Here is a 144179-nt window from a genome sequence, read left to right as displayed (position 1 = left end):
TGTCCATGCCTTGGCATGCTCTCACAGTACAAGTTTCTAGAACCACATATATTGGCAGGACCTTCATCCACACTGCAGTTCACGTTTGGAATAGCCTACCTGATGGAGTAGTTGGAGACGTAACTGACAACTGCCCACCATCTTTCAAGAGCAGAGCACATATGCATCTCATTTCATGTATCTCATGCTTAAGTTACTGTACCCCTCACTCCTGTTGTTCCTAAGCTGCTGTGAACCACTGATTGGCCCATGTGGTTGTCTTTTATAATGCCTAGGTGCCTATATAAGTTACTCCTCATGCTGACATAATCAGCAAACAGTCCCACTACAGTATGCTTCACTGTATGATGATTGATGACCATCAAACGCGCCATTAAGTACCTCAATCCAGGCCAGACATCTGTCTTGGTAGCTGATCAGTTACTGTACACACTTGCAAAGCGTTTGTAGATATCGACATTATTGAAGGGGCCATGTTGTGGTCAGTTTTAGGTGACATGTTGGAGTGCAGTGGGTGGACCACAGCTATGAATAAACAGTGGGAGGGCATTTTTTTTTATCAAATGAACAATGGCCCATGAAATATAGGACTTTGAAATGAATGAGGGAGTAAGCAGCCCAAGAATTCCAGTCGTCACTAGTCAGCTGCGTTTCCAAGTGATCATCTACATAATTCAACCACTGATAGCCATCTTGGAGGACCAGCTGCAGTGATCTGGATCCAGGTATTGGATGTCTGGTAATGTCATGCAGTGATGGAACATGGACAGTTTCATCCTTAGGCAAAGTTACATCCACCGGAAGTCTTCGCAAAGTCTTTTGGCACATACCGATGCCAGTCTAATGCAAAACAGACTGAGATGACGCAGTTGTTGATGAGGGATTATAATCAATGTTGTCACTCCCGCCAGTCGTGAAGACTCCTTTGATGGCTTCAAGAACTACAACACCTTCCTATTCTCAATGAGTAAATGAGTTGGCAATATCAATGCTCAGCCAAGTTCTGTTGGCATGCCAAGAAGACTCTCCTTTATACCTGTCATTATAATGTACCTTTATTGCCATCATAAGAGATAATGTGACCTCTATTTCACGCAGATAATGTGCCACACTCTGGGGATTTGCTAATATTTTGTATACACAGTTGCAAACGGTGGATGCAAGGGCCATCTAACAGCATAATAGAAAAGATCTCAATGTTGGAACAAGAAAGCCTGCTTCTGAGGTATTTGAAAACATCTGCTTTTTATCCAGCATATCCCTTCACAGAATTTTGAATGCTTATGCCAAAATTCTCATGTCAGGTGAGACGATGTCCTTCATCTCCTGACCACTTGACTGATCGAGATCTTCATTAAACACCAGATTCCAACAACCAGATGACTTTTGTATTTCCTTGATATCAGGGATCAAATTGACCATATCCTGTCGAAGAGGAAAACCAAGAGATACGAGACGGTTATCATAGAGTGCTGTCAATTTTAGCCGTGGTCAAAGCAGTGCCAGATACTCGATGGTCTTCAATGTATAAATCAAGGAGTTCCTTGAAACCTGGGGCTTTTCTAATTCTGACAGCATACAATGTGGGATTCATATACCATGCCACAGCTCATATTCACCTTGTTTTCACCGGGCTGTTTCGGTGTGTACTCTTCTCAGCCTTTATCAGCCTTGCCTGATCCACCTTCTGTTGGTTGACAGCGCTTCTGCAATAGCTCTACTACTGCACTGCTCGCACCACCGCCACAACCAGAGATACCATCTACTACTACTACAAGGTTGGGCAAATCACCATACTCATCGTGATCTCAGATATATTTCAGCCGTTTTGTATAACAAGCTTCTATTTTTTTTAGGTTGGCCACATAATTTTACCGATGCGGGACCTGTAATTGGTTCATCTCTGACCAAATGACAAATAAAACACAAATTTCAGTCATATAATTATGTATCCATCCATACTGGTAATTTTAAACATGCATTATAAAGTGTGTCCTCAATGGTGCTGAAAATTAAGGTTTACATTATTCATAAGTAAGTTTGATGTTCATCCTTCTAGCCAGTGACAGGTACCTCGGAATTCACATTTAAAAACCCTGGTACCCTATTCAAATTACCTCATATAACATAAACAGTCCCAGAAATGAGTTTTTCAACCCCAAATTAGTACAAATTGATATGTCACACAAGTTTGTAGCTCAAATGGTTCAAAAGTTATAAAAACTGCTATTTTAAAGATGGCGGCCAGCGGCCATCTTGAATTTGAGGGTCAAAATGGGCACGAATTCCTAAAACAACCCAAAAAATAATTCCTCACCCTAAAGTAAGCCAAATTCAACTATTTATAGTTTTTTTTAGGTGAAATGGTCCAAAAGTTAGAAAATACCACATTTAGGGTACTAATTAGCATGATTTATGCTAATTAGGGGTTTTATGCATAGAGACAGAGTGTCTCTTTGGATAATTTTTTTTCTCTTGCCCCAAGGAACATCCATGCCAAGTGGGACCTTTGTACTAAAAATTGCAGCGTTCAACCCCTTAACAAGTCTACTATTTCCCAGGTGTATACATTTAGTACACAGTAACATTTATGTGCCGTTAACCAATATTTGCACGGCGTTTTGCTCATTTCGTTTATTTCATGTCGCATACTTTTGTATTTATTTTTAGCTTTATGTACAGTAAATACTGGTTACTAGGAGACAATAATTATAAGGCTTCATGTTAGGGAAACAATTACAAGAGAAGAATACATACATTGAAAATTTCATCTTTGTGCACCATTATGGGTTGGATGTTTAAGCTGTTTAAACAAGTGTGTAAATATTGTCACTTTTGAAATGCCCTCTTTGTTTCATTCAAATTGCTAGGCAGAACAAAATTCTCCACCACTAACTACTGATATAGTAAGTGTCTTTTAGATATTTCTTTTTTTTAAATAGCACGCAGTATAACATTCTTTCACCCGCGATTTTTAATAATATCAACTCTGCCTCCTTTATTACCAGAAGAGAGGCCACGTCGGTCTATCTCCTCTATTTAAGATTTTCATGCAACATTTTTGGGCAAAGCTTCTTATTGTATTCAAATGTATCTACACACAAGTTATAATCCGGCTGGCACCTTTGTCCAAAACTGTTGCACGGTACCCTATGTAGCCACAAAATGGCCTCTCTTCTATATAATTTCAGATGATGTTATAAACGATATGCCTTTTTTTTTATTGGTTGTTCGTTTAATATTACCGACACTGAAGGTTTGCCACATTGCAGGTCTCCAAGAAGCCAGATTTCATTGTAGCTGTTTCGTCCAAATAATTAGTCAGCCCATAATGCTGGCGGCTTCAGACAAATTTCTGCATACCGTATGGCGATCGAATCGCATGTGGCACTACATGAGATTTTAGGGCCACATAATCAATACAGGGGTTTCACGTAGCTTTCCGAGTGCTCCTACAGCCTTAAATGTAGAGCCTGTTTACCACGTACTTAATATTGATCAATACATTGGCTTGAGATGCCTGCGTTATAACGTATCGTTGAAGGGGAGAAACATTATAAGTGTCTGCCAATGCGCCGTAGCAGTGATGATGTAATATTATTAACTACCATATAGCAATAGGTGAAAACAATTTTTGAATATATCGCACTTCACTAGGACGTTCACGCAGTACCTCTGCTTTGAACCATGGATGCCAAAGAACAGGGATAAAGACCTGAATCGTAATTCTATGGAATATTCATACAATGTTGATCACTCGCACCTGTAAGATTAGTATCTTTGAAAAGAACGGTATTGTATTCAATCTATGATTGCAGACATACACAAGTAATGAGTGCAACCTGATTGTAGTGCTGGGCGATTTATTAAAAAATTGTGTTGACCTATTTGCTGTAGAAGTGACGTAATAAATCGGATTAATTACCATTGTAATAGATGAATACAATTTTGACTATATCGCCCTGCACCGCTCTTTTCAAAGATATTAATGTTACAGGTGCGAGTCATCACCATGATATGGTTCAATGCATGGTACCGAGTGAAAGTTGTAGTGTAGGGCGATATAGTCAAAATTGTATTCATCTATTGCTATGGTAGTTAATACGATTATTACGTCATTTCTACAGCGAATTGCTTTGGTAGGAAATCCTGCTACATCATCGCTTTTACGGCGAATAAGAGCAGACAGTGAAAGTGGGACGCATCAAATGGTTTTTTATTCAGAGAAGTATACATCTGTCTTCTTTTAACGTACATAAATTTCAAATGACGTTATAAACGGTACTTCATATTAATTTCTTTTGGTTGTCCCTCCATTTAATGGTATTGCGGAAGCCTACACCTTTCAGCTGCTTTCAGGATAGCTCGTTAGTGAGCCAATTATTCAACCTATAATGCTGGCGGCCACAGACGAATGTTTGCATACCGTATGCAGTACGTTTGACCTGTGGGACTACATGAATATTTTGATTCTACACAGCTTTTTAAGTGCCCTTACAGCTTGTTTAACACGTCATAATCAATAAATAATTGGTTAAAGATATCTGAAAGAAGCAAGGATTATATTAGTCAGCTACACTGTCTGCTAATCTGCTGACGTGAAAGTGGCACACATAACGCATCTAAAGATATAGCAATACAGGGTCTCTAACATAAGCCTTTTGAAATATGGCGGGGGCGAGGGCGTATTTTGAAGTGAGTAATCTTTTGTCAGCTGTGAAGCATACAAAAGATTACTCACTTCAAAGTACGCCCTCCTTTTATGCCTGCCATATTTCAAAAAAACTTATACCTTTTATTTATTTATTTATTCGTTATTTATTAAGGACAATTCCATCAATACAAAAGTACTGGTCTCCCTGGAAGCCCTGATAACATACATACAAATAACATTATAAGAATATGAATAATTTATATACAAACATGATTATAGAACAAGTTCAAATTAACAAATTAATGAGGAGGGCTATAATAAGTTCCTTATTAACTTAAATACATGCAAAATTATAAGACATTCTTGAACTCATTCAAGCTTAGTGAATCCAAATTGGCACAGAGATTAAAAGGAAGTCTATTCCATGAAGTGGCAGCTCAATAATGAAATGTTCTCTGCCCAGAAGATAATTTCCACCTTGGAACAACCAATTTGTTATGTGATTGACTTCGAGTGTTCTTAGAATGAGTAGAGGAGGTGAAGGTAAATTGAGACGACAAATAATGTGGAGTAATGGGTTTTTTTTAAACTAAAATAAGTAACTGATTCTCCCACCTACTATCAAGTTTAACCCAGTCCATGTCTTTCATCATTTTGTCCACTGGTGTTCTTATGTCTGCAGAAAGTAAAATACGGGCAAGTCTATTCTGCAGAATCTGAAGCTCATTTTGTGGCAAGCACTAACATTTGACAAAACATAGCTGCAGTAGTCAAAATGAGGAAAGACAAGGGCTTGGGCAAGTGTTTTAACTGATCTAACAGGAAGATACTTTTTCACTCTACAAATAACACCAATACGTTTTGATACATTAGAAGAAAGATAATTAACATGCTCATCCCAAGAAAGATGTGGATCAAATGTAAATACTAACTACTTATACTTGTTCCAAACAACATCAACTTAGTTTTCTTAGTATTTAGAGTTAAATGATTAGATTGAAACCAGTCAGCAATTTTCTTTAGATTTGCATTAAGATTATTTTCCAGAACACTGGGGTCAGATGAGCTAAAAGAGTAGTATCATCTGCATACATTACACACTTACAACTACTACTTACTGCTTCTGGTAATGAATTAACAAATATTATAAATAACAAAGGTCCAAAAATTGAGCCCTGTGGAACACCAATATCAATATTTTTAAAATTTGGTAAAGAAGAATTTATATTTACAGCTTGCAATTTACCATCTAGATATGATTGAAACCAAATAAGAGCTTTACGATACCATATGAACTAAGTTTTTGAATAAGAAGGCCATGGTTAACAGTATCAAAGGCCTTCTTTTAATCTAAAAAAAATTGAACCTGTAACTTTGCCATTATTCATGTTATTTAATATATGATCTGTCACATCTGATAGAGTAGTATTAGTACTATGATTACATCTAAAGCCTGATTGACATGGATTTAAAATATTGTTACATGTGAGATAATTATACAGTTGGTAATGTACTGCACGTTCTAAGATCTTAGAAATAATGTGTAAAACTGAGATAGGTCTTAAGTTGCTGACATCACTTTTGTCACCCTCCTTGTATATAGGTGTAACCTTTGCCTTCTTCCATTCATTAGGAAAGGTGGATGTGAACATAGAAAGATTACAAATATATGCAAGGGGATGACAAATAATCGGTGCAGCAAGTTTCAAAAGTTTAGTACTAATATTACAAATACCTGTAGACTTATTATTAGAGAAATTACAAATCTGTTTAAAACCAAATTTAGGTTCTACAAAATCAAATTCAAAATCATCATGCTTTACCATTGGAATTGGTCAATTTTTGGTGTATTAATACCCAAACCAAATAGGGCTGAATGCAGTTTATGTAATTAAAATAATAAAACAGCTTTCATATTCTCTTTGATTTTTTTTAATTGGCCTCTTGAATAAAGAGAACAGAAAATGCATTTTAAGAAATGAGAAGGGGGGAATTTCTGTTATAAAGGTTTTTTTTATGCCAACATGCCTGACTCCGTTTAAAACGATCGTTTTCAATATGGGTTATTACCTGTAATTTGTTTTCAGCTGGCATAGCAGACAAAACAAATAGCAGGATGAATCTAAAATATACAGGCGTGAGAATAGTGTACGCCATGTGTAGAAAATACAGTGATATATGTGATGCGATCAAGCAAAATCAGTCGGAACTCGGCAATAAAAAAATTTCAGTTTCCTATAGGAATGTAAACAGTATTTATAAAGCTGGATTTTGTAGAAAATCCCATTGAAATTGAACAACCAGTTCCAAAGATATGAGCAATTAAAGAGTTTCCAAAACAATAGGAAACAAAAGGAAAAAATTTCCTTTGTTTGGCTATATCTCAAAATCAATATTTCCGAGTTCCCACTGATTTGGCTTGATCGCATCACATATTCACCTTGGAAGTACAAGCAGTCAAAGGCTAGTGACGTGTAAATGGAATATTGAATGCTACCACTTCACAAAATCGAATATTGAACCAAGTGTGCTCTTTATTAGGCCGTATAAAATTAATGTTTTGGTTCTCGTCCCTCCTCCTCAATTTCTGGGATTTGTCAGATTTTTTTTTTTTTAGATTTTTCAATTATTTTAGACTTTGGAATGATTTATGAATTTTTCATACATATAAATTAGTTTATTAGAGAACAAGGATCACTTCCAAGTCTTTTTGTGGTACTCTAGGGGGTTTATCCCCCAGAATCTCACATTTGAAAAAAAAAAGGGCCTCATCGTTTCCTCAAGCACTGTTGGAAAAGACCGAAAACTACTGACAATGCTGATTGTACATTGAAAAAAAAAAAAACACCTCCCTCCCTCATCAATTCATGAAAATCCTCTGGACGAGAACCAAAATATTAATTTTATATGGCCTTATAAGGGTATATCCAATTTCGGCTTGATCAGAACTACGTTTTTTCAAAGAGATGGTGTCAAGAGATTTAAGCTTATCTATTTTATTTGCTCCCATTACAGCATGTAGGTACAAGAGAGTATCTGTACATATAATTACGAAACATATACTGCCTATTTACTAAGGAGAGCGGATTTTGAATAAATCACGATAAGCAGGCAATGTGTCTTTCACGGTGAGTAAAGTTGATGTATGATAACCATCCGTTTTGTTTATTTGAAACTAGGTTAACATTTTATTAACTAACGATACTACTTAAGTATTGACGTCAAGTATATAGGCACACAATAATAGTGAAGTGTGTATCGTATTTGACGTTATTAAAACCTTTACGCAGAATTAACACGTCAGCTAAGTGCTCTCTTGCACTTTAGTTAAAGTATTGACATAATGACAACATGATATCGCAATAGTAGGCCTATAACTCAGAAATAATACTTGAAATCTTTGATCGAATTTAGAGTCAACGAAAAGACCCAGATTGCTGCTCTTCTTATTCTTTATTTTGTCTCATCAGTTCTTATATTTAACTTATTCAAAGCTACTCTGATCCCTTAAAAAGTCCTAAAATATATAGATTAGGATAACTTTTTAACGCGACCTATGACTCTTCCCAAAAAATCGTGGTGTCGCCACTTAAAAGCACTACCAATATGAATGCACTTTACTATACTATCTTTCGCGGTGTCAACACGAACTTGTCAAAATCACGAGAGGCAAGGTACTAAGCAATCATTGTGATGTGGCTGAAATAAAACAAATTTTATTGAGCAAAAATAAATGTATTTCATAAACATTTCGGCGAATCTTTTTTTTTTAGTTTGACGAGTTGTCAGGCATAAGTCTTTATTATACACACATTGCGAAAATCACATCGAAATTGCCTGGTGCAATGACGTCCCAGTAACACAATGAAGATCGATGACAATTGAGCACAAATTACCATGACGTCATTGCCATAGACAATTTCGGCGCGGGAAATTTGAATATCGCGTGTTGAGAGCCAGTTGCTTTTATTCGTTTTTATTGTCAATATGAGTTTGTTTTTATAAAACCATGTGATTCGTGCTTGATAATAGTTTTTCTAAAATGTGGTAATTGCCGGAGACTCCCTTTAAAGTTTAAGTCGGTCGAATAAAACCCAGGGTAGAACATGTTTTTTGTTTCGTTTTTTCGTCGCCTTTGATTTTACATACACAAGAGCTCTTGGTTTCGGATTTTACCAACAAAAATCGACGTCTTTGATTGAAACTCTATGTTCGTGATAGAGCGAGTAGCGAATTGACAATGCGTGTTATAATAAAAAGCATACTATTGTTTTTTGCATGACAGCAACATACTGTTTGTTCTAAAAAGTATCTAATGGGTACTTAAGAGCAATTACCTCATGATTCAATTCAACAAGACATCAATTGATGAGGACTTTACCAAAGTGAAATGACATTACTTGCATGTCTTGCGAAGAAAGTCATGACATCGATAAGGGCTTTACATACATATTGACGAACATGTTAATGTTATGGAAGTATGTCAACTAGAGACTTTCAATAAATCGTCGTCTGTTAGCTATTATACGCAGGTGGGTCTTTTAACAAGAGACTATTTACTTGAATGGTTGGAGGTTTTGCGTGATTGTTCAAAGTAAGGAAATCTACGCTACTTACTCCCTATTCCAGAAAAATACAGCACTATTTTGGGGGGAGTGGGATTAAAAAAATTAATATCATCCTGTTTGCCAAATGAAACATAACTAAATCCTAATCCTAATTAGTTCTAACTGGCAATCAAAATTTTGATATTTGATCAATTTTGGGAAATTTGAGCCAAAAACGTGCGTTTTGAGGGTGTTGTTCAAGCTCAAAGATTTGTACAAAGACTAATTTCAAGTTATGCCTTCTAATTTTTGGAAAACTTACTTTCTAATCTTTATCATAACTAGCTATCAAAAATAACATATAATATTAAAATTTTGAGCTAACTCTTAGACTATATTCAACATCTTGAATGCTTAGACTTGTGCCAAGCCTTAGAATTTTGTAACTATAATTGGCAAAAAAACACGTAAAATTACATTTATTTTGGCCTATTTCCCTCAAATTGCAAAAAATATTAAAATTTGACCTTTATTGCCAGTTAGGACTCACTAAAGGATTAGGATTTAGCTCTGTTTCATTTGGCAAAACAGGATGATATATTTTTAATTAAAAAAAAATAGTGCTGTATTTTTCTAGAATTGAGAGTAGTCCATAAATGTAAATATAATCTTAAATGTAATTTGGCAAATTGTAATGTTTATATTTTTCACAAAAAAATTATAAAATAATATTCGTAATAAGTAAGTTTAAATTCACATTATATATACAATAACACTGTAGCATTACTACTTACCACTTTTTACAACAACTAAAGTATTAATATTAACAACAACAACAAACCACTATATCTTCTGCAAAAAAAAATTAAAATTCTACCTGATCAAGATTATTGGGCAACTGCATAGATGCGGATTTAATCCACGTCAGTTCTTGGTGTCGCGAGGGACCCATGTTTCTAGCACATTCTCAATTGCCTTATATATACGTCGGAAACGGGATTTTCCCCATTTTTGTTTGGAAACAAATTCTTTTGTTCAACAGGTTGACTTGATACATGATACAGGATGTTTGCTGATGTAACTGACAGGAGTCCATACAGCCATAGTGATCCAAATTATAGATAAGCATTATCCTGTCGTTAAACGTAAAATTGCATCTGCGTTTTTGATTACAACCAGATACTTTGTTTTGCTTTAGGTTACATACCACTAATAGGCCTGGGCAATATGGAAATACGACGAGTAACTATTTGTTTGCATGGCATCTGAAAAGACTGCATTAAAATCGCTGAAATTGATCAAGTTATACAGCCAAAAAAGTACTTTTTAGGCTTTGATACTTCAAAATGGTATATTTTCTCTCATTATATTACATTTTTGTTGGAATAGTACCAAATTCATACGCACGGCTTCGGTTTTTAGTAAATATTCGCCCTACCATATTGTAACTTTCAACTTCGAGGGCGCACTGCCATTTTAAGGTGTTTACGGTTCAGCGCGTTAAAACAAGAAAAGTCTCAGGTCAACCTATGTTGAGTTTTTGATCATTTGGCATCTAAATCATATAGTTTCACCTGCTATTAGTGGCATTTAACTGTGAGAGTTCTGAATATGAGAAAAGTCCACCCGAAATTAGCCATTTTCCCACTGAAACCCGTGTAATACATAATTTATGGTATTTAACCTTTAGGAAACGATTTATTCAAATAACGTTTTCCTCCCAATTAAGAAGACTGTATATTAGAATATCCGCTTTTCCCCCTTGGTGCGCAGAATTATAGCTACAGGTTATCATCTTCAGATTTGTCATATTTATTCTTTCTCTGGCGTTCCTAGGAGAGACAGCAATATTGTTTACATTTACGAGCGATGTTAATTATATTTCACCGTACCTCGCTATACAGGGTTACAGACATAACAATTTAAAATGTAGCGCATAGCTCATTTTATCGTGCATCATATATATTTTTAATTGATTCTGTTGTCTGGTTGCGAATAAATTAATGATTATGTTTGATCAACAGGCGCGTGTTTCGTACTCGCTCACCCCTTCCTAAAGCGTGTGTATCTCATTAGATTTAGTCCTCATTTTATATTTTATAATCCGACTGTGTTATGTTATTCATGTCCGACAAAACTGGAAGCATCCCAGCTTTTATTCTTTATGTTGTGCAAATGTGTTTTATTTTAACTATCCAAGAACATTTGAGCCAAGAATGACAATGATCAAGTGCTTACAGGTTTCCGTAAGATTTTGTTTTTTTATATCATGCACTATGTTGAAGATTTAAAAGATTTAACTTTGTATTACAATTTCTTGGAAATATTTCAAAAACATTAATGTGTGTGAGAAAACCTACTATCCAGCTGAAATTCTTTATGCCATAATTTTGTATGCAATAATTATATCAACATTGACAGAAAAAGGTATTTATAAGTACCGAGCATCATTTTATATGCCACTCAAGCTTTCATTTTCAATAATATTATCATATTATAATTAAATGTTTTGCTAGAAATAGATTGTGTTAAAAGAACGAAAGGATTTGACCGAACAAAATTTTAAAGCCCATTGACAGTTAACCAATCGTACGCATTGTGGTGAATGATCTTTCTATCAACATTGCATGGAATGAAGTGAATTGACGCATGCGTTATGTAATCACTCATTTCTTCATAATCAGTGAACCGATTGAAATAAAATTAGCGTACATAAATGTTTTTTTAAATTTGTGGATTCTGATGCCTATTTCTCCAAATTCATTTGCCTGGTATTTAATTTTGGGACACCCTGTACATCCGGTGTACCATCCAGAAAAGCCATACTCAAAATGAAGTATCAAAAGACTTCGGACAGTACACTGGTGCGGCCATTATTTGCGCACATTGAAATAAACGACTATGGCTGGCGGGATGGCTGGTTTCCCGTTTATAATGGACTGCTCAACATCACTCTCATTCAAGGAAAGTTTGATCGTTTTCCAAGTCTTCGATGTCAGGAGAGTAGCCTATTGTATATTAAAATAAAGGTATTAATCATAATTCTGAACGTGATTATTTGCTCAACTGCATCGACTGGGAATTAAAATTTCACATTTGCATGTCCACATTAGAAATATCTGAACAAATGAAATGTTGATGTAAGCAATAACCTAGAGCATTTATTTGAACACTGCATCAAATTTATACATACATTTAAGAACAATATGGTGATTTTATTGTAGTTACATTGCACTCTATGATTTCGGTGTGAGAATTTTAGACAAGGGTTATAAATTAATTGCAAATTTGAATAAAAGTAATTCCAATATTTCTAGCATTGTTTCACAACTTCTAGAGTTACGCGTAACATTTTGCGAGAGATTTGCCGTCTGTTCGCCGTGTAGAGAGATCGTATACCCAAATGCAAACAGTTCAATAACCCAACATCGGTATAGTTAAACAATGTGTTGGTTTTAATATTAAAGCAAATGTCGCTAAATCAAATAATATTGTTTTATGTGTGTCAGTAATCATTGGAGTTAGATGAATCTCATAGCAATTGCAAATAAGTAGATCATTGATACTGATCAAAAACTTGTTCTATATACTTTGATCAGCTAGTAATCGACGGGCCTTATAACATCGCGGATTAATATCAAAACATTTTATTTTGAGAATTTTCTTGTGACATCTCGCCAGAAAGCTCACGAATTATTAATTCAAGTCCAATACTATTACGAGCTGATCAATCTATAGCAATATTGCTCAACAGCGAACGTCACAAAATTGACGACAGATATTATCCATGTTCTCAGATACTCACACTATTGCAGTAAGCTAAATCTAACAACTATTGTTGTAGGTAAATCCGGAATTTATTATCATTATTATTGTTAAGCATCTGCATCTTTTATATTCAAAGGATTACCATGGCAGTACATTTTGGGCTATTAAGACACATGAGGCATGAAAATGTTTGACAGTTCAGTTTTAAAATTTGATGCATAGATTTTGAGTTATTGCCTCGTCGAATGAGTTTCTTGTTAAGTCTTCAACGAAAATTAAAAAGATTCAGATTTCAGATTCAGATTCAGATTAAATTTATTTCAATTCGTGGCCCGGAGGCCAAATTACATGAAATATTACAATTATAATGACATAAAAAACATAAAAAATTACATTGAAAAACTCAATAGGATTATTAAAAGAAATTAATTGCACTTACTGAAGCACTTGAATACATCAAACACATATTAAATTTACATTGAATTATAAATCAAAATTCACAAAACTCAATTATATCCACACGTCCCTGCAAACACTCCAAATATAAGCTCTCTCATGTGCATACATAGACTCACCCTACACACACACACCCCACACTTCCGCACAACCCATCGAATTTCTACAACGCTCATATACTCTAACATTCAGATTATCAGCCCTCACACACAAATAAACACAGGCATTAAGAACTTCATTCAATGAAGTTTACATTCAATTCAATGAAAAACAAGATATTGCACATGGATTGGACCAGCCAAATTGTAATAAAACTAGGTAAAAATGCTGCTACATAATCATGATTAAAACACACCGCCAATGAAAAACACTAATGCACAACCCCCCCCCACCTCACAGAAAAATTAAAGCAACTTAGTCAACACACATCAGAAAAACCAAGAGAAGATCAGATGATTTAAACACTGATTACTGATGGTTAAGAAGCCTTGTGAGGTAAGGAATGGGACTGTTACCATATCTATTGGTCCTGTACCTTGGGACATGGTAAGTGCTGGATCTTCTAAGACACATACCATGGGAACTCTTGTTGAAAGGGAACAGGTGAGTATATTTCTCAGAGGTGGTACAATTCTTTGCAAATTGACAGCAAAGGTGGTGACGCCTTTCTTCAAGCGATTGGAGACCCGTGAGGGACAATGCATCTGTGTACGAGGTATATGTTGAACCAAGAATGATGCGGCAGGCCCTTTTTTGGATTCTTTCAATCCGTTGAGTTTGCTGGATGGTGATACTGCCGTGCCATACAGGCGAAGCATACTCAACAGTGGGACGAACATATCCCACGTACACAGAAACAAGGTCCTCCACGGGTACTCCAAAACGCTTCAGTCTGCTTAGCATGTAAATTCTGCGACTGCTTTTAGAAATCATACTGTTGACTTGTAAGTCCCAGCATAGGTCTGACTGAACAGTAAGGCCTAGAATCTTGGTTTCATTCACCAACTCAAGCTTTTTTCCAGCAATAACAAGATCAGGTGGGTTGGGCGGCTGCCTTTTGAAGCAGATTTGCATAACCTTACATTTGGAGGGATTAAGCTTGAGGTGGTTCATGTTGGCCCAATCATCCAGGTTCTGGACATCCAAATCTATCTGAGAAGGCTGGTTGGCAGGACGGACTTCCGCAAGGCTCAGGTCGTCGACATACTTGAAGCTGCAAGCTTTGGCATTTTCAGAAGCATCATTGATAAGAGCAATAAAATAATGGGACCCAGTAAGGTGCCTTGTGGCACGCCACATGAAAGAGTCTCCCACTCAGATAGTGCAGATTGATATTGCACTCTATGACGCCGGGATGTGAGGAAATTGGCAATCCATGGGATGAGCTCACTTCTAACACCAAGGTTATACAGCTTCTGTATGGCCAGGGTGTGGTCGACGCAGTCGAAAGCCTTGGAGAATTCCGTCACCACCAACGTACCGACTGTGTTAGCTTTATCAGTACCCTTGTAGAGCACATCGAGAAGTTCTATCATACAGTGAGTAGTTGAGGATCCTTTAATGCTCCCATACTGATTACGATCAATTGAGCTGGAAATATCCTCAACTATCCATCTGGATACAAAACTTTCACTGACCTTAGCCAGAAGAGCAGTTAGGGAGATAGGCCTGAGCTTAGCACTTGTTGCTGGCATTTCTTTAGGGATAGACACAATAGTGGCATCCTTCCATATTTGGGGGACATAACTCTCAGCAAAGGATGCATTAAGTATGTCAGCAACGGGGGTACTAAACTCACATGCAAACTCCTTTAAAAGTTTACCTGGCAGTCCATCAGGACCGGCTGATTTCTTAGCATTCAATTTTCTCAATTCTCTATACATCTCCCAGACATGAATTTGAGGTGGAGGTTTGGAAGGCAAGAAAGCAGGTAATTCGCCATGATTGACAGGGGGCCTACTTTGCGAAACGGAAGCAAAGTTCAGGTTAATTGCTTCAGCAATTGCTTTCTCGTCATTCTGGGGAATGCCAGGAGCAGAAATAATAGGGCGCTGCCTGTTCTTGTTGCAGATCATTTGGATGCCCTTGTGCCAACCTGATGGATCACTGTTTTTGAGGTTCTGGAGACGGTCTCTATAATAGAACTTTTTGGCTTGGCTAATGGTACGAATCACTTTGTTGCGAAGAAAACGCCATAAGTAAGTTTAGCCCTCTGTAAAAGCAGCTTGACGTTTCTTAATGAGGTTTTTGATCTCAGGAGTGATCCATGGTTTATCACTAGAGTGGAGTTTGACCACTTTAGATGGAAAATGGGTATCAATGGCTGAACTAACAGTGGAGTAAAAAGCATCAGTCTTGTCCTGAGTGCTTTTAGCATTAAGAACCTCCTTCCAGGTGTGATCAGTGATCCATCTCCCAAATTCATGCATACGAGATTTGAGCAAAGGTCTAACATTTCTTTTTTGCACTCTACCTCCTATCACTCTACTATTTCTAGGAGACCAGTAGATGGTGTTATGGTCACTAAGACCTACAGGAGAACTTACAGTAGGGATTTTGTACAAGTTCTTAACATTGGTAATTATCAAGTCTAAGATTGCATTCTTACGAGTTGGTTTGTTTACAACCTGACTCAGAGAGTGGGCTCGACAAATGGGGTTAATGTCAGTCCTATTGAAGTCTCCTAGGAGGGCAATGCCCATGTCAGGATGGTTAATTTTGAGTTCATCTAGAGTTGTAATTATGTGGTCGACCAACATATCACGATGTTCTGATTCAGGAGGGATGTAGACTGCGCAAACCGCTATTCCAGATACTTGACGTGGTAATCGATAAGGGCGAACCCACAACCAAATACACTCTAGCTCATCAGGAACTTTGATATCAGTTAAAACAGTTACTGGGATATTGTCTCTTGTGTAAACTGCGACTCCACCTCCACGTTTGACAGCTCTTGTTCTGGTGAAGAGATTAAAACCATCCAGTGCTAGGAATTCATCTGGGATCATGCCAGACTGCCAGGTTTCTGTTAACACAGCAATGTCAATCTGGTCGAAATCTGTCTGATGGAGAAGAATATCCAGTTCATCTGTTTTGTTCAATGCTGATCGGGTGTTGGTTAGGAAGAATCCAGGTAGGGTAGAATAATCATAAGTTTTCTGAGTCAGTAATGGATTTGTCAGTTCTGGACGAACTGGGGTCAGCACAGAAGGGGGGCGTGGCATATGGTGAGTTTTAGAGGGTCTGTGTCCCTCAATGATAGTTATTTGTTTCTGGCGAAAGCGTCCTCCACGACAACCACGTTTAGTTCGTTTCAGATATTTCTGGATGTCATCACATTGTTCTTGGATATCGGGGCTTGGGATTAGACTGGAATTGTTCAGGCTTTTCAGGAAACTGGGTGTGTATGATAACCTGGCCATATTAAGTCATGTATTGAAAGTACGTATACACAATGTTAAGCATGTAGGCGAGGGCTACGACGTTCTGCACAGGGCTGACATTATTGCCACTATAGATGTACGTGGATTCCAATTTAGACATTATTTCCTAGTTGAAAAACACTGAACACATTGAGAGTTTCTTGTCTACAGTATTTTGTGAGTTTTGAAGACATGATTGTATAGCGGAGATCACGTAGTTCAATAACCGTACTTGGATACTAAGTATACACGTAGACGATTTTGGTATGACATTCATGTCCTTGTGAATTCAATGATATATTACCAGCTGTAATTGGAGATTGACGCATCTCATGAATATAAATTAGCAGTTGTAATGTTAACAACTAGGCTAGTCATAATATAAATTCACCCACCACTAATTGCAACAGAATCCCATCGGCATTATCCACCAGGCTATTGCCAAGCTTGTTGTTAAAAAATAAATAAATGTTGGTATTTATACAGCGCCTTTCACATGTGAACATGTACCAAAGCGCTTTACATTTATTCCGCCGTCGTTAGAATATGTCAGCTGCCATACAATGCCCAAGGCATGCTCATACCTTTGGGCGGCGCTCAATGGACAGTATTCATAACAGCTCCCCATTTCACACCTGGGTGGAGAGGAGTAATCGAGATAAAGTGCCTTACTCAAGGGCACAACACGATGGCGTCGCCGGGGCTCGAACCCGCAACCTTCCGATTATGAGTCCTAGCCCTAGTTGTTGCATTGTCTTTGCTATTACACGTGATATGAAGCCATAAATAACACTAGAACATGATTTAATTGTACACAATTAAAACTCTACAGTGAACATGGGGTACAATAACCAACTAAAGCCATAATAAATGTATCTTCAGACGCTAACTACAGTATTTTCACTAACTATTATGACCATTTGTTATATCTTTTGCTACATTTACACCTTAATCATGCTTATACCCTTTTTGCTGTTTTTCCGAACCACTGTAACTTCAATTGATGCTGAATTTCGTATTCCGAATTTCGCATTTCTTACTCCATTTTTCCAAACTATTCGCAAGCAGGATTCGATCCAATAGGCAAGTCTGAAGTCATAATATGATATAAACCCTCACTAATTGCAACATAATCCATTTCACATGCGTACATCTCCCAAAAGCTCGCACACAAACATATATAAAGTCCTCAAATATCCAAGCAGTGCCTAATTTGCATAAATTCAAAATGGCCGCTTATGCAGGGGGAAATTTCAGAGTTAAAACCATATCAATGTATTCCTCTCGTCATAAGGATTTAGAAAAAACATAGTTGATAGTTATAGGAGAGAAGGTCAAACAAGGGATGAAAATTGAAAAATTCTCTGATTTTAATATTACTAAAAGTGGTCTCAGATTGCTCCGCTTGCAAAAACATTTAAAAAATGATAGTTTGCTATATCTCAGGTGATTTCTGCTTGGTTACATTAATAAAAAAAATCAAAATCCATTGAGACCTGTTGACCTTGACCTATTTTATGATACCAATTTAATGTTACCTAACATTCAAAACAGTGCAACTGTTCACATTTCAATTCATTATTGACAAAGCAACAATTTGAGACCGATTGGATGAAAATTTAAGCATTTTTCTATTGTGGACAACCGTGGTCCCAAAATTAGACTTTTGACATTTTTGCCTATAACTCTAGAACTGTATGATATGGCTTGTAACGAAATTTTACCTTCTAAATTCCATCCCTGCATAAGCGGCGATTTTGGATTTAAGCAACTTAGGGACTGTTCCACTACTTGAAGTTTCTGGGACTTTTGATACAATATTTAATATGCTTTTCTAAAATGAATGGTGATTAAATGAATTCTGTTGCAATAATGGTGGCTTAACCCTTTATTTTTTTTTTCAACTTGACTACACAACATTTTTAAAATAACCAAATAATAACATAACGCGTGCTCTAAATTAGACTTGCTTCAAGTCCTTTGGCGTCCATAGTTAGTGAATGTAAAATGTAGAAGCTTCGCCACATCTTCTAAAAATGTCTGTTTCAAAATTTTGAAGTTATTCTTTCAAAATAATTATTTACCATCATAACTTTATAAAAATCTATTTGGCAGTTGAATTGTTAGGCCAGATAGTGGACTTTCATATCTTACTTTACACCAGGCATACTGTGCACTGCAGGGGTAGTGTTTGAGCAAAATGACCACCACGCCCACCCCACAAGGCACACTTCCTCCCTAGCTCATGTTGCAGCGCTGCAGAATTTTGAAACAGAAATTTTTAGAAGATGTGGCGAAGCTTCTACATTTTACATTCACTAACTATGGACGCCAAAGGACTTGAAGCAAGTCTAATTAACCTGACCTGACTAAAAAATTTGAGAGAGTCCAGTACGGCCTATATGATACTTCTACCACTGATTACTTGTATACTATGGGTCCTATGAAGAGCTTGAATTGAGAAAGAGTAAGGAGGAAGCCTTGATCAAGGCTAGCACTAAATTATATCAAAATGAAAAACATCGAAGCATGATCATTCTTCTCACGTATAAAATATCATTTATCCACTTATCAAGCAAAGGAAGAAGAAATTTTAGTGCCACTTTATTGTTATGTTGGAAAATATCAAATCATTTCATTAGTAATAGAGAAAATCTGTTTTCATTAGTAAATTTTGGTAAATCAAAATCTAAACACATTGCTATTATATTAGATAGATTGTGATGTTCCAAACGCAGCATGTGGAACATACCTTTTCAGGAACGTTTTTACGTACGTTAATACGGTGTTAAATATTGCTAGTCTCGGTTCCATTGTGAAATGGACAAATTTTGTGCATTTTCAACGATGTATCTACGTCGATTTCGCACGTGGAATATCTTCAAAAATAGCTAAATACGTGACCTCGCTTCGATACAGGAGAGTGGTTTTGAATAGATCAACGTACCTCCGATGTCTACAATTGGAAATCGCAATGTCTCTAACAACTAAGAGTCACGTTGATTAGCAAACACTCCTACGTTTCCAACGAAAAGTAAAAAAAATATGTAAACGAAAAACAAAATACAAACACCTTTGTACAATAATTCTTGAAAAACACTTAACAAATTTGAGTACTTTTCTTCAATATTTTGCAGTAAAAGTGTTATAGACAGCTACATTGTACAACGAAGATCGTAACCATAAGCTGTGTTTATCTTGGCATTATCATTTTTCCCAAGTCAATTCGATAATGGTTTCAGTGATACTGTTGGGAGATTGGCGTTTCATCCAGGTAGTAACAAATTAATACCATTGTTAGGTAGTAACAAATCAATACCATAGTTAGGTAGTAACAGATTAATACCATTGTTAGGTAGTAACAAATTAATACCATAGTTAGGTAGTAACAAATTAATACCATTGTTAGGTAGTAACAAATTAATACCATTGTTAGGTAGTAACAAATTAATACCATAGTTAGGTAGTAACAAATTAATACCATTGTTAGGTAGTAACAAATTAATACCATTGTTAGCTGGTAACAGATTAATACCATTGTTAGGTAGTAACAAATTAATACCATTGTTAGGTAGTAACAAATTAATACCATTGTTAGGTAGTAACAAATTAATACCATAGTTAGGTAGTAACAAATTAATACCATTGTTAGGTAGTAACAAATTAATACCATTGTTAGCTGGTAACAGATTAATACCATTGTTATGTAGTAACAAATTAATACCATTGTTAGGTAGTAACAAATTAATACCATTGTTAGGTAGTAATAAATTAATACCATTGTTAGGTAGTAACAAATTGATACCATTGTTACATTGTTATCGTGTTCATTAGTAAAGATAAGTTTTCTGTCACGTCTCCAACGAAAATTAGAAACGACAAATATAGCTAATAATATGCGAGTTTGGAAATCTTAAACAAAAACAATACAAAGAGCTTGGTTATTGAAAAACAGTGAACACGTGTTTTTGTCTGCAATATTTTGCTAGCTTTGTAGATACTAACTGTATAGCGGATATCACGTAGTTCAATGACCGTACTTAGATAAACGTGAATGATTAAGCTGTGTTGATCTTGGCCTGGCATTGACATTAATTTCCCTTGTTAATTCAATGATATTGTACCTGCTGTAATTGGAGATGGACGCATGTGATGAATATAAGTTATTTACTAGTAGTTGCAAAGGTTACAACCACAGAACATTTACATCCACGTGCAGCAAATCATATCACAATGACAAACAATGAAACATGATCATTCAAGGTAAAAAAGTAACTTCCTTTGTTAACATGAAAAGGATGAATAAAGTACGTCCATAGACGAATCCAACGAGCTAAGTGATGGTCAGAATTCAGTCGGCCATTAATATGCCCCGTCTGCACCAAATCTGGTGTTATTACTGCCCAATTGGGTGGATTAAAGCCGCTTAAAAATCGATGTTGAATTGTATTGTGTTGTAAACTTTCATCATTCTTTTGTCTACATGTAACACGGGTGATGGAATGCAATTTAATATCCCCGCCAAGGCCACATCATTTCACATTTTAGGTGGGATAGACCTAAGGGGGGACCCAGCTATGACTGCCATTGAGGTGTAGGAATGCGTGAAAATGGGTTCGTCTATACACTTGATGTTTCACCGAAGGATATCTGGTTTTCTCAAAATTATTATGATGTAATCTATGATATACCTTGACTAATTACCGTATTTAATTTGTTTGGGCATTTTTCATGTGATCTGGGAAATTGTATCAGCATATAAAAGTTGTTAGCAACTCTAGTCAAACTAAGCTCAGCTTGGACATCCGGGGTATTGAGGAGTCTGACTTGAAAGGTAAAGCTGAAGCTATCAATGCCAAGTTTGCTCAAGTCTCTGAGGGTCTTGACCCAAGTTATGTTTAGTCATCTGCCTGTTTACTTACCTGCTGAAAAACCTCTTCTTTTTTTCAAAGACTTGGAACAAGTCCAAGCATTAAAAATCTTGAGTATATGCCGAAATTTTGCTCTAATTTTCACTTTTCTGTGCTACTTTAATTCAATGGTTGGTTAGAAGAATGAAACATGTCCTTTTCCAGAATGCATAAACTGAAAGTAGTCTTAATACAATAATATAATAATAGTCTTTGGGCTTGATTGTCACAGCATACGAAAAACACCCTAGAAACGCATGTTTTTGGCCCTTATTTCCAAAAATTGGACAAATATTAATATTTGAAATGTATTGCTAGTTTGCTATGTTTCATTTGGCACAACAGGATAATATTAGTTCTGTATTTTTCTGGAATGGGGAGTAGGTACTATATTTTTTGCTCATATCAGCTTAATATCAATAAATCGATATTGTTCATTGATTGATTTGATTTTTTACCTGATAACAAATAATATAAGCACATCTCAAAAGACCTGGGGAAGAAATGTATTTCCTTTAATATGAAAGGTTTAAATTTTTAAATGATCGTAGGCTTTTCCTCCCAGCTTCGTACACTTTAAGTACATATCATTAGATTTACAAAGTTAAATTCGCGGAATGTTAAATATCAAAAATATCATTTGCGTAATTTGCCATAAAATGTTTATTATATCGCGAATTTCAAAAAAATTCAATTGTGTACCATCGGATTTTTTCATATCGCAATGCAATTCGATATGTCTGATGTCCCAGAATAAATACTGGGCGAACTTTTACTTTATAATTTTTTTTTTCTATTTGAGGATTTCCCTTTCTTATGTGTGCAAACTTAATTGTGGTGTGAATTTATTGTTTATTGACTAATTATTTTTTAATTTGCCCTTAGAATTCATCGTTTAAATGTACACTATTCTGACATTCTTTATGATTAATGTTCCTTTATTTCAGCATTCCATACACATCATTTTACTTGTTTTTATTTGCGGAACCTTTTTGATACAAAGCAATTATTTTAAGCTTTCCCATTAAATTATGTCGTTAATAGTTTATTCCGAATCATTTTCACTATCGTTCAGAATTATAACTTTATAGTACAAGTCTAAAAAGATATACACCTTCGTTTTTAACCATGAGTTCAAAGAACTTTATATTAATACATGGACAGAGCTGTAAACAGCAGAACATTGGTGAAGGTTTAATGCCTGCAGTCATGTGTAAGTACATTATACTGTTAAATGACTTGCTTTGCTTTTGTATCGTTGTTAGTCAATTTTCTTGCTGCTCAATTCAGTGCAATTGTTAGAAGAAATTTAATTATTGATCATGCATATTAATATCAGCCCTAGCGAAGGTATAAAGGTAATGAAGTGGTATGTGTAATAAGGCACGTAGTAATAACCCATAATATGGTCACGAATTGTCTGTAGTAGGTTATAATTTGATTTAGGGCCGATACAGACTCCGAGTATCGACGTACAGTATTCGATGTAACATTTCTATGTTATTTGATATTATATTCGCATTCTATATGTTAATCGATAATATGTTATGTAAAATATCTGTTGGAAATATATTATCGCTTCTACGTCATCAAAATTCGTAAGCACTTAAACATAGTAGAAATACATGGAAATAGTATGGAAATAGATTAAATAACGAAGACATGTTACATCAAATATTCTACATCCACTAAAAGTCTGTAGGGGCCTTAAACCAGCTTTTCTGCTTGAATAGTTCTAGAAACGTTTTGCAGATTATTGTTATCATAGCACTATCGAACATAGAAGGAGTTAGCTCTTATTTTGTACTCGCAAAATGGATCTTGTACTTTTCAATGAAAGCTCGTGACAAGAATTGTAGTCTATAATCAATAGTTTGAACAAAGAACATGTTTAATAATAAAAAATCATTAAAATAAAAAGCATGAAACTGGTCGGATTTCCAAAAACTATCACCAACTATTAGCGTTAAGTTGTTTTTAGATGTTAAAATATCTTGTAGTCCTTTGTGATGGCGTTTCTAGTAGTGAATCATATATTCTGGAAATAATTTCGGCCTCATATGAAACAATAATGGCCTGAGTGGGTTTATGCTATTTTCTGTACATAATATACAGCAGACAGTGCGTGAGATACAAATACGCAGATTATGACTGTCTAGCTGTATCAGACAGTATTCAATCATTTTTCAAAATCCACCATAGTCTTTCGTTTATTGCATACGAATAAGAAAGCTTAATCATTCGAAATGCGTATCGTATTTTTGGTGGACAGCATAGCGGGACCACCCTAGGTTAGTGTATGTTACTAGCATACTTACTAGCTTACTTACTAACTGACTAACCATTTTGTCTTAAATGGGCATATCTCGGAATGCCACGAAGCTATAACCCTCCGAGTGGTGTCAAACGAAAGAGAAAAAAATAAGAAATACAATAAAAAAACACCGGGGGTTCTAATCCCAATACTTTTAAAGTTGCGTTCATTTACCCCCCCAGCAAAAAATGCAAGAAAGCTACAATTAAGTACAGCTGTGTAGTATTAAACAGGTTAGGACACGTACATTCCATTTGCTCTAACTATTGGGAGTTGATAATTCCCGATGTTGATAAAAACCACACCACAATGCTGCACACTAGAGAGCTTTTCTACCAACAACTGATAAATTGGCATAATATTTTAGACTAAAATAGTTAAAATTGTATACAGACTCTTATCATTGTTATGACTTCTTGAGTACCATCGGAACTTTGTGCAACGGGTGCATTATATTAACCCTAATGAAGAAAGAAAGATAGAGTAGGTATATAGTCAGTAAATAAATAAAACATAAATAATTCAATTAATTGAATTAATAAATTAATTAATGTCATCCGAGGTCAAAGGTCAGAAGATAGAGGTCAACCGAGGTCAAAGGTCATATAGGGTCAACGGGATATACTTATCTCGGTCCACCAGTCTTGTTCAACTTCTATTATTACGTTGCAAACTTTTATTTATTTATAACATTCGGTCGAAGCCAGGCTAAGCCCAATAGTGGTCAGAGGCTACTAAATTTCGACGTGATGCCATCCGGATAGGGCGGAAGAGGTCCGATTTTAGATGCAGGAGTAAAACCAGAGTACCCGGAGAAAAACCTGCGAGAACGAGCATGGAACGGCAATCAAACTCACATGTTGCACCGCGGGGAATTGAACCCCGGCCAAAGTGGTGAGAAACGAGTGAGAAGACCACTACACTAACCCGCCCTCCCAACTTGTCACACGTGTACTTCATTTTTAAAAATATGAAAGCGCTTCTCTGTGATTGACGATCCCCTATTGTAAGCTGTTAGTTCCACTGTTGAACGCGGCAGAAATTGTGAAAAACTGTATGTTATCGTACAAGCTTAGTTACTAAATATTTCAGTGAACTTGGCGAGGGTTGATTTTACTTCAATGTTACTAGCAATTCAATTGTGTGGGTTGTTTCTTCTTCTACGTTTTATTAATATTGTTTGAAATATATACTCTCTAGGAGATCAGTTTCTGCAAATAGGTTGTTTATGGTTGCCTGGCTGTATCAGACAATATACAAACTAACTACTCCCGATCAAAAATTTAGCATCCATATCGTATTGCATATGGTAGTTGCATTAAAATACTGAAAGTAATGTTGTATCATTTCTATCTACGTTTTATTTTAACTATATCACGGAATGATGATATGCTGTTAGTTTAAACTAACACGAATAATGACATCTCTGTATCTTAACGGAGAATGGTCAGCCTAACTGCCTAACAACCTCGACCTCACTTTTTCTCCGTGAAAATGTAGATTTTGGTACCAGGAGTAAGCACATATTTTGACCCTGTAAAAATATGTAAATTGAAGGATATTTTGTTTGGGATTTGTGAGCCAGTATGTGTATAAAGGGGTTACCAACTTATTATTGACATTGTGGATCCTATGATATATCCTTTACCTGACTTACTTGACTTATCTGCACAGGACGTTGTGGCCCTTTGCCCTCTGCCGAATAAGCCTCCTCCATTTAGTTCTGTCTGTTGCTTGTGTCTTTACTTCATATGGGGTCATTCCCAGGTCCATCTGAATTTGGTCCCTCCATCTTGTTGGTGGACGACCTGGTGGTCTTTTCTTGCTGAAGTCATTGTAGGCTTGGTGGGGAAGCCGATGTTGAGGCATCCTGAAGATATGCCCAGCCCATTATTATCAGAAATTTTCTGTACCAAATATTGTGTCTAATTGGGTCACCAAACGATCATAATTATTGAAAGTATTTTTTAAACCTGGTCAACAACACTCACCTTTTTAAACGAATACTTCAGAGAAATAATTGCTGTTGGTAGACTGACTGATAAGATGATTCTCTAGTGTTTTTGCATGTTAAAATGGGTTTTTATCCTTTGTGATGGTGTTTCTAGTAGTAAATCCTATATTCTGGAAATATTTTCGGCCTCAAAAAATAATGGCCTGAATGGGCTGATGCTATTTCTGTACATAATATACAGCATATAGTTCGTGTGACACAAATAAGGCAACCATTACAGTATCAATTTACAAAAATTCGCCATTGTCTTTCTTTTATTGCATACGAATGAGAAAGCTTAATCATTCGTAATACCTATCGTATTTTGCAACTTCTATTATTGAATTGCAAACTTGACACACGTGTGCTCCATTTAAAAACATAAAATCGATTCTCAGCTGAGCTTTGTTACTAAATATTTCAGTGAACTTGGCGAGAGTTGATTTTACTTCAATATTACTAGCAATTCAAATGTGTGGGTTTTTTCTTCTTCTACGTTTTGATTAAATATTGCTTGAAATATATGCTCTCTGGGAGATAAGTTTCTAAAAATAATAAGTTATGTCTGGCTGCATCAGGCAATATACAAACTACTGCGTTCAGTATCCATAACGTCTTGCATATATTTGCAGTAAAAAAAGAGTTTTATTTGAATTATTCACAGAATGATGATATGATGTTAGTTTAAACTGACACGAATAATGACATCTCTGTATCTTCTTCTTCCTTATAAGTGCCTCCCTCATATGTATGAGTATTATCGCACTGCGTACAGACAAGCTGTACTTATTTTTACTCTGGAACTTAGATTAGATGAGTGTATTTTGAAGTACAGTCAACAGTACCGGGATGATCCCCTGCTCTTTTCGAATTGCCTGTGACGTTCTTTAACGTGCACACTACATTAATGTGAGCAAATATGCATGCACACGGAACCGACAGCTTAAAGTGCCCTCCGAAGCACTAAGCAAGTACAGTGAAGTGCCTTGCTCAAGGACACAGAGAGCCGGACCTGGGATTCGAACCCTTGACCCTTGGATTCACAGTCCTATGCCTTAACCGCTAGGCCACGCGCTCCTCTTAAGGGAGAATGGTCCGGCCCACAATCTCACCCTCACCTTTTCTCCATGAAAATGTAGATCTTGGTACCAGGAGTATAAGCCCATATTTTGCTTATTGACCCTGTAAATATATGTAAATTGAGGAATTATATTGTTTGGATTTTGTGAGCCAGTATGTCTATAAAGGGGGTATATCCTATTTGTTGTTATTTGAAAACCGGTATGCCACTTTCCAGATGGGTGGGGTCAAGGTATTTCAATCAAGGCAGAAATAGCATCTGATGAAATCTAAATGCAGATTAAATATATTTTATGGGGGATACACGTCATCCCCTTCCCTCTAACATGTCATGTATGTATGCATGTCTGAAAATTTTCGAAAATTACTTCAGAATCCTTAAGTAGAGCACTGTAGAGCTTTCTTATGCTGAGGGTATTTTAGGACATCAAAATTGTTTAATTATCTATTTCACACCAATATGGCTAAAGTTTGGAGTATTGCTGCGATATGATTGTGTGGACTACATTCACCGCCACGTTTGCTATGTTCGTTGGCTTTTTTGTATTCATAGTCAATATCAACCTGAAGGGGTTTTATTTTTCCATAAAAAGGACATCAAAGATTTCCTTAACAGAATTCTTGGGCTTTTTTGTATTCATGTTCCACACGAAATGTGATCTTGAAGGGCTATTCATAATACATTAAAAATTCGAAGCAAGAAGGTTATACATGTAAGTGCTTTTTGTTACTATGCACGTGCGACCTTCTGGTATTCAAATAACAGAATCAACGATTTCCTCAAACATGTAAAGATAAGAACGTTAGCAAAGATTCAAAAACATTCTTCCAAAACGTACTCCTGGTGGAGTATATGGGCCATAATCAGTACTAAGTTGTCAGCAAGGAAACCCCCTTTTAATGCACCTAAAACTTTAATTTGGTACTTATGAAAAAAAATGTCAGTGGGTGTATTAAACCTATTTTGAATGGATGGAAGGTCCAAGTTTATGTTGTGAAAAGGAAACAAATACCGTAATAGTAAAATATGATTCTAAGGAACTTGCCATCAACTCTAAAATGTCTTTATTTTCTGTTTTTGTACTTTTAGTTTCTTTATATTCACCAAAATATACTTCAATGTAAGGTAATGTTTATGTACATTACTGTGCTCATGTAAAATAGGCCAATTATGATCAATTTTAATGTCATATTCATTTCTGAAGTTGAATATAGTTACACAATACACTCAGCTTATCTGACATCACAGCTAAGACTGTCCAAATGGTCTTTGAAAGTTGTTTTATTGGCTTCTTCATGCAAGAAAACATATAATTAGACACCAAAATTGTTCAAATCGGACCTTGATAACAGATTTGATGAATTTGACCCTTTACCAAAAGTGCTTTGACCTTTCCACGTTTTCAGTCATTGTGACATAACGCAAGGTCAGAGATAGGCAAAACTGTACATTTTTCAACTCTACTCGTCAAGATGAGTAATTTGATATGCATTTCAAGAAGATTGGACCACTTTTAAATTTTGACTCTTTTTTGACCAAAAATGGGGTTTTTTGGCCCATAAACGGCCAAAAATTGAATTTTATTTTTGGCACCGCCCCTGATGTGAAACTTAACTATATAAGGACTTGAAATAACATCGTTGCCAGCTTGTAACAAACTATGCCTGAAAAAAAAAATTCTGAACATCTTTTTGGCCTATGGCTGGCTGTCTGAACAGCAATAGTAGCGATTTTCATATAGTATTTCTTTATCGCTATGGATTTTGAGAAGGCATTGAAAATGTGCAGTTTAAGCTAGCACTCTAAAGTAACAAGTAAATAAATACTCTTCGAGTTCTGACGTGTTGCTTCGTAGCAAATAGTTGTGTCTACAATGGCTATGTTTTTACAAGCGCCATATCAAGTATTGTTACCTTTAATATGAACTGATGTCTACCTTTAAGACTGCCTGAAAAGACATTGCGAAGAATCTAAACTTTAATTACCACTTAAAAGTGGCTAGTCAGGTTCATATACACGTTGTGTTTTCTATTATACAAGAGAGCCTGTCATCCAAACATTCTTATTCCTACTTTAAAGTTAAATTGCTAGACCGGTTTTGACGCGAGAAGCAAAACTGCGTATCGAAATGTGGCACAGAACGCTACATGTGCATGGTGGTTTTGGTAGACCACCTTACTACTACCATATTACATATTAGATCTTATTAGTATGGTCGTTGAAGCCAGTGGCTACCCGGAAAAAATGGTAAAAAGCTGATTTTTGCACCAGACAAGCAGAATATATCATAAAACATCATATCCAAAATCCGAAAAAATCCTCTATTGGAGATTCGTTTTATCCAAAATGGACGCCAAATGGCCGCCACAACCTTTAATTAGCTGTATTTTAGCTTCTAAAGCAGATATGATGATGATTTTAGTGTCTTTGAATAGGTGAAAGAGGTCAGAGAATTCAAATTTGTACAAATCTAACACACTAATGTCTTCAATCACATTGAAATTCAAGATGGCCGCCAAAATGCCCACCACCACATATGATTAGATATATCTCCGCTTCTGAAGCAGATATGATGATGATTTTAATGTCCTTGAATATATTTCAGAGGTCAAAGAATTCAAATTTGTACGTATCTTAAACACTGATGTCTTCATTCACACTGGAATCCAAGATGGCCGCCAAAATGGCCACCACCACATGTTATATTTAGGTATATTTTGGCTTATGAAGCAGATATGATAATAATTTTAGTGTCTTTGAATAGGTTTTAGGTGACACATAAGTCAATTTTGTATTTATCTTCATAAGTGTATGTCTTCACTGACACTGTAATCCAACATGGCCCTCAATATTGCTAAAATCAAACATAATTAGCTAAATATCTCAGCTTCTGGCACCCATAGTGGGTAGGAGAACATGAAAACTAATATGAGATACTGTATTAGGATCACATATTAAGTATCATGTGAGTATACTCTTGTACTCAGAAGACAGGATCACATATTAAAGTGTGCGACACTATGGCATATAAAAAGCATGATATGGGTATGTTAAAAATTGAAATGAGGTATGGGGCTGGCTGGGGGTGGCTACGGGGCGTTATCTCAAGGACAATATTGTTCAAGGTTGCGCCGCAGGCTTACAAAGAGACAATAGCAATCAAGCTTAAACTTTAAATTAGCACCCGATAGAGGGCAGGGCCTGAAGAATGAGGGAAATTATGGGGTAAATATTTAACGGAATAAACTGCATAATCATATTATTTAGATTTATTCCGTTAAAAATCTTATTTTAACTTATCAAATTACTAGTTTTTATATTCTATGGTGTCAAAGTTTTATTCACAACGTTGTAAATACGCATTAAATACGATTAATAACAACAGAGGGCGTTTTTTCTTTAATATGTGATCCTGTCTTCTGGAGTACAAGAGTATACTCTCACATGATACTTAATATGTGATCCTAATACAGTATCTCATATTAGTTTTCATGTTCTCCTACCCACTATGGGTGCTTCTGAAGCCAATATAATGGTGATTTTAATCTTTGAATAGGTTTTAAAGAGAATGTAGGTTTTAAGGGTCAGATAATTGTTGCAATTACTTAAAACCCGGGCTTACAACACTAAAGTGCAAGTCGCAATAGAATCCCAAAAAGCTGCCACCACATGTGAATATATATCTCAGCTTCTGAAGCAAAAGTAGCTGTCTTCGTTCTCATCTACACGTATAATCGCCTCAGCGTTTTGGTAATGTTCTCCTGTGTAATCTTCACAAGATGTGACACATTTAAGTCCATTTTTGCGACAGGATCATCCGTTATTTTCACAAGAATTCCTGGAGGAAAGTTTACAATTGAATCGTACAAACTTAAGCAAGCTTTGTGATGCTGCATCTAAATTCGTAAAAGCCGGTGCTAGTACGATGTCAGAGTGTTTCCAGCACCATTGCTTTAAATTGGAATCAAGTCATTGTCTCCAAAGTATGACCTGTAAAAGAACCCGCAGACTGTGAAAATACGCTGCTCTTTCAGTAGGTGAAAGCTTTTGTGGATAGCTGGATCAAATGATGCTTTATTTTATGATACCATCGCCATGGATTAAGCGAACCGTAGACCGTTTAAAGACTCTTCTTCTCTGCCACCATATAAGACAACAAATAATCTGATGCCAACCTTACCAATCTGTTCTAATGTCGCCTCAGGATCGCTCATCTAGGATGATATCTGCTGCAATTCTTCTTATCTTCTGCAACAAACTTATCTTTCCATGTCCAAATGTTGCAGAAGTTGAGTCGCAACCACTCCATGCATGGATAAACAGGAGATGGGATGTCACTACTTCACCAGCTATGTTAACAAGGTCTTGAACTTTCCAAACCACCTACCCTTTCTTCTCTGAATGGAAGTAGATATCAGCCATAGTATGATCTCAGTGGTACATCAAAAGGACAAGTATATCTCGTCGGGTGCATCACATACTGGTCTATATCTAATCATGTGGTGGTGGCCATTTTGGCGGCCATCTTGGATTTTAGTGTAATTGAAGACATCAGTATGTTAGATTTGTACAAATTTGAATTCTCTGACCTCTTGAAGCTATTCAAAGGCACTAAAATCATCAACATATCTGCTTTAAAAGCTAAGATACAGCCAATTATACGTTGTGGTGGCCATTTTGGCGGCCATCTTGGATTTCAGTGTAATTGAAGACATCAATGTGTTAGATTTGTACAAATTTGAATTATCTAACCTCTTAAACCTATTCAAAGAAACTAAAATCATCATCATATCTGCTTTAGAAGCTAAGATACAGCTAATGATATGTTGTGGCGGCCATTTTGGCGGCCATCTAGGATAAAACAAGTTCCCCAAAGAGGATTTCTTCGGATTTTGGATATGATGTTCTATGGTGTATTCTGCTTTTTACCAATTTTTTCCGGGTCAAAATGTCCAACGACCATACTATATGGCGCAGGAATATCACACATTAAGGCCAACATTAACAAATGGATAATCATGCCATTTTATGAGAAGACGTACAATAACGTGAAGACTTTAAAATCGCCTTCAGTAACAGCTTATGGCGTCTCATCAAAATTCGAACCCACTTTTGACATACTTGTATGCAAACATTATTATTACATTTAAATGTTTACATATTATTAAGTATTTATCTTAATGCATAAGTGGTGAGAGAATTTATGAACAAGCCTCAAAAGTTAGAAAATCCCATAGGAAAGTTGCCAAAAAACGGCTTGTGCCACCCTAATCAGACCCGGTGCCCCCTCCCTCAATTATGGTCTGTGCGCCCCCCCCCTCCCCATATGAAAAACCCACACTAAGCCACTCAGTCTCAAGTAATTTTTATTCAAATATTTTTACGACCTTTCCTAATTTTAAGCAAAAACCGCTCAATCAAACCACAAAACTAATCCATGTAATTGTTTCAATTTCGTTCCTCAACAGAGGATTTTATTAAATTATACACAGGCCTCCGGCCCAAAAATACATTAACTTATTACAAATCACTAACATATTTATCACAAAAATGCTGTTAAAATGTTATTGAAAAAAACAGCGGAGAAAATGAAATTGCGCGGAGAAAGGGAAATTTCCTGCTAATATAATGCTTCCGCCGCTACTGATGTCTAATATTGTTGAGCTTATTTGTTCATGTAGTGTTGACATTTTTATGTCCATTTAATTCCACACGGCAATCACATGGCTAACTAACATTAAACAGCTTCTACATTTCGGCTACCAAATGATAATAAGTTCCGATTGCGTATAGAGTTCGGATCAACCAAGCAATCAATCAATCAATCAATAATAATAATCGATCAATCAATCAATCAATCGATCAATCAATCAATCAAAACAGTCATAAAACGCGAGTTTCATTAAACGATGTCGAGACGCTGCCTCATTTCAAATATATAGTTTTAGTTTTGGTTTTGGTTTTGGTCACGTGGTTTCCTATTGTCCTGCCTAACCACTTGAATCACAAGATATCGAACTCATTGTTTCTACCTTTTGTTTAAAACTAAACATTTGTGGCAGGTAGTTTCGGTTTTGGTTTCAGTTTCTTATAAGTGGTGTGACAAATAAAATTACAGGATTTTCGAGTTACCTGATCTAAGTATACAAAAGAAATGTTTAAATTTCGCAGTGCAATATTCACGAGCAGAGAAGTCGAACAAAGCAGTCTACATTTGAAAGCATTGATTTAGTTTGAAAGCATTGATTAAGAGACTACGAAATCAGCCTAAGCTGATTTCACTGTGAAAATATATAGACCATCGAAATATTTGCATTCGACATTACAAAAGGGCAACTATTGTAATTGTATAGGTGCTATAAACAAAATCGATTCATGTCCTTAATCCCATGTACCAGAATCGATGGAAGGCCATTATATGACCTCTAATAACCTAATAACCTAATGACTTTTACTGAAGCAATTTTACTGCAAAAAGTAGAAGATAGAGGGAGAAGAGATGTGTGATGTGTGTGTGTGTGTTGGGGGGGGTTGGAGGGCAAGGGGGATATGGGCCGGGAGAGAGAGAAACATATGAGAGAGAGCATTGGAAGTGAAAGAGGAGGGGGAGGAGAGCTCGAGATGAAGATATCGAATGTAGGGGAGGAGGAGGGGGAAAGGGGTAATTTAGGGAAGATGTGGTTATATAGGGAGGGAGCCCCTCTTAAAGAGGTATGGGTTGTGCTTCCGGGGATAATAAACTAATTCATAATCAAATCATCTCCATGCATCGTTTATGTTTCATACAAACAAACAAATCCCCCACCCCACCCCATCCTTCAATATACGCGCATGTATATGATTTCTAGGCCTACATGTAGAACTCGTGAGTGTAATATGCCACCTACCGTCGACAGAGAGCATCAACTGTCGTCCGCGGGATAGATTTCCGATATCAATCATGATAATAATTATGTTAGCACAATAGGCTATTGTATACTTCTGGTTATATACCCTATACTGTGTCCTCCCAGCATAATAGTGTTATGATTACAGACCAGATCAGCTCTACTTTTTAATCCCTTGATTTTTGGTTTCTGAACAAAAGAGAAACCAAAACTATATATTTGAAATGAGGGGCTGTGTAATTAATGACAAACGTAGAATATTTACATATTTTAGAGTTCAAACAAGTTTAAGGCCACGTCTATGCCCCAGGCTATTGTCCGGAATAAGGAGAAGAAATATGCATACTTAATATCGATATCTTCCTAGCAGGGAAATAAATTAGAACTGTTACGTACGTGAAGCAACCTTGTCCTGTAGTGACCTTCATGAATATGGGAGGAAATATTCTAGTTAATACTTTACTTGATTTCTTCAGAGTTTACATGCATTGGAGAACTTTTATTTTTTATAATCAAGCTTTGTAATGAGCATGAGCATGGGCCTCAAGGAATTATAGGTTAATGACCCCGTATTACTTATTGGGAGAGAAATTAGACAAAATAATGCACGCGCGCTGATGTTGATGCGTCTAATGCACGAGCCCCGAATTAATCTATTTCATACACAAGAAGAAGAAAAACACGTGATTTTTACTTTTTTATAATTATAACAAATTATCACTAAAAATATCAATCCTACGCGACGCGAACGCGCGCGAAACACAAAGCGTAGTACGCGAAGTGCACAATATTTCGTACTTTTCGTACTTTTCTAACAGCTTTTCTGATTGGCTGATTTGAAATAGGAGTGTATGAAGAACAGATGATGAATTTGTTTTTAACAAGTAACATTAGCTGCATCATAGTTAAAATACAAATCCTTAATGTGCGGCGAGCATTGTGGACATTCCGATTCATAATCACGATAATTAAGCCTTTGGATAACATTAGATTAAGTATAAATGGCCTGGATAATTTCTCAACCGCACTCCTCTCTTAAAAGAGAAAATAATGTAGCAATCATACAGTGAGGCAATGTTTCACCTGTAGTTTTCAGATGACGAAACGTTATACTTACAACAAACTAGCTTTGTCAACAAATGCTGTCGCAAAATTGGACAATTTCGAGTCTTTCGCTTCGAATGGACGTTTCTGTTAGTATCAATGGAGTGTTTAAAAGGTCAGCATGATGTCACTGCTTGACCCTAAACAACGAGGGCTCGTGTTATTCTAACATATCTTGATGGTCTTCTTTATCATATCAACATCAAATATAGACTGTCTCTCCAGAGATTTCATTTCATGATATGAGTCGTACCATTAGCACACTCGTGAGAATTTACCACACAGTATTGAGTGATGAAAAGATTATTTTCTTGGATGCAGATGGACGTTTCTGTTCGAGTTGATGGAAAGGTCAACATTATCACACCACGTTTTCCTGGGACAATAATGTTTAAAAGGGATTGTAAACTCTGCCACGCCATAACATAGTACTGGCATACATGTTCAATTACCTGCAAATGCATTTTTATTGTTATACATGTATGAATGTTGTTATTTGAAGCATGAAAACTAACATTATGTCACTATCTTCTGATGGTAAAGATATCTACATCTGTTGGTCATAATTCATTTTCAACGTAGTGAAGAAATATTTTAGGTAATATAACACTATAGAATATAAAAACTAGTATTTTTAGAAGTTACATTTCAAGGTCGTTACATTAAGGTTACTCAATGTTTTAACATTAAGGTTAGTTTTTTTTTTAATTAGAGATAGCCCGTCACCCTTAAGGTTACTCATTGTTGTTTGTTGATGATGGGGCCCAGTATCAACCAAAAACATCAAGGCCGCAGGGCCGGCAGGCCCGAGGTCGGAGACTTCCATACGACGAGTAAACGCTCCAAGTGGGATCCCAATAAAAGAGCCCCGCAGGGCAATAAAGCAAGAGTAACCTTAAGGATGACGAACTGATAACGAAAATTCTGTTATATTTACGGACAGCTCGTCACCCATTTCATAGGCCTACTTTTACATTTTTTTTTAAACTCTTTACCCCATAATTTCCCTCATTCTTCAGGCCCTGCCCTCTATCGGGGGGCTAATTTATAGTTTAAGCTTGTTTGCTATTGTTTTTGGACCAACATTGTTTCTTTATAAGCCTGCGGCGCAACCTTGAACAATATTGTCTTAGCAATATTGTCTTTTGAGATAATCCGAGTATCAGTCACGAGCAACCCACTTATTATACTACTTCCTACTTTTGCTTGATAAATTTACCATTGAGTGGGTCGTGATGAAACAGAAATTGGTCGATGGATTTGGAAACCGGCCTGTAGTAATGTTGATATACATTGTATAACCATTATGGCAAGATGTTATCGATACATGATGACACACCTGCATACCTTCTTACTGCATTATTTGGAATTTCATAATGTTGAATTGTGAGTTAGTTTGCAGAGGTACGTATTAAAATACATAGATTGGACTGTATGTGGGTGATGTGGGTGCTTGTGTTACGGTGTGTCGATTGGGGATTCTATCATCATCGCCGTTTTACAACGATGGGTGATTTACCTCGCGAGGGCAGTTTTGGTGCCCGAAAGAAGCCCGGGAAAGAAGTCAACCACGCAGATGCGTCATGCGATTGTTAGACGGTGGTGAATATCGGTGAAACATGTTTGAATCCCTTACAACGACAAACACAAGCTCATGATGATTTTATGAAGTCTGTCATTAGTCATTGCCACTCAAAGTTACAAGGAAATGGATTGATTTCTATGTTGATATCAAAATAAAATTACAGAATAAGACGGCAATGTTTAGCAGAAATTCTTCAAAATACTTTGAATATTGGAGTTATCGTTATCGAAATACAACAAACTAGCTTTGTCAGTTTTTCGCTTCGAATAGACGTTTCTGTTAGTGTAGATGAAGTGTTTAAAATGACTAACATGTTGGTTGACCCTATATAAAGAAAGCTCGTGTTATTTTAACATATCTTGGTAGTCTTCTTTCACAATTTATATCAACATCAAATATAGGAATGACAGCCTCCCAAGAGATTTGATTTCACGATATGAGTCGTACCATTAGCACATTCATAAGAATTCAGCATACAGTATTAAGAGCTGAAAAGGGTTTTTTCTTGTATGTGAATGGACGTTTCTGTTATAATCGAGGGAATGGTCAGCATTATATCACATCTGTTCTGGCATACAAATACCCGCTAATGCATTTTGATAGTTAAATGAATACTGTACAAAACATGCTCAAGATCCTCTAATTCACATGATTATTTTCTGAAGTCAGTTAGTCATTGCCACTCAACATTACAAGGAGATCGGTCAGATTTACATAAAACTACAGAATAAAACGGTAATGTTTAGCCGCTTCCTCCATAATATTGAATTAAACATAAGCGTATTATATGCGCACAGATGTAAGACATGACGACAATAAAACTACAAAATTACTATTATAAAGTACAACAACATCCCGGGAACAACATGCGGCGAAGTAGCATCGCGACCCTATCAAGATATTTGCTTTCAAACTTCAAGTCAGAATAGTACTTACTATGTCACATATTACATAACATCGCTTCGTTGTTCCAACTTAATATAAATCACACATCACCAGGAGCATTCCGGCTAGACTGTAACCTATTTACATCAGTCTAGTGTACAGGGGAGCATTTGATATTCAACAAACATTTCTTTAAGCAACCATCCTAACGAGTCAAGAAAATGTATTGTGTCAACATTGTTTAATGGAGATGTTCATTTCATAATTAAATCCTCGCAGACGGTATTATATATACATTGATCATGTTGATGCTAAACGATTTACTTTCTACACAGTGCTTAACGTCCCAATGGTAATAATGTGAATTGCAGATGCACAGTTAAGTATTAGCCGAGAAGAATTGTTGAGAAAACTATAGTAACATCAAAATATAGCCCAAAATCTTCAACAAGCTTTTTTGTATATCATAGAAAAGTCATTCACAGTCCTTTTTTGTAGAAAACATTGTACTCCAAAAGACAGCATAACCAAATCTGGAATCTGGACCAAATATAATTTAGACCTCTTTGTTTAAACGAAAGCTTTATAGTATAGTTTATAAACATTGTTAAGTTCCCATGAAAGGCACGACATCCCACTTTTCTATTATTATAAAAATGGTGGTAAACCAGTTTCAAACTTTAAGATTAAGATCACTGTTTTATGTTACATTTATTTGAGACACCCTATATAGATCGATAGGAACACGCTGTAGGTAACATGTAGTGCACTGGTACATAGCAGGACGTACTCTACATCAAAATATAGACGTGATTAAGGCAAGACATACATGTATCCACAACCAATTTTGTAGAATGAATGTAATAACAAAGAGCAATATTTTTTATCAAGGGTCCCAAAAATTTAGACAACGTATCAACCGGTGTATAGTGCGAGTGTAATTCAGTTGTATGCCTAGCTTGTTCAGGTATTTTGCAGTAGGCCTAATCGTGGGTTAAATCTAGTAATGATAAACTGAACTAGAAGACTTTGTTTTCTTAATTGCTCGTTGCTAAATGAAGCTGTAGTCATTTATAAAATGACCTGTTGTCTCGTGCAAGCTTTAAAAATACCACAAAATACCAATATATAGGCTATATAACGAAACTTGAGGATCAAATTATATTTTACGCCAGCACTCAGAGAGAACTGTAGCGATTTAATTTCAGGCTGTGCGCTATAAAATACGCACTGACGTCACTGCCACATCAGGACTGAACTATTTAATTAAAGAGATTTTCAATATTGTGCAACGAGCAAATTAAATAAGTTTTTGATTTCGTCAGTCTTTACACCTAATGGTTCCTCAAAGTAGCCCCATAAACATAAAAATAGCACTTGAGTTATGTGTGTTCTTTGACATTCTGTCTTTGCTGCGTTGGTACTTAATCTGGGAAAACAGTTGTATTTTGTCTACGTGAACTTTTTATTACATTCAATTTATTGCACGTTTGATAACTAAATAAGAGAGGGCATTGAAGGTCACCGGCTATTATCTAACTGCCACAGTGAAACCAACTGGAAGTCGCCAAAATTCGTATTCATTATTCAAATGTATACTCCGAGACAGACTTATATGCTCTGAGACAGACAATGCAGCTTTGAGCAGACAAGTGTATAGTTGTGAACATCAGGGGGACAGATCAATCAATGTGTACATTCGCCCACTCATTTTCTATATTTCTAGTACACTAAGTACATTTTGTCTGAAAACGGATATTCTTTATATTAGCACAAGAACATGAAAAACGTGACACCTATTGATTTGTGATTGTTTTCTATATCCATAAGGACCATGCCGAATCATGTTTCAACGGCAACACAGCATAATAAAGACGATGTAAGATGGTGCAAATATTGCCAGAAATAATGTTGTACTTGTCAGTACAATGAATTATAAACTCATGTTCAATCTTACGTTAGGCAATACTAAACCATTTCTTCCACTCTGAGGACATTGATATTCCACTAATTCTGCAATTTGATTGACAGTTGTCAAGACATATGTGATGCGATCAAGCAAAATCAGTCGGAACTCGGAAATATTGAATTTTCAGTTTCTTATAGGATAGTAAACAGCATTTACAAATCTGGATTTTGAAGAAAACCCCATTGAAATTGAAGAACCAGTTCCAAAGATATGAGCAATTAAATAGTTCCCAAAACAAAAGGAAACAAAAGGAAATATTTCCTTTGTATGGCTATATCTCAAAATCAATATGTCCGAGTTCCGACTGATTTTGCTTGATCGCATCACATATTAAGATCAAAATTCTTCTTAACAAATCCAACATTTGATGTTACATACCTCGATCAATGGCGGTTTAGTGCTAACACTTAGCACTTTCCCAAATTGAATGACCAATCCCGGCACCTCGACGGATGCCTCCTCATGGAACTGAGTTTGGTGTTATGGTCCCTTTTCCTTATCCAGATGGCTTCTTTTGTATGGTTTTCCTCAGAAACATGATCATCATGTCATTGATTGAGTTATGTAACATCAAATGTTGTTGTTTTTTAACTTAATAATTTTCATTGACAATCCTGATGAACTTATTTGTGGAGTTGTCACGACATCTGGGATATTTAGCCTACACTATACGTACTACGTACGTGTGCACGGCAATACCATGCATACTAGACTTTCGTTTTAAACTCATGTCAGTAGTCGCTGGTCACTATCAAATCTAGCATGTAAATTAAATCGCACAGACCATGAACGGACAAGTAAAAGGGGGTTTGTTGGCACGTTAATTGCACTTTTTAGGAAGGAACTTGTATAAATCGATCCCGCATAACGTTGATGATGATTAAGTTGAAGATTGTGATATAACAAAGAAGTAGCGGTGCAACGCAGGTTGGCCGTGTGCAAAGGCTGAATTGAAATCCTTCGGCGAAAATCGAGACAATTTTCCTCTGTAAAATGTGCTCCATTTTTATTATTACACATGTATTAACACTCTTTTTTTCTTTCCCGATGAGAAAACTGATCCGAAAATGTAATACTGTACACCTTGATGAAAGGAACTACTTTTACATTTTAACATGGTTAGCAAGGATGTAAAATGGGACATGTATTGATGTGTGGTTTCCTTATTTCGCGCCCATTCATCCTATACATGAATGATCCAAGTCGTGTGTATGTGCGATACCTACGGGCATAAGAAACAAAATCACTTTCTTCGATTTACAACAAAGGTACCTAAGAAAATGATCTCTACGTTAAGCAGATTGACTTGTTTCGCCAGAAGTGTTGCTCCAGGCCAGACAAAGTTAACACAAGCAAAGCGGGTGAATACATCTTTGTATTTCCTGTGATTTACAAATAACATCGGAAGATGCTTTGCTGTATAAGGGGTTGCTCACAAACATTCAGTGATGGATTCTTAAATTTTGCAAAAAGTATCCTAAAAAATGGTGTACACAAGAACAACCTGAATAATATCATACAATTATTAAGCAACATTATCATAGTGTTAAGCAACGTGGGTTTCTTTGCCTGATATGTAATGAACTACGTTCTTTAATTTAAACTTTATATACTGTTCCAAAAACAGGAACTTGTACCATACTTCTATACTAAATAAATGGAGTGTGATTATGAGCAAAGAGGTATTGCATATGAATGACTAAATTAACCTCAATTGTGCGTATACCATTGTATTATCAAAAGCAGTCGACATGAGAGGCCTTCAGTTTTAATTTTAACGATGAATAATTGGTTTATTAACCTTAAGTGTACTAATGAATTTATCAGAGATCTGACAATATCCCGTATGGTGATTGTCATCACAGGTTGTTTTTTACTTAATATGTTTAACCATCATTATACTATGGTAGGGTGCATTTCTCCCAGCACTGTCTGTTTTTTAAGCCAAGAGCGCTAATTTGCATTATTATAACAGTGCACAAATAACCCGAAATAATCATGGGATCATCCTTTACATTCATCTTAGCGAAACGAAGTATAACCTACCACATTAAGTAGCTGTATGGCCGACCTTGAAACATTGATTTGTACTTTTTATCTTGATATTTAGTATAAATAGTTATTTTGATCACATCAAACAACACTTCCGGTAACATGTACGTATTTGTGCTGACAAATATTACAGGAAATTTAGTATCAATGCTGTATTGGAAACATTGCCTCGGTAGGACGAGGTTTAACCGGAAAATCACATTATGACAATATTTTGACAGCGGTACTTTGCATGCAAGCCGTCTTGCATGTGTCACAAATTTCACGAACGAGTTGGCGATAATCCTTGATTATGAAAACATACAAACAAACTTACCAGGAACATTAATGGAAAAATAAGGTAAAGTGATGCAGAGAGGAAAGGGCACTACTCAAATGCTAATGGGTCCAGGTGGACCGTAATGAACTCCTACATGTACAAGTGTATAGGCGTTCAGCGGAATACTTTAATCGATGGTGGTATTTCTGCTCTGCAAGTAAAAAAAATGTAGTATCAAATACTGTTTGACTTTGGGAGAAGACAGAGAAATACACCTGCTGCATCTCAAGTAAAAAGGCGGGATATGTTTTGTTATATAATTGCAGATACTTCGTATTGACCTGGGAGGTAGATATACCTCATCAACACAAAAGCGCTACAATCTTCTTCTGTAAAACGTTGGGCGAAAGCATATTTTAAATTTAAAAGCATACATTACGTGTTTCCTGCGTAAAAACGAACTGTTGGCTGCTGGAGATACCTCTTTTTGCTGAGTGGGAATTTATGAATGAACTTTGCCTCGTACGCGTTGTTAATTAGCTCCGACTTTGCAACATCACTGTAGTACGCGCTCGTCAAAGGTTACAATAATTTGATAAAACCTTTGGAATATTTCATTATGATTGCTGTCATATCAAAATGGCAATTAGCTTTCCTTATCCTCAAGAACGACGTGATTTTCCGGTACTGTCCGTTTCATTTCATTCTGTCCATCTCAACGCCTTTCGAGAATAGAATAGGTCAGATTACATTTGACTCACACCTTGTATAGCCACACCTTTTAGGTGTGAAACTATTTCCATAATTACTCAGAGTTTATATTTTAAGTATTCTCCCAATATACGTTTTTATTTGTGTGGGTGGGTTTTTTAGTGACGATGTATATTCCCTATAATGTTTGGGTTAATGATTTTGTAACATTTCTGTAGTTATTGATTAAACTAAATAATTGCATATTGCAATTAAACATTATTATGTCCAAGCTTGCAACAGACACTACGCACCAACCCTAAACCCCGCCTATACTAGTAAGACACGCATCACCCTAACACACCCCACAATCATACGTCAAAATAAACAACGTAGGCTTTCCGATTACTGGATAAACTGCCATAATAGTACAACATTGAAGACCTGAGCGCAAGAAGACCGTAAGTCCACTTGGCCCCTCAACATGTATACACAAAAGTTACGTATAGTTTCTTAGGGTTTTATAATGTTTAATACATGTTCCAGGGTGAAAACATCATGAAAGGTTGTGAAAGATTTTTTTTGCACCCTGAACATGTATAAAACATTACCAAACTATACGAAACTATACGAAACTTTAGTGTATACATGTTGAGGGGCCAAGTGGACTTACAGTCTTCTTGCGCTCAGGTCTTCAATTGTAATTATTTATACTGGCAATTCATATCTAGGGTTGAGCGGTAACTCACAAAGGAATCCGTTGTGAGTTAAGGCTTTCTGGCTCGAAACCCTCGAGACAATGACATTGCGTATATTAATCTAATACTGTCAGGCAAAAGTAACATATTTAAGCTTTAAGAAGAAGACATAAACTATCCGTAACAACTATGTTAAACTTGATTGCTTTTAAGCTATGCAATTGATATGCCTGCACACCATTGTATCATTGTTAGATTATACCTTGAAATTCAAGTACATACCTTTCTCATTTTAACTCAATTAGAAGCGAGTAACATTGAATGTGGAGATTGTCTTTCACTTTCCGTTTCATTTACACCTGTCTTGGTGTCTTTACACAGTATTCAATTACATAGTACCCAGGTAACACTCTCAGAAATTCACTATTCGCCTATGATATGATAATTATTATCAAGGAAGGATAACCCTTACCACATGAAGGGAGTAACCTTCAGTTAAGGGGCAATGGGTGATTCGATCACCAAAACACTTTTAACTTCAAATTGATCAAGTTAAAGGGCATTAATATTTTTAAAATTAAAAAATGTCCTTGTTGTTTGCTTATAAGCAAAAACAAAAAGCAGATACAATTTTTTTTTAATAATACTTTTTGACATATTCGTCGAATTTAATTTTTTTTCTTCGTTATAATTATGTATTAACAATAATATATATCTCCATTTACATATTTATATTGAGGGAAGTGCATTGATAGTTGCACCAGAAATACAGCATATAAACGTCACATTCATAGCGGCTAATATTAATTTTGCGCTAATTAATACAATAATTAGTCTGCGTTTCATACATAACGATACAAATTTCCAGCTTCCGATTTGTCGTAATTAATTGATCAAACTAACATTGATTGCCTGATTTTGTAGTTATCTAGGAGATATGGTAATAATGTGCCTGTGTTACAAGTAGGAGTAAAATAAGGACAACTAAGGCAAGATGGTTTGTCTGTTTGTAATTTTGAGACCCGCTTGTTTGCTATTGCAACACGATGGGAATCAGCAGATGACATTTGTTCCAAGGTATGACTTAATATATATGAACGATGTAATATTAGAGAGCGCGTAAAACATAATATATCGGGAGTTTACTATAAAAGCTGAATGACAACAACAAGTCTTGGCATACCTATGACGATTATACTGTGAAAAGTATAGTGATGAGAATTCTCAAATTAAAGCATTAGGCGCCTCAGATGCGTGGTCAAAATGCTACAATCCAGCCGCTAAGTTACGCCACATGTGCGCAGTTTCCCGAAAAGGATATATTTACTTCCAATCTTTTGGTATGAAATCAGAACATAAGTGAAATTGCTTTTTGATCGCAAATGTTATTTATCAATTAACGCTTTAACCTCTGTGTGTTTTTAATATGTTGGCGAAGGATAACGATCATCATCAAAAGTCTTATGACAAAAACATTTACCAATAACAATATAATTATGCGTTGAACAGCAATGCGAAATCACAGCAAAAAAAATCATGTAATTATTCATTCTCCGCTGACTTAAAGCGAAATCACATTCTTCTATTCGCGTAGCACTAATCCCAATTTCTGGCTCTCTCGTGGTTATCATGCTTATAAAATACAAGAAAACCATGTTTAAATGTCAAAATAACAATTTTACGCTTAGCTATCCAAACATTCTATATATGGAAGTATGAAATACAACACTAATAAAAAAGGTTATTAAACATGTTAAAAGCAATGGCTTTTAGATGCATAATTTATATTACATGCTGCCCTTTACATAATAAAGTGAAAAACTACCATGTAGCCTATATTTTACTGATTAGTTGTATTGGCGTTGTGTTGTCGATTTATTAATTAACGTTTCATTAAGGGATCTGGAATGAGCGTTTTGAGCGTTTCGACAGTATTTTTATGGGACATGAGAGCACACCAGTCGTATCGAATTGCATTCTGAATACGAAGCATGTCTTTCTGATATCAAAATCACGATATAATACAAATTTTATGACAAATATAAAAATTTGATATTTTTCAAATTTTTGATATATAACGGTCCTCGAAGTAAATTTTATAAATCTAATGCTATATTCTTAAAGTGTATGTAGCTGGGAGAAAAAGCAGACGATCAATTGAAAATTTTGACCTTTCCTTTTTTTCCTAAATAGACCTAATTTTTTTGGGTGTTTTGGGAAAAAAAATCCATATCTTCAATACAAAAGGTCAAATTTTTTAATTGATCGTCGGCTTTTCATCCCACCTACATACACATTAAGTATAAATCATCAGATTTATTAAGTTTACTTCGAGTACTGTTAAATATCAAAAATATCACTTTTTAATGATTTGCCATAAAATGTGTATTACATTGCGAATTTCAAAAAATCACAATTATTTGATATCAGAAGGACATTCTTCGTATTCAGAAGGCAATTCGATATGTCTGATGTGCTCTAATGTCCCACAATAAATACTGTCCAAACGTTCATACCCCTTCCTTTAAAGGGATAATATCAATTATCCTTATGATTGTAGAATATACAAACATGACAAATATGAAGACAGAGATCTACGAAAAAAATGGTGTCAGAATGGGCAAATGAACAGTTTACATAGAATATGAAATGACTGTACTTCAAATTCATGGTCGATATACCCAGCTCCAGTCTGATAATGTCAAAACCTATTGATATACAATATATTGTCTACATTTTATTTAGTACATTTGAATGTAAAAATGTGTTAAAATTAGCTCCTTAAATAACAATTGGGTAGTGCATGTTGGGGAAAACATTATACCAAATTCACGATTCTGTACAGCGAAATTGTGGCCAAGTGTATATAACTAAACTCGCTTAATGTCTATAATGCCAACACAAACGGAATAAAAGTGAACAATTTTAAACGAAAACGTGTTCAAACATTTTAGCTATATTTTGAAATTTGTCAATCACCTAGCGTTTTTAATGTATCTTTGGTTTTAGTGAAGTGTAGGGAGCTAATGTTGCTAGTTTGATTAGGCAAAACCCGATACTGTTGCAAATATCGCGATTTCCGCATGCGACGTTTGGTGTTTATAAGACGTTGAAAATTGTCAGATAAAAGTGCTTATAAATTTAGATCACGGACAGTATCAAACAATAAATATCTACATTCCAAGCGGACACGCCTTTCAGAAACATATCCCCTTTTCTTGGCAATCGCCTAAAAATAGACACAGAATTCGAAGCCGTCAGAAAAAAAAGCGTAAGTTTAACATTTCTATGAACTTGTATCACAACAAATGTTATAATTGGTGTTGCTAGACCTGTTATACTGATAAATACTTATCCATAAAACGGCTTTCACACTATTCCTTATTTATTATGTTAAGTTGCGATGTTTTCAAAGAATGCATTTTTAAAAGAAAATTGGAGGGGATGCATCACTTTCACAAATTCTTTAAGAAGGAACGACCTGAGGCGAGATAATGTCCCTAATTGACTGTATATTATCTTTTAAAGCAACGTCGTCTAATACCAAATAAGGTACCATGATGTAAAATGGACATATTTCCCATATTTTAACCTGTCTGGATCTAGGCTAGCTTGAACAAATTCGCTTAAAGACATTTGATACACACCGACATCGCCCGGTTAATATTTACATTATACAGCAGAGACACTGAAATGAATACCCGGGACCGATACACGTTAATGTGCTATGCACGATTAGATATTCAGACGATAAATCATTCATTCATTCATTCATATTTTATTTCCATAAAAATCAAAGACATTACAAAAAAATATATAAAAACACGGTACATATGGAGGAAAAGGCTGGAAGACCAAAAAGGTCTGAAAGTTAGCCTTTCCTGAAATCAAATGAAATTAACAAAATAAATCAACATTACATAACATAACCAAAAGACAAGGGAAGGGGAGGGGGGGTGCTAACGAAAAAGATTAATTATATTTAGAGATCAGTTTTGTTTTGAATTGATTACGGAAATGTTTAACAGATTTTGAAGCTTTCAGATTTTTATCTAAAGAATTCCAAAGAATGGGACCTCATGTACGTATAGCATGATCAGAAAAGACTTTCTTATTTTTGGTTAGATTTAGGTCATTTACATATCGTGTCTTGTAGTTATGTATGTCAGAACGTTTGGTAAAATAATTATCAAATGAACAGGGCAGCTCATTTATAGAGTGCCTGTACATGAATGTACCTAATTCCAGTGTGTACATATCTTCAACTTTTAATATGTTATAATTAGCAAACAATGGCACTGTGTGGTCTCTATAGTGAACGTTTGCCACCGTTCTAATAGCCCATTTTTGAATTTTTACAATTTTATTTAAGTAAGTTTTACATGTATTTCCCCATAAAAGTACTCCATAATTCAAATAAGGCAATATTAACGTACAATAAAGTGTAAATAAAATACGACTTGGAACAAAATGTTTCAATTTATTCATGACACCGACATTTCTTGAAATTGTTCTAGATACGCAATCTATGTGACATTTCCAAGTGAGACATTCTTCTATTAGTACACCAAGGAATTTAGTTTGATGCACTCTTTCTAAAGCCGTGTGATCTAGTGTGATTTGCAGGTCTTGATTCATCGATGTCATTTTGGGTGTGCCAAGTATCATGTAATTTGTTTTGGTAGCATTAATTGACAATTTATTAGCTTTAAACCAATTGCTTACTTCCTTTAACTCTTCATTAACAAGGTTTGTCTGGCGTTCTACGTTTTTATGGGAGTATAAAATGGTGGTATCATCTGCAAAAAGGACGAATTCGAGTACTTTAGATGCATTAGTTATATCATTAACATAGAGTATAAATAGAAGTGGCCCCAGGATTGATCCTTGTGGAACACCACATATAATATCGTGTGATTCTGATTCATAAGAATTATAATAAACATATTGTTTTCTGTTACTTAGATAATTTCTGAACCATTCTAACACAATACCACGAAAGCCATAGTGTTCTAATTTATGTAAGAGTATGTTATGATCGATTGTATCAAAGGCTTTTGATAAGTCCAGAAATATTCCAATAGTTGTTTCGTTTCTTTCAACTGCTGCAGTAACTTTGTCTACCATTTGCTCTATAGCCATAAAGGTGGAATGTTTTGACCGAAAGCCAAATTGTTTGGGGTTAAGGATTTGCTTATTGTCAATGTAATCCGTACATCTGTTAAAAACCAACCTTTCAAGAATTTTTGAAAAACACGGTAGTAGAGAAACTGGACGATAGTTTGAGAATGCCTCGGCATCATCTTTTTGTATAATGGTATGACTTTTGCTATTTTTAATTTATCAGGAACAATCCCAGTAGATATAGACAAATTAAATATCATATTAAGAGGTTTGGCAATTTCATTACACACTTTTTTTAATGATTAGATTGCCAATATTGTCATGGCCTCCACCTTTGTTTATGTCGAATTTATCAATTATTTTTACAATATCGGATTCAACAATAGGCTTCATATACATATTACTGGTCTTGTTTTCATTGAGATAAGCGAAATATTGCTTTCCTGTGTTTTGGATATTTGATGCAAGCTTAGGGTCTACGTTTACGAAAAAGTCATTGAACTGATTTGATATTTCTTTAGGATTGGTAATAGAACTGCCATCTTCAGCTTTAAATTTGCTCTGTGCAGATTGTTTCTTTCCTCGTCCAATAATATTATTAATTGTTTTCCATGTTTTGCTTCATATTATTTTTAGCATGCTCAAACTTGGTAAAGAAGTATTTGCGTTTTGATTTTCGAATAAGCATTTGCAACTTATTTTTATATGTTTTGAATATTTGAAATTGTTTGTCGTTTGGAGATTGAATGTATTGTTTATATAACCTATTCTTTTTGTTAATACTTTTTAACAATCCCTTCGTAATCCATGGCGATATTGGTTCTTTTCTTCTATTACCAGTACATTTCTTTAACGGAATACATTCGTCGTAAAGCGTATTAAAGGTGTCAATGAATTTATTATAGTCATCATTTGCATCAATATTATCAAGAATTTCACCCCATTTAACGTCGGATAGTTTTGTTTTAAATTTATCAATATTCTTATTATTATGATTTCTTTTATATATAACGTCTTTCGTTTTACACTTTTGATTTTCTACTTCGAGGTTGGTTGATAAAGTAGTTGGAAAGTGTTCACTTATGTCAGTAATCATAATTGTTGATTTGATAATATTGTCATTATTTGTAAGGATATTATCAATAATTGTAGCAGTTGATTCTGTGATTCTTGTTGGTTTATAAATAGTAGGTATTAATGAATAGGAGTAAAGAAGTTCAAGGTAATCATGAGTAGGTCTGTCACTGTCTACTTTAAGTAAATCGATGTTAAAATCACCCATAATATAAATATGTTTTTTATCCAAAGTTAACTTCTTTAAAATAGGGTCAATGTCTGTAATGAAATTATCGATTGAAGTGTGTGCTCTATATAATACTCCCACTAACACATTCTGATTAGATTTACATTCAATTTCAATAAAACAAGATTCAAAATTTGAATTGGCATGACAAAGATCTTTTCTGAGTTTATACTTTACTTTATCAGAAACATACATGCAGACACCACCCTTTTCCCGACCAGTCCTGTTCATATATTCCAAATTGTATCCAGGAATATTAAAATAATCATGAGGTTTATCTTTCAAATGAGTCTCGGAAATACCAATTACACTGAAATTTTGGTCCAATGTATTTAAACAATTTTTGAGTTTTTCGAAATTTTTTGACACGCTTCTGATATTGGCATTTAGTATATTAAATTTTCCACGACTTACATCAGCATCTGAACAGAACTGTGCAGGGGTAACATATGAGCATTCGTGCATATCACAGTTTGCACTGTTTACAATATCATTATAATTTTTATTATTAAAATTGCAATCCAGTGTTAGGGGATTAAAAATCATCTTATCATATTTTTCTAGGTCTACATCTTTTATATTTTTAACGTGGGGGGACTGGTTTAAATCGTATACTTCAGCCTCAATGTCAGAATTTGAATTGTCACAATTATCAGAAGGTCTACTGCAGTTCTGACAAATCCATTCCTTGGGATTTAGAACTTTCAATTGTTTTGGTTTTAATAGAGTACACTTTTTATGAACATAACCGTTACATAATTTACATGATATATCCTTGTGACATCTTTGGATACCGGGGTAGAAAATGATGAATATCTCCCGTAATTTATTTAGTCTAAAGAAGCCAGATTTTGTTCCTTGCACTTGAATATATGTGTTGAACGGATATGATAGTCGTTAGCTTGCGTCTTGAGAAAGAACCGTGCGTCTTGAACTCAAAAACTGACAAAAATTCTGATTTTATATGTGCCGAACTATAGCGTAGCGTAGGCTAGCTGCACTCACTCATGGAGGCAGTCTGAAAGCAGATGACCACTGACCTCATCATGGCGTATACATGCTCACTCACACACAGAGAGGTCAATTACCAGGCTATTGTCAGTAGCCTTAATCGGATGTCCCTCGGCTCATTATGCGTCTCAAAGGTCGGAACAAAATGGCCATGCGTGGCTGTGGATTCAACCTACTCTCCCGACGAAATGTTTTTCCGCACCCTCTATAACCGCAGAAAAAATATTCTTATTTTGCGGTAAATTACACAGTAAAATTCCATTGAGAAAAGTGGCGGCGCTGTTCAATTAGGCTCATTATGACGTCAATACCCTGTTGCTATCAAAAAGTTGTCATGGTCGACTTGCAGTTATCATCAACAATGTTTGATGCAAACACTATTTGGGTTCGGTTGTTATTATTATCTTGGTGTTGTTGTTTTTTCGGCCGTCCAGATTTCGAGCGATTGTCCATTGAGCTATGAATCTCCTTTTTTCTCAAATTATATCGAACAGATCCCTCGTCAATTTTCAATAATCTTGCAATTTCACGGTTAGATTTTCCTTCACTATGATATGCTTCTATCATTCCCTTCTGGTGATCGGTAATTTTTGGCAATTTGACCCTGATCTGATGTTAAAACTGAGAAATTTTGGAAGTCGAAATTAAACTATAATTCGCTGCTAGATAGGAAATCCCTGTAGTGAAGCTGCATGATATTAACTGAATGGAAATTATCTCTTTTGAATCGTGGCAAATAACATAATCGCATAACAATTAATAATTAGTTATGCGATTCGTAATCGGGGGATATCGGGAGATATCGGGGTAATCGGGGGATAGCTTTATTCCTCTAGTATCATAATTCATAACCTTGATCATTTGTTATGCATCACATGTTTTAAAAAAGAGTTCAAATACCCCGGGCGTCATCTGTTGTTATGGTGGTCGTCAAGGGCTGACGTCATAATTAGCTAATTAAGCACAGCGCCGCCACTTTTCCTATGGGGATTTTGTACAGGTTTTTCATGAGATCATAAGTTTGTTTCGTTATGATTAAAACTAATTAAAGGTATTATAGATGATATTAAAGTAAATAAAAAGGTTTCAAGTTAGTATTATTTTCTAAAAATTCAACAATTGTTACTGCGGAAAAACATTTCGTCGGGAGAGTACCATGGCGATTTCTGCCATGAAGATATCGGGACGATGACACTGTGTGACATGTAGTCTGAAAAACGCAGGTGTATTTTGCGATGGTGTTACTAAGACAGAATACCTCAATATAAACTGCATGCATTTCAACCCACTATGTTTGCTGTGTTGGTTGCTCGTAGACATGTTTTGAGTTTGGAGCGGATTATCAGAATCCTCTCAATTGATATATTGATCTCAAAATATTGATATAATTTACCATTTCGGTAAATCCCACAATTCCTTGCGATTAGACCCAGTTTGTCTTTATTTTACGTCACGCCCTGGCGCACATCGTTTTGTGAACATCGCTTCTGCGCTTTGCAAGTCGGCGTAACGTCAAATGACGACATCGGGGTTCTAACGCAAGGAATTACGGGATTTACCGAAAAGGTCAATTGGGAATAGATATTGCCTGAATCGATGAGAATTTATGAGAATGAATTGGTAGAATAATTTAACTTATGATGAGTTATTTTACTACAAACACCTCAGTAGCTACACATATGCTGCAACATAAATGTCAAGGGCACTTGATATCTGTCTACCTGTCAAGAGTTTCGCAGCTCTCTGCTACTGATGGTGTTTTGACAATAATTATAAAAATAATAAGCACGGCTGTATGTATTTTAAAGGAATCAGACATTCTACCTAGCATATAGTGTTCTTTGTGATGTAAGTGGTCGTAATTATAGTGAAACATTTGCTTTTCCTTGTGAATGTAACCCTATTGAGTTATTAATTACTATCACCATAGTTTTCCCCAAAAATGCTACTTTTTGAATTTGTAATAGATAAAATAATGTTATAAGGTTATTTAATATGTAATTGGTCCTTAAGATCGTGTTATTTTAACAATAATTCGCATACTTTATAACCTTAATAACTGCCATGGGTCATCATCAGTCGGCTGCGGAGCAGGCGACTACAAGCTTTCTCCAACTAATGCGATCTTGGGCAAGCGAAACAATTTTGTTTGGCTGCAGCATCCCTTCAGTATCTCCCAGGAGGTGCTGGACATACTGTAAGTACAGTGTGCGCGGCCGTCCCGGTTTCCTCTTCCCATGTGGTGGAATATAAAGCGCATATTCTTTCACAGGCTCGCCATCTTCAAGACGCAGTATATGGCCGAGAAATTTGAGTTGATGAATCTTGACTCTGGCAACCAGTGGAGTGGTGTTGGTCAGGTTGTAGATGGTTTCGTTTGGAATCCGATCCACACGCTTGATGTTTAACATGACTCTGTAGCAAGATGTTGCAAATGCATTGATCTTGTTTTCCATGTCCTTGGTAATTACCCATGACTCGCACCCGTACAGAAAGACAGTAACACACGGGCTTCTCCAAAGGCGTTCCAGTTTCCAGAAAGCTGCCCAGGCTAGTGCTTTTCTTCTTTTTAGGTCTCCAACACTAGAGCCCATCTTGGAACCCAAATACCTGAAGTCTGTGACATGGTTGATGGTACTACCATAGACTTCAAGTGCTGGTTGGGCGTTACAGTTTGCAGTCATATATTCTGTCTTAGGTGCGCTGATTACAAGGCCTAGATCTGCTGCTGCAGTTGCAGTCCTAGTAAGCTGTGACTGGGCCCGGTCTATGGAAGATTCCAGCAGGGCAATATCATCAGCAAAATCCAGGTCATTCAGCATCTTGGCAGGATACCTGCTTGACCGACGTGGGTAGGTAACAATTCCAGCGTCAATTCCAGAAGTTGATTTCATCAGAAGGTAGTCTTCCAGGATAATAAACAGGAATGGTGCCAACACATCACCCTGAAGCACTCCAGTTGTTACTTGGAAAGGCTCTGAGATACTGCCATCTACCATAACGGCACTATTGGAGTCTTTGTAGAGCACCTGGATGGCATTGACCACAACCTTTGGTATTCCATAATGCCGCAGCACTGAAAACATGACGGACCTGTTGATGGAGTCGAAGGCTTTTTTTGAAGTCCACAAAAGTGACTGTTAAGGGAAGTTGGTACTCCTTGAAGCCTTCCATGATCCTCCTCAAAATGTGTATTTGCTGAGCACAGCTGCGACCAGATCTAAAGCCAGCCTGGTTGCTTCTCAGTAAAGGATCAATGTGGGGTCGGATCCTGTTCAGAAGGATCTTGTTGTACACTTTTGCGGCAATGGACATAAGCGAAATACCACGGTAGTTTGTCATGAGAGAGAGGTCACCTTTCTTTGGTAGAGGAATGATTACATTCGTAACCCATTGACGTGGTGGTGTCAGCGTTGAGAATACTTCCATACAGAATTCGAGAATCCTATCACCCAGGCTATCCCCTCCTCCCTGAACTGCTTCTTCAGTTACAGCACAGTCCAATCCTGCTGCCTTGTTGGTCTTCATGGCTGCTATTGCTTTGACTACTTCTTCACGAGTTGGGGGCTCAGTGATAATAGGAAGATCTTCAACAGCTGGTGCAGGAAGTTCTGAAGCTGCTGTGCCACTGTCGTTGTTAAGGAGTGAGCTAAAATATTCCTTCCATTCCTCAAGCAGTTCATGGTCACTGGTTGGAGCTGATCCATCTCTCTTTTGACTTTCACCCCTTTCCTTGAGTTCTTCCCAGAAAGCGAGTGTATAATTTTCCAGGTGGTGGTATAATTCCCCATCTCGTCGGCCAGCTTCAGGTCTTCCATCTGCTTATTGATGGTAGCAAGCTCATCAGATTTATAGGAGTTGTTAAGGCTGGTGTTCAAGTTCCTCCATCTTTCTCTAGATTGACGAGACTTTGAAATGGAGTACCGCTTTTTGGCCTCATCCCTTTCCACGGTTGTTTGATGCATATAGAATTGGCTTCATTATTAACTAAATGCAAACTATAGATGGCGCTATTTATCTGACATCATATTTCTTTATTTGCAAGGGGTAGGTGATTAATACTGACATTAAAACAGCTGGAATAGGTGAAACAAGCAACAAGGAAATTTTATAAACATATTTCATCAAACAATAAAAGGAATTATCTGTATTAAAAACATGAAAGAATAATTTCCAGTAACTAAATAGCGCCACCAATTTTGTCATTAATAGATACATTTTATATCCGAAAAAGCTATAAAAATGCGATAAAAGTGAATATAATTTTGTAAAAGAGAGGAAATCAAAGTTGAGAATGACTCAAAAGCATCTGTATACATTAGAATGATATCACATTTAGCTGTTTAAGCCTAAAATTTGGTTGTACATGATGTTTTGTTTGAAAAACTAATAAATGATCCCATCAAACAATCGTGTTTCAAGTTTAAGTCTGATGGTTGCATCTGATACCCAACTTGGTAGTCCGCATGGCTCTTGCTTTCCAATAACTTTCTCGGCAACTTCACGGACCGCTGTTTCGAAGGTCTCATACCTGTCAGAGATGGGTGTGGTGTCATCCATGCTCAAGACCTGGAATCTGTTTGATAGCTCCAGCTGAAATTCCTCCTTTGTATCAGGATCTTGCAACTTCTTCCAGTTGAATTTTGGTCTCTTGCCAGGTTTTCCTTTGCTAGTTCGCAGACTGGCAGCTAGACGGATGCTCACAATACGATGATCGGAGTCCACTTCTACTGAGTTGTATGCTCGACAGTTGCGGAGAGAATTTACCCACTTGCTGTTTATTAGTATGTGATCTAGCTGTGCATGGGTTGATCCAGCTGGATGGGTCCAAGTCCAGAGACGGTTCCTGGGTTGCGGGAATCTCATCTGGGCCGGTCTGAGATTGTACTCCTGGCAGGTGTTGACCAGACGCTCACCATTGTCATTTGTTGAATCATGGTAGCAATGTGGACCAATGACCCAAGGATGGGAAAGATGACTGTCTGTTCCTATTCTGGCATTAAAATCGCCGAGGATGAGATGGATGTTGTGTCTTTTCATACCATCCAGGTGGTCAGATAGAGATGAATAGAATTCCTCCTTGTCAGAAGATGTTGCGCACTCAGTGGGTGCATATACAACAGTGATGCTGAGCTGAGGGTTGCCATGGAATGTTACAAATAGTATCCTCTCGAAACAGCTTCAACACTCTTAAGACATCTGTGAATGTGCTTGGACATGACCAGACCAACTCCTCCGTGCCTTTGCTTGGTAGCAGAACTGAATGATAAAACCCAGTTCCTATCATCTGACCAAAGTTCATCGGTTGGGCTTGGTGTAATGAGACGATGTTCTTGAATTCCGGCAATGTCAATACCTGCATCAGCACAGCCCATGAAAAGCTGATGCATTTTCCCTTGTTGATTTACAGTACGGACATTATAAGTAGATATTACAAGAGGTTTGAAGGTAGACAGGCGACAATAATCAGGGCCAACAGTTCGTGATGGTGTGCCGAGTTCCCGCTGGTCCGTCATGAAGTCAACAGTAGACTGCCGCTCATCTACCCTCGGTATTTTCGAAGATTTGCTTGTAGTTTTCGTAATCATGAATTTTGCTGGGAATTATTTTGGTCCAGTCCCAGCAGCTTTACGTGTGATCAGCCCTGTTTCAGCTTATTTCTGGACACACAGCAGCCGAGATCTACCAATATGTAGTAGTTCGCCCCTGATCTGGAACATGTTGGCCAGTGTTGGAAGGTTGACCAATGATGACATGTTCAACACCAGCCTAATGACCGTTGAGAAGTAAATCTTCCTCTTCCGCTCTTTGGCCCATGATGAAGGTTTAGAGCCATTGGGATAGGCTACTCCAATATGGGCAAATTTTTTTTTTTTTTTTTGGAGACTCTGAGCTGCCCAGTAATCAAAGTCCCCCTCTTGGCCTCGTTGATGTAGTCCAAAGGAGACCGAAGCAATACGTTTGGCATCAACTTGGATGCAGGAGCTGCCGGAAGGTGTTGAAGTTCATTCACCAGACCGCCTTAGGGGCTCCACTCCGGATTTGTGTAAGGTTTACTCCCTAGCCTTTGCCTCTCCCGAGGCGCTCACAAGGCAGTGAGGTTCATCCACATTTCTACACAAAACTCTATGATTGGGACAGGAAGAAAGAAAAGATGAAGAGGAAGAGGTAAGAATAGACACAACACAAGCTGGCACCCACACTAGCTTTTACCCGACAAAAGGAAATGGACGATGATGTCCGTCTGTGGACAACCTTTTAGTCCACAGTCCGGATTTAATTGACGGCATCGCCCATTTCCTGATGCCCGTGTGGGGTTACGCTGTCACCTTCACACTGGGGATCTGTGTCCTGTACCGCCAGTGTGAAATGATTTATGTACCCATCAGTACTGGAATTCAGCGCCTTTACCCTAGTATGTGGAATAAGAACTCCCATCCTCTACGAAACTTAGGACGGAAGCTCCAATCCAAAAACAACACCAGACAATAAAACAAGCTACCAAGCCAACTAATTTGGCTCACCTTTCCTAACCAGCTGTGTTGCGAAAGGAAGTTTCAAGGTAGAGTAGGTAGACAGATAGAAGGATGAAAAGTAGAAAAGGATGAAATATAGAGAAGTGTAGGTAGGAGCATCCAAAAGGGACAAAATATAGTACCCATTTGGAGAAAAACCAGCATAGATGGAAAGAATTGGCAAAAAGTGCCAAAATGCTGGTAAAAGGTAATTTTCAGCTCCTCGACACTGGGATAAGGTGTCTTCCTTGGGTAATAATATATTTTCATAATACTTTTTAGAATATAAACTGAATATAAATAACAATTATATCCTATGTTGGACGAAGTTTGGTTCATATCATACGTTGAACAAAATCAAACTTTTAAGATCTGCCATCAAGTGACCAAACGGACATGATGTGTTGATGCTATAATGGGTATGGGAAAGATCAAAAGGGACAAATCCTAGTCCAATAGTAAGTAGTTGTTATCAGATTATATAGTACCATGAGGTATGTGTTGATGCTTTAAAGGAAATGCAATCTGCGTAGAAGCTTGACAAACTCATTCATAATTCTGATAAAATCCACAAAAAAGGTAATCCGTTAATTAAGTATACGTCTTTAAAATAATACACGTAAAATTTTCTCACTTTTGGCAAAGCGACGATTGCAATATCTCACTATAAAACCCGAAGCTGTCTCATCAAAAGACGCATCGTGATATTTGGACTGTCTTCTAGATTAAACCCGTTTGATTTGATTATGTAAAGCTCTAGTCACTTAATAGGCGAATGACAATGAATGTCACATTCATATATGCTATGCTGCCTTTTGCTTTAAATTATGAAATATTACACAGCAGTAGTTTGAATTTACGTAGAGAGGGTGAAAATTAACTATCGTCTTACCATAATATTTTTGGTCACGCGCTTCTTGTTATTTCTATGCATTTATGCTGTTCTATTTGGTAGCAAATCGATAGTTTAGACTTCTCCGTAGTCCACTTGCCTATTTTGCATACTCTGATAACTTTTAAGCATAAAACTCTAATTTGTATTAATTTGTGTGCAATTTATAGATTTCACATTTGATCTTTTCAGTCACCGTACTCCCTCTGTTTGTTAGTATCCCAAGTGGATTTTTCACTAGGGCTTTTGCGATCAATAAAATCAATTCTAAAATCGGTCAAATGGCTATAAAATGTGAATTTTTTTCAAGTTCTTTCCCCCCATTTAAACATCAAGATATGAAAAGATTTCACCCAAACTTCTCAAGGGGCTGTGGACCTTTTAAGGGATCTGGAATGAGCGTTTTGAGCGTTTCGACAGTATTTTTGTGGGACATGAGAGCACATCAGACATATCGAATTGCATTCTGAATACGAAGAATGTCTTTCTGATATCAAATAATTTACATTTTTTGAAATTCACGATATAATACACATTTTATGACAAATTATTAAAATTTGATATTTTTCACATTTTTTGATATATAACAGTCCTCGAAGTAAATTTTATAAATCAAATGACATATTCTTAAAGTGTATGTAGCTGGGAGGAAAAGCCGACGATCAATTGAGAATTTTGACCTTTCATATTGAAGATATGGATTTTTTTTCCCCAAAAGACCTATTTTTTTTGGTGTTTTGGGGAAAAAAATCCATATCTTCAATACGAATGGTCAAAATTTCAATTCATCGTCGGCTTTTCATCCCACCTAAATACACTTTAAGTATATATCAGATTTATAAAGTTTGCTTCGATTACTGTTAAATATCAAAAATATCAATTTTAATCATTTGCCATAAAATGTGTATTACATTGCGAATTTCAAAAATCAAAATTATTTGATATCAGAAGGACATTCTTCGTATTCAGAATGCAATTCGATATGTCTCATGTGCTCTAATGTCCCAAAATAAATACTGTCCAAACGTTCATACCCCACCCCTTAAGGTCAGCACATTTTACCTTCAAAAATGATTATATTTCATAATGACATAAGTTTGGTAACATTAATCACTACCAATTTTGAGAAATTTGCTCCAACTCAAAGGTTATCTTTACTACATTGAGCAATATACTGTGTGTGCATGGAAGCCATGATGTAGCATATCTAAAATGGACATGGTGGTCAGAAGTGCATAATTTGAGATGGGTTTTGGCAGGCTTAATCATTCATTCATTCCTCAACATCCTGTACATTTTGTCTTCAAAAATAGTTAAATTTTATGAGTATGGAAGTTTGCTTGTCTGAATCAATCCAAATTCGGAGATAATTGCGTTTCAACACCTGATGCACAGAATGGTGTCACTTCAACCTGTTGTAGTTCTCATCTCATTAAATTTTTCTTTAAAAAAGTTGATCCCTTGATAAAGGAAGGTCCTCTCTATTTACTGACTAATCATGAAAGAGTTTGGTTAATGTTTTCTGGTGGAATCAGGAATTTCTTGAAACACCCTGATATAGGCCTACATTTGGATCACAGGCCTGGGATTTACTATATTGATCTGTTTTTCCATAGACAATACATGGGTGAGTGTACGCATACAGTAAATGGGAAACCGTTCTAGTGGCAAACGTATTAACAGTGGGCATCCCTACTATAATCTAGAGTCCGAAGTTTACCGTTTTCTAAAATCCATTTTCCGTGTTGTAATCCGAGTTGTAAAATTTGTAAATCCGTGTCATTTATAAAGCTTAAAATGTATAAACAATGATAATATTAATGTCACAATAGAGTGTTCATTATCGCGATCAATATGCTCTGATTGGCATATTCTCACGATAATAGGCCGACTATTACGATGTTTGGAGGGATATAGGGGGTTCATGCCTTGATAATATACCTTTATTTCGGTATTATTAAACAGTATTTTTATCATAAAAATGCAGTTTAATTTGTACATATCAAATGAAACACAAAATTATCCCTGCAGCTGAAATGGGATCGCCCTCGTGATGTAACGCGATGTTTTCATGAGGAGCCAATTGGGTGCCTTGTTTGGTTTCAGGCGGGCCAATCACGGGCATCCTTGCTTGGAGCCGTCGGTGGCCATTTTGTTGGCTAAGGCCATTCTCTGTCAGTTTTTCAGCAAGAACGGATGCAGAAATTTTTTATCCCACCCACCACTCCCCATATGTCATATTTGATATATGTTTAAAAGTGATTTCAAGAGTTTGATAGTGTGTCATAAAATTTGAGTCTCGCAGTAGTGAGACAAGTACAAATAAAGTGTCGGTCTTCAAATTAAAAGGTAATTAAGAATGAGATGAAATACGAAGGAGAAATGAAAATATATTCGATTGAGAGTTCTCCGAATTTGAATAATATTCTAATTACATTGAGATTTGTTGAGTTACATAGTAGTATGACTATTGTATACGGGTGTGAGAGTGTGCGTGAGTATATCACTTTAGGTTCAGTTTCTATCTCGGCACTCAGCAACACATTCTATTCTGTTGCGCAGTTGTATTTTTTTTAAATTCTATTTTGTATAATGTGTTCACTCTAATGAGTCTTCAGAAGCATTAACAAAACTGATACAATTGGTACCACTTTCAGTCTTAGGTGGTAATACCCTTCAGTCTTAGGTCGAGTAATTTTAATTATAGCAGGACGGGAGGAATTAACACCAGGTTGGCATGGGATAGCTAGACAGAGGCCAAGTACTATGCCCTCAGATTTTCTTGTTCATCAAAGTATAAATAAAAATGAAATATTGGGTTCAAGTTTGCGCAGCCGGCTGGTTATCGCGTTAATTTCTGTTAAAGGCTGCCTTTTGTATTAGACATGGTATCCTTGTTATGTATTCGGAAAAAAAATCATAAATGTGCAGAGCATGGCACTGTGTTTGCTTGGCGTTGGCAGCGAAAAATAACGGGGTTTGCAATTAACTCCTTCAACATGTTCAAATCGGGTTAATGGTCCACTGTGGGGAAGAGGCCTCAACCGTAAAATTCAGAGGCTCTTCAAATAATCATAAGTGTGGATCTTGCGGTATTTACTAGCAAAGGAAATGAGGGGATCAGAAATAGCTTATTCCATGGTACAGGGTACGGATGTTAACAAGTAGTCCTTGTGGCAGTTTTTGGATCATTTTTCTAAAATGATCGATTTAATGTACAGAATTATACATGTACTACATTAATAAATTCGATTTAGTAGTTCCAATATCCGTAGGCATCTACCTACTGGGTATTTGGCATGGGTATATTTACCGATGTCCACTATGTAATCTGAATATGAATATAATTGGAAAATGAGAAAGGTATCAGCCATTTAATTTCTTTTGACGCGCTAGATGACTGCCTAGCGAATTCATGTAAGTCCGCGGCATTTTATATTCTCTCCATTGGTATTATGGAGCTTTTTATTTCCTCCTCCGAGGAGATGATCGTGTAGAGGATTGCCTAGCGAAATATTTGTCCATTGGTATATAGAGCTTTTCCTCCTCGATAAGGAGTTGATCGCTAGATGAGTGCTCTAGCAAAATAGTTCCCAGTGTGTTAAGGGGAACTCTTGGGTTATAGGCGCAACTAGCTTCCCAGTAATTGTTGGGAGGCTCGGTCGGGTATTTACTCCGTTCGAAAAAGTTGTCCAGAAATCATTATTATTTGGCTGATTCCAGGGAATTTTCTAAAAACATTGCTTGAATAAATTATGCGTTTTTTCTGAATGGCTGACCAGAGGCCCAAATTTTGGTGTAAGTGTTTTCGTCATTTCAGTGTCTGGGATAATTGACATACACAACTCATGATTGTTTTTAACCACTAAAAAACATAGAGATATCAAGAAATCAACAGGCAGTTTTATTTCTTAAATTTCATGTTTTGATATTGTTTTTGGTACTCCATTCAAAATCAGTAAACTGTATTTCCAATACGTTTGTGAAGATTGCAATAATATTAATATCTGAACTATATATCTAATCAACTGGACTAATGTGTGAGTGGGTAAATGTTTACGTGCAATTCTGAACGCATCATCAGCCCTACTGATCTTCTGTAGGCAAAAGTTCATGGACCTGTGAAGCGGATGTTGTTGTATCACAGGTCACTTTAAAAAAAATACCCTTCACGAATCTTTTATTAAAATTGACTATTTTCTCAAACTGGAACTAAGCATCTGTTTCACTTCACTTTTTGAATAGGCATAATTCTCAATATGCTTGAATAAAGGCCTATTCGAAAGTGTAAAAAACAAACTGTGTATAAATCACTTTAGAGTGATGGATAAATCATTCGACTTGACATTAGGTATTTTTTAAATGGAAAATTTGGCAAAAAACAAGGAAAACAGCAGTATTGTTGAAAGTTGAAGTCATGTGTTGACCGTTTACATTCTTTTGTGATGTAAAGAGAATTCTTCATTGTAAGGTTAGAAAATGGTCAATTTTCCGACTTCTGGGAAATTCATGAAGAGTACCTTTTACACAGTCTAAGAGAAATTAATAAACTGAAGTGAAGGGTACTTTTTACATAGTCTAAGAGGAACGCGTTAACTAAAGTGAAGAGCTTTAATATCTAGGTAAAGTATAAAGGAAAGTATTTTCATTCGGCAATCAGATCTTTCAACTTCACACATGGTTAGTATGCGCTTAGCTGAAACGCCTTAGGTTGTACTTTAAGACTTTCATTCAGCTCGTTTACAACAAATACAAGGGGACACACATTACTTTACGATACATATATATAATGTTAGAATATTGCCTTCACAAGTAAACATCGTATTACATGTAAATAATAACTGTGTTTTTGCCTTGGGAAGCAGGTGCATTGGTTCAGACTGATTTTGAAGTAAAATCCGCATCTATAAGAAGATAACTTACAAAGTACTTCGCGTCCATTGCGGAGACAGATATATAGTCTATGAATGATTCTATTCCCAAAATAAAACTAAGTATATCCTACTTAATAACGAAGTAGATACCTCGTTTTAACTCAAACGTAGTCATTCTGCGACTGTGATAACCTACACTTACACAATACATATGCATGCTAATCTTATCCCTGAATATATAAATACAGAAAGAGATCTAGAATAAAGAAAATCAGAGTAAGGTAAGTTCTATTTATTTATTTATTTTTTATTCTAGTTGTTGGAGCATCTATGTTCTATATGGACAAACGTACACCGTGGTGCCCAATGTTCAAATCCAGCTGAGAATGTTCTAAGAGAATAAGCAACATTTTATAGTAAAAGTTTTAACTTACGTCTCAAGTCTGTATTATTCAGAGCTGTGGTAGCCTGCGGTTTGCATCCACAAGCCTTCGGAGCCACTGGTTTATTTAGTGGTCGTCACGTGACCGCTGGTGTTTCTAGTTTGAGATGGGATACTCTAGAAGCCTGGATAACTAGTACCACATGTTTTTACTATATGGTACTATACCACTTAACATACCTTACTGAAATTATCTATGCTGTTTCAGGTGTTTTTCAAAGCATCCGTTTAGATAACCTCAACAAAAGATTATCAATCATATCCAAGACTTAATCCTAGTTTAAGGAAAGGAAGACAAGTAACGGTTCATCACACTTTAGCGTGTGGGTATTTTTTTCAGCATTTAGACTGAGAATGAAAATATTAATATTATAAGAACAGTTACTTCCCTTTAACTACATTTCCACAAGTTTGAATTGCATACAACTATATATGCGATCATTTCTATTTATTTATTTGGAAAATGATTATAAAACTTCATCATGATGATTGTATTGAATTATTCTTACTACCAAGGTTTGTATGTTTACAAATAGTGGTTTAAGCCCTAAGATTCCGGTCAATTTTAATTAGTTTGTAATTCTTTGCCAAATATTATGAAATAATATTAGCAACGACTGTCAAGGAGGTTTGCTGGTCATTCTAAAGCTAGTTGGAAGGCAAAAGCCATGTTTTCCAGTTTTGAAAATTAACCTAATTTCTCAATATTTGAGTGCAAGTGAAGCTAGGTCCCCTCCGACCGCTTTATATGTAAGTAATAAGGTAAAATGAAAGAAATCCACTTACTATACATGGCCATGGATTCATACAAGCCCAATGGATTTGGTCGAATAGGTGTTAGTTGCAACATGTGTAAAAACACTGTTCAGTGTCGTGTAGAATAATTAGATGTCACTGACCATCTTGATTCAGAGATTGTCAGTCGGTTGACTAGCGGAATTAATCTTTAAGATGTAGCGAACCGTTTTGCAGTACCAGCTGCTTTCAGAGATATAAATGGCGGGCCAGAGATGAGCATGATCTATCTCTGATTGTACTCAAATATTGCGACAAATATGCTGACACACAATAAGATATAGGAATGGTATACGTATGTGTTCTCCTGAAAGAGAACACTGGGCTTTCTATAATGTGTGTAATGTCCTCCCCCTCCTGTGCATGAGGGGAAAAGCATTTTGTTTTGATATTATTATTGGCCTGAAATCTATAGAAATAAAAATGCGAATAATTGGTTTCTTGACCCATTTCATATAAATTAAATGTTCAAAATCTGGCAAAAAATAGTCAAAATAGTTCAATATTTTCAAGAGGTTAAGAAAACGAGTAGAAAACTTAATCATCAGAAAATTATAATAAGTAGTAATGATTTTAAATTCATTTCTAAAAAACGTTGGATGATAAAACATTATAGAAACATTTTAAAATGAATTTTAACTCCTTTGTCTTATTAACAGTACAATACTTGAATTTTAGAGAGCAAAAACTATTGAGTGTTCATAAACAAATTCATGCTTTGTTAGAAAATTCAAAATATAGTTGAAATCAGATCAACGCGTTACCACCACCTTAAGCCATATGACGCAAGTCTGGTGACAAAATGACATTAAGTCATTGACAGAGAAAAAGTGAGGATTAAAAATGTCGCTATCGATGAAAGAGAGTTTTGATCACTTAGTAAATCAGAGTTCGTAGTATCTGATCCAAGAAAATGCACTTACTGTGCACGTTTCAACAACCACTGTTGTCTTTGTCAACACTTGATGAGGAGTGACTGCAATCTACTGACAACCAACGCTAGAGGGATTTCCAGCGTGAGTTTTTGGGTTGCCAGTTGGTTTTCCTTTTGGGGATTTTTTAAATCCCTGTTGCAGGAACTCATCAAAATGTGAGTAAGCTGGTACTGCCCCTCGTCTCTGTTCATAGTTGTACGCCCCTCTTTCTAATTTCCACAGCTTCTTTGATCCAGCGCTTATATCTATCTTGCTCTGTGCCAATGACCTCAGCTTCCCCCACCCAATTACATGGTTCTTATCAACAACATGGTCTGTTATGGCCGACTTGTGCGTAGTAGTTAAGGACTCTTTCCTCCCTGCTCTAGTGACCACGGTGTTGCTGACTTTTTCCACTTCACTTTTGTGCTCTTCTAACCGTGTGCCAAATTTTCTACCCGTTCCTCCAATGTATGATAAGTTACAGTTCATGCAGGGGATTTTGTACACTGCCTGAGTGGTGTTGTGCTAGTCGCGCTTATCATTTGGATGGACAAGTTGTTTTCGGAGAGTATTGTGCGGTCTCATGGCTGTAGAGATGTTATAGTTCTTCATTACTCTGGATACACGTTCGGTGACGCCCTTGACATATGCAAAGAAACGTAACATCATCCACGTAACGAAGCCACAACTTTGGTCTACAGTCGAGAGGAGCCGTGGCAATCGCCTGTTGTTCCAACGCTTCCATGAAAATGTTAGCTGCTATCGGCGAAACAGGACTGACCATGGCTGTACCAAAAAGCTGGCGATAGATTTTCCCTCTGAATGTAAAATACGTGGTCGCTAAGATGAAATCAAGCAGTTGGACAACATCATCGCTGGTTAACTTGAATCCAGTTTCTTTGTTATACACCCGAAGTACATTCTCTTTCTCAAGTCTGTTTTTTTACGATGTCTAAAACTTGGTCAATGGGAGTGTTGGTGAAAAGACTGACCACATCATGAGAGTTGAGAATATCCTCTTCCTCGATAATAACCTTTCCAAGTTCCTCCGATAGATGCTGCGAATTCTTTACATGGTGTTACGTTTTACCGACTAAGCCACCCAAAATGTCCGCCAGCCATCTTGAAGTACTGTATCCAATCGTCGCCGTGTAATCAACAATAGGGCGCAACGGAGTGTTTGGTTTGTGAATTTTGGGCGTACAGTATAACCTAGGTACATTTTCAGCCGTAGGATACAGTTGTTTGTACTTTACTTCACTGATCTTACTTTCCTTCTTTAGGCTGGATAACACGGAGACGAGTTTTCGCTTGTACTTTTGAGTTGGATCTGTTGGTAATTCTTCATACGTCTTCTTGTCGTCGAGCATGGTCGTAACCTTTTCCTCAAATTCTGCCTTATCTAACACCACCGTGGATTTCCCACAAGATCCCCAAAAGGAAAACCAACTGGCAACCCAAAAAATCACACTGGAAATCCCTCTAGCGTTGGTTGTCAGTAGATTGCAGTCACTCCTCATCAAGTGTTGACAAAGACAACAGTGGTTGTTGAAACGTACACAGTAAGTGCATTTTCTTGGATCAGATACTACGAACTCTGGTTTACTAGTTTTCTCTACCGATCCTGATGAATTTGTTCAATCAGTTTTGATCACTATTTGAAATTGCAGATTGAGTTTTTGTTGCAGCAAAGTTGAATGACTGCTATGAATTTCAAAGCCATAACTTCCCTACCTATGCGTAATTATCTCCTTCGGTGAGAAAGACAGCATTCGATATACTTCTTCCATCCTAAATCAAACCGCAGTATCTCCAAATCAGCAATCAATGTCCTGCGTGCTAGCTATAGGCTGCAACATAAAAGTCTAAGTTTCTGTGATATGTTCTCAAAATATGAAGAACCAATGAATAAATACTAGGCTTCTTTGTACTCATTTTAATGCATTTATTCCAAATATGGGCATGAAAATGTACAAATTTCGAAAAAAATGCTCTACCTTACATCAGATTTATTCGAGGAAGGTCGCACCTGTAGTGTAACATAATGTAAAGATACTATAATTTAGCAGCAAAGAACATATAATTTATCATTCGAGATTGACACAGTCGTCAATTGTTGAAAAAAATAGCTTGCCAAATACTCTTCAGACGAGTGCAAAATGCTGAGTATATACTGATGGGAAAATTGGGAGATGTATAAAGTATCAATAGAAATTCTTTTTGATTCCTAACGGAATTATGTGAATTATCTCGAGCAGAGAAAGGTAGAGAATATAGTACATCGACAATAGTGCACAAACTCCAGACGTTTTTAAACGTTAGTATGTACGTACTACATGTAAACCCATTAAAATGGGTTTACAATGTAGTACGTACATACTAACGTTTATGGACTGTTAACCTAACGGGTTTTTTCTGTTTGCGTTCATTTCATGTCTGACATACTTTTATATTTATTTTTAGCCTATATATGTCAATAAAGAGAGAAGGCATTTGAGGGATTCATATTAGAGAACATTAGGAGTTTTAATAAGGGATCGTCGTGTATCAGGATTGACTGTGACATGTATTAAAGCAACAACTATATCAGTGAGAACAAAATATCAGCAGCAGCAAAATCCCAATTAGCAACAACACATAAATAAACAGCTATACCGTCAATAAAAAATCGAATGCTATAATAATTTGGAAGAAATATAAGAGCATACACTATAATATGCACTGGGAACAAAAAAGACCATCCGTGTACGCCCATCTCTTTTGCTTCCCTGCTTTTCTTTCTGCCTCTCTTATGGCCTGACATTTTATATTGATTTTAATTCTTGTCCCCGTATTTTACGAAGAAAAAAGACCCAATGTTTACAGCCTGTCTCGAAAAATTGTGCAAGTGAAAAGCGCCCTATTTGGCAATTATAACATGATTTGTGACATGATGCTTACATCAACGTCAAGGGCGCAGTCTTAGCTCTCAAAAATTAAGGGGTAAAATCACAATTGTGCCACTTTTACTAGGGATGATAGCTGATGATGATGCGTCTAATACACTCCCCCTTCGGGGCTTCATCATCAGTGTGCATTAGTTTGTCTAATTTCTCCCCCAACAAGTAATACGCGTTCATTAACCTATAAGTGTGCAATATTTGTTTGTCTTTAAACATGTCTTAAGTGACTAAGAGAACAGTATTTACCATGATAAAATCATTGATATAGAGATATATTTAATTTTACAACAGAATGTAAAATATCTATTTATCTTTTAATCTGTTTTAGGTGGAAAAGGAGAATCATTATTCCTGCATCATGATAAAACAGTAAAAACAGTAAAAACTATTTTGCATTGTGTAATTGATGCATTCTTTTGATTTCACGAATGAACCCTTAATAAACTTGATGCTATTACTGATTTACATGTAAAGCCCTCTTCCCTAGTAAAAGTGGCACAATTGTAATTTACCCTTTAAACATGTATATAGATAGAATCGGCTTCATTTTTAAGAAAATGCAAATAATAGATGGCGCTATTTGTCATAAATTATATTTCTTAATATTTGCAAGGGGTAGGTAATCAATACTGCCATTTAAACAGGTGGAATAGGTGAAACAAGCAACAAGGAAATTTTATAAACATATTTCCTCAATAAATAAAAGGAAATATTTTTATTAAAAGCCCGAAAGAGTAATTTCCAGTATCTAAATAGCGCCACGAATCTTGTCATAAGTAGATACATTTTATATACGAAAGAGCTTTAAAATGCTGTGAAAGTGAATAATGTTGTAAATAAGGGCCCCGCTTTAAGCTGTTTAAGCCTAAAAATTGAGTTGTACAAGATGTTTTGTTTTAAAAACGAATAAATGATCACATCAAACAACCATGCGAGATGAAAACAAGCAAATTGAACAGATCAAACTGCATTTAAGAGCTAAGACTGCGCCCTTGACGTTGATGTAAGCATCTTGTCATAACGCTATTTTCTAATTGCCAAAGAAGGCGATTTTTTTTAGACAGGCTGTAGAATTACTGTAATATGTAGTTGAACAACCTCGTGTTCTTTACATGTTTAATTATAGAAATATGTAATTTCCATTCGTAAATCATTGTGGACAAATATCTATTGTACACCCGGATGTTGCCGATTCTATATTAAGGCTGTAAACATGGTACGAGGGTTGTATATAATATAGTTCCTGTACTTAATGCGAACAATAAATTGAGTAGTATTAAAAACACCTGTTCCGGCAGACTGGGATTGAACTTTCTCTATACCTATATAGAAGGGTTTTTGCGACAGATAAACAAACCTAGTACTTTTCAGACAAGTCACTCAATTGATTGCTTTTGAGGAAACAATGCCCCCAATTCATGTACATTTTGCGCATTTGCATCTATTAGAACCCACTGAAAACCTTACATATGAGGGGGCACTGTCGTTCCATCTAAATTTCTACAAATTTACAACATCAACGTATACCGTCAATCAGGGAGACCCCCTCCCCCGGCATTCATTTGTCATTTTAACGTGGTAAATTGAACATATCAGATGATGCTATAAGCAATCCTTCATATTTCTATTGGTTGTCCCTTAAGTTGATAACAATGATGCTTAGCCATGTTGCAGCTTTCGTTTGTTCACCGTTAGCATGGTTAGTTGGTTATAGTGACCATCAACGCAATCGGCTTCTGGTGAATTTCGACATGTCTTTTGCAATGAGTGTTTGGCTTGTGTCACTACATGAAATTGTGGGCCACCTAATCAATAAAGAGATTCCACACAGTTTTCCAAGTGCTCTTACATTTATTACACCCAGTAGCCTGTTTACTACTTCATAATCAATAATTATAGGCTTAAGATGCATGTGTTTGAGCGTGTCGTCTAAGAGAGCAGAGTAAGCTTGTTTGTCAAAAATTAAAGCAGGTAGTGAAAATGGTACATACATGTTTTTATTAGAATTATGCTCACGGTTGTTTGACATGCTCATTTTAATATTAATGCTTCTAACAAAACATTACTTAATTTTTCATTCTAGACCTTTAAAACACCAACACTAATCACACTAATTTTTATTGCATAAACTGTATATTTCTGAGCAAATTGAGGGCGCTATTTACATATATTTTGAATTTAATTAAGCCGATAAGAGATGAAATTGATAAACAAATATACTTTTATATGATATGTTTACGATCCAAGAATAACCTTGTATGTTTGCAATATAAAATCAGTGAAACTGTAAATTATGTTCAATCGGAGCTATAAAATAAATATTACAATATTTATCATCGATTTAATTGCTTTGCTATGAGCCAAAATTCAAATAAATATAATAACAATAATAAGACCATTTTGTATTTGTGTTTGTTATTGCAATAAGCAGAAGCATGCATTAACGCACTGAAATGTACAGGGCAAATATAAATAAAATAATATAAACCACAGTGTAGAACAATATGGCAGATAATATGTACAGTCAAAACAATCAATAAAGTAGCTGTTCATGAATCATGTACTTATTGCGAAAGTGATGGTCGATTTCAAGAAAACCATACATAATGACAGCAAGGATGTTTTCTTTCATTTGAGATAGTGTCAGTTTTGAATTTAAATCCAATATACGGTATACAAGGTGTCCCAAAAAAAAGAGGCCCCTCATTGCGCCCTCTTTTTCTCCTATTTCTGAAAAGTTGATTAAATATATTTTGGTATGTTAAAAAACCTTTAATCGTTAGCTTTAATAAACCAAAACAATTATTTCAATCGGCTCATAACTTTTGAAGATATGCTCTTTTAAATAAAAGTACAGGTTTTGCACTCTGTCCAAGGATAGCAAACAGAGTGGTTGGGATGGCTCATGCTGTGGAGTGGCCTGCACGATCACCAGACCTCACACCACTTGATTTGTTTTCTTTTGTGGCAAAATCCAAGATCTTCGCAAATGTAATACTGAATGCATTCGCAAGTATCCGGCGCACAAGGATGGTACGCAACGTAATTGATGCAATGAGGACCAGGGCTGAAACCTGTATTCGCCAAGGAGGCAACCAGATATAGGGCAGAGAAGCACAGTAAACTCACTTCAGAAGAACCAAAGACAAACCAAACAGCCTTTTAGGGCTACCTTTTATCCTAAAAAGAGAAATGGCTTATGTTGTAAATAAAAAAAAAGCAACAAAGTAAGAAAGTAAGAAACATAATAAAACAAAAAGGTCAAGAACAAGTAATAATTGCAAGTAAAGCAAAAGAAGTCCCATTCGGCATCCATTTTACCCACAATTTAATGACACTATTAACAAAATCCATTGCCCATAAACCCACCGGTAAAGCCCATTCCATAAATAAAGTTATTTTATTTATTTTATAAAGTTTGTTTGAAATTCATGCATGGTACTATGTGTACTCCTTTTCAATCTTTGAAGTAGCCAAACCTTCTCCGTGGACAGGGTGAAAAACGGGTACATTTCTTTAAAAGATCGTATCTTCAAAAGTTGTGAGCCGATTGATATAATTGTTTTGATTTATTAAAGCTAACGACTCAAGGTTTTTTACATACCAAAATATATTTGATAAACTTTTCAGAAATAGGAGAAAAATAGGGATCAATGAGGGGCCTCTGTTCTTTTGGGACACCCTGTAGATTGCAGCCCTTTAGATTTATACACATCATGCATGCTATGAGAGTACATTCAAGACGCAGTTTTAAAGCTTGCGCCCCATGTCATTAGTCCTCCGAGTGTTTATACACCGCTGAGCAACACGATCAGAAAAAAAAACGGGAACCAGCAAACGATCGCCGCTGGTGGGAAGAATTCTCGCACAACTTACGTCAAAGTTAACTTTTCAAAAGGGCGAACTGTAGTTAGGATTACAAATACGACTGGCATGGTACGAAAGATTACTAGATGACCTCAAAAGGTCAAGTCGTGAAATTTAAAATGGTGAAATGGCGACAATATTTTCCTTATATATTGGACTAATAACACAGCTATATGGTACTTCGCAAAATAACATTAACAGTATAGGATAGAAAAGTGCAAATGTTCGCCATTTTTCGACATAAATAATTCCTCCAGCTAGCTCGTCGAAATGCAAGGACCGCCAGTTATGATATCTACAGGCTGAGTCAAAAAGAAGTAAACTCATGTTTAAGGGGATGCAACTCGAGATCTGCAAGGAATCTGCTAAAAATAAAAATACCACTGGAAAGAGTAAATTCTACACGTCTAAATAAAAACAGGAATTGTTGCAATTGCTCACAGCAAACTAAAGTTATACTCATTTGAATACAACCACCCATTTTTGTAGCTGCACACGGCTGGTTGATTTTCATCCATTTCAAAGCTTTTCAATTTCGACGAATCAGCAAACTGCTAACAGGATTCATTGTTGAAAAGACATCTTTTGCTTTTAATTAATATTCAACAAAGTCCATGACGGTACTATAGTTTGCAGGGATACCAATTCAAGTCTTTACGAACGATCCGGCAGAAGCTTGATTGCGGAATGTTTGGTAAAGGATTGCGCTGATCTTTGGTCTTGCTGTAACGCATGTCTAACTCTAGCAATGTTCACTTGTGATCTATAGCAGTTCGTGGTCTGCCTGATGCTTCCGGCTGTCTGTTCACATGCACATTGAGCTTGTTCACATTCTTATATACTGATCCCTTACATGAAACCTGGTTAGCTGTAGAAATTGGAGACGAAAAAGACGCTGAACTTCAGTGGGACTCTTAGTGCGCTCCCGTGCGGTAAATTGTGGTGCCATGTTGTCATTTGGCCCGTTTTATTATAATGTAGTGCAATGAGGTACAATTCACATTGAAAAGAGTCCTTTAACATGTAGGAATTGTTGATCGAAACCACACATGCCACAGAACTTTATTTGCATTTGAATATCGCGCCTTACTTGGGAAGTGAAACCGTGTGCAGCTACAAAAATGGATGGTTGTATTGAAATTTGAGTTTGCTGTGATGTTTTACAGGTCTTGAGTTACAGCCCCTCAAACATGAGTTTACTTCTTTTTGACTCAGCCTGTATGATACAAACATTGTGATAACTGCGGACAATGGTGTTTTTTACGGTAAACGAAAAGTGAGAATTGCAACCTTTCATAACTATTAACTTGGTTTATCATTGCATAATTTGCTGGCATTGATATCTCAAATTAAAGAAAACATGAACCTTCAGCTAGGCTATAAGGTTATGCTTAATGAACTGCTACTTTATTCATTGTGCTAACTGTATATTAATAAAATATTCAAGGCATTATAGAAATCAAATATGGAAAAGCAATACAATCGTAAATAATATAGGTTTCGATAAAGCACAGATGAAGAGAAAACTAAATATGTATGAAACGACCAATACAAAAATAAATGTAGAAAATAATATAAATATTTAACTAGTAGTGTTGCAAACCTGGGTTAAAAGCAATGTAAACATATAAATTATACATGCTATAGGAAATAATCTACAAAAGATATTAAAATATCGAAAAAGCACTATGGGAAATACAGTAAGCAAATAATTCATGGAGAACGGCGTATATCAAAAGTAAATAAAAAATCTACACAAATCAATATAGGTTAACAATTAATAACAAATGTATAATAATCATGAGAATAGGAAATAAACCTTGTAAGGAATAACAAGTTAGGAAATAAAGCGATCCTAGGGTCCAAATTATCCTTAGAAATCACCCTGGGCCTGTTGGTACGTCATAAACAAGGACACAATTGAGTTACCGTAAACCCACAGTACTCCTACAGCAGAATAATATAAGTGCTCCTCGAACATAAGGACACAAAGTGCTCCTGGAGTACAAGGGCTTCGTTATTGTTCCAGGAGCTTTATGATTACACCATCAACCAGGCCGCGTGAAACGATATACAATTGTGGCGATAAAATCAATATAAGGAGATTATTGTCGAAGCGAGGGAGACAAGTTATTGAAAACTTATCATGTTTGACGTGGAGTCGTTTGGGATCAGGGAACAATTTCGTATTGCATCTATGTGGTGGAATTACACGTGATAAAGTAGAGCTAAACCGCAAGGCTTCGGGACACATCGTTTATTTTATGCAAGTATATGGGATGCTCCGTGACGACAGTTTCTTGCCAGTCCTGCCACAATCAATAATATAATAAGAAGTTCAAGCGAATTTAGAAACTTATATAGGTGGAAGAGAAAGGAGGAAAATGTCACTAGTAAAGACTAGTGACATGGAATGGAATATTGAATACTACTATACTACTGCACTAAATAATATTGAAACCAAGCGGATCCTTTGTTGTTGTAAATGACTTTATCCAATATCAACCGTGCTTCTTTAAAAGATATACTTCTTCATTCGAATCTTTGATGAGAAGCTGGGCACATACAAACATCTGCCTCTTTATTTTGAACGCCACACGTCTTTTTTTATAAAACAGGGACTGATCTGATAGAGAGACCAACGAATTGACAAGGCGTGTTATTATGAAAAGCACCGTACAATCATTTTGCATGAAAGATTCAGAGTCTTTTTTATAAAACAGAGACTGATCTGATAGAGAGACCAACGAATTAACAAGGCGTGTTATTATGAAAAGCACCGTACAATCATTTTGCATGAAAGATTCAAAGTGTCCTATTGATCTAATGGGTCTTGTTAAGTACAGTATACCTCATGAATCAATTCAACAGAACATCATTTATTGATGAGAACTCTAGCAAAGTTGAAATATCTTGCAATAAATGTCATGATATTGTATTTAAAACCAGAAAAGATTAAATGGTCTGATCTGCGGAAGCTTGAGAAAATCGTCGTTTGTAAGCAATATTTGTAAGTGGATCTTCTAACAAGAGACTAAGTACTTCTTCATTCTGAATAAATGAATAATATACGGTGTATTAAGATTACCTAATCAGGATTATTTGTACAGATGCCCCTAATACACATCTGTTCATTGTGTCGCGAGGGACCTGTGCTTACTCGTCTATTCTACCTGCTTGACGGAAAATCATTTTGTTCAACATGTGTAGTGGATACAGTATATTGAGTGCTGTAGGCCTAATCAACACGTGTTTAGATGTTGACAGCAGTCAATGCAATAAATACATAATCTTTACTCTACCTCCAACGTAGTGTAGTATCTGAAATATTACATGTAACCACAAGAAGATACTATTTTACTTTAATCCTAGAATACGAAGGGGGTTTGTACCACCCACTCCCTCTCCCCCCCCCCCCAAGATTTTGTATCCGTCATCATAAAAATTAATCGTAGATGCATCCTTCGCGCTCATAGTGAAAGAAAATTTAACCCAGCACCTTGCCCTGTGGTAAGATCGGCCATCAAAAATTACCATGGGGGGCACCATTGGTTTCTACAGTAAAATCCATGATTTTCATTTCGCTCTTATCAAATTATTCTAAGTGCCTTAACTTTTTACTTGTTGGTTAGGTTTAAATAGTCATTTCCTTTTATATTTAGGAAAATATTAGGTGAAAATCGCATGTTCGTGGAATTTGTAACCGAAAATCAATTTGCCTATACTTTTGTACACAGCCAGAATTTCCCAAATTTGCATTGGCGCGCTCATATATTAAGCGATATTATGTAGGGAATGTTTGTACTTATTTTGGAATCAACAGATAGAGGAGCTATACATTGGTATCATATATATCGGTATAATCGTTTATAATTGAACATTAGGGTGGTTGCAACAACGCCTCTCCTCCCACACACACACCACCACCAACCCTCAGGTGAAAGGTGATTTTTTCATTAATATATTGAAATTGTGCGTTCCAATTTGGTATATTTGAGAAGAAATCATCAAACAAACTGTCGAGCTCGACTGTGTATACCACGTTTGAGAATAGTTCGATTTGGAACTTCTAATTTCAATATGTTAATTAAAAAATATGTTCTTTCATTTGATATCAATATAAATGATCATAATGATTATCATGATTAAAAAACACCGTACACTACCTGTACCGTTCACATTTACACAAAACATTTATGTGTTCTTTTTGCACGAATGCTTGAAATTGGCAACATTTTATGTTATATGTAAGTTTTAAAAAAATTTGCTTTTCCAAATATATCGGATCACCTTCTTTAAGAAAGATTAAAATCATAATAGTATTTGTTCAACTGCATCGATTGGGATTACTTTGCTGAAGCACAAGGGGCCTACCGGATTTGCAGAAAGAGCCACCTTATCTGCGGATAAAGTAATCCTTACTTTACAAGTAATGGAATTGTGATCGATATGTCGGATGAAAGTTTCTTGACCTTCTCTGGAGAATACTTCGTAGTTTCACGGCATCAAATTTCATTAAAAATTAAAATTTCACATTTTCATCTCCACATTTGGAATATCCGATGGGAATACCCGATGACATTTCTATATAAATACTATACTATAGTCTAATGTTTTTGTGACACAACATCAAATTTCTATACACATGAAAAGCTAATTTTAGCCACGTTTTTGTAGTTTTATATTTTATAGTCTGGAATTTCTTATATGTTTTCTTTGGCATTTTTGGTAAATGTGGAAAATGTATAGGTGTACAACAATCTTCTTTTGGGCACTTATTTGCTTTAAGCTGCACTCTTCTCTTCGTCGTTGTTCCGTTCATCTGTTCAAATAAGCAATCAAGTTAAGTCATCAATCAGATATAAATAGGTGTCAAGTGTAATATGTGGCTCGTGGGTGTAGATTGCATACGACAATGGTATATAAAATTTCACGTCTCATATTAATTGCACTTCCGGGTAACAAAGCAGTATCTAATCTGTGTAAACCAAGAGATACTTTTTATAAGGCTATTAATTTTCCAAACCTTTGATACAAGATTGTTCTTTACAGCCTGTTTCCTTGTTGAATTAATCCGCTAACAACCTAGCCTACCGTATATCATTAGAAGTAAACAGACCGCAAAAGAATTAAAGTACCAGTTGTTTCACTCCTATATATCCTAAACAAAGACAGATATGCCATAATTAGATAAACAGCCAAATGGCTGCATCTTTTAGCTTGGGTTTTTAAACCTTTGTTGAAATCGGACAAGAAGTAAAGACACGGTGATCCAAAATCCCAAGGAAGTTGCAGATTGCTCTATTGATTCCCTATTCCCTATTATAAAAAGCGATCTCGAACAAGAGCACCAGCACCGTGTTTTTCATTAATTAGAACACTAAAAAGAAACTTTTGATTCCGTTCCTTCCTTGGGTTTTAGATCATCGTTTCTTTAATTATCAACTGATTTCAACGAATGAGGTCTTTTAAGAATCAGGGCTACAGTATATATAAAGAGAATGGATGCTGGTTTTAGTTTTGGCATATGTGTCTTTGTTTAAGAATATATCTAGAACTTGAATTTTTTTGCAGTCGGTATTAAAAAACGATTGTATTTAATATAAAAAAAAAAGCCTGGTCATGTACCTTCTCAACCCTCCTGTCTGGCCTTAAATGTATTCTTTTCAATATAGCTGTTTTTATGTGTATTATGAATAAAAATTGAAATGATGAAACTAACATAATAATTGTGATTGAGATTATTTCATTGCATCGATTGGGACAATGTGTGCTCGGGTGAATCGAGGTGGAAACTGTGCATAGATGGTTTGTTTATAAGAGAATCGTTTTTGTATACAAACCTTTCCATATGATATTTATTCATCTACAATTAAACTTTTACGTTTTCATGTCCACACTAGCGCACCTGGGACACAGCATTAAGTTAAAAATAATGCCAATCTTAGAAAAAACAAACGTACAAAAGCGCAAAGAAGTGGTATGAGGATTAGCGAAGCCCAACATAGACTTATACAGTAAAGTCAATGGGTTTTATTATGCTCTTGTCAAGTTACAAAGTTTGCAATTATTGTAACTTTGTTGTGGTCATTCTGGTCTGCTCTAAGCTGTTGTGAACTTTTCAGGCAATTACTATAACTTATCAGCAAAACCAAATACTCATAACACACGAATCTTTCACACATCACCCAAGAAGCAAAACATCAACAGGAACATAATTATTGTTATACATTTTAAACAACAACAGCAGCAGGGCATGCTCAACAACAACAACAACAACAACAACAATTAAATTAATTTCAAATCAAAATTATTAAATAATCATCGGCATATCTTTCATATCGGTACACCGTGTATAAAAATTTTTTTTAAGAGCCACGGAGACGCAACCAAGCCCCACACATAAGCGTCGTATGTGTATAAAAGTTAAAACAACAATATTTCGAGTGGTTATCCTGCGCGAGGAAAGCTTACATTAAAATGGTATACTTTTAAAAAATTCATGTGATATTTGTGATGTTCAAGCATAGTCTTGTTAAAGGTACCTTGATGTAAGGTTAATTCATTTTTCCTTTAATGTTCTTTTGAATTTGAAACACATTTTGCAAGAATATTCAGAATTCTACATGTCACAGAAAATATCCACTCTTGGATGTTCCATTCATCTGCTCTCTTGCACAATATACATTACCATAAATTAAGTCATAAAACCAGCTATTATATTTCAATTAAAATCAGGTGGCATGACAGATTGGTAAGATGTATGATGTATAAAGTGTGTCGTGATAATTGAAGAATTTGTTTCCAAAAGGCGCTAAATCCAATAGCTGCCATGTGTCACATTTTCTGGTATATTTTAACATTTTTGAAGTTTAAATGACATTGAACGATTGGAATGGATATGGTTGTAACTCTAGCTATTTTCAACATCAATTATTTCCCTTAAATTGTGATTTAGCTCTTTTTGGAACAAAAAAAATCATTTTTTATTTATCATTTTCGCACGTGGGATGTTAAAGAGATTTACAATCATTTTTTAAAAGATAACCAAAAAATTGTTATTCTAGTGGTCCAATGTTATTAGATTGGCAATGTTACTGCTACTCTTAGGAATATCTTCAAATGAATTTTAAACAACGCAGCCGTTGGAGTTAGCGCCTTTTTGGAATCAAAGTCTTCAATATAAACACGTGTCAAGTGTTATCTGTAGCTCATGGGTGTAGATTGCATACGACAATGTTATATTAAATTTCCCAATACATGTCCCATATTAATATCTCTCCTGGGTAACAACACAGTATCCACTCTGTCAAAAACCAACATATACTTTGTTTTGCTTTGCTTTGGGAGTAGTGTAGAGTAAAATGCATAGCAGTTGTGTAATATATTTTCTACAGTTTTATATTCAGGACAGTTGTGATTGAAATTACATCTTATCAAGGCAAAATGCACTATCTGCTTTGCTATTTTTTTCACAGATACTCTGTGTTAACTGGGAAGGGCGATTATGTACAATGTCAGAATCTATGAATTCGTACCGTCGCTGGTTAGATTTTATCTGGAAGTGTACACCCACACACACTTGAGTTGCGAGTATCACATTAAATGTATGATATTTATTTTCTTGGTTATGTCAATATTTCAATTTGTTTTTACAAATCATTGACATTTACTTAGTTTGTAATTAATTGTTCTTTCGCTTATTTCCTTTCTACCCATTTATTATTAAAACTTTGAGTAATTTTGTGATTTGAGTCATTTTGTAATTTTATAATGGTTCTTATAAGTGCTCATAATTGGTAGTAATTGGCGAATTTATTTATCATTTTAAATTCATACTATTCTGACAGTAGAACTGTTTTCTTGTGTCATCTCAAGCGTGTCACTTATGTGTAGTTTAGAAACTTTTCTCTTCTTTTCCTTGTGTTTCTTTTACTTTTCATCACGTCATGCTAAGCCTTGCATATTACTTTTGTATAAATGTATATATTAACTATAATATATCCTAATATTTAGTGCAAGACTAATTCGATTTTAGTTTTTGATATGATATGATTTTATTAACCTGCACAACATCGCGGCCAAACGGCCGAATTGCATTATACAAGAAACAAGAAACAAATAACAAATATTATGAAAGAAATCAATTACACATAATTATAAAGAAAAAAAAGAAGAAAAAAGGCAACTTGGCATGGAAAACAGCAGAGAGATGCAAAAGGGCGCATCGAATTCAGAATTCCTTGTTATTCTGAAACTATATTGCGATTTCTAACTTTACGCTACAATTTCTACATTTTTTTCGTAATGAATAGAAAAATAGAAGAATAGAGTGGAACAATGTTGAATGTTAAACGCATGTACATTTCCCTTTAATGTTGTTGTTCCTTTCAAAGTAAAGCTTATGCTGGTTTCATACTTTCCTGCTGCTTGCCGGTTTTGCTTCACTGCGCAGTCACAACAGAAACTTGGCTCTGGTACCGTATTTTCTGAATATTGCATTATCTGAATTTAGTCACACAAAATAACCTCTATCGTTTGTTTTCATTGCAACCGCCCCCCCTTCGTAGTCCATGTTACAAAATATGGCTCAGTAGTTCCAGATTTAAATGTTTACATATAATTAAAGTATTGATCCATTAGCATAGCGGTAACAAACTCTATGAACAAGTCCGAATAATAGATGAATTATGCTAATTTGAATAAAAGTGACTTTGTGTCCATGGTTATAGCGTTACCCTCGAACAAACTGATTTGTTCGCATTTTTATTCAAATAAACTTACTTTTATGACTTGTACTAATTTTAAGTAAAAAAGCGTTCAATCAACTACCAAACTACTGCATATAATAACAATTTCGTTCCTCAAAAGAGGATTTTATTAAATTATACACGGGCCTCCAGCCCAAAAATACATTTATAATAAAACAAAATAACATATTACAACTCATTGAAATATTCTCTTTTCTTGCAGGCGAGTATCAGATAGATTTACAGATTATTTTAAGTATCCATATTTGAAGCTTGCATTAGTACGAAAGTTTAAAAATGATAGGGTATCCCAGCAAATACAAAATGTTTTAAAATGGGTTATATTTGAGTTTTGGTTTGGCTAAAAATATTTTCATAACATTAAATGCATGGTTTTATAAAGGTCATGATGAAAACGTCTTAAAACGTTTTGTACTAAAACGCACTACAACAACATTTTTTAGATTCTGTCAAAATGTTATTGTAAAATATATTTTGCAAAAGCTTGCATTAGTACGCAAAGTTTAAAAATGCTAGGGTATCCCAGCAAATACAAAATGTTTTAATACGTTTTAGGCCAAGAAAAAATAATGTATGTATCAGACACCCGCGCGCATTGCTATGTGAAATCCATTTTAGCGCTTAGCGCTACGCGTTGGCCGTTTTTTTTTTTTTTGCCCCTATGCTCATTTTTTCAGTATCGTATAGCGATTGTCTATTTTTGCAGTTTGGTTGTTGTTTTTGTACACATTTCGCCATGATTGTAAAAGAGACAAACAAAACTATTCATTGTGTATATATATTACTATGTTTCTGTATTTGAATATCAAAAAGTACATAAATATTGTGCCTTGACTGTAAAAAAATAATAATAAAAATATCACATATCGCATAGCTCATAGCTCATGTTTTTTTTAAATAAAAAAATAAAAAACGCATAGCACTTAGCTTTTTTACCAAATGTGTCTGAGACATACTTTCTTTTTTATTTGGCCTTAAACGGGTTATATTTGGTACTCATGCTATGGTAAGCTTTATAGCCTAAATATATCGAAATAAACTCTCAATCGATCACACGTATTGATTATGAATTTATGACCAACGCAGTTACATACCGAACTAAAGTGGCCCGTTTTATAATCATTTTAATTGACTAGCAAACTATTTGATAATCCACGGTTGTTCTGCATGTAAAAACACGAACTAAAGTGGCCCGTTTTATAATCATTTTAATTGACTAGCAAACTATTTGATAATCCACGGTTGTTCTGCATGTAAAAACACTGAATACATATTTCACAATCCAATATTTACTGAGTAAATGGAGTAAATACACATCCACGCCTTACTTCAGTCTGTTATTAGGAACATGATATAAATGTCAATATTGATTCACTATAATAATATTGGAAACTTCCGATTTTATTATATTATAAAATAAATAGATGTACTTTTGTGCAAAATATATAATTTTAAAAAAGCCCGTTGCTGTCTCTTAAAAAATTCTGGAGTAGTTATTTTACCTCTTAATTCCAAAGTTTGATGCTCTTTTAGTTTCACAATTCCAGACGGTCGAATCTAGAATTTTTCGATTTTGATCAAAGTGGTCTCAAATTGTTCCGTTTCGTTAAATATATTAGAGAGATTGCGATTTCCAAACGTAGGTATCGGGCGTACGTCGATCTATTCAAAACCGCTCTCCTGTATCTAAACGTATTTTAGCCAGTTTTGAAGATTTTCCACGTGCAAAATCAACGTAGATATATCGTTGAAAATGCACAAAATTTGTCCATTTCACAATATTTTAAAGACAGTCAAGGATAAGGAACATACGAAGGAAAGTATAATTATTATTATGATCATTTTTATTTATAACAATGTAACAAATCATTATAATAAAGGTACAGTGATGCGTTAAAAATTGACTAAATCTATATTCGATGTCCATACGCAGAGATTGCCCATTGAAATGTGTGTGAAACGTTGCGTATTTACATTTTGGACACCAACGTCGTATAAAACGCAGGTGTTACGTAGAAATAAGCTGATTTTACGACATGTCGAAGTGAATGCAATGCGCCTAATTTTCAGGACAAAAAAGTCTCATTTTGAAAGTAAAGTCATTATATATGGATGTAGTGATCCTTAATCTACCAAAATGTATGTTTTTGGGCAACTATAATATTTGGTGAGCACAAAAAAACCCAAATATTTTAAGTTTAAGCAGCATGTTATGTAAAAATTTTAGTCAAAATCAAAAGCGTGCTGTTTGAATTTGGCAGAGACTCGGTAGCCTGCGGTTACTATTAACTTATCAACCACTATGCCCTCTATCGACCTAGATCAGATATTATAGTCTTTGTTCCAGTCGCCTTGTTCTCCTTCGTGGCGAATGAGCACAATCCAGTTTAGAAACGAGACTAGCAATATTTAACGTTAAAACGTACGATCCACGTGCTGCGTATGGAACATCGCAATCTCTCTATTGTTAACCAAAGAATAATTTCGTTATCTGGGTACAAGGGCAAAACATTCAAAGCCCATGAATCATGTTAACCTTGACCTATTTTTGATGTTACTCAGGTAGCAAAACACATGCGATATAGCAAACTATTCTTGGTTTAAAATATTGTTCTAAGTGGAACAATTTGAGACCAGTATGATTAAAATCGGAACATTTGTTATTTTTCATTCCTGTGGACAATGGTGGAGATAATAATTTAACATTTGATCTTCATGCCTATAACTCAAGAATCATACTATACTCTTTCTGAATTCTAATAATGAGTGTAGTGCATTTAGAGGTGTTTTTTTATCCATATTCACCTAATTTTGACATTTGAGCTCTGTATAAGCGGCCATTTTGGCTATATGCAAATTACCATTTTTCCACTATTTCTTTTTATCTACAGTGAGCACCAAGTCAAAACTTTTTTCCACTTTTACTGTAAAGAAAATGATGAACGACGCCCTCTACAGACAAATACGAAGAAATTCGGACGCAGACGGTTTACAGTTGGACGCTATTCGGTAATATCAGGGTAATATGACTATTATGAACGACGCCCTCTATAGACAAAATAATACAAAGAGATACGGACGCAGACGGTTTACTTTTGAACTCTCTTCGGTAATATGACTATTATGAAACATGTTCAAGATTTATAGCAACACTTATCCAAAATTCATTATCAAAATACAAAAACACCTCTAAAATGTGGCACATATTCACTTGGACTTTTTGCTTAAAGCATCTGTTTTACGATGGTTTAGTCTTGGTTTTGTCATTTTCATAGCGTCCTGCATTCGATATTTGATAAGGTCATCATTAATTTTTTGTGACCATCTTGATTTGTATTTCAAAGCATCTAGTAATCTATCTTCAGTGTCTGCATCTACTAATTGTTTCAGGAAACTGTCCAGATATTGCACGCCTAAAAACCCAACGTTGACTTCAAAGCCTGCAATGAAAAAGTAAATAGAGAACGTATTACAACAGTGTATTAATGAATAATTTTAATTTAAAAATACATGATGTTTTCAAAATAGAGCACATATATACACTATTCACCGGTCGGCTATGGGGGCTTACTTCTCAGATTTCCTTAAGCTTTGGTGATAATGCTATCGGGTTTTGTGTGTGAATTTGATAAATATAACCTCTAAAATCTTCAGTGACATAGTAGTTATGTTTAATGTTACATAAACGTAAAGTTAACGCTTATTGTAGCAAAGCGTTGATAAAAAAAAGTCCAAACATTGAATCAGAATACATTATTTCTGTTCTGATTCTGTATGAGGAGCCACATTCTGTATGAGGATGCCACTAAATGCGCAGCGTGATGGTATATCAACACTTGGAAATATATAGTTTAAATAGATACAATAATAATAAAATAAGCAAACAAAGAAAAACGCAGTTTAATACATTGAGGCAACACATCTTTGCAAGTAGATTACAAGATTTATGATTCAGTTGTTAAGGTTAGAAATGCACTGTTGGTAAATTCACTTATTAACTGTATTAAGTATTGGTTTTACATTTTATCACTGGATAATAACAGGTTTTTAAGACAAAGCTATGAGTTTCAATACAAAAAGGCAGAGAATGGTAAAGAATGCTGGGCTATGAAGATCAAAAATATTCTGTACTCTTACGGTTTTGGTGAAATATGGATTGCTCAAGGTGTTGACAATGTAAATTATTTTATTGATGTTTTCAAACAGAGATGTAAAGATATTGATATACAAAATTGGCGAAATGCATTAAGTACATATTCATCACTTACTTTTTATACTCAAATCAAAGAAAATCTAGTGGTGGAAGACTATTTATTGTGGCTGGAGAAACCATTTCATAAAATACTTCTGACCAAAGCCAGATTGGGTGTTCTTGAGTTAGAATATGTTCGTGGAATATGGTTTAAGGTTCCTCGAAATTTACGTATTTGTAAAATCTGCCACACTGGTGAAATTGAAGATTTGTATCATTTTGTATTAAAATGTCCTGCTTATGCTAATGAAAGAAATCGCTTATTGCCAGAGTGTATTCCAAATTTCAATTATTTTATTACTCTATTTCAGTCTAGAAATCAACAAACTATAATTTCATTATCAAAATTTATTTTTAATGCTCATAAAATCATGCAAACTCTTTTGCCCCCTGGTGATGGGTAAATATATTGTACTGTACTTTATTGTATTGTAAGGCCGAAGGCCTATATATACTGAGAAATAAAATCTCTCCATATGGAGAGAACTGAACTGAACTGAACTGTTAATGTGTTAAGCTTTCTGTCATTCAGAAAATAGTATTAAAGTGTAAGAATGTTATACACACCTAGATTAAAATTTAGATTTCTAGCTGCATCGCCCTCAACGACGACAACAATATCCTCGTCCTGGATATATATCACACTCTCACGTCGTGTAGATAGTTTGATTTCACTAAGTCTCTGTGTACATCTCGTGTTAAGGGCTTCCATATCGGACACCTTCCTCTCTCCCTTGGTACGGTAGGTGTTGAAAGACTCTTGGAATATATTGCGCATAATCTGAGTATATAAAAAAGAAAACACCTGGGAATGTAATGGTTGCATATAAATATGGTACACCGTAAGTGTTGGTGCTCGCGTTTTTAAACTTAAGAGTTTCTCTTTTCCACCATCCTCCTGCATACACACACCCGAACACTGCCACAATCGACTCCAAACCAACATATTAAAAATTCAATTTTAGCACAGAATCCTACGGGAGCTATCTTCTTGACATACCATACCACACCACAGACATACACACGGGATATAATTCTGCTTCAGCGGTGGATTCTCGAGGTCCAAATGCACATAAACCATTATTGCATCTTCCATTATTGTTTTAAATCAGCCATCAAATGTTGTCATCCACCTAACTGGTAAATGTACATATTCGAAACTTACTAGTCTGAACGTTATCAAATTAAGACTTTCTGCTGAAGAGAAAGACACATTTTATTTACAAAAATCTGAGATACTATTGACAAAATTAACATAGATAATGTACAAGGCATATGGTGCAGTTGAAGAAGTAGTAGATCGTTTATTGTTTGGTATTACCGTATTGTTTTAAAGCATAACAAGTTTGAACATAACAAATACCATAGCCAGTTTTAGTCTATTGCTAATATATACCAGCTCGAGCTGGCACTTATTTCAAACAGGGGTCTTCCATCAAAGTCTGGTCTGGTGCAGCTCTACATAGTAAGAATCTAGCGGCAAATGTTACAAATTCTTTCTACTGTCACATTATCAGGTTTGATAAGAGATCAATAATGTGTTTAGGCATTTTGAACATGTAACATGTTTAATATTTAGTATTGTGCGACGTGTTTTTTACATTACAACAAAACTGCTTCTTGCGCTTTCGCTGCAGTTTGCACATATTATTCAAGGTTTTGCTGCTCTTATAAATATGTTGATTTATGCCGCAGACAAACGGACGCAGAACGTCGAAGTATTAAACTGGTGCCTTGTTAACTTCGTTTTGCTACATTTGATGCAAATTGCAAGTATCGCATAATAATAAAATTACTCTCATTTGTTTACGACTGGACTTGATTAGACAAAGACAATGGCCATGTGTGACCCATTCCAAAAATCCAGGAAAATTTCTACTTTTCAGACTGATTTAACTGAAAAGGTAGGATAACAATGACATTAACATGAGTTTAATACAATACCAAGCTTTGTAACAGGCAGTCATTTCCAAGATATTGTACATTTAAGCAATGATGGTATTAGACAAGACTGGAATGCATTCAAGAGAAACAAGGGATAAACACAAGTCAATAGGCGATAATTGATTGCTAATTTTTCTTTTTTTGTGATTTTCTGTGTATGTTTTACCGTAAGTATTACTAAACTACGCAAAAAAAGTTTCTTTATGGTTAGGAAATTTACCCACTATTAAAGTCTAGCGACCAATTGTGTACGTTTGCTAAATAATCGCATGCGGGTGATTGTCCTGCGCATTTTGATACCTTAATCACTACTCTACGACACTCCTGAGAAAAGATATGAATGTTTAAGTAACACGAGGTCGAAAAATGAAAATGGCAAAAAGGCCTATTCAAGTTTTCAGCATAAAAGAACACAAAAAACAACAAACATGCAGATAACATTTTTTGTTTAATTGCTGAGCACATTTCAGGCATCATACTGCCGCTTCCAGTTTCACTTGAAATTAATCTCTTTCTTTACCAGTCTTTCTTTTGTGTGTCCACCGTTGGCTTCCCTTACAGCAGCCACGCGGAGTCTCATGCTCCTAATAATGAGGCGTCGAATGTTACCTTGCTCATTTCCGTTCCACTCGTTGATAACGATGCGACGCAATCCCACCATAGTTGTATCTGCCTGTATCTTCTTGTTGACTCGTCTCTTGTGCTGATCCCAAAGGTTCTCCAAGGCGTTAAGATCAGGGCATCTGGAGGGCCACTCAAGTGTCTCAATTCCTTCTGCTTCCAGGAATGCAGCTATAATCATGACCTGTTTTGAATCCCTTTTCCAAATCCATCTCTCAAAACGTAAATGTCATATTAGTACCCACTCACCTTTGTCTTTGATCATTCATCTGCACAATAAGCAAAATATTATCCAACATGCATCAATTAAAATGCTTTAAATTAAAATTGAAAAGGTGGGAATAATGAAACCGTCTTGGATCAGTGAATCAGCTCTAAAACCATTCAATAGGCTTCTTTGCCATTTTCATTTTTCGACCTCGTGTTACTTAAAAAATCATATCTTTTATCAGGAGTGTCGTAGAGTAGTGATTGAGGTGTCAAAATGCGCAGGACAATCTCCCACATGCGATTATTTAGCAAACGTACAAAATTGGTCGCTAGATTTTAATAGTGAGTAAATTTCCTAACCATAAAGAAACTTTTTTTTGCGTCGTGTACATAGGTGCCAAATCTAAAATTTAGATTTCAGTTGTTAAAGGCCCGGTCACACTATGACGGACGATAAGCAACGAAAGGTGACGAACGTGAAAATCACAAAATGTTGACGGCAAAGCGACGACAAAAAGAAGAAAAACAAGATTCGCTGACGAGTGGGAACGACCTTTAGCGACAACACGACGGCAAGGGACGAAAGGCTGCGGCAGGAAACGGAGACTAGCGACCAAAACCGGACGTTGTCTGGGCGGTGAGTGACGAAGTCTTGACGGAGCCCGACAACAAGCAACGAGGTCAGACGGCTGGCAGCGGATTTGCTTGCGGCAAGGAACGGCAGCTGACGGTGGATTGCGGTGATGATGACGTGACTCAGCAGCCGACATCAAAGCCTGTGTGTGTGCGGGTCGTATAGTCCCCTTTGGCGTTCCCACTCTTCACAACGTTCTGATCATCCACTCAAAAATATCAATATCAATAATAATCAAAAATATTAACATCAATATCAACAATAATCAAAAATGGTCAAATCGATATCAATAATAATCCAAACTATTAACATCTATATCAATAATAATCAGGATTATTAACATCAATATCAATAATAATCAAAAATATTACACATATCAATAATAATCAAAAATAGTAAAATTAATATCAATAATAATCCAAACTATTAATATCTATATCAATAATATATCAATAATAAAATATTAACATAAATATCAATTATTATAATCAAAGATATTAATATCAATATCAACAATAATAACAAATACTACACATATCAAAAATAATCAAAAAAATTAATATAAATATCAATAGGAATCAAAATATTAAAATCAATATTAACAATAATCCAAACTATTATATCAATATCAATATATCAATAATTATCAAAAATATTATCATCAATATCAATAATAATAAAAATGTTAATATCAGTATCAATAATAATCACAAATATTAACATCAATATCAATATCAATAATAATCAGAAATATTAATATTTTTGATTATTATTGATATTATTTTCTTTTTATATGAACTTTAAAATTGCATCGTGCCGGGTAGTCTATTGAAATCGGACTGACGTCAATAAAACGTCAAACATCGCACAAAAAGACTTGATTAGAATTTACAGTCACTCATCGTGAGTTGCCGTTAGTTGTCGCTGAGAATCCGTTAGCGACCGCAGACGGCCGAAATTATTCGTCGGGAAATTTTCAACATGTTGAAAATTTTGTGACGACTAAAAAAAGTAGTTGTGATTCCGTTCAAATTTCGTTGGAGACCGCAACCCTCATTTCTTTGACGTTTCCATACCGTGCGAAGCCGTCTCTAGTCGTTTTGAGGTCGTCACAATTTCGTTGGTAGTCGTTGTCAACGACCATAAAAAAGACTTGATTAATTTCTACAATCCTACAAATGCATATATCTATTTCATGAATCGCACAAAAAGTTTAAAATCGTTGACCATCGTTTAAAAAATCGTAACCCATCGCAGACCACCGTTTCAATGCCGCAGGTACTCGCAAACGATACTCGCAAACAATATCCGTCACTCTCCGAACAAAAAGTCACTGTCGCACCAAGATCGTTACAATTTCGTTGCTTGCCGCAACGTGTCGTCAGGGTTCGAGATGTGACGTCGCTTGCCGTTGTTTATTCGTCAATGGTCGTTGACAACGACTACCAACGAAATTGTGACGACCTCAAAACGACTAGAGACGGCTTCGCACGGTATGGAAACGTCAAATAAATGAGGGTTGCGGTCTCCAACGAAATTTGAACGGAATCACAACTACCTTTTTGTCGTCACAAAATTTTCAACATGTTGAAAATTTCCCGACGAATTATTTCGGCCGTCTGCGGTCGCTGACGGATTCGTCAGCGACAACTAACGGCAACCCACGATGAGTGGCGGTAAATTCAAAATTGCAATTCGCAGCTTAACGTCGCTTGCCGTTCACCCCTATTCGTCACAGTGTGACCGGGCCTTAAGCAGTTATTCATGGTATGTATCTATTAAACCCATTTACCTTTCATGTTAACCTATTGTCAAGATTTCATTAAGTACATGCAGGTAACGTTAGTGACATGAACAATGACTATCCACTCTACAAGGCTCGCTGAATATGATGCTTTGAATGAACAATAAAAAAAATCTCAGCCTATTGATTTTGTACTAATTTTCTAGCAAACAATGTGGACATGCAATATTATTGTAAAGCCTATGTTGAGGAGTATTTGCCTATAGTATCCAATATCTCAATCAGTCAAAATGTCGACTTTACAAGCCATTTATGATGGTGTGTACATTTCTTTTGTCACTATTACTTACCGTGGGATCAGTTGTTATCCTTAACTGCCTTAGTAAATTGGACTCACACTTCTGACAAGTCAAAGCAAGATACCTATGCCGGAAAGTCCCATAGATCTTCAAATCAAACGCCGCTTGGCTTAGCTCAGGCAATCTATACTCGCTACCAAAAGCAGACAGGTCTAACTTAAGGCGATTAACTCTTGTCTCTGGTGTAGGGAATTGTGGGACGTCTAATCTCTCTAGAGCACAGACAGCACCAAAGGATTGGCATGATTGGAGTATGAATTCATCGCTAAGGCCTAGATAACCGGCACTAAGGCCCAGAACACCATCTGCTACTACCACTAGAGTGCGATATTCTTTGGAACCGAGCTTGTTGGCTACATCTTCTGTGAACTGTAACGATAAGAGAGAGATACGTTGTTTATTATAATATATTGCAAATGATCTTGAATATTGTACTTCAACATAGGGAATATATATGACGTAAATAGTATTCTCAACTAGAAATAGATTATTTAGAATGTAGAATAACACCTTTTGAAAATGCAGGTTACTCCAAATCAATGTTGAAAGAATTAAAATGGATACTCGATATGGATGTAAACCTGGGAACCAGTCTTTGATTAAGCATACGAGGTTCTTATAAAGTTAACATAAACGTTTAAAATGTAAGGTAATTGAAGCAGAGAAATGCAATAAAATAAAATGTAACAAGCAAAACATGGCATAATGCAAGTAATAAAAACTGAAAATAGACGCAATATCATTGGATAGATTAAAATTGCACTTTAAACATTATAAAAGGTTAACATTTGTTCTTTGAAATGTAGTTTTTGTTATACGTTTAAGTTGAACGTTGAAGAGTGTAGCAATTCATTAGACAAATGTGATGCGATCAAGCAAAATCAGTCGGAACTCGGAAATATTAAATTTTCAGTTTCTTATAGGATAGTAATAAGCATTTGCAAAGCTGCATTTTGCAGAAAACCCCATTGAGATTGAACAACCAGATCCAAAGATATTAGCAATTAAAGAGTTTCCAAAACAACAGGAAACAAAAGGAAATATTGCTTTTGTTTGGCTATATCTCAAAATCAATATTTCCGAGTTCCGACTGATTTTGCTTGATCGCATCACAAATATTCCTTTGTTAAATCTGTAGTTATCTTCAAGGCCAAGTAGGCACATACAAAACGGTAGGAAAAACATCGCAGGTTTAGGGCTAACACAGGCGGCGATAGCAGAGATTGGACGGAGGAGACACGTCTCATAAATATTTCTACCGGACGTTCATCTCTAATCACCTACAAATATTAAGAGCAGAAAAAAATATATCAAATGCTCCAAGAAATCTACCAGAATTGCCACGTGCATCTGCTTTTGGCCCGATAAACACCATGATTAGGGCCGAAATACGTTAAAATTGCTCACTAAAATCCACATTCATTTTCAGCTCAATAGTCTGATTCAATCAAAAACATATATAAAAAAAGCAAATTTCATTAAACAATGTCGAGAGGCGCTGTGATATCAAACGTAGATAACATAACTATTATTAGAGTTCAAACAAGTTTAAGGCCGCTTCTATGCCCCAGGCTATTGTCCGGAATAAGGAGAAGAAATATGCATACTTAATATCGATCTCTTCCCAGCAGGTAAATAAAACTACTGCAAACTTGATCCAAAAATGATCCACCATTTCGTAATGCTACCTCTAAAACAGTAGCTGTTACGTACGTGAAACAACTTTGTCCTATAGTGACCTTCATGAATATGGGAGGAAATATTATAGCATATATTTTACTTGACTTCTTCAGAGTTTACATGCAAAGGAAAACCATTGTTTTTTTACATACAAGCTTTGTATCCATTTGCCTCTAAAAGTGGAGATGAAACCGTATTATTATATTTGTCATTGATGTAATTGACCTCTCCCTACTTAATCCAACCTGGTTCGAAGGCCTAGCAAAGAATCGAAAGTATAAATTTCAAACAATTTTGATTCAAATTCAAAATTTCTGCCAATGCTAGGTAATGTAGTTTAAAGCAATAATAATCCTTCACGCAGTCAAACCTGGCTAGGACAATTGCATAACAGCCCTCTCGCTCAAATCAGTAGCATGGACAGGTGCGACGAATGTGGCAATATTTGTATAACCAGTTTCGCTTGGTTACAAGGGCACTTAGTGAATTATACTCCTAACTTATCTTATGGATCAGTAGTATATGCAATGATGTTATTTCCACCTATCAGATGTCAGTCTGATATTACCTTTCCTTTGATAAAGTACAAGTAAAATTAGCTATATCATGGCTAAAATACCAATCCTTTATTTGCGGTGAACAATGTGGAAATTCCAATTCATAATTAAACCTTTGGATAACAATAGATTAAGTATAAATGGCTTGGGTAATTTTTCAACCGCACTCCTCTCTTAAAAGAGAAAATAATGCAGCGATCATACAGTGAGTTAATATTTCACCTTTTCAGATGGCGAAACGTTATACTAGCTTTGTCACAAAATGGTGTCACCAAATATGACAATTTAGAGTTTTTCGCTTCGAATGGACGTTTCTGTTAGTATCGATGCAGTGTTTGAAAGGTCAGCATGATATCACTGCAAACTTGGAACTAAAAATAATGTTGCTTGACCCTAAACAACGAATGCTCGTGTTATTCTAACATATCTTGGTGGTCATCTTTTACAATTATATCAACATCAAATATATCTGAGATTTTCATTTCTCGATACGAGTCGTACCATTAACACACTCGTGAGAATTAACTATACAGTATTGAGAGATAAAAATATTATTTTCTTGGATGCAGATGGACGTTTCTGTTAGAGTCGATGGAAAGGTCAGCATTATCACACCACGTTTTCCTGGGACTATAATGATTAAAAGTGATTTTAAACTCTGCCACGCCATGGTGTGATTGTTAAATCAATGTTGTTATTTCAAGCATGAAAACTTACATTTACATGCCATTATTTTATGGTAGTAAAGATATCTACATTACATTAGAAATAATGTAAAAATGGTCGTCTATCCAAAGATTTAATTTGAAGCGACAAGTCGTACCATTAACACACTGAGACTTATTGGGGTGTTCGTGTTTCAGTGGGGTTGAAGATGTGTAAGGTGGGCGAAGGTGTGGGGGTAATTGTGATTCTAATGTATGTATGTAAATTGGAGGAGTATGTTGGGGAGTGTCTACTCATGGGTTCTGAATATTGAATTTTGTTCTGCAAAGTTTGTTATATCCAAACCTAATAGTGTGGTTACACCATCACTTACTTACTCAGACGAGCGTTAGGTAATCATACGATTAATAAATTGCTGTCATGAAAGAGGTTTCAAGTTTGCCAATAATCCGAGCAGTGTAATTAATTAACAAGAACAACAGTAAGCGAGCGTTTAGAGTATCAGTCACGAACAACCCACTTCCGATGAAACAGATGCCCTACGTAAAAGCCCGCGTAAAAGACATTATTCTACTACTTTCGATTTTGCTTGATAAATTCACCATTGAGGGGGTCGTGATCAAACAGATATTGGTCGATGGCTTTTGAAACAGGCCTGTAGTAATGTTGATATACATATTGTATAACCATTGTTTGATTATATAATATTATCAATACAAGATGACACATCTGCATCACTTCTTACTACATATTTTTGAAATTTTATAATGTCGAGTTGTGAGTTACTTTGCAGAGGTTTTAAACTACGTATTGAAATACATGGATTGGAATGCATGTCGATGATGCAACATGGTGATGGGTGCTTGTGTTACGGTGTGTTGATTAGGGATTCCAGTTTGGGCCTTCATATGGACGTTTCTGTTAGTACGGATGGAGTGTTTAAAATGACTGCGTGATATCGGATAACACCTACGACTAAAATGTTGCTTGACCCTAAACAAAAAAAGGTCATGTTTTAACATATGTTGGTAGTCTTCTTTCATAATTATATTAACATCAATATAGAAATGACTGTCTCCCCAGAGATTTCACTTCATGATAATGAGTCGTACCATTAACACACTCGTGATTATTGACCATACAGTATTGAGAGATGAAAAGATTATTGTCTTCGATGCGAATGCACGTTTCTGTTACAATCGAGGGCAAGGCCAGCGTTCGCACATTTGGCACATTCTCCGATAAAGTGTTCAAAATGCCAAATATGTGTCGCCCATAGTTTCAAGTCGTATTCAGACTTGTTTCGTCAGAAAGAAATAACTTTTATTAATATAACTTATACTTAGGAGTTGCTTTTCAAAATATGTGAGGCTAGAGGTTGTACCATGCCTAGAAAGTATAAAACAATAAAGCTGATTATGCATGTCCATTGTTTTCCTCCATGTCGCCAGCCAAGGTGTGTTCCGTATAATGTGTCCCTGCTCTCTAACCATGCGCGCCTTATAATGGATTATAGGTACTTTTCATTAGCTGGTAAAATGTCCTAATTATAAAGTATAAATCACCACAACACAGATTATCAAATTTTTCCAACAGGTCTTTCAGACTATGTCGCCAATATTGTTCGCAGATACGTTACCATATTTCTAATGGATAACAATCTGTGAAAATAATTGGCTGATGAATGTTCTCATATGTCATGGATCAAGCAGGCTCCATAGTTATATTATATGGAACATAACACAATGGTTTCAAAGTAAAAACAAATTAGGTATATTAATGGCAAAAAGTCCTGACGTTACGTTCATGCCGTCACAGATACGTTACCTAAATTCTACTCCCCTCAGAAAAAACGCTGTGATAAATGAAGCCAAATACCATGCCAGACTTTAGTACATTGGGTGATGACTGATTAAGTATGGGTATTTTAAAGTCTGTAAGTTTTTACACTTGCACGATTAAGACAAAGATGGGAAAGGGTTTCACAGATACGTTACCACTGATACGTTACCCCCAATACGTACAAGTAATATTGCTCAAAAATGAAGTATTGTTGAAAAATCACCCATGCATTGTTTTGTGTTCTTAAACTATTAACGTTTACGGTTCTGAATGAATTTTATGAATTCTTTGTGGTTGGCATTTTGTCATTCCGGAGACCAAACTTGAACGCTTTATCGAAGAATGGGCCTTATATCACATCAGGGTTTTCTGGGACTGAAATGCTTAAAGATGATTTTAAACTATGCCACGCCATGGTGTAGTACTAATAATAATAATAATACACTGTATTTTAGAACGCTATGTACAAATATCATAAAAACATAATACAAAATACATCAGAATAAATATGATTTCAACAGTCTCTTGAAAGAATCACTGGACGGAGCAGATCTGATTGCAATGGGGAGTTCATTCCAGGCGTGGGCAGCAGTGATGTGAAATCGCTTTTCACCAAAGGTAGTGCTGCTTGCTTTGGGAACTGCCAAGCGAGTGGTATCACCCGATGATCTGAGAGGCCGGCCAGGAACATATTGAGTGAAACAGTCAGATAAGTACATTGTACTGGAATACAATCACCCGCAAATGCATTCTGATTGTTAAATGAATATTGTAGAAAACAAGTTCAAGATCGTCCAATTCACATGATTATTTTATGAAGTCAGTTATTCATTGCCACTCTACATTACAAGAAGATCAATCAGTTCTATGCTCTACATGAAGACCTGAGCGCAAGAAGACCGTAAGTCAATATATGGCATTTTGATCGTTTAAACTTATTAAAATAAGATAATTTGGAAACCAAAAAAAGGCATAATATTGATACTTCTCAGTACATGGGTATAGGCAAGAAGAATCATTTTATATATCAACCAAGTAAATATATGTAATACTGATCGATGTTGATTGATTGATCATTTTGGACTTGCGCTCGAATAGAAACAAAAGCTTATAACTCAAAACTGAATGCAGATGTTGGTGATATTTAACCATATTGGTAATCTATGTGCAAAGACGAGTAATTTGACTCCTTGTTTGTTGAATTTGAAAATTTGACCTCAGTTGACCTTTAACCGAAAGTGACCCTCTAGCTCATTAAACGAGCTCAAAATGTGTGATCAATTATATATTTTCGTAATTTTTGTGATGAGACGAGTAATTTGACATGTTTCTTGACGACATTGGACAATTTTTCATTTTTGACCCCTCTTGACCCCTCACATGACCCTATGGGGAGGGGGACAAATGTCAAAAAATATTGTCAACATTTCAAAAACTTCAAAACCACCCGTAACTCAATTTCGTCAAAAGTGGACTTACAGTCTTCTTGCGCTCAGGTCTTCACATAAAACTACAAAATAAAACGGCAATGTTCAGCGGCTTCCTCCAAAATATTGAAGTGAACATGTAAGCGAATATACGCGCACACATTTCAGGCATACCAACAATAAAACTAAAACACAACAACATAGGCGAAGTACAGTAACATCGCGCCCCTATCAAGATATTTGCTTCAAATTTCAAGTCAAAATAGTACTTACCATGTCATATATTACATAACATTGCTTCGTTTTTCCAACTTAATATCAGTCTCAAGTTACACATCACCAGGGGCATTCCGGCTAGACTGTAACTTATTTATATCAATCTAGTGTACAGGGGAGCTTTTGATATTCAACAAACATTTCTTTAAGCAACCATCCTAACGAGTCAAGAAAATTTATTGTGTCAACATTGTTTAATGGAGATGTTCATTTCATAATTGAATCCTCGTAGACGGTATTATATTTACATTGATCATGTTGATGTTAAACGATTTAGTTTCATACATCGAGTTTCCTAATGGCAATATGTGAATTGCAGATGTACAGTTAAGTATTAGCCGAGAAGAATTGTTGAGAAAACTATAACAGCAGCAATATATAATAGAACCTTGTGCGATGCTTGCTTGCTCATTTATTTGAGACACCCTGCATTGATCAGTAGGAACACGCTGTAAGTAACATGTAATGCACTGGTACATATTAGGACGTACTCTACATCAAAATATAGACGTGATTAAGGCAAGGCATACATCCAAAACCATCAAACGTAGATAACATAAATGTTATTAGAGCTCAAACAAGTTTAAGGCCGCGTCTATGCCCCAGGCATATGTCCGGAATAAAGAGAAGAAATATGCACACTTAATATCGATCTCTCCCTAGCAGGTAAATAGAACTACTACAAATTTACATTATCCACCAATTGATAATGCTACCGGTAAAACAGTAGCTGTTACGTAGGCCTACGTGATTCAACTATGTCCTATAGTGACCTTCAGGAATATGGGAATAAATATTTTACGGTGGAGCTTTGCAGAATGAATGTAATAAAGAGCAATATATTTTTATTAAGGGTCCCAAGAATTTAGACAACATATCAACCTATTGATTTGTGATTGCCTTCTATAACCATAAGGACCATGCCGAATCATGTTTCAACGGCAACACAGCATAATAAGGACGATGCAAGACGGTGCAAATATTGCCAGAAATAATGTTGTACTTGTCAGTACAATAAATTATAAAATCATGTTCACGTTATGCAATAGTAAACATTTCAGTCTCTGTCTGTTTCATCCACTCTGAGAACGTTGATGTTCCTCCAAGGCCATAACACTCGTATTCAATCCCTATACAAAAAGTGACTTCACCTGAAATGTGATTGATAGTTAAAGACTTTGGGAAATGTAGCTTAAACTATACGTAAGTATGCACTGCAATCGTTCACCTCATCGAAAAGCGCATGTAAAGAAAAGCGCGCAGATCATGCACTGACGAGTACAAGGGGGTAGAGTTGTCGCCACGTTAGTTGCGCTTTTTCTCAGGAAGAAACTTGTATAAATCGATCCCGCATTAAGTTGATGATTTTGATTTGTGATACAACAAAGAAGTAGCGGCGCAACGCAGGTTGGCCGTGTGCAAAGGTTCAATTGAAATCCCTCAGCGAAAATCGAGACATTTTCCACTGTAAAATGTCCACCATTTTTATTATTACACATGTAATAACAATCTTTTTTCTTTCACGGTGAGTAAACTGATCCGGAAATGTAATACTGTACACCTTGTTGAAAAGAACTACTTTACATCTTTACCATAGTTAGCAAGGATGTAAAATGGGAAATGTATTGATGTGTGGTTTCCTTATTTCGCACCCATTCATCCTATACTCGAATGATCCAAGTCATGTATATGCACGATACCTTGGGGCATGAGAAACAAAATTACTTTCTTCGATTTACAACAAAGGTACCTAAGAAAATTATCTCTACGTAAAGCAGATTGACTTGTTTCGCCAGAAATATTGCTCTAGGCCAGTTAAAGTTAACACCAGCAAAGCGGGTGAATACATCCTTGTATTTCTTAAAATTTAAAAATAACATCAGACGATGCTTTGATCTATAAGGGTTTGCTCTCCATGTTTATCGCAAAGTGAGAGTTTTAAAACTTTGAGTGCTGGATTCTTAAATTGTGCAGAAAATATCCTAATGAAATGGTTTACACGACTGGAACAGTATCATACAATAAGCAACGTGTGTTTCTTTGCCGGATATATAAGGAGCTATTTTCATTAATTTAAACTTATCAGTATTAAACTACTTTAACAGGAATACTTCTATACTAAATAAATGGAGTGAGATTATGAGCAAAGAGGTATTGATATGAATGAATGAATTAACCTTAACCTAAATTGTTCGTATACCATTCTGAAAAAACAGTCGACATGAGAAGCCTTCTATTTTTTATATTTTTTTTAACGATGAATAATTGGTTTATTAACGAAGTGTGCTAATGAATAGGTGACGGTGTTTATCAGACAGCGGCACATATTAACCTACAATGTCCTCTATGATGATTGTCATCATAGGTTGTTTTTACTTAATGTGTTTAACCATCAATATACTATAGTAATGTAGAGTACATCGCTCCACGCATGTTGCTAACAGCACTGCCCGTATTTTAAGCTAAGAGCGCTAATTTGCATCATTATAACAGTGCACCAAATAACCCGAATTAATCATGGGACCATCCTTTGCGTTCATCTTAGCGAAACGAAGTAGGACCTACCACATTAAGTAGCAATATGGCCGACCTTGATACATTGATTGGTCTTTTTTATCTTGAGATTTGGTTTGGAATTAAATAGTTATTCTGTTCATATCCAGCAACACTTGATATTATGAAATTAGAACAATGTAAAACATAAAAGAAAATCAATAACAGCAACAACGATTAAGCACCGAATGATGATTAAAGTTAACATTTTGTCATCAAACACATCATTAAATCAAAATATTGTCAAATGCATAAATATAAAGCTAGCAATAATAAACATGGTGTGATACGGTCAGTTCCTCCTCCATAAACCTTTGGAATTTCAGTGTGATTGCTGTCATATCAAAATGGCAATTAGCTTTCTCAAAATGGCAATTAGCTTAACCTCGAGAACGACGTGATGTCCGTTTCATTTGATTCTGTCCATCTCGATCTCTTTCGAGAATAGAATAAGTCAGATTACATTTGACTCACACGTTGTATAGCCACACCTTTTACATGTGAAACTATTTATATAATTTTCTCAGAATTTTCCCAATTTACGTTTTTATATGTGTGGATGGGTGTGGTTTTTTAGTGACGATGTATGTATATTCCCTATATTTCTGTTTGTATTAATGCTTTGTAACATTTCTGCAGTTACTGCTTAAACTAAATAATTGTATATTGCAATTAACCATTATTTTGTCCAAGCTTGCAACATACACTATATACCCCAACAAGTACCCACCTACAAGCACCGCCCCAACACACCCCCACATTTATACGTCTAAATAAACAACGTATGCGTTCAGATTAATGGATGACCTACCACAATGGCTCAACAGACAACTGTATGATTTATACTTGCAATTCATAAAATGGCATTGTTTATATTAATATAATACTATCAGACAGAAGTAACATTTAAGCTGTAAGTAGAGAAATAAAACTATTCGTAAAAGCTAGGATGAACTTGATTGCTTAAACTCCGTAGATTATGCAATTGATATGCCTGCACACCTTTGTATCATTGTTAGATTATACATTGAAATTCAAGTACATACCTTTCTCATTTAACTCAATTAGAAGCGAGTAACATTAAATGTGGAGATCGTCCTTCACTTTCTATTTCATTTACATCTATCTTTGTACCTTTACACAGTATTCAATTATTTAGTACCCAGGTAACACTCTCAGATGCGTGTGATTTGATCAGTTCTGAAATACAATCACCGTACACTTTCGCGTCCGGGCCCGACTATGTACGATCCGGGACGGATCGGTTTCGGGGAGGGGGTGTGTAGCGGAAATAGATTCAGACGAGAGATGGCGCCCTTTCAGTTGTATCAGGTCACGTGATTATCAGGGTATATAAACCGGTATGCATATCATTCTTTGCACTTTCGTACCCTGCGACCGTCGAGGTAGGTTGGTTATATACTGGGCCAATAAAGTATCCTTACACTTGGAAAAATAATCACAATTTCAAAACTGAACGCCATTGGGGTAAATTTGTTTTTATAATGGACGTACTATTTAAGCCTGCATATTATGACACCAGTTTTAAAAGTGACAAACTGGCCTATACACGGCGGAAAAAGATTCCAACAAGCGCAAAAAAAGACAACACAGTTTCTTCAAAGAAGCTTTATTTAAATCAGTATATATTTTAGTTTTTACTTCTCTGTACTTTTCATAACTTCCATGTTATTTGTCAGCTCTTTTGTTTCAGTTTTCTTTTGTTCCTTTTGTTTTAAATTAGAGGCATGCACAAATTAGCCATTTACCACTCTCAAACCAGATGTCTAGTCCTTGGAGTTTTGAATAGGTCAGTTTGTCACTTTTAAAACTGGACCTCGTTCTAATCAAATGCTTGTAACTTTGCACTTTGAAATTGTGATTATTTTTCCAAGTGTAAGGATACTTTATTGGCGCAGTATACCTCTTTCTTTCGCTGCATCAATTCCACTACTACCGCTGCGGAATCCGATCACCTGGATCTGCCCATAACTCCCATTAAATGATCAAGAACAATGACATATATCGGACTCCTTAGTGTGACTCACTAGTGTGACCAGTATTCGTAAGACTGTGCGGATTGGCCGCATGCCCACGCCTCGCCACAAGTTGCCTTAGACGCTCGCTACCAGATAGACTTCCGCTACGTTGGTGCCAGCGGTGGGATTGATTTGTCATGATGAAATCGGAAGCTCGAAATCCGGCGCACAGTGACCGGTTCCGCCACAATACCATACAGTCATGAATTCATAATTGGCGGTCATTTCAAATCATCCCCAAGTCAACAAGGTTCAGGAATGTCATCTCATTGTTAATTGTTGGTTGCTTTGTATCCCACCACTTGAACAGGATTCATCTTTATTTCATTCAAATATAAAATATAACAGCACAACAATTAAACACATGTACATTGAATGAGAAAGTTCTCGGAAGGCCGGATTTTTTACAAATACTGCCCCGTGCTATAATACCGTAATATACACAAGGAAGAATCAGTTACAATATAATAAATAAAAATGATTTTTCCATGTCAGGTTCTCGTCAATATTGTTACTCCAAGAAATTTAGCCAAAGCAAACAAAGACTAAGGTTTCTATAGAAATATGTAGACGATTATTATTCTCTTCAGGAATAGGGTTATTGATTAGTTTAAACGCTATCAAATGAGAAACATGTCGGGCCAAATTGAGATACCTATGAATACAACCTTCGCGCACATTTTACACTGTAACTTGCTTACTTGCTTAATTCTAGTGGTGTCCTCGAACTGTGGTGGCTTTCCACAACTTCCTGTCCTCCATTGCCGTCTTGACATCTGCTGCCTCCAGTCCAGTGTCATCTTCCAGAATGCAGGTCTTCCAGGTTTCCGCCTCCCATGCTTGGGTATCCAATGAACCATTTTTGATGCGGCCTCCTCACTTCTGGAACAGTGGCCAGCAAACCGGGTTCTTCTTTCCCTGATCTTGTGGCTTATTTTGGGAAGATCTCCATAGGTCTGCATTTGACATATGTTCCTTCCAATGCACATTAAGAACAGTTCTTAGCATGCGGATGTAACAGCCATCCAGACCCTTTGCAAGTTCAGGGGTGATGGTCCATGCTTCGCATCCATAAAGCAGCACCGACTCCACTGTTGCAGCATAGATTCGAAGTATGAAACTCCTGGTAAGAGTTGACCTCTAGATTCTCTTCAGTTTACTGCACGCCCTCCATGCTGCTGCTTTACGAAACTTTACATCCCTTTCTGTGCTTTTCATCCAAGCGCCTAGGTATTTGAAGTCATCTACCTCCTCTAGTACTACACCCTTATATGTTGTGATGCTTTCTCTCCTATTATTGTAGGATACATACTTTGTTTTACTTCCATTCATCTTCAGACCCACTTTAGCAGCTGAAGTCGCCACTCTGTGAAGCAGTTCTTGTGCTTGGTGTATTTCCTCAGACAACAGTGCAATGTCCTCAGCAAAATCAAAGTCTATCACCACGACTGGGCCAACTCTCCTACTTCGCCTCTTTTCCAGATGGAATCCTACCTCCTCTTCGTTTCCTTTAATAGCTATTCTCAGTGCAAAGTCGAGGACAATCACAAACAGGTATGGGGCGAGGGTATCCCCCTGAAGTACACTGTAACAATTTGCCGACTTTACGGCTCATTCGTAGTGTACGGCCACATATATGCGTTGAAAAGCAATGTAAATGGCAGCAAATGATGTGTCACTTAAACAAATCATGTATTCACTCTCCGCTGCCTTAATGCAAAATCACATTCATCTATTCGCGTAGCACTAATCCCAATGGCTGGCTCTATCGTAGTTATAAAATACAAGAAATCATTTTCAAATGTCAAAATAACAATTTTACGCTATCCAAATATTCTATATATGGAAATATAAAATGCAAAAATAATAAAAAGGTTATTATAAGCGATGGCTTTTAGATGCGTAATCTATATAACATGCTGCCCTTTATATAACAGTGAAAATCTATCATGTATACTCTTACTGATTAGTCATGATGCAGTCATGTCTACAGTAGAATTCATCTCGACCTTTGCAGGACTTAACCCCATTAAAAGCTATTAAACCAAGATAACACTCATTGAAACAGCTCAACTGATTAAATCGGATCTTCTCTGGTTGTGCACAAGTGACTGTTTTCATGTGCGATATCGCAATAAAGCTGGTATTCATAGCTTCAGTTGGGTAACCGATTATAAAGGAAACGAAAGGAAACAATGTTATGTGTGGCTTTGTTCACGAAATCAGACAATGTCGTGCTTTTTGTAAACCAGCATTCTTGAAAATGAGCAACATAATGATTTTTGACTTAACACGGTTTGGAAATAATTTCTTCATATTTTTGGTGTTATCTGTCGTTTACATGTCCTTCCTAAAACACAAAAGTACGACCCTCTCCAAACACCTAAATTAGCTAAAAATTTAGGACATGTTACAAAACTATATTGTCTAGAATTTTAGAAGAGTACTTTTAATATTGGCCGGTTATTTTTTACACAGCGACGTTAACTAGGCAATGTACTATTACCTATAACATTAACTAAAACACCAAAGTACGAATATTTCCAAACATCTAAATTAGCTAAAATTTAGGACATGTTAAAAACTATATTGTCTAGAATTTTAGAAGAGTACTTTTAATATTGGCCGGTTATTTTTCACACAGCGACGTTAACTAGTCATATCCCCATACTGTTAACGTAGGGCTATTTGTAAAGGTCACGCGTCAATGGGAAAGAGCACTGTGTATTGTGTGTAGGAAAACGGACAGTAACTGCAGTATGTTGTATTGGCGTTTGCGTTGTCGATTTATTAATGACCTATTCATTAAAGGGATAATCTTAATTGTCTAAATGATTGTAGATTATACGAACATGATAAAGATGAAGACCGAGATCTACGATGAAAATGGTATAAGAAGGGGGAAATTGACAGTTTACACAAAATATGACAACGCTTTACTTCAAATTCATGGTCGATATACCAAGTTCCAGTCTAACAATGTCAAAAGCTATTGATATACAGCATATTGTCTACATTTTATTTAGTACATTTGAATGTAAAGTGTGTTAAAATTAGCTCATAACAATTGGATAGTGCATGTTGGGAAAACATTATACCAAATTCACAATTCTGTACAGCGAAATTGTGACCAAATGTATATAACTAAAATCGCTTAATGTGTTTAATGCCAACACAAACGGAATAAAAGTAAACAATTTTAAACTAAAACGTTTTCAAACATGTTATCTAAATTAGTCAATCACCTAGCGTTTTTAATGTATCTTTGGTTTTAGTGAAGTGTGGGGAGCTAAGGGACCGTTCACAAACACTTGTGAGGGGGGCCTGATGGCCCCTTTACAGACCTCAAAAATTTCAGGCCCCCCTTTTGACATGAAAATTATGGGTCAACCCCATAGAAAAGCATATAAACTAATTTTTACCAGGAAAATTTGTGGTCATTTTTTCAGGGCCCTTTTAGGAGGGTTAAAATTTTCAGGCCCCCATCCATTTTGCACCAGCCCCCCCACAAGAGTTTGTGAAAGGTCCCTAATGTTGCTAGTTTGTTTGGGCAAAACCCTATACTGTTGCAAATATCGGGATATCCGCATGCGACGTTTGGTGTTTATAAGACGTTGACAATTGTCAGATAAAAGTGCTTATAAATTTAGATCACGGACAGTATCAAACAATAAATATATCCATTCCAAGCGGAAACGCCTTTCAAAAACATATCCCCTTTTCCTGGCAATCGCCCAAAATTGGATACAGAATTCGAAGCCATCAGAAAAAACGAGTGTTAGTTTAAAATTTCTATGAACATGTATCACAACATGTGTTATAATTGGTGTAAGATTGTGCCTGTTATTATTGATAAATACTTATCCAAAAACGGCTTTCACTTTATTCCTTTTATGTTAAGTTTTCAAAGAATGCATTTTAAAAGAAAATTGGAGGGGACGTGTCACTGTCACAAATTCTTTAAGAAGGAACGAGTTGAGGCGAGATAATGTCCCTAATTGACTATATATCATCTTTAAAGCAATGCCGTCTAACACCAAATAAAAATATTTCCCATAAGGGGTTTGATGTGACATTTTATTGATATTCTAACCTGTCTGAATCTAGGCTACCTTGAACTAATTCGCTAAAGGCCTTTCATTGCTGACATGCAGTTTAAAAGACGCAGGTGTCTTTGGCGATGGTGTTGCTGAGACGGAATACGTTACCTGCATGCTTTTCAACACAATATATTGTCTGCAGTGTTGGTTGCTCGCAGACATGTTTTGAGTTTTGAGATTATCAGAATCCTCTCAAATCAAAATGAAGCATCTACTTTGTTATAATTGATCCCATAATTCCTTGCGGTTAGACCCCAGATGTCTTTATTTTACGTCACGCCGATGCACACACTGACACAAATCCTTTACGGTGGAACGACTTGAGGCGAGATAATGTCCCTAATTGACTGTATATTATCATTAAAGCAATGCCGTCTAATACCAAATAAGGTACCATGACGTAAAATGTGCATATTTCCCGTAAGGGGTTTATGTGACATGTTGTTGATATTTTAACCTGTCTGGATCTAGGCTAACTTGAACTAATTCGCTTAAAGGCCTTTGATTACTGACATGTAGTCTAAAAACGAAGGTGTCTTTTGCGGTGGTGTTGCTGAGACGGAATACTTTACCTGGATGCGTTTCAACATAAAATGTGTGCTATATTGGTTGCTCGTAGACATTTTATGAGTTTGGAGAGGAGTATCGAAATCCCCTCAAATCAAAATCTCGGGTCTAACGTAAGAAATTAGAGGATTTACCAAAAAGGTCAAATATGGATAGATATTGCCTGACTCCTTTGAGAATTCATGAAGATGAAATGATAGAATAAATTGACTTGTGATGAGTTATTTTACTACAAACACCTGAGCAGCTACACATATGCTGCAACATAAATGTCAAGGGCACTTGATATTTGTCTACCGTGTTTCTATTAAGGGTTTCTCAGCTCAAAGCCACTGATGGTGTTTTGACAAAAAAAATATAGAAATAATAAGCACGGTTGTATTTTAAAGTAATCAGAAATTATACCCTGCATAGAGTGTTCCTTGTGGTGTAGTGGTCGTGATCATGGTGCAACATTTGCTTTTTCTTATCTATGTAATCATATCGAGTTATTAATTAGGAAAGTTTATACCATAGCTGTATACTTAAACAGATGCTAATTTTTGAAATTCATAATAAAAATTAATATTGTTAGGTTATTTAATATGTAATTGGTCCTTATGATTAGGTTATTTTAACAATATTTTACATACATATAACCTTAATAACTGTCACGGGTAATAATATATTTTTATAATACTTTTTAGAATATAAACTGAATATAAATAATATATCCTTTGTTGGATGAAAAGTTTGTTTCATACGTTGAACAAAATCAAACTTTTAAGATCTCCCATAAACTGACAAAACTGACTGGCCAAACGGAAAAGACTTGTTGCTGCTATAATGAGGATTGAAGATGGAACGGATCAGGAGGGACACAATCCTAGTTCAATTGCATTCAGTTTTTATAGGCAAAATGTTATCGGATTGAGTAAGTATAAGTCTTAAAATACCCTGCACATTTTCGTGATTTTCTAAATGCAACGATTACAATATTTTGCTATATAACACAATACTGTCTCATCAAAAGACGCATCGTGATATTTGGACTGTCTTCTTGATTAAACTCGGTTGATTTGATTATGTAAAGCCCTAGTCACTTAATAGGCGAATGACAATGAATGTCACATTCATATATGCTATGCCGCCTTTTGCTTTAAATTATGAAATATAACACAGCAGTAGTTTGTATTTATGTAGAGAGGGTGGAAATTAACTATCGTCTTACAATTTTATTTTTGGTCACGCACTTCTTGTTTATTTCTATGCATTTATACTGTTCTATTTGGTAGCAATGGATAGTTATGTGTCTCTTCTATACAGCAAAGCCAAAATAAGTGCCAATAATTATTATGTAACGTCGTTACGACGTTAATATATAAGTGCGGGAAATACTTAAAACTATGGACAAAACTTGATTGTACAAACATCCAATTTCCAATAATTTTTTATCTACAAATTAAATTTAAAGCGATAATCTCTTTGCATAATTAGCGAAGGGGATAGACTTACGATTATATAAAGTCGTTTGAGAGTAAGAGCGATTTAGTGCAAAATGAAACAAATGTAGGAGGGAAGGCGTGATTGGTTGACTGTATTACCGCCATATTAGAGAGCTTGCGATTTGCAAACGTACGTATCATTTGATGCGTACAAAAAGTTGTGTAATTTTTTAACCTTACCACTTAATAGAGATATCATGATATCAATACGCAGTTAATATTTAATCTTTTGTTTTTATTTCTTAGATACTCTTAAATGTCATGTTTTGCTAGTGAACAATATTAATATTTGAATTATAATCTAATCAGGGTAAATGTTTACGTGTAATTCTGAACGTATCATCAGCCCTATTGATATTTTGTGGGCAAATTTCATTAATCAAGCGGATGCTGTTGTATCACAAGTCACTTTAAAAATACCCTTCACGAACTTTGTATCTTTTCTTAAGTGTCAAAAATTGACTATTTTCTCAAACTGGAACGAAGCATCCGTGTTACTTCACTTTTTGAATGGGCATAATTCTTAACATGCTTGAATAAAGGCCTATTCAGCAATCCCAGCGAAAGTGTAAAAAATCAAACTGTGTAAAAATCCCTTTAGAGTGAAGGATAAGACATTCAAATTGACATTAAGTATTTCTTAAATGAAAACTTTGGCCAAAAAACGAGAAAAACAGCAGTATTGTGGAAAGTTGAAGTCATGTGAAAACCTAAAGAAATTATTGTTTTATCTTAAAGGTCTAATATTTTTTGATGTAAAGAGAATTCTTCATTGTAAGGTTAGAAAATGGTCACTTTTACCGACTTCTGGTCAATTCCTGAAGGGGCTTTTTTACATAGTCTAAGAGAAACGCGTAACACTAAAGTGAAGAGCTTTAATATCTAGGTAAAGTATAAAAGAAAGTATTTTCATTCGGTAATCAGATCATTCAACTTCAAACATGGTTAGTATGCGCTTAGCTGAAACGCCTTAGGTTGTACTTTAAGACTACAACAAATATAAGAGGACACTCATTCCTTTTATACGATACATATAATGTTAGAATCTTGCATGTTCAGGTAAACATGGTATACCATGTAAATATATCACATAGTAAATAATGTGTTTTGCCTTGGGAAACAGGTGCTTAGGATCAGTCTGCTTTGAAAGTAAAATCCACATCTATAAGAACATAACTTACAAAGTACTTCGCTTCCATTGCGGTGACAGGTATATAGTCTATGAATGAATCTATTCCCAAAATAAAACAAAGTAAATCCTACTTAATAACGAAGTAGATACCTCGTTTTAACTCAAACCTAGTCATTCGGCAACCGTGATAACCTACACTTACACAATACATATGCATGCTTATCTTATCCCTGAATATATAAATATAGAAAGATATCTAGAATAAAGAAAATCAGAGTAAGGTAAGTTTTATTTATTTTTTTTATTTTTATTAAAGTTGTTGGAACATCTATGTTATATATGGACAAGTGTACACCGTGGTGCCCAATGTTCAAATCCAGCTTAGAATGTTCTAAGGGAATAAGCAACATTTTGTAGTATAAGAAAGTTTTTAACTTACGCCTCACGACTATATTATTCAGAGCTGTGGTAGCCTGCGGCTTGCATCCACAAGCCTTCGGAGCCACTGGTTTATTCAGGGGTCGTCACGTGACCGCTGGTGTTTCTAGTTTGAGATAGGGTACTCCAGAAGCCTGGATAACTAGTATCACATGTTTTTAACACTACACACCATAACATACCCATCTATGCTGTTTCAGATGTTTTTCAAAGCATCCGTTTAGATAACCTCAGCAAAAGATAGATTATCAATCCTATCCATCACTTAATCTTAGGTTCCTAGGTTAAGGAAAGGAAGACAAGTAACGGTGCACCACTCTTTGGCGTGTGGGTATTTTTTCTGTATTTAGACTGAGAATTGAAATATTAATATTATAAGAGCAGTCTATTCCATTTAACTACATTTCCACAAAAAACTTAATCATGATGATTGTATTGAATTATTGTTACTACTGATGTTTAATTATATGCTGGCAAAAGATTTCGGTCAATTTTAATTAGTTTGTAATTCTTTGCTAAATATTATGAAATAATATTAGCAACAACTGTCAAGGAGGTTTGCTAGCCATTCTAAGGCTAGTTGGATGGTTGTTTTCCCCAGTTTTAGAAATTTAACTAAGAAATGCATTGTAATTATTTAATATTAATTCATTGATCTGATAGAAATGACCCAAGGAAGCCATTGATCCACATTATTTCCATATGTCTGGCGGTTCTTGAGTATATATAGGCTTAAACGAATTTTTATAATGCCCCTCCTCCTCGAAAAATATCATGCACATGGAGCAAAATGAGCCTCCGTATAACAATGCTTCGATCTCTTTTATATACCCCAAATCATTCATCTTGTGTGTCAGCTTTATTTTTCTCAATATTTGAGGACAAATAATAGGCTAGGTCCCCTCCGACCGCTTTTTAATAAAAATAAGTAAATAATAAGGTAAAATGAAAGAAGTCCACGCACTGTACATGTAAATCTTTTCCACTTAACTGTGGTTTTCTATATTCATCAAGACATTATTTCAACATAATGCTATCATACTAGCCCAATGGATTTGGTTGAATAGATGTTAGGACATTATAAAGGTCGTACTTTAATTGCGATACAATATCTATTGCTCATAATACACCAATGATCATTTCTATATTAAAACAAATACATTTATGACATGTTTGCTAGCAGCGCTGTTCAGTGTCGTGTAGAATAATTAGATGTCACTGACCATCTTGATTCAGAGATTGTCAGTCGGTTGACTAGCGGAATCAAGCTTTAAGATGTAGCGAGCCGTTTTGCAGTACCAGCTGCTTTCAGAGATATAAATGGTGGGCCAGAGATGAGCATGATCTAGCTCTGATTGTACTCAAATATTGCGACAAACATGCTGACAAACAATAAGATATAGAAAGAGAACACCAGGCTTTCTATAATGTGTGTAATGTCCCCTCCCCTCCTATGCATGAGGGGAAAAACATTTCTGTTTTGATATTATTATTGGCCTGAAATCTATAGAAATAAAAATGCGAATATTGGTTTCTTGACCCATTTCATATCAATTTTAATTTAAAAATGTTCAAAATCTTGCAAAAAATAGTCAACGAAAACGGATACAAAACTATAAGACAATTATAATAAGTAGTAATGATTTTAAATTAATTTCTAAGAAAACGTTGGATGATAAAACATTATAGAAACATTTGAAAATGAGTTTTAACTCCTTTGTCTTATTAACAGTACAATACTTGAATTTTAGAGAGCACAAACTATTGAGTGTTCATAAACAAATTCATACTTTGTTAGAAGATTCGAAATACAGTTGAAATCAGATCAACGCGTTAACACCACCTTAAGCCATATGACGCAAGTCTGGTGGCAAAATGACATTAAGTCATTGACAGAGAAAAGTGCGGATTAAAAATGTCGCTATCGATGAAAGAGAGTTTTGATCACTATTTGAAATTGCAGATCGAGTTTTTGTTGCAGCAAAGTTGAATGACTGCTATGAATTTCACAGCCATAACTTTTCTACTTATGCGTAATTGTCTCCTTCGGTGAGAAAGACAGCATTCGAGAAACTTCTTCCATCCCAAATCAAACCGTAGTATCTCCAAATCAGCAATCAATGTCCTGCGTGCTAGCTATAGGCTGCAACATAAAAGTCTAAGTATTTGTGATATTTTCTCAAAATATGAAGAACCAATGAATCAATACTAGGCTTGTTTGTTCTCATTTTAATACATTTGTTATGCTGATTCCAAATATGGGCATGAAAATGTACACTTCTGAAATTTTTGAGTTAAAAAAAAATGTTCTACCTTAGATCAGATTGAATCAAACATCTCTCTCCCAAGAGGAAGACACCTGTCGTGTAACATAATGTAAAGATACTATATAATTCAACAGCAAAGAACATATAATTTATCAATCGAGATTGACGCAGTCGTCAATTGTTGAAAAAACAATTAGCTTGCCAAATACTCTTCAGACGAGTGCAAAATGCTTTTAAGTGTAAGACAGACCCAAAATACTGAGTATGCTGATGGGGAAATTGGGAGATGTGAGTATCAATATAATTTCTTTTTGATTCCTGACGGAATTATGTGACTTATCTCGAGCAGAGAAAGGTAGAGAAGATAGTACATCGACAATAGTGCACAAACTCCAGATGTTTTAATGGGTTTACATGTAGTACGTACATACTAACGTTTATGGACTGTTAAACCATATTTATATAACGGGTTTTTTCTGTTTGCGTTCATTTCATGACTGACATACTTTTATATTTATTTTTAGCATATATGTCAATAATAAGAGAAGGCATTTGAGGGATACACATTAGAGACCATTAGGACGCATTCGCCGTTGTAAACCATTTGTAACCATTGGAGTTTTAATACTAATAAGGGATCGTCGTGTATCAGGATTGACTGTGACATGTATTAAAGCAACAACTATATCAGTGAAAACGAGAACAAAATATCAGCAGCAGCAGCAGTTTAACAAGGGCAAGATCACAATTAGCAACAAAACATAAATAAGCAGCTATACCTTCAATAAAAAATCGAATGCTATAATAATTTGGTATAAATATAAGGGCATACACTATAATATGCACTGGGAACAAAATAGACCATCCGTGTACGCACATCTCTATTGCTTTCCTATTCTTTTCTTTTTTTCTGCCTCTCTTATGGCCTGACATTTTATGTTGATTTTAATTCATGTCCTCGTATTTTACGGAGAAAAAAGACCCAAAGTGTACAGCCTGTCTAAAAAAATATGTGCAAGTGAAATGCGCCCTCTTTGGCAATTATAAAATACCTTTGTGACATGGTGCTTACATCGTCGTCAAGGGCGCAGTCTTAGCTCTCAAATAATAATAAAGGGGTAAAATCACAATTGTGGCAGTTTTACTATGGAAGAGAGCTGTACTGTACAGGGTGTCCCAGAAAAAATTACCGAGTAAATAAAATTGAATGTAAGTAGAGAAATAGACATCAAAATCAAAAAAATTAAAATGTAACGCATATCCTATTTTATTGTGCATCACATACGTAAATTTAATTTGATTCGGTTGAATGGTTGCGAAGAAATTAAAGATTACATAATACGCGCATCAATGCAGTTCATTCCAAGTTTGATCAACAGGCACCTTTATCATACACGCTCACCGCTTCCTAAAGTTTGTGTATCTCATTAAATTTAGTCCACATTATATGTTTTATAGTTATTATTATGTTATGTTATTTATGCTTTCACTGCTTTGTCCGAGAAAACTTTGATTTCTGCAATTGGTGGCTTTCCAACTTTAATTCTTTAGGTTGTGCTATTTTTGTTATATTTTAACTTTCCAAAGAACATTTGAGCCAAAAATGACAATAGTGCTTACAGCTTCACGTGTAATTTTTGATACCATGCGACATTAATATTGAAGTTTTAAACTTTGCCTTACAATTTCTTGGAAATGTTTCAAAATATTAACGTGTGTCAGAAATATTTTTAACCAGCTGGAATTCTGTATGCAATAGTTCTTTATGCAACATTTATGTCAACATTAACGAAAAAAGATATTTACAAGTACTGAGCATTATCTTACATGCAAGCTTTCATTTTCAATATCGTGCAGAATTTCAAATTTGAACACAACCTAATTAAATGTTTGGCAACAAAGATTATTTAAAAGAACGAAAAGGATTTCACCGAACAAAATATGAAGCCGATTGACAGTTAACCACTAGTGCGTATTGTGTTGAATGATCTTTCTTTCAAACTTGGAATGAAGTGAATTGACGCATGCGTTATGCAAACGCTCATTTCTTCGCAATCAGTCAATCGATTCCAGTAAAATTAGCATATAAGATTGAGAATCAGATGGGCTATACGCTGATTTTTAGATTTCTGGATTTTGATGTATATTTCTCGACTTACGTCCAAATTCATTTGCCCGGTAATTTTTGCTGGGACACCCTGTACATGCAAATCAATGATAGCTGATGTTGATGCGTCTAATGCACTCCCCCTTCGGGGCGCATGCATTAGACGCATCATCATCAGTGTGCATTATTTTGTCTAATTTCTCTCCCAACAAGTAATACATTAACCTATAAGTGTGCAATATTTGTTTGTCTTTAAACATGTCTTAAGTGACTAAGAGAACAGTATTTACCATGAAAAAATCATTGACATGCACATGTCTTTAATTTTACAGCAGAATGTAAAATATTTATTTATCTTTTAATCTGTTTTAAGTGGAAAAGGAGAATCATTATTCCTGCATCATGATAAAACAGTAAAAACAGTACAAATATTTTGCATTGTGTAATTGATGCATTCTTTTGATTTCACGAAGGAACTCTTGATAAACTTGATGCTAGTACTGATTTACATGTAAAGCCCTCTTCCCTAGTAAAAGTGGCACAATTGTAATTTACCCTTTAAACATATCTCGAGCACGGTTGTTTGATGTATATAGAATCGGCTTCATTTTTAAGAAATGCAAACTATAGATGGCGCTATTTATCATAAATCCTATTTCTTAATTTCCAAGGGGTAGGTAATCAATACTGCCATTTAATAGGTGGAATAGGTGAAACAAGCAACAAAGAAATTTTATAAACATATTTCATCAAAAAAATAAAAGGAAATATTTTTATTAAAAGCCTGAAAGAGTAATTTCCAGTATCTAAATAGCGCCACCAATCTTGTCATAAATGGATACATTTTATATGCGAAAAAGCTTTAAAAATGCTGTGAAAGTGAATAATGTTGTAAATAAGGGCCCCGCTTTAAGCTGTTTAAGCCTAAAAATTGGGTTGTACTTGATGTTTTGTTTGAAAAAACGAATAAATGATCACATCAAACAACCATGCGAGATGAAAACAAGCAAATTGAACAGAACAAACGGCATTTAAGAGCTAAGACTACGCCCTAGACGTTGATGTAAGCATCATCTCATAACGCCATTTTCTAATTGCCAAAGAAGGCGCTTTTTACTTGCACAATTTTTTTTTGAGACAGGCTGTAGAATTACTGTTATCTGTAGTTGAACAACCTCGTGTTCTTTACATGTTTAATTATAGAAATGTAATTTCTATTCTTAAATCATTGTGGACAAATATCTACTGTACACCCGGATGTTGCCGATTCTATATCAAGGCTGTAAACATGGTACGAGGGTTGTATAGTATAAAAGTTCCTGTGCTTAAGGGATGGGGTATAAACGTTTGGACAGTATTTATTGTGGGACATTAGAGCACATCAGACATATCGAATTGCATTCTGAATACGAAGAATGTCCTTCTGATATCAAATAATTTTGATTTTTTTGAAATTCGCATTGTAATACACATTTTATGGCAAATGATTAAAATTTGATATTTTTGATATTTAACAGTACTCGAAGTAAACTTTATAAATCTGATTATTTATACTTAAAGTGTATGTAGGTAGGATAAAAAAAGCGGACGATCAATTGAACATATTGACCTTTCGTATTGAAGATATGGATTTTTTCCCAAAACACACACACAAAAAAGTAGGTCTTTTCGGGAAAAAATCCATATCTTCAATATGAAAGGTCAAAATTTTCAATTGATCGTCGGCTTTTCCTCCCAGCTACATACACTTTACGAATATATCATTAGATTTATAAAATTTACTTCGAGGACTGTTATATATCAAAAATGTGAAAAATATCAAATTTTAATAATTTGTTATAAAATTTGTATTATATCGTGAATTTCAAAAAATGAAAATTATTTGATATCAGAAAGACATTCTTCGTATTCAGAATGCAACTCGATATGTCTGATGTGCTCTCATGTCCCACAAAAAATACTGTCGAAACGCTCAAAATACTCATTCCAGATCCCTTAATGCGAACAACAAATTGAGTAGTATTAAAAACACCTGTCCCCGGCAGACTGGGATTGAACTTTCTCTATACCTATATATATAGAAGGGTTTTTGCGACAGATAAACAAACCTAGTACTTTTCAGACAAGTCACCCAATTGGTTGCTTTTGAAGAAACAATGCCCCCAATTCATGTACTTTCGCGCATGTGCATCTATTAAAACCCACTGAAAACCTTACATATGAGGGGGCACTGTGGTTCCATCTAAATTTCTACAAATTCACAACATAAATGTATACCGTCAATCAGGGAGACCCCCTCCCCCGGCCTTCATTTGTCATTTTAGCGTGGTAAATTTAACATATCAGATGATGCTATAAACATATTTCTATTGGTTGTCCCTTTAGTTGATAACAATGAAGCTTAGCCACATTGCAGCTTGTTATCACTCGTTAGCATGGTTAGTTGGTTATAGTGAGCATCAACGCAATCGGCTTCTGGTGAATTTCGACATGCCTTTTGCAATGAGCGTTTGGCTTGGGCCACTACAGGAAATTGTGGACCACCTAATCAATAAAGAGATTCAAAGCAGCTTTCCAAGTGCTCTTACATTTATTACACCCAGTAGCCTGTTTACTACTTCGAAATCAATAATTATAGGATTAAGATGTCTGCATTTGAGTGTGTCGTCTAAGGGAGCAGAGTCAGCTTGTTTGTCAAAAATTAAAGCAGATAGTGAAAGTGGTACATACATATTTTTTTATTAGAATTAGGCCCACGGTTGTTTGACATGATCATTTATTAATGCTGCTGACAAAACATTTTAATTTGCAATTCTAGACCTTTCAAACACCAACAGCTATCACACTAATATACACATATTTTTCTGCCTTTTTGTGTTCATTTTTATTCCATAAACTATTATTTGTGAGCAAATTGAGGGCGCTATTTACATATATTTTAAATTTAATTAAGCCAAATAATAATTATGAGTTCCCTTCATTTCATGATAAAAAGTATTAACGTGTACTCGATGACATCGATGTTAACTCGCAATCCTTCGACGGCAGAGCCAGTACCGCTGTGCACCGTGCCCCCTAAGGGGCGCACCATTAAATTTCTAGGGGGTGGCATGGGAGTTTTGGGGAAAAAAACTTCGCCAACTGGTGAGCAAAAAAAAAAATTTGCCCACTAGTGAGATGAAAAAAAAAAAATTGCCTCCATGATTAGTAAAAAAAAAAATTCTCCACCCAAATCTGTATAAAGGTATACATTAAAATAATAATTTTAAAAAAAATCCTGCCAAAGGTAGCGGAAAAAAATATAAGACAGGCGCAAAATGCTAGGTATACTGATGGGAAAATTGGGAGATGTGAGCATCAATAGTAATTATGGGAAATATAGTAAACAAATAATTCATGGAGTAAATCAAAAGTAAATAAAAAATCTACACAAAGACGTATTTGAAATATGGTTAACAAAATAACAGATACATAAAAATCATGAGAATAGAAAATAAACCTAGGGCCATATAACCTTTGAAAATCACTTTGGGCCTGTTGGTACGTCATAAACAAGGACACAATTGAGTTTCCGTAACCATGTAACACTAGCAATGGAACTGACTACTACTTAAAAATAATATTGAAACCAAGAGGGTCCTTTGTTGTAAACGGTTATATCCAATATCAACCATGCTTCCTTAAAATCTATTCATACTTATCTGAATCAATCTTTTTTCACATTTGAACACTTTACGTCTTTGTATCTTTGTATTTGTATAAAAGGAGAGACTTTGGGTGAACCAAACACTGATTGATATAGAGAATAACAAAATGGCAAGGCGTGTTATAATGAAAAGCATCGTACTATCATTTTGCATACAGATTCAAAGTTTTGTTATGGATCTAATGGGTCATGTGCAATATACCCCATGAATCAATTTAACAGAACATCAATTATTGATGAGAACTTTAGAAAAGTTGCATGTCTTGAAAACAAAAGTCTTGACACCGAAAAGGCTAATTAACATACTGCAATGGATCTGAAAGTATATCAAACCATCACCGCATAATTCTTAAAAGAAACGAACAGAATAAAATGGTCTGACTCTGATCTGGTTTTTTTTTTATCTGACTTATTTTTGACTTATATTTATTATTTCTTTTTGCTCCATGTTTTTGCCGCATATCTCAACTTTATCTCCATTTTATTATTGCCGAATTTTGAGTCTTATGGATTTTGAAGTATCACACTAACTCCTAAAATTAAGCTTATTTAATTTCCAAGCCTTCGCTATCAGGCTCCCTCCCTGACGTAATCTACTTACAACCTATATCACTATTATTATAAATTAAAGGTGGGTGACCCGATTGACAGCCTCATTCGCCCACTTTACTACATTAAAATGCAGATTTTGATATCAGATAAAAGCTCATATTTTCTCATTTATCGTTCCAAATTGGTATATTTCAGACGAAATCATCAAAAAAAAACTGTTGGATTGTTCTCGACTGTGTATACCACGTTCGAGAATAGTTCGACATGTGTTGATGATATTTTCGGAAATACACGGATTTGGAACTTCTAATTGCAATATGTTAATGAAAAAATATGTTTTTTCATTTGATATCATTATATTACATGATTATCATGATTGAAACACACAGTAGACAACCAGTTTCACGCTGTATAAATGTCAGTAATCCCGCAAGGAATTAGTCACATTTACACAAAACATTAAAGTGTTCTTTTTGCACGCATGCTTGAAAGGGGCAACATTTTATGTTATATTTATGTAAGTTTAAAAAAAATTATTTTTCCAAATATATCGGATCACCTTCTTTAAGAAAGATTAAACTCATAAGAGTATTATTTTGTTCAACTGCATCGATAGAGATTATTTTGCTGAGACACAAGGGGCCTACCGGATTTACAGAAAGAGCCACCTTCTCTACGGATTAAGTATTCCTTACTTTTCAAATAATGGAATTGTGATCGATATGTCAGATGAAAGTTTCTTGAGCTTCTCTGAAGAATACTTCGTAGTTTCACGGCATCAAATATCATTGAAAATTAAAATTTCACATTTTCATCTCCACATTTGGAATATCCAATGGGAATAACCGATGACATTTCTATATAAATACTATACTATAGCCTAGTGCATTTTGATACACAACATCAAATTACTATACACATGAAAACTCATTTTAACGACATTTTTGTAGTTATATTTACAGTCTGCTACAAGCTACGTTTTTACTTGTAAGGATAGTGTGTGAGATCTAAAGTTGTAGAATTTCTTGTATGTTTTGTTTGGCATTTTTGGTAAATGTATAGGTGCACAACAATCTTCTTTAAGGCACTTCTTTGCTTTAAGCTGCACTCTTCACTTAGTTGTTCTGTTCATCTGTTCAAATAAGCAATCAGGTTAAGTCATCAATCAGATATAAATACGTGTCAAATGTAATATGTGGCCCCGTGGGTGTAGATTGCAAACAACAATGTCATATTAAATTTCACGCATCATATTTAGCTGCTCTTCTGGGTAACAATGCAGCATCTACTTTGTGTAAACCAACAGATACTTATTTTACTTATAAGGCTATTAAATTTCCAAGCCTTCGACATCAAGATTGTTCTTTAAAACCAATTCCCCTGCTGTTATCTGCTATCATTAGTGGTAAACAGACCCCAAAAGATTATTATCAAGGTACCAGTTGTTCTCACAGCTGTATCCTAAACAAAGACAGATATATTCATAATTAGACCAAACAGCCGAATGGCTGCATCTTTTAGCTTGGGTTTAATACCTTATTTCTTGAAATCGGCCAGTTGCAGTTGCAGTCTGCTCTATTGTAATCCCTATTCCCTATTATACAAAGCGATCTCGAACCTTGGGTTTTGGATCACCGTTTCTTTAAGAAAGTGAAAATTTAGTATTTCCAAGTTCCGACTGATTTTGCTTAATCGCGTCACAAATGAGGTCTTTAATAAATCAGAGCTACAGTATAAAGAGAATGGATGCTGGTTTTATTTATGACATATTTGTCTTTGTTGAAGATATACAGCGGTGAACATAACTAGTACTTTAATTCTTTTGTGGCCTGTATTTAAAAACGATTGTAGTCATAATAATTGTGATTGAGATTATTTGTTCACTGCATCGATTGGGATGATTTATTAAGACGCAATGGGCCTGCCTGATTGAGGACAAAGCAGCCTTCTCTTTGGATAAAATAATCCTTACTTTCCAACTAATGGAGATTGTGATAGATAATCGATAACAGCACCTGTCGCATGTAAGTTTCTTGACCTTCTCTGGAGAATACTGTTGAAGATTTACAGCATATTTATTCATCTACAATTAAAAGTTCACATTTTCATGTCCACACTAGTACACCTGGGGCACGGCATTAAGTTACTAATTTAATATGTACATCTTAGAAAAATAAACATACAATTATTTCAGCGAATGCTTATCCGGCGTACAAAAGCATAAAAATGGGGGTATGGGGATTAGCGAAGCCCAGCATAGGCTTATACAGTAAATTCAATGGATTTTATTATGCTCTTGGCAATTTATAAATCTACGGAAAACCAATCTGCGTGCAATTATGGTGACTTTGTTATGGTCATTCCAGTCTGCTCCAAGCTATATGTGAACTTCTCAGGCAATTACTATAACTTATTAGCAAAACCAAAAACTCATAACGCACGAATCTTTCACACATCACCCAAGAAGCAAAACCTCAACAGGAACATCCGAACATTATACATTAAAATAAGCGCATTGATTTGTAGTACGTTACGCACAGGTACAGCGCCTAGACGTTGATCCACAAGCCTCAGCACACTTTACAGGTGGTCGCTGATCACTACGGCCCCACATAATTCCATAAACCATTAACAACAACAAAGGGACTTTGCTGCTTCAAGAGCGCACGCCCTAGACATTCCATAAATAACCATCGCAACCAGGATCAGCTCCCCGAGGTTTCGTACGAGTTACAACGAGACAATTAGCAGTAAGTTCATTGTCCAGGGGAATTTCAAGTTAACTCAATATTCCACGAGAGCGCACTTTATTACCACAGTCAAACGCCTTATCGATTGAGCTAACTTGACTGCTTAAACAACAGCAGCAGCAGGACACGCTCAACAACAACAACAACAACAACAATTTAATTTAATACAAATCAAAATTCTTAAATAATCATCGTCATATCTTTCATGTCGGTACACAGTATAAATTAATAATTGAGCCACAACGACGTAACCAAGCCCCACACATGAGTCTGTGTATAGAAGTTCAAACAACAATATTTTGAGTGGTTTTCCTACACGCGGAAAGCTTACATCGCAATTGTATGCGTCCTGAAAATTCATGTGATATTTGTAATGCAAAATTATATTCTTGCCTGGATTGTTGTTAAAGATAACCTGATGTGATGTTGATGTTAGTTCATTTTTCCTTTAATTCATTTCCGTTTCGATTTGAAATACATTTTGCAAGAATAGTCAGAATTCTACATGTCACAGAAAATATCCACTCTTGGTTGTTCCATTCATCTGCTCTCTTGCACAATATATATTACCATAAAATTAAGTCATAAAACCAGCTATTATATTTCAATTAAAATCAATAGGAGTAGGCATGGCAGATTGGTAAGATGTATGATGTATAATATGTTTCCAAAAGGCGCTAAATCCAATAGCTGCCGTGTGTCACATTTTCTGGTATAATTTAACATTTTTTAAAATTTAAATGACATTGGACGATTGGAATGGATATCGTTGTAACTCTAGCAATTTTCAATATCATTTGTTTCCCTTAAATTGTGATTTAGCTCCTTTTGGAGCAAACAAAATCTTTTCTATTTATCATTTTCGCACGTGGGATGTTAAAGAGATTTACAATCATTTTTTTAAAGATAACCAAAAAATTGTTATTCTAGTGGTCCAATGTTATTAGATTGGCAAGGTTACTGCTACTCTTAAGAATATTTTCAAATGAATTTTAAACAACGCAGCCGTTGGAGTTAGCGCCTTTTGGAATCAAACTCTTCAATATAAACACGTGTCAAGTGTTATCTGTAGCTCGTGGGTGTAGATTGCATACGACAATGTTATATTAAATTTCCCAATACATGTTCATAGTTCTCCTGGGTAAAATACAGTATCAACTCTCTTAAAAACGAACACATACTTTGTATTGCTTTGGGAGTAGTGTATAGTAAAATGATGGCTATGTATAGGGTCCACAACTTATAAGTTCCGCCCTAAATACTTTTTAGAATAAATCGAAAAATATTTGAAGAAATGCTAACATGTAAAAAAGGTATGGGTAGCCTTATTTGTTTTACACATACGGACCAAATTATAGCGTCACACATCAATGCGTTGAGTCACAATGGTTCATTGTGTAAAAAAAGAAACAGTTTTAAACAGTGCTAAAAGTTGCATCTGAGTCCATAGGATTCAACTCTCAAACAATACAGTCAGCCAAGTCTATTCGTGTGTTCAGGTGCAACTTTTAAAACGGCCTCTTTTCTTACACAATTAACCATTGTGATTGAACGCAATGACGTGTGACGCTACAAATTGGTCCACATGTGTAACACGAATAGGGCTATACATACCTTTTTGCATTTTATATTTCGTAAAATATTTTTTAACTTATTTTAAGTATTAGGGGGAACTTATAAGTTGTGGACCTTATAATACTGTATATTGTTATACGTTTTTAAATTCAGAACTTATGTGACAAAATGCACTATCTGCTTTGCTATTTTTTCGCAGATACTTCGTGTTAACTGGGAAGGCCGATTATGTACAATGTCAGAATCTATGAATTCGTACCGTCGCTGGTTAGATTTTATCTGGGAGTGTACACCCACACACACTTGAGTTGCGAGTATCACATTAACTGTATGATATTCATTTTCTTGGTTATATCAATATTTCAATTTGTTTTTACAAATCATTGACATTTACTTATTTTTTTAATTAATTGTTCTTTCGCCTTTCTTCTTTCTACCAATTTCCTTATCATTTAAACTTGGAGCCATTTTGTGATTGTAATTTTATAATTGTTCTTATGAGTGCACATAATCGGTGGTAATTGGCGAATTTATTCGTCCCGTCTTCTTTGTATCCGCATTTCCATCATTTTAAATTCAAACTATTCTTTCAGTAGAACTGTTTTCCTGTGTCATCTCAAGCGTGTCACTAATGTGCACTTTGGAAACTTTACTCTTCTTTTCCTTGTATTTGTTCTACTTTTCATCACGTCATGCTAAGCCTGGCATATTACTTTTTCTACAAATATATTAACTATACTTATATCCTAATATTTATTACAAGACTATTCTATTTTAGTTTTCGCATCGAATTCAGAAATCTGTGTTATTATGAAATTGTTTTGCGATTTTAAACTTGATGCTACGATTTCTACATTTTTTTTATTAATGAATAGAAAAATAGAGGAATAGAGTTGAACAATGCTGAATGTTAAACTATAATATATTCTAATATTTACCCATCGAATTCAGAATAAAGTAAGCTTCAATTTAAAAAAGCAACGTTTGTTTAGCAATATTGTTTGTTTAGCAGTAAAGTTTACACGCTTTGCTTCTAATCGTTGCAATTCAATTTCTCTTGCTCAATTCATGTTAATCCCAGCAAGGCAAAAGGCCAGTGCAAAAGCTAATGAAGTGCTATGTGTAATGAGGCACGTAGTAATAACCCATAATATGATCACGAAGTGTCTATAGTAAGCTTTAATTTGATTGAAGCAACGTACGTTTCTGCTTGCTGTTTTGCAGGTTATTGTTATCATAACACTATCGAACAAAGAAGGAGCTACTTCATTATTTTGTGCTTAATTTTGTAGCCAATGGAAGCTTTTGACCAGAATTGTAGTGTGTATCAAAAGTTCGAAAAAAGAACATTTGATTTATTTTTTTTAAAGCACATTAAAATAAATAATGTAAAACTGATCGGATTTCCAATTTGTTTTTACAAATCATTAATCATTAAATCAGCAATTAATGCTTTAAATTAATTAAAGGTAATGCTTAGAGAAAGATAAGCACACTGACCTTGCAGGAACAATCAATGTTTAATTTACTCCTGTTTTAATTAACACAATTCGGAAAAATACAAGAAAATTAACTAAATTGTGTAGGTTTCCGATCATCCGTATTCTATTTACTGAACACAATATTTTGCGATTGATCGAGTGACATTGGACAGACGTAAGTGACCCCTTGTATGTATGTGCCCAAAATCAGGAATTGAAAACGTATTTACTTAATGTTGCGTTAGTTTGAGGTTATCCACTTTACTCATGTGTGACTTCTATCAAGAGTGATTGTTCCCGTAGTATTCTTCATTCAAACCAATTCAATGCACGACGTCGGAGCTACCTGCATGACTTTGGCGGGGTATTTTGAAACAGGCATGGTTGCACATGCAGGTACTTATTTTGAAAGTCCTAAACAAGATCAGCAGTCGCTGATAGGATATGCAGCTTATAGAACACGGATAACCTCTATAAGCATACTCACATGGGAGGAATCGTTGTTTTTAAGCTAGGTTATTCTGCAATCGAGTTCAACCGTAAATAGAAAGCTGAAATTTTACATGAGGACCGTATGTGTTGGTATAATTATGGCAAGTGAAAACCTTTGTTACTGAAGTCCATACTAACAAGTATAAATAATGGTTGGTATAAAACAAAATGTAGAAGAAAAAATCGCGAATTTGAAAGTTACAATGAATTCAGCGTGACGATAATGACGGGTTTACATGCCACAGTGCTTGCGTAAGTGTTGTTTACTAACAAGTGTGCTTTAAGGTGTTTTTAACAGTAAAGTTTTAATAGTAAAGCTTATACGATTTGCGTTACTTATAGATCGTTGTTATTCAATTTCCTGTTGCTCAGTTCAAGTCAATAGTTAGGGTTAATTGAATTATTAACCATGCATGTTAACCCCAGCCACAGCGAGGTATAGAGGTAATGAAAAAAGTAAATGACATAACTGTTTTGATATTTAAATAGCTGGGCGGGCCCCAACGATCAAGATTTGTTTCCGTGAACTCACTGATTCTTACTGTTATGTAAATTTTCATTCTACGTCACATAGTTCATTTGCGTTCGACTGTACAAGTTAAGTGAACATGATAAGTCAGCTTCGTAATAACCAAAAAAAGGCCTTGCCTATCGCACGACTATAAAGTGCGGAATAAATATCATAATAGTTGATTCACGAAATGTGATGGATAGCACTATCGAACATAAAAGGACCGAGCTCATTTGTACTCCAAAATAGGACTCTTACTGTGTTTCAGATTTATTGCTTATGTTGTTTTAAATCAAAGTTGGAACAAAACAAAACACGTGTCACCATACCCTACCATATACACATTTTAAGATTGATAGAGTTTGTTGAACCTCCCGAAACAAATATGTAAAGCCAATGGAGCACTACGAGTAATAATCTACTGATTGTCGATATTAAGGAAGTCACGAATTCCAACTACAATTTCATCAATCATAATAATATTATACAGGGGTACAATACAGTAAATATAACGAAATACATTTTCGGACTATTCTAAGAACAATATCCGCACACTGACCTTGCTGGGGCGAATCAATATTTAATTTATTCTACTGTTCTACTGTTGTATATAACAAAACGAGCAAAAACACCAGAAAAAATATAATGAGTAAAGCAATTATTGCACTTTATATATAGACATTGAAAATGGGTGACAATGGAAAGACGCAAGTGCCAAGAATCAGGAATTGAAAACTACTGCACTGTAACCATCACACTTAATGTCACGTGCTTTTGAATAAACAAACTAACATGGGAGGAAATATTGTTTTTAAGACAGGTTATTCTCCCGGGGCCACTCGACTTTAGAAGTGACGGGTATGTGCCTACCGGAGTCGCGAAGTAGGGGCCTGTCGGGTACAAAACGTTATTTAAAAGGAGGGGGGTCATTGGGTACAAACAAAATAAGCGCCGCCACTGTTTGTTACTAACGTCCAAACTAACAAGTATAAATTAATAGTTGATATCAAATGCAATGTATGCTCTCCTGTTCCCTGATTTACGAGAGACACTAAATATCAACAATATCTGCATCTGGAGTTGCTTGTTATTCGAGGAGCGTCGCTAGTTCTTCGTCTTGATAAACAATACTCGCGCGAGAGAAAGACACTTGCAAATAGTAGTTAATATTTGCAGTATTCTCAGATGTTGACCATCGCCCTTATTATTGCTGGCACGTCTTTTGCATAACATTGGATAAGAAAAGCTTCCCTTCAACATAAAATTTAACGATTTTGGATGCCATCATACTATTTATCTGCGTAAAAGAAGTTATTTTACTGATAGTGGGTATGATTTAGAGTTAGGTCACTGCCTCAGCAGTGATCTTTTCTTAGGGTATTTATGTCTTTGCATTAGGATGGATCCGTGGTTAATATCCCTATTCATTTCGAAACTGTATGCAACACTCTTATTTTTATGCAATCGTAAGCAACGGGTTCACTACATGGCGCGGTAACCCGTTTATTGGTTAAAAGTTGTAACTCTCTTTACGGTTTAAGAACCCTAATCAATGGTTAGTTAAATTTGTAATTTTTGACATATTAAACAGCGAAATTCGGCGTTAATCATCCCGAGTTAAACGTCTAAGTTGTTTACAAAAATTAAGCACATTGTTGTTTACATATATTTATTTTTGCTTAAAACGTTACCTTTTTCAGAGTCATCATTGAGCAGCGACGTAGCTTGCGACACCATCACGGCGTCTTCATTCAGCGTAGTGACGTATTGTTTACAATCCTCCGGTCACATGACCTCCCGATGGGTGGTCAAGTGTCAGCAGATCATTGTAGATGGCGGGCAGGTCGTATCCGGCATCCCTGTTCAGCGTGAGCTTTTTTGTCTTCAAGGCACTCAAGGCAAACGGCTATAAGTCCTGGATGCTTAAAACCCCCAAACCAAAGAAAAAGAAAGATCGCAAGGAAACAACCGGACAGTATGAGCGAAAATCAATGTTCCGCTGCCATACATCAAAGGACTTTCTGAGAAACTATCCTATATTTTCCGTGACCACAGGGTCAACGCTTACCACAAACCGGTCAATACCATCAGATCTTTCCTAGTACATCCGAAGGACAAAACCCCAAAAGCAAACAAATGTGGTGTAATCTACAAAATCAGTTGCCCCGATTGTGAGAACACTTATGTTGGTGAGACAAGTAGATCTCTCGGCACCCGTTTCAAAGAACATACTAGAACCACCACCCCCGAACAGCAGTTGGTGACCACAAAGCTGATCATAAACATGATATCAGTATTGAAGATGTGGAAGTCATCGGCAGGGAAGACCATTTTGGAACAAGAAGATCAGGGCAGCCATAGAGATAAAGACACAAAAGCCCACGCTCAACAGGGATGCCGGATACGACCTGCCCGCCATCTACAATGATCTGCTGACACTTGACCACCCATCATATGACCGGAGGATTGTAAACAATACATCACTACGCTGAATGAAGACGCCGTGATGGTGTCGCAAGCTACGTCGCTGCTCAATGATGACTCTGAAAAAGGTAACTTTTTAAGCAAATGTCAAACATGACAGAGTCCAATATCAGTATCCATGCTGCTATATTTATTTTTGTTTACTTATTTAATGGATTATATTGGGACCATGAAATTGGGCATTCGTTTTCTTCATTCTTCATACATTTGCTTGGATATCCACTGCTAACGACTAATTTCCTTCGGCATGTCTTCCGTCCCATTTATAGTAACACCGGGCATCACAAAGAAGTCCATACATTTGACATTAATAAACATTATAAAGCAAGATACTCATTTGGGAAGGATCAGACCAAAACAATCAAAAACCAGACAGATACCGTCCCGTATATTCACGTGTATCAATGCATAAAAATGTCTCTTTATTCGTTGCACAAGTCTTCACAACACTATTCACTATACATGGTGCATCTATCGCGTATCTAATGCCGTGTACCCAGTATGAATATACACTGCACGGAGCTGACAGATTCAAATCAAGTTCGATCTGTAAAACTTCCAAAACCTCTCCATAATCGCCTGTCATGGTAGTTCATTATCATCCTGGGCTTCCAGGCAACACATCTGAATAATGTGTATTGAAATTGAAGCAGATATTCCGACAAATTTTCATGACCATTGCTCGTCAGCCACCACGCAATGCCGTGTCGATATCGTTTACCATTTTATTGTATGTATACTCTTTAATCAATCTTCGATTAAAACAAGGGTTGCGCGAACTTTATTGCTCTGATTAGCCCTGAGAAAATACGAGTAATATATGCTGTTTAAAGCAAAAAAATCGTAATCAGGGAAAAAATGTTAAACAATTTTCTCCTAAACAGTGTTTTCTTAATATCGGTGATAAGAGTGAATGTTCATGAACAAATGTGACTAAACCTCTGAGCCCGGATGAGTACTCAATAAAGTTCTTATATTAAAACCATAGCGGCTAAGAATTAGAGGCAATCACAGAGTCCGAGGGTTTAAGACCTAGTCACTAGAGTCTTAACGACTATACTTGATCTATGTCACCTCACGGGGCCTCTTATTAATAGCTAAAAAAGAGCTTCTACTCAAAAGGTTAGGATCTTTAACATATATTTAAATAGACTAAGCCCAAAATCATTTCAGTCCGTTACACATATGTAACATAAAAATAGCTCATATCTGATTTTATCGATGAATGCTACCAATTAAACTCAAAATTGTTTTACTCTTGATACATACAGTAGCCTAAGCATTTAAGCACAGAAATTGTGTTCCAATATCTTTGATTTAAGCAGCAGCGAGAACTCAACTGCATCATTATATCTAATTAACTATAATTTTGCTAATTAGTTGTTCAACAACGACCCTTAATATTTTTGCTCAATGCCGACAATAGCAGCGTATTTGAGCATTATAAATAACCTTGTTCAAAGTAGCCCCTGGCGCTGAACAGAAAAGACATCTATAAAAATCGGCTTGCCTTTAATTCTACATGAAGGTCATGCGAAGACTTACTAACGATGCAAATGACAGCGCTTGTATTCTACAATAAACAATTCGCACGCCTCTCTCGCAATTCTTATGCAGCAACAGCCTTCTGTAGTTTGAGTTTCGGAAGTGCCCTTTCTATGAAGGGAAATCTTTATCTGCTCTCTGACAGCCCACGCTATCAGATAAGTAATATTGGTTTCCCAATATTCTTTGCGATATTTTGTTATAATTTATGATATATCGCATAACATGATTTCCGAGTATAAAAGCACTGTTTTTAATAGCAACATTAAGATCAAGGTCACGCCACGAATTATAGGGGTATCACTAGGATCCACAACATGTTCATCTATCAGGGCACATAAATTCTATACATTTGTATTTTCATTAAATTAACGTTTGAAAATTTGGATACAAAGACTCATACTCTGCAAAATATTGCAGTATGATTGTTTAATTGAGGTTATTGAACTATGCAACTGGGATGAGGTCATTGTGGCCCATAGTGTATTTAGATATTTTCAGTCTCAAGCACAACTGTTTAAAGACATTGTACAACAAAATGTATCCCATTTATCGTGTCGTTTTATTGCTTGTTGCTGATAAATACTCTTTACAAAATATTCAAAATGCTTGAACTTCCCGTGTCATGCAATGGATGTTGTACAAAACAAAATATACAAACGGACTGTTGTTGCAATCTTAAGTAAAAAAAGTGGCATATAAGGTAACGTATCAAATTCTCGAGATAAGAGGTGTGATAAGACAGGGATGCTTAGGTAAACTTTACCAACGATATTTACGAGGATTTCTACAGCGATATTATATTGTTGTTGGTTAATCTTGTTTTTCCCCGGATGAAGACAGATACAATTGAGCATGTTGTTTGTGAATAATTGATGTATTTAAATTTATGGATTATTCAAATTTATTCAATATCATACAGATGTGGAGTGTTTCCAACACAATGTTTTTGATGAAGTGTAAGTGCCAGCAAGTGTTTTTATTTTTGACTCTCAAGAGAAGAGACATAGATATTGGCGACAGCAATGTATCAAATTCCCTAGATGTGTGTTGAGAGAGTAAACATGCCCAAAGAAATTTACGATCATTTCTAAATTATCAGCGTATTTTACTTACTTATTTTACAACATACCATTTTGTCGGTACTAAGACATGTAAAATTAGAGAACCGCCCTAGATACAGTCAGAAATATGGCGATTCGTGTATTTTGATGTTTATAAGTACGGCTCATTTTCAAATTATTTCAAATAACCGCTCAAGCTTCTTTAAAAACAGATGTTAGTAAATATCTGCAATATATAGTATTTATATTTCAGATTACAGTGTCTGTCCATAATTATCTACGTACATTAAAGTTCATGCTGTTTTGTTATTTTTTAATTCACAACGCCACAACCTTTACAATGGCACGGGCGGTAATATGAGTGATATTTTTGTATATACTGGAAAAATGGCACTTGAGTGAAATGTGACAAATTTGAGATAATATCAAAGTCCCTGAAAAAAGGCAGGTGACTGCTTACGGTATTTACGATGATTTTTAATTGATCGGCGATTAAAGTAGGGAGTGGGGCTACGTATCCTGCCCCAAACCAAATAAACACAATGGGGAACGATTGCTCGCTACAAGAGAAAACTGAATATAATTAATAAGAAAGAAAGAATAGTTTACCAACCAAAGGGTTACAATTAAACAAGACAACAAATAAACACAAATCCCTACCGGCACACACCCCCAACTTAAAACAAAAAAGAAAGGGAATGTGCCGTCATGGGATTCAAACCCACAACCTTCCGATTTCTAGACGGACGCTCTTTCCATTGGGATACCAGCTCCTACTGATGAACGGTGGTTCAAACTGGGTCTAATGTAAGCAGTCGAGGTATACAATACACACAAACATATAATACGCAATTGCACAAGTACATGAGATCATTACTGGTGCTTAATCGTTAAACAACTAAGCATCAGCTGGGGAAACGATTAAGCATCAGTAATGATCTCATGTACTTGTGTAATTTGTGTAACTTCTCATTTTAAAGAGACATGAATGAGTGAAAACTTTGAAAAACAAAACCTTCAGAACTTAACATAATATGAAAATAAATTTTTTGATTATTTTATCAATGCAACTAAATTATGTATAACCGAGGTTTTTCTAAGTTCGATTTCCTATGTTTCTTCTTAACGTTTCTAAAAGTCCATTTGAGTTTTTAAACACTTGCTGTCAAACGCATAAATGAGGATTTGTAAGACTCCATCCCTCAAAGCTTTTAGAAGAAGAAGTGTGCAGACAACAAAACATACGTACATCTTGATTCAATCTGGCAGAATGAGATCATTAAAAGAACTCGTGTCAGGTACCATCTCATGGAACTGGAAAGAAATATTTGTATTTGCTATGCTAGACCCGGTTTTAAAGGTTTTAAAGGTAAAGAAACAATGCTTCATATTAAAGTGTACGACTGCTCGTTAAACAGACACTTCTGAGATTGTTATTTCAATAAGACTCTTCGTCTAATAGTAAAAAGTGTAACAAAGGACTTATATCAATAACTATCATATTATTTCTTGTTTGTTTATCTTTTGGCCAAATGAATTATCTGATGTTATGTACTTGCATAATTATGTAACATTTCTTACTCTCCGTGTGGAATGCTTTTAAACTATTGTATCCACAACTTATAAGTTCCCCCTAAAATTATTTGAAATAAATGGAAACCAAACTTTACGAAATGTAAAAAAATATGTTAAGTAGCATGTGTAGCCTTATTTGCTTTACATATGTGGACCGATTTATAGCGTGACACACCAATGCGTTCGGTCACAATGGTTAAATATGTAAGACAGGAGGCCGTTTTAAAAGTTGCATCCGAGTCCAAAAACACAATATAAGCATGCAACATTAAAAGATACAGTATGTGAAAAGGTGACTTTCGAGTTCATTCTTGAAATTTTGAAGTGATGCTGCAGAGCGCAGAGAAGCAGGTAAGAGTGTTCTATAGCCGGCGAGCAACAAAAGCGAAATATTTGTCAGCAGTTGATTAAAGAGTGTGAGGAGTATACAAGCCTCAGGAAATTCCCTCAATAACTCAAGCATCGGTGGATATCTTGTGCATCTACGGATGTGGTGATATTATAGGTGTGTCATCTTATATTAAAACTTGGTTTGATGTCTATCCATTGCACTTTGATTCAAAAAAATCTCGATGGAGAGCATATTTCATTGATCAGTGCTGGAAAGTTTAATTTTGCTTGCATTTTTCATCTTTACGGTGTAACCCAGTTTATCGTATTATTAAAGATGCTACCGTAATATTTGTCAAAATTAGATGCCGTTAATAGGCAATACAACCAAATTACTTATAATAAGCTATTATCAATTGTTGTAATATCTAATCTTTATACGTGATGCATTGTCCCATACAATGCTACCATTACTTTTGATTAATTAGTTGATAGCTCATTAATTACAAGCATCGAAGAAGTATCGGCGGTCGATCCAAAGATTGAACAAACTTGGCTCTGGTGCCTTATTATCAGAATATTGTATTATCTGAATTTAGTCACACAAAAATAGGTTGTATCTTTTGTTTCTAGAATGAATTGTGTTACTTTTACTTTTATTCAGTACTATATTTTCGGCAAAGAAATCTCTCATGCATTTAGTATAACGTGGCTATAGCATCTTTAATGTCTTTTTTAATACCCTTGGTGCACCTGGTACTCACGTTGCTGACATTTAATACGGAGAAATCCTATACATCAAGTTCTTCACAATTGGTCTCAAACAGGTGGCATATGTAGCCTACTATTCTTGTTTAAATGTCACACAGCGTTAAGATGTCTGCAGAAATTATCAAGTACTTCATGTGAGATATGTTTATTTACTTCTTGCTATATTATTGCTATCTTTATTCTTAAGTGGAAAGCGTATCTTAATAGTCTTGACTCATAATAAATGTCATCATCAATAAGCATCAATCGGAATTGATGGTCTTAATTGACCATATTTGATGTGAACGGTATACGGTATATGCCTCTAAATAAGTGTTTTGTGACGAACGAGACAAAGTCAGACACCCCCACAAAAACATTACAATAGAATGTTCAATAGATTGGTCTAATAATACATGTCTGTACAGTCACCTGTATCAGTAATAAAGTTGCTCAAACTAGATATTTTTGCACGGGTCTCTGTCTTTCGTTTTGTTCGTCAAAAGCACTCATTTAGAAGCATAAAAGTATGCTTGTAAATGGAATTATACGGTATAATGTGAATTGTTCATTTAAATTGTTCTGTTAAGAGGGAGAATTTGAGACCGTTTTGAAAAAACAATTGAACATTTTGTTCTTCACATTTTATGCTATGAAATGCAAAACGTGACCTTTGACCTTTTTACGGTTCATCACAGTTAATTACTTTCTTGAATCCGTATGGCCTAAGGAATACATTGGTGTTGTTTCTATCATAGTCTGATCTCTTTTAAAAATTCCCTTATGTAAACTTTGAACCCAGTTTTAAATGGGTTCCATATAAGTCTATATTTTGGCCCTATATTCTAAACTATATCATAGTAGCCTAAAATATCTGCATGCCCTGTATTGTGATTTTGTTCTGTTCCCTAACTTGTTGTTACCCTGCCTGACTAAAAAGTAAAATATCAGATTGAAGAGTTAAAGCCATATTATAACATTTGCTGAGGAAGACGCCCTCACTGAATTTTTAAAATTCCTTTTTTTTTTTATTAAATTGTACTTTATTAAACCAATATACCCTGCAAAAATCAAGACTCTAGGTGCTGTAGTTTTGTCAAAATCCGGGATTTTGAATAAAACGCCGGAACCGGCGCTTTATTATTACGATGGAATTATTAGTCGAACGCATACACGATGTTCATAACACACAGTACGTACACGGCGTGCGGGACGGTGATATACACAATAAAGGGTCGTACCACAACATGACCGAAGGAGTGGTACGTATTGGCGACATGTGCGCTGGTATTAAATTCCAATTTTCTTTGCTTTGGCGTAGTTGTTCGGCTCAAAAATAAAAGGGGATATATCTGACAGTAAAAGCTAATATTTTATGATAAAGAAATGCTAATCTATTTTGATTGAATATGTTATAATATGGCTTTAAGTGTAAGATTGAAGTGTGACACACATGTTCTATTATTAGGGGAAACGTGCTGATGTCTTCAAGAGCATAGCAAGTGTATTGATTTGCTTTTGTCTTCAAGATCACCATGCATACAATTGCAATGAAAGTCATAATTAAAATGTGACAAGGACAAGGGCGAAAAGTGAAACGTTTCTATTAATAGGGAAGATGGGTTCCTCAAATATTTCAATTTACCGTATCGAAGGAGATGAGAATACGAGTTTGAAAGACGAGCTCTGAAGTGCAATGTCTCTTTAAAATCAGCATTTTATCCCTTTTCGGTCTATGACAGCTTTAAATGATAATTAAGATGTTTTCGGTATTATATTTAAAGAATAGTTCAATCAAGTCCTATTAAAGAACTATTCACAGATTCTGTGCAGATATGTAAAACTAGTTTCATAATATCATGTCGCATGCCGCTGAGTGGCGTGACGCATGCGCAATATCATTACTGTGACATGCCAAAATGACTTTCCTCAAACATTACAATTGAGAAAATTTGCGTAACTATTTTGTAACACAACATCTGTGAATGTCCCTATAAGCTTATACGGTGATCAATCTACTTAAAATCAGTTTTGACAGTTTTATCCATAGACAATAGCTTTGAGTAAAGTCCAAGGTCTGCCTAGGGAAGTGTGATATCCTTGATGATAAATTGATAAGGAGAACCTAGGAAAAATGTGTATGATGAAATACAGCATCTTCTTTTCGGTTGAGAATTGACAGGAGAAAAAGAATGCCTCAGTAGTTATCTGACAACGCACTATTTGGTATGAGAGATTCTAAAAGAATTTGAAGGAGAGGATAAAAAAAAATCGGAAAGGAAAGTAAAACGCAAAGTGAGAGGTGGTAAATATGTGACAGAATGCATAAGTATAAAATGTAGCGAGTGGGAAGATAACCAAAAATAGAAACTAAAAATCCTACAAATGTATGAGACTTCAGCTCTATCATAATCACTGATTAAAATGGCGTTATGGAGCAAAATATCTCTATATTTAAGATTTGTAAAAACCTCAAAATGTATAACCTGCCCAAAAGTGTCTGATTTTGACATGACACGTCACAGATATGTAAACCTAGTTTCATAATATCACGTTGCACACAGACACAATATCATTACTGTGACATGCCAAAATGACTTTCCTCAAACATTACAATAAAGACAATTCGCGTAACTATTTTGTAACACAACATCTGTGAATGTCCCTATAAGCTTATACGGTGATCAATCTACTTAAAATCAGTTTTGACAGTTTTATCCATTGACAATAGCTTTGAGTAAAGTCCAAGGTCTGCCTAGGGAAGTGCGATATCCTTGATGATAAATTGATAAGGAGAACCTAGGAAAAATGTGTTTGATGAAATACAGCATCTTCTTTTCGGTTGAAAATTGACAGAGAGTGAAAAAGAAATACGATATTACTGATAGAAGGGAGAGTGACCACGTAGAAAGAGAAAGCACAAGAGTGTAGTTGGGAGGAGAAAAAGAATGCTTAAGTAGGTATCTGAAGACACAGTATTTGATATGAGATATTCTAAAAGAATTTGAAGGAGAGGATTTAAAAAAATCGGAAAGGAAAGTAAAACGCAAAGTGAGAGGTGGTAAATATGTGACAGAATGCATAAGTATAAAATGCAGCGAGTGGGAAGATAACCAAAAATAGAAACTAAAAATCCTACAAATGTATGAGACTTCAGCTCTATCATAATCACTGATTAAAATGTGTTACAGAAAAGGTTATGGAGAATAGGCAGTGATCATTTCTTAATTACAAGTTCCGTAAAAGAAAGCAAAAGGTATTGAGGTGGCCGACTTGTTTTGTCCTTAAGTGTTGCTTACGTTAAAGCCATAATGCACGGTCTAATAATAATTGTATGAAAAATGTTACTTTTTTTTTAACCTGCCTTAATCTCAGACAGAACCATCTGCACACTGCCAAGGTAATTCCAAAAAACCTAAATTCGCGTCACGTATTATTTTCGAGAAATGCCCAGAAGGGAACAAATGTTTTTTGTATGGTTTTGCTGAATCTATGCATTTGTTGCCAAAGCCAAAACTTAAAGTGAAATGATCATTCGTCAATAATAATGTGAAACAGGAACTTATTTATCTCTGCTCAGACCGAAGACATAATAAGTTTCCAGCAAACCCTTTTATCGTTTGTAATTAGATTGCGTCAATAAAGACTCGAAACTGATATTTCCATATCTGGCCGTTATATCAATAAGTATTGCATCCGCGTAAACAGTTTAATGGTGGGTAACTCGATGACAGCCTTATTTCCCACTAATATGCAGATTAAGGCATTTGTTAAAGAAGCCATTTTTTTCATATTTCATGTGACATTTTAAGTCTCAAATATGTTTCTTTTAGATGGTATGAAAACAAAATATAACAAGGATTTGGTGGTTATTTACCCGGAAGACGTGCACTCTGCTATGGGTAACTGTAACCAACATTTTTGTTCTAGAATACAAACTGATGGTGCAAATTAACTCCAAAATAATAATCATGCCTGGGTAAAGTGAAGCAAACCTTTGAGATGAAAGTAAAATAAAATGCAAATTAATTTGCCCTTTAAAACAATTGCCCAGAGTTAACTCAAATAAATCTGTAATGTGGAGTCGGAAATCTTTAAAGATGGGTGTAAATTCAAATGTCTTTGCATTATCAAAGTTCAAAGTCGTTTTTAATAAATGACTGAACGAGCGTGAGCGATAACAGTTAAATATGTACGGTACATTAATATCAGGACATTTTAACTCCTTTCTTAGAATTTAAAATACTATCGAGTAGTGTCGTTTGTTTTATCAAACAATAATAAAATACAACTCAATCAAATTGTTTTCAGGTCCAGAAAAGCTAATCCAAATCCAAGTTTGTACCTGAATGCAGAAAATCATATTATTCATTATGTTGTTTTTTGTTTTGTTTGTTTCTTTGCATCTTCATTTGATTGTCCGTATTCGCATCTTCATGTGGAATCACAATATTTGTAAAGACTTTTTAGTTTTTGGACACCAACACAAACATTCAACGCGGTTGTTACCTTTTTCACTAACTCAAAAATATGTGCAATTACTTACTAAATGCATCTTTACGGTCTAATTGCACCAAACACGTTATATTCTGTGTATGCTCTTGTATCTCCTGAATACATTACTTACACGTATCTTTAAGATGCGTTTGTTTATTGACCACAATAACATTGAAATGGAGGTAATTACACGTACAAGGTATAGGTTAAGTGCTTCACTAAATAGAACTTGGCAATTTGTATCTGAGAGCTGTTTTCCTGATAATTACCTGACTTGTTTAGGGAGAATTGGAAATCATTCTACGAAAGAAGACATGTCAAGGCTATTTATTAGATGTATTAACTATTCATAAAAAAGAAACACTATAGTTTTACCATCCATCTCAATACGTTATTGCGTTTGATGACTTGAGTCTCATGGGAGTCAGGGAAATGAATAAAAACATGAATAGAAACTTGAGTCCATTTGTTATTGTAAATACATTTGGAAATGAGACTTACAAATCTGGAAAACAAAACGAGAATCATATTGCGTTCGTGTATTTGTGCACTTGTTGTTATACATTCCAGGTACGGTGACACCTTGTGACGTCTCAGCAAACACAAACATGTTCTTAAAACTTTAAAACGTTTATTCAAAACATTTTAACAATATTTAAATCTCGGGTTATATAAAGGTCATGAACACATTTTTAAGATGTTATTGTAAAATATTTGAGGCAAATCATTTTCGCAAAATATTTTGTCAACAGTTAAATAACATTTGGTTACAATGTTATTTCATCACGTTTTCAAAAAATAATGTTTACTGAATGTTATAAAAACGTGTCTATACCCTTTATATAACCCTACTTTTTTTCTGTAAAGCGTTATTTATTTGCGATGATTACGCTGGATAAATTAATTTACTGTTAGAAGAGGTGTGTGTATGTGAGTGCAATGAAACAAATAAATCTGCAATCAATACAGCATTGATTGGCTAAGATTTGAACAGGGCACATGCCTCATCAAATCACTCTAGCACCTCTTCAAAGGGACAGAGATGTCATCAGAAACAGATAATACCATATCAGGTACAAAATCTAGTTTTGGTTCTGTGTTCATGTACATTGTATTGCTATAAGTGTCGTAGGGCGATAATAATCAATGTGTAATCATGCATAGTTTCAATAAGCTACCTGTGCAGAACCAGAGTTATGAGACATGCAACAGAACTTTTTGAATGACCCTTGTATTAGTCAAATTGCCTATATTGAACAATCCTTAAATTGATATACTCGATCTATAAGACTGAGTAATTTACCGCGGCAAGGGAATTAGGTATGGACTGTGCACCAGCTACACTAATTAAATTAATACAACTGATCTAGATCGTGACAGAAATAATTGAACCTGTTTGCGTCAAATTCAAACAAATTGGAGCAACATATGCAAAGACGTGACCCGTCTTTTAGATGGAAATAATACACATATGTGACCATCCACCACAACTGAGCGCGGATGTCTCCAGTGCCACTATTGAGATATGCTCCATTGAACTTAACAATAAACAATAGGAAACAAAGGATTTATTGATTGTTTTATTGATTTTTCACTACTTAAATGTCAAGTACTATAGACATGATATACATCATTTTAAAGCTAATTTCAAACAGAATATTTTGGTTGAATATCTCAAAAATGATGATTGGCGACTTCAGGGCTCAGTTGTGCTGGATGGTCACTTATGTGACGCGATCAAGCAAAATCAGTCGGAACTCGGATATATTGATATATGTTTCCTTTTGTTTCCTCTTGTTTAAACAAATATTGAATTGCTCATATCTTTGGAACTGGTTGTTCAATTTCAATGTGGTTTTCTGGCAAATGCAGATTTGTAAATGCTTTTTTACTATCCTATTAGGAACAGAAAATTTAATATTTCCGAGTTCCGACTGATTTTGCTTGATCGCATCACATATTAGCATCACGCAGTGATTTCTAAAGTAGTTTATACTCTAAAAGCCATGGTATGCTCCTGAATATTGGACGTTTCAAGTTCGAGTATCAGCATTCTGGTTCTGTTGTTTTTATTGTGTTTGTTTTTGTTTTTGTTTTTTTTGTTTTTGTTTTTTTTTTTTTTTTTTTGTTTTTTTTTTTGTTTTTGTTTTTGTTTTTTGTTTTTTGTTTTTTGTTTTTTTTTTTGTTTTTTGTTTTTTGTGTTTATGTGTTTTTTTTTGTTACTGCTGTTGTTGTTTTTAATGTTGTTTTAGTGGTGTTACTGCTGATTTTGTTGCTATTGTGGGCTATTGTTGCTACTGATATTGGTTTTAATGCTGTTCATAAGGCCGTAGTAAAAGGGTTGTCAAGTACGTGATCGTTGGATAGCGCTTTTTCAATTCAGAATCCCGAGGTGATCCAGTGTCAACATCTTCAAACGGAACAATTCATATTGAAAAGCGTGTGACCAACTAATTACGCCCTCCTAATATAGTTTGAGTAGGATAGGAGGATGGGCAATGCTCAAAAAGATGTTCATCTTTTAAGATGCTTCAAATCCCATAGGGAAATGGACAACGTAAAACTCGTTTTTCCCTTTGCATCTGCAAAGCTTAATTATGCTGGTCACATCGTTACACCTTTCAATCCATTATGGCTTCTAAGGTTTCATGTAAACATTGCTGCGCAACGTGTGTACTACATGATTTATTCACGGTCGTGACTACAACATTTGCTGGCTTTTTGGCATTCATGGTCCACACGAAATACCAACCTGAATTACATCCCCGGGATTACATCACAATTTTCTTAACAGAATTTGCTGGATTGTTTGTATTCATGGTCCACACGAAATGTCATCCTGAAGTGGTTTTTATTGCAATGAACAATATTGAAGCTTGAATGCAAAAAGGTCGAATGTTACTTTGTTACACAGACGACCTTCTGACATTCAATAATCGACATCAAAGATGTCCTCAAATACTTTTCCAAGTAAAGAATTTTAGATTTCAAAACCTATTCATCTATATAGAAAGGTGAACTTGCTTCGAAATGAAAATTGTTGGTACACCATACTACTACTACTTTTTACGAGAAATTCTTGAAATTTGAAAGGGAAGCAAGAAGGATATGAGATACGTTACACCGATATATGAATTTAGTTGTCATGTGATCATATATTAAATTTTCTAACAAAACATTATATACTGTAATGTTCATTTCTAGACCTGTGCAATACCAGTAGGTATTACACAATGATATATTAGTATTTTTTGCTATTTTTAACATAGATTTTTGTTTCCTTATCACTTTTATCTTCTTTTTCTGCTTATTGTGGTAATTTTTATTCTATAAACTGTATATTTGTGTGCAAATAGAGGGCGCTATTACATATAGTTTAAATTTAATTTAGCTAAATTTAAAGTTATTTCTAACATTTCATGATAAAAAAAGTTTGTTTGAACATTTTCTTGCTATTTGTTACTCTTTTCCTATGTTTTATACCGTCTGGTAGAGTTACCCATAAAGGCATATCATTGACTTTATGTTCACAGTTTTATTTTCATACTGTTCCAACTATCAATCATTGTTTGTATTCATGAAAAACGATTTGCTGGTTACATACGGGGTAAAAAATCAAGAGAGTCAAGAAAAATGCCCGTAGGTACTGATCACTACATTTAATAAAGTAATAACACCAGAGTACCTGTCATAATATTTCTTATTACTTTATCAAACATAAGTCGGGACATAAGTATAACATTATTGTAGCCCCAGCACTTTTATCTGAAATTTAGTCTGGGGCTATTGTAATAATACTTATAAATCGTAGTCTACATTTATAATGTTGTAAAAACCTGTAAATCATGAAACTCGTATACATGCGTTTCATTGAAATTATACAATGTTAAGTAATGAATAATTATGAATAGCATACATAAGGCAATCATATTACGCTTATAATTATTCCATTGTCAATCACATGAAAATGTTGTTAGCACAGGTATATTAATTGCAATTGTCGGAAATTGCCTTCAGTAACCGGCTGAGAGCGCCTTATCAAAATAAGACATACATAATGATTAACCTTTTAATAAGTAACTTCAGCTCATTAAGATAGAAGCCTCATTATGATAATAATTATTACAAACGTTATGAAACTTTTTGCTGTTGTTAGAGTTGTTATTATAATAATTAACCTTGAAAAGGTTGGCAATAATGATTATGGAACTAATAGTGGTAGCATGTAGAAGTAGTGGAAGGAGTAGTCGGAGGAGTAGTGGAAGGATTAGTCGGAGGAAGAGAAGGAGTAGTGGAAGGAGAAGAGGAGTAGTGAAAGGAGTAGTCGGAGAAGGAGTTGTGGAAGGAGGAGTCGGAGTAGGAGGAAGACTAGTGGAAGGAGTAGTCGGAGGAGAAGGAGTAGTGGAAGGAGGAATCGGAGTAGGAGAGGGAGAAGGAGTACATGAGTATTATATTAATTTAAATAGGAGAAGTAATATCAGTCGTACAGACTGAATTGCTGCGGATGGGCACACCTCTCATGCCGGGCTCACAGGATCATATAGGGGGCAAAAATTATTTATTCCAATAACACTTTTAAACATATCAAAATTATTCGTCTGGCCGTACGCATCCCAGAAATGTAAAGCATGTGCGCGTACGATCTACAGTAAGAAGGTATGGGGCACAAAAGGTCTAAAGTCGATATGCTTGTTGTACATGTGTCAAAAGTCAAAGTTGTTCCAACTTCCGTAAAAAATTATTAAAAGATCTGTAGGATCCAATAGGATCCAATGGTCTTTGTATTTATTTATCTATCAATCTATCTTCTGAATTTCACATCGCAGATAGCAAAACATATTCTTTTCCTGAATCCCATAAACTTGTGGAACAATTTGCCTCCATCGGAGCAACTGTAATTTTTCACCCCTGTACAACATTAATTGACCGTGGACCAGCCTCATATTTACATCCTTAGGCCAAGAAGAATAATTTGGTATGGTTGTAGTGAATTTGGAACATGTATAATTTTGCCACCAATATGATCATATAGCATGATAGGTTTTAGGGGGTCCTTTTTTATATCATGGGGTTCAAATACAGCTCGCAGACACAATATTGAAATTCAACATACCCAAAAATTAACACAAATAATTTGGTGACCAGCTTTTGCGTAAACGTGCCGATTGACCCTTTAATTTCTAAAATAGAACCGGTCTATTTTTTCTTTGCCTTTATTAATATTTAATTCTTCTTTTCTTTCCCTTTACTTGCTTAATTTTATTATTTTCCTCTTTTCTTATTCGGTTTCCCCCCATTTTCTCTTACATTTGTCTTTCCCATATATCCTAATTTTCTTCGGTGCGCCTGTTGAGAAAGTCACTAAGCCATTAATGCTGCCACAAAAGGAGCAGAATGTGATGTTGCAACAAAAAACAAACTGCGAGGAGGTTAGATCATGGTTAGATCGAGGTACCAGCATTATACACTTACCTTAGTTCCTAGTTTTATCTGGACATTAGCGTCTTCAAGTCGTTCCAATTTGCTCAATAAATACTCCTGAAATATTCCAATTCTTGTATAAAATCTATCATGCTGCCAGCAACCTTCAATATTATCAAAATCCACGTGAAGAGTCTTGAGAAAGCTTATAGAGGAAGAGTCTAAGGCAATCTGTTGTGGTCTCGCAAATAATTGGGCGCGATTTTTCTCTTCAAAAACGATAATATTTGCAACTCGCTTACTATAAGCCGAAATAAGAGCTGCAGTCAGCCCAACTGGACCTGAACCAACGATAACAACATTGAGACGTAGTCTCCATTGTCGCAGACAATCGTAGGACCCTTTACAAAGTATAAAGCTTATGACGATAAATATTGTTATACATAAAGTATTCCGTATTTCGATGAGCGGATTACCACCAGGTTCTACTGCCGTAGTTTGTTGCGACATTATGACGGAACTCATGGTAGAATTTAACAGATCGCTCGTTATAAATTCAGTCGGTCTGGACATAGTTGAGTGTTGACACTAACATATCTTACGTATATCACAATTAAGTCAGCTCTATTTCAACAGATTGATTAACAACGGTGTGCTCTGCCAGCGTGTATATTACAAATCACAAATACGCTGCCATGAAATCCAAGATAATAAGACACTTGATCACCACACCGCCTCTGTGACAACTAAGTATACTGTGTCCAATTCATCTCGCGCATCATTCTGTATCAGTGGAAACACACGTGATGAGCTGAATCCGGTGTGCGATATTAAAGCACTACACATTTGGCCAGACCAAATGTATATATTACTAACCACGTGTGTCATAGTGTAGGTTCGATATGTTCAGTATAATATAAATATGTATATTAATGTCTACTCCAACGAAACAGACGATAAAATTAAATATGTGTATCTGTTTTGGATGTTCGAGCAGACGACAGTAGTCAAAATGATAGCAAAGATAAATATTTAGCCAGATCAGAGGTAGTATTAACCATGTGTGCCACAGCGTAGAGTATGTATATTCATTTTTGCTTCACTAAAGCATACGATACAAATTAATCACAAAATTAACGATTTTGCAATTTCACACACTGTTGAAACGGGTTTTTTAATTCCAGATATTAAGATGCAAAATCAAACTTACACCCAATCTGCATAAAAATTAGGAAGTGAGTAACCCCGTGAGTAACATCATCATCCTTTGTATCAATGCAGTATTTTGTGGTGCTGCACAAATTATATGTTACTCTCAATTTTAGAGCAGACGACAATTATTCAAACATCTCACCATCCATATCCACTATATGAATCCATAAAGTTAACATCCCTATAAATGAGTCCAAGCAGGCTTGTGTTCTTTGGTCCAATCCTACCTTTTAAGACGGCTTACGAGCGTTTCTAAAATTGTTTAACCTTCGATGTTCAAATTCATCCACAAGAATGACTTGTTAGAATGCGTGCCCGTTGGGTATTACAGTTGAATACTATTGCAATTTCACACACTGTTGATGCAGAATGTACAACATGTATATAATATTTGTAAAATCCACATATTATGATGTAAAATCCAAGTTACACCCTATCGGCATAAATATTATGAAGTCAGTAACAACATAATCCATGTGTATCAAAGCAGTATTTCTTGTTGCTGCTCAAATTGTATGTTACTCTCAGCACAACATGTTTGGAGCAGCCGACAAGGTGAGAATATATTTAAACATCTCACCATCTATACCCATTGTATGAATCCATAG

At 35.5% G+C, this 144179-nt stretch overlaps 1 protein-coding gene across 1 annotated transcript; it reads right to left on the bottom strand.

Moving 5' to 3' along the window:
- Positions 1 to 83215: 83215 nt before the first annotated feature.
- On the bottom strand, positions 83216 to 143243 carry LOC140146573 (uncharacterized). Its single transcript, XM_072168445.1, has 4 exons — positions 142411 to 143243; positions 90483 to 90860; positions 85547 to 85760; positions 83216 to 84167 (listed from the first exon to the last, which is right to left on the bottom strand). Exons 1-4 carry the CDS (start codon positions 142930 to 142932, stop codon positions 83935 to 83937), a joined length of 1347 nt encoding a protein of 448 aa, XP_072024546.1. The 5' UTR covers positions 142933 to 143243; the 3' UTR covers positions 83216 to 83934.
- Between the last annotated feature and the right edge of the window lie 936 nt (positions 143244 to 144179).

Source organism: Amphiura filiformis, chromosome 2 (genome assembly GCF_039555335.1).
Source record: "Amphiura filiformis chromosome 2, Afil_fr2py, whole genome shotgun sequence".
In the NCBI taxonomy this organism is placed as follows: Eukaryota; Metazoa; Echinodermata; class Ophiuroidea; order Amphilepidida; family Amphiuridae; genus Amphiura; species Amphiura filiformis.
Note: the sequence above shows the minus strand (reverse complement) of the source record. Positions and strands in the feature narration are given on the sequence as shown.

What these genes read in the sequence shown, in the direction of transcription:
- LOC140146573 (XM_072168445.1), bottom strand. Translation starts at nt 142,932, where the DNA reads ATGTCCAGACCGACTGAATTTATAACGAGCGATCTGTTAAATTCTACC. An exon ending in GGATAACAACTGATCCCACG is followed by an intron (nt 85,761 to 90,482) that starts GTAAGTAATAGT and finishes TTATATACTCAG; the next exon opens with ATTATGCGCAATATATTCCA. An exon ending in AAATCTAAATTTTAATCTAG is followed by an intron (nt 84,168 to 85,546) that starts GTGTGTATAACA and finishes TTTTCATTGCAG; the next exon opens with GCTTTGAAGTCAACGTTGGG.